At 38.5% G+C, this 144,179-nt stretch overlaps 1 long non-coding RNA gene and 1 pseudogene across 1 annotated transcript; both read left to right on the top strand.

The window, feature by feature from the left end:
• Positions 1–9,179: 9,179 nt before the first annotated feature.
• On the top strand, positions 9,180–87,472 carry LOC104224615 (protein VACUOLELESS1-like; annotated as a pseudogene).
• Positions 87,473–89,995: 2,523 nt separating this feature from the next.
• Positions 89,996–91,194, top strand: LOC104236905 (uncharacterized). Its single transcript, XR_713526.2, has 3 exons — positions 89,996–90,057; positions 90,173–90,320; positions 90,855–91,194. It is a non-coding gene; the product is annotated as an uncharacterized lncRNA (long non-coding RNA).
• Positions 91,195–144,179: the final 52,985 nt, after the last annotated feature.

A 144,179-nucleotide genomic window follows, 5' to 3' on the forward strand; every position in this document is an offset into this window, starting at 1 on the left:
CTGGACCCTCGATCTCTCTTGATCGAACGACCAAGATCAAACCACTCCCCCACTATATAAATGAAACATCATACCCAGCCCCCCAGTCTAAACCCCTATTCATCATCGTCTCTCAGTGACGAAGCCCTTCCCCCAAACCTTAGCCGCCATGGCATCCCTCTGCCTGAAACCCTGCGGAAACGACGCCGCCGGCCACCAAAATAACACCCCTGAACCTCCTAACCACCCCCAATCTAAATCCCTTACCTGTTTTTCTCGAATCAACCTCCAACTTCTCGAATCTTCAATCGAAGATTCAAGCAGGACCTAGATCTACCCCAACCAGTCCCAAACTCATACTGGACATGTCCATGACCTCCCTCGTCACCAAACCACCGTTGGTTTGGTTCGAATATGGCTAGAAACACTCGAATCCCAAATCTAAACGTAAAAACCTTAGAAAAACCAAAACTGGCTTCTGTCCGAAGTTCAAGAGGTTTTGGGTGTTTAACTGACCTTAGTCGAAGTGTTCTCAGTTGAGAACACTCTATTAAGGTCCGTTTGACCTCAAAAAAGTTCAAATTAGAGTCGATTCGAGTCTGTCTGTTCTTTGTTCCATTTAAGGTATTTTTCCATTTTTTTATTCTATTTTCTGATGTTTTAAGTGTCTGTTTATGTGTTTAGTATTGTTATATTAATTTTTCAGTTTTGTCGATTGTTCTGTTCTTCTCCCTCAGACCTTTTTATTTGGTCGAATTTGTTTATGTTCTTTATTGTGTATAATTATAGGCTGTATAATCAATTCAAATAAGTTTCGTCGATTTGTTAAGCTTTATTACAAATCCATGTTCTTGTCATTGTTACTTGAATGACCTGATTATCTATTTCTGAGTAATTGTTGTCAATTGTTGTAAACAATCGGTTAATTAGTTTTCGTCGATTAATTCGTTCTTGTTTGTAGACCAATAAGTTCGTCAAATGGTTATTGTGTATGCTTGATCTGTGGACACTTAGCTTCAGGGCATTGTCAATAGGCTGACAATGAACCTGCATTCATGTTACCTGCATTCATGTTCATTTTGATTCAATTTTCAGTTTCAGTTATAATGATTCTTTTGAGTTTTGTGTTGTGATTTAAATTCAGTCCATGGGATTCAATGGGAACTCAACCTTAGTCATTCAGTTGTTAGGAGAATTAGCTATAGCTGTTAATCAGAATTAGTTTTAGATAATTGTTAGTTTGAACAAGATTTTAGAGTTAAAGTTTTTAATGCAGATGAATGGTTTGTATTGGGACAGTAATATTAAGGGGTTTCAGGGGTGATTTAGGAATGAAATAGTTAGGATAATATTTTAATGTTAGTGTTTTGTTAGTGGGATATTAGTGTCTTTAAATTAATGTGGTAATGGGGAACAAGAGGGAATGGGGGGGGAGGACTGAAAATAAGGAAAAAGCTTTCCTTAGTGGGTTTTAAGTGAAAAAATTCAGATTTTAGTGGGAAAAAGGGGTCGGGCAGTAGGTTTGAAAGGTAAGGCAGGTCTGTATAAGAGGGCAGAATTAGGATTTTTTTTGGGAATTAAATTGGAAGAGATGGTGAAGTTGAAAAAAAATAACTACTGTTTTTTATTACCTGGTTTAGGATCTGAAATAGCTAGAACTTTCTTCCTTTTACTTTTGCTATATACTTGGGGAAGTATAAAGATGCTGGTTATTTGTTGCTACACTGCTGTTGCAACTTCTGTTTGCTACTACTGTTGTTGCTGATCTTCTTCTTCTTCTTCTTCTTCTTCTTCTTCTTCTTCTTCTTCTTCTTCTTCTTCTTCTTCTTCTTCTTCTTCTTCTTCTTCTTTTTCTTCTTCTTCTTCTTCTTGTATTGTCAATACCAGGTACATACTCTTGATTATAAACATGTAAGACCGGCTCATCTGATATTTTGAGGAAAAAATGAAGATTTCTGTTTTTTTATCAGATGTTTCCTTTCTTATCTTCTTTGTTATTCAACATGTGGATTCAATTTCCTTGTCTTAGAATGTTAAAGAAAGGTTGTGTTGCGAACATTGAGACCTATGTTGAAACTGTAATCGGACTGTTATTCAGTATTTGTTGATTTTTATTTTTTTAATTACATGGGCTTTATCATTGTTGGAAAGAGTAAATTAATTTTAGGTTTCAGGTTGTGTTTTTTAGATTACATAAATATTTCGTTAATTACGAAATCAGTATAGTGAAGTTGAGCATGATTTTATTTTTTATATAGTCCAATTTTGTGAAGCGAGGAAGCTTATCATGATAGTGTTGAATGCAATTAGTATTTTTGCTGCTGTAAGGACTCGAAATGGAGTCTTGACCCTTAGTTCTGACCTTGGTCAGATCTGGGCTCTTGAGTCTGGGCTTGGAGGTTTTTGGTAAAGAGGGTAGTATGCCATGGTTACTTGGGCCTGTCCAGTAAGCCCAATATGTTGTTCATTGCTGCTGGATTTTTCACCGTGGTCTGACTAAACTGCATGTCCTAAGAAATTGAAAACCAAATTGGTGATAAAAATCAGAATTAAATGCTAGCTTCATCTCATATGCTCATATAATTTTGGTTGATTAATATTAATCTCACACAAGCATTGATTCCTATTTGAAGATGCCCCAAGAATATAATTTGCTTTAAGTATTGGCGTGGGGATTTTGATTTGGGGTTTGCCAATATTAGTCCGATATGTCAAACTACCCTTGGGATGGCAAATTCACGACATGGGCCTCATGAATAAGCCCAGCTGAGCTTCAGGCTCGTGCTTGAGTGCGACAATTGGCTATTGGGCCTACAGCCCATCTGGGTTCCTTTCACAACTAAATACTGACTCTTTTTGTTTCTTGTCAATTTTAATGATCACTAGTTTAACTTGAGCTTCAGCTTGAAATCAAATAAAATTCCTAGAAGCTTTTCTTAATCAATTAATTAGGCTTTAATTAGTGGAGGTGAGCCATATTAGATAACACAAATAGCTTATGGCCCTCCAAAGTTCAATTTGAATTTCTTTTTTTTTTTTAAAAAAAAAAACTGAAATTGAGGCGTGCCGTGCCAAATAAAATTTTAAAATGTGTGGCCCTCGCTTAATTAATATTTTAATCCTTAGAAATTGAGGCGTGCCATTTAATAAATTTCCATGGCCCTCGCAAAGTTAAAAAATGCGTAGTTGCTTTAGGCACGTTATTTTAATAATATTACTTTCCTAAACTCGGGTGCATATTTATGTGACCCAAATCCAAATCTGAACAACATTAAAAAAAATATGTCGCGGATCGCGGGCGCATTTCATGGGACGTAATTATGATTTCATAATATAAGTCAAAGTATGCGTTCGCGCAACTTTGGGCGACACAATTTTAGTAATAATAAAATGTTATTAATTCAATTGTGTACACGTCCGCGTGACACGATTACAAAAAATAAACATTCGTATTCTGCTTTAGGCTCGATTTAGACTAGGGTTGTGATTACATATACGTTTCGCGTAACATGATAGCAAATTTGATTCTAAAAAGTGACTTGAGGGATGCGTTCGCGTAACTTCAAACAAATATTTCTTAATAAATCGACAAAAACGTTATTAATCATGGACACGTTCACATGACATGATTTTGACGCGCCAAAAGTGTTATTAATTATGTACACGTACGTGTAACATGATTCCTTACAAGCAAAAAAATAAAACGAATATACGTACGCGTGATTCGTTTCACGACAATTCTATAATTACAAATAATCAAGCTAAAAGCGGTGATAAAAGCTAAAAATACACAATAAGTTAAAAATGTGTAATAAGTCAGATAATTAGGCCAAGTATAAATTGTTAAGCGACCGTGCTAGAACCACGGAATTCGGGAGTGCCTAACACCTTCTCCTGGGTTAACAGAATTCCTTACCCGGATTTCTGGTTCGCAGGCTACAATACAGAGTCAATCGTTTCCTCGATTTGGGATTCGAACCGGTGACTTGAGACACCATAAATTATCCCAAGTGGTGACTCTGAATCTTTAAATAAACGAATCCCATTTCGATTGTCCTTTAATTGGAAAAACTCCACTTACACCCCTACCTTCGGGTGTAGGAAAAAAGGAGGTGTGACAATGAGGAACAGTCAAGACACCTAAGGGTCTAATAAATTGAACAAGTATAGGTATAGGAACAACAGTGCATGATTTCCACATAGAAACTACGCAATATGACTAACAATACAGTAATTACAATAAGAAAGGGAACGCGGCAAGTATCAGCAGAATACCATAATAATAACACAAAAAAGTGAGCGAAAACACAACCTAAATTCGAAACTATAGATACAATAAGGACAAATAATAACTCAGCAACTACGACAACTTTCACATTTGATTTTTAGTCAACAACCATCACGAAGTACCAAAGCTCGGATAAATTACAACTCACGGGTCGTAATACCTAAACCCTAACATTTGGCATCCTGTGCCCTCATAACCGCATTGACGACTCACGTGCCAAATAGAGTCATTCTCACATGATAGGCAAGTAAACAAGGGTATGCATCTATACTCAACAATATCAAGAAAGTCTCTTATCTGATAAGGGTGCTTAGCTACGTGTATGCTTGTACAAGTATCCTAACATAGTTCATACCAATTAGTCAGCATAGGGAAAAGAACGGACAACACGTAGAATGTTTGTAGAACAAGGGAATCTCCTGAAATACCGTTTCGTAGTCCCAAAATAAATATGCAGAACAGAGGGATCTCCCAGAATACAGTACAGACCTCATAACCGCACTGACGACTCACGTGCCATTCTCTCATGGAAGGCAAGTAAACAAGGGTATGCATCTATACTCAACAATATCAAGAAAGTCTCTTATCCGATAAGGGTGCTTAGCTACATGTATGCTTGTGCAAGTGTCCTAACATAGTTTATACTATCTAGTAAGCATAGGGAAAATAATGGACAACATGTAGAATGTTTGTAGAACAGGAGAATCTCCCAAAATACCATTCTGTATTCCCAAAGTAAATATGCAGAACAGGGGGATCTCCAAGAATACCATTCTGTAGTCCCAAAGTAAATATACGGAATATGTGGATCTCCCAGAATACCGTTCTGTAGTCCCAAAATGAATATGCCGAACATGTGGATCTCCCAGAATACCATTCCGTAATCCCAAAGTGAATATGCAGAACATATGGATCTCCCAAAATACTGTTCCGTAGTCCCAAAGTAAATATGCAGAACATGGAGATCTCCCGGAATACCGTTCTGTAGTCCCAAAATAAATATACAGAACAACCAACAGAGATAATAATTATAGCACGGGATAAACCTCGTGCATCACCACAACAAGCACAACAGCAACAATGACAATAATACAAGATACGACAGGTAAATCAACTCAAGAACGATAGAACTCATTCACAAGGAATAACCACAATAAAGAATGCTAGGAGTAAAGAGAACAACTTAACAAGGGAAAACTAAAATGTAGCAGCGATCCCATAATATACAATTCAACAACAAGGAAACTAACACGAGTCAAATAATTCTAAATAATGCTATGTCGGCTGAAATATAGGATATCTAATTTCTTTTAAGCGGAGGAAAGATAATCACAGCCTCAATTAAGACTAAACAATTATAGGATGAGATAATAATAATCTGAGATAAAGGTAGGCAGTTATGAAAAGATAGCATGATAATAGGAGAGGTACAAATATATAGTTAAGTCAAGTAAGAGTAAAATAGGTAAGAAGAGTGAATCATAAAGCAATTAATTCCAATTATTCATGTAGAGGTGAAACTAGTAAATAGGAAACTCAGTCGTATCAAGAACAACTTTGTACTCAGTGAATGTAAGGATCTAAGGACCCTAAAGGCCAACTTTCCACAAATAAGTCTAATCACGCAGTCGTCACCTTGCATACACTAACTACAATCAACATAGAAGACTCAAATCCTAAGGAAAAATCCCTCACACGGGGTTAGTCAAGATACTTACCTCAAAGAAGACAAACTGATACTCTAAAATGGACTTCTTGGGTGAAAAGACCTCCGGACTGCTCAAATCTAACCAAAATAACCAATCAATTTGCTTGAAAATCCAAAAAGAAGCTCCCAAAATCGAAGTCTAAAACTCAAAATATAAAGAAAATGGCCAAACACTCGATTTAAATGGTTTTTCCCTAGCACTTCCGCATCCGCAGACACATAAGCGCATTTGCGCTATTGCATTTGCGGGCAGAAGTTCACATTTGCGAACTTGACTTACATGCCTAGGTCCGCATCTACGGACAATACATTCACATCAGCGGCGCCACAGAATCGATAACCGGAGCGTATAAGCGGACTCCTTCGCAGATGCGATAGATCAACCGCAGAAGCGGTTTTGCACCTGTGTTCTAGCATTTGCAGAAGCTAGCTAGCTTCCAGGCCTCAAAGATTGTAGATGCGATCAGGCTCACGCCAAAGCGGAGTCACACCTGCGCTCCAAAGCTGCAGGTGTGAGACACCAGAACCAGACATGTTCAAAACTACGCAAAATATCTGAAACTCGTCTGAAACACACCCGAGGCCCCCTAGACCCCGATTAAACACACAAACAAGTTCTATAACTTAACACGGACTCGCTCGAGGTCTCAAATCACATCAAACAATGCAGAATGCAAATCGTGCCATGAATCGAACTTATGAACTTTCAAATCTTCCAACTCATAAAACTCGCGCCGAAACCTATCTAATCAACCCGGAACGACGCCAAATTTTGCAGACAAGTCCCAAATGACAAGATGGAGTTATTCCAACTCTCAGAATCGCATTTCAACCCCTATATCACAAAAGTCAACTATGGGTTAAGCTTCTCCATTTTCCAAACTTCAACTTTTCCAATTTTTGCCGAAATGCTCCGAATTACCCTACGGACCCCCAAATCTGAATCCGGACGCGCATCTGAGTCCAAAATTACCATACGAAGTTGTTGACATTATCCAAAACTCATTTCGGAGCCGTTTACACAAAGGTCAAATTCCGGTCAAATTCTCACCTCTTAAGCTTCCAAAACTAGATTCCTTCTTCCAATTCGACTCTAAATCATCCGGTAACTGAATTCAACCCCGCACGCAAGTCGATACATATGATATGAAGCTGCTCAAGACCTTATGCCACTGAACGGAACTTAAATTCTCAAAACAACCGGCCGGGTCGTTACATATCATTAGTTAAACTTTAGGTTCATTTTTACCTTTGTTCATAACAAATTTTTTATTTGCCTTTACTATTAATAGAGTTTCAATGAACTTGTGTGTCTAAATTCTTCAAGAAAAAATATTCATATTTATCCTTCAACTTTTGACAATGATTTAAAATTCTCTAAGGTTGAAGCATCATTAGAGGTCAAGAATAAAAATGAAATTCATTCTCTAAACATTAGGAATAAGATTAGATAAAAAAAAATAAAACAAAAGTAAAGTTGCTCTATTTCGAATAATATTGGAGCAAACTGACTGTTATCTATGGTAATTAATTTAAGGCAGAATAGCCTAAATGACACCAATACTTGTGCCACTTTGTCATCCCGGTCCTTGTATTTCATAAAGTTTTATCCAGACACCTGAACTCAGTTAAAATATGTATTTTAAACCCCTCTAACCTTTGACTGAGCTTATGTGTCATTCATTTGGCTGAGTTAGAAAAATGCGTGGTTACACGCTCTAAAAAGGAGAGTGGATATACTTATTTTGATTTAAAAATATTAAAAATAATAAAGAATAACCATAAAAAAAAGAGTAAATTAATTTCCCAATCCAAGTACCTCTACCCGTTTCCCAACCCTTCGGACTTATTTCACCCCATTTCTCCCCGTCTTCTTCTCCCCCTATTTCCTATTGTAACCCCGTTTTCCCTGGACTTATGAATATCTTGAAATTTTGGGGGATTGTTCCATGGTTAAAAACAATAAAAATTTATGTCTCCTTCTCCCCTTTCAGCAACCAAAATTCTAAATCTTTTTCAACTTTCTGTAACCAATACATAAAAAAATACAATCTTTATAGATAATTTTGAACATAAATTTGGAAAAAATAATTGAATCGAAGTGAAAATTTTGGAGAAGAAGACTTAAAGTTTTGTGCGGATGGTTTGTATGAGATGAAATCTGAAGTGGAAGTTTCTCTCCTCTGCCCCTTTGATTGGTGACCACAAGTGATTCCCAACAAATGTTTCTTGATTCAGTGAAATTTTGGTGTACAAAAATAGATGTTTTCTACTTGGGGTTTGTTTCAGTCGACGAGAAAGAGATAAAAGATGAGAGAAAGAATAGTGGGGAGGAGTTGGAGGCGATGTGTAGTTGGTGACCTTTTTCGATCTACTCCGCTGGTGGTGTAGCAGCTGTCTCAGGCGATGGAAGTTTTCTTTTGTCGTTTATGAGTCAATGGATAGAGGAGAGCAAGTAAAAGGTTACTGGTGTGGTGTTAGATTTGGCAAGGTGAGCTTTTCCGGTGAGATATTTGGCGAGAAATTTTGGGGTGGAGACATCAACGAGAAAGAAGGGAACGATGTGCAAATATTTCTATTTTTTTCTTTTTTTTCATTCTTATTTTGGTCTCCTATTCAATCTAAAAGGCGCACTTTTCTGAACTTTATATTCCAAAAAGAAGGGTTTTTTTTTCTTGATTTTTCCAATTACTTTTTCCCTTAGGTGTATTAAGTCGATGATGTGGCATTGATTTATCTGATGTGGACATGATATTTTCTCCACGTCAGGCGAGTGACCAACATGTAACGCCGAAGGGGTTTAAAATATATGTTTTGACTGAGTTGAGGTGTCTGGATGAAACTTCATTGAATACAGGGACCAGGATGACAAAGCGGCACAAGTATAGGTGCCATTTAGGCTATTCTTCCTTAATTTAATTCCGCATAAAACTCTTCCACTCTCTAATATTCATTGGACACTTCCACCCAAAAGAATTTAAATTACATAAAAAGAATAATAGATCTAAAAAACGACAAAACAAAGAAAACATGAGGCAGTTGACAAAAAAGAAAAAAGAAAAAAGAAAACAAAACAAAAAAGGTAAACATGGAGCAGAGCTGCCCCGGACCCGACCATGCTGCTGAAATATCTTTTCTGTAATGTTTCTGATCTAACGATATCTTTCTTTGATCAGAAGTTAAATTTTAGCTCCCAATCTCCCTATGGCTGCAGTCACAGTGGCCGTATAATGGCAGGTCCTCCACAATTGCTACTACCGAAAACCAGAACTTTACCAGATGCAATGGAAGCACGTGGACCTCAAGCGCAACAAAGTCGTTTGTGTTCCTTTCGGTGGTCCAATCGTGTCATCCATGACGACGCTAAAATCGCCCAACTCTACATCGAATCCGCACTTCGGAAGCTCCGTATCTTTAATTCTGACGGCGTTTAGATTTTCAAAACTATCTGGAAGAATCCCGACGACTGACTCATCGGAATGTCATGGACCGACGATCAAACCCTAGTTTGCATCACTCGGACGACACTATTTACCATTACAACATCCACGCCTAGTCAATTGAACCAAATTCTCAGCTCATATTAGGCGCCGACTATTTTACTCATAGCATGGTTGAATGCATATTCTAGGGAAATAGTGTTGTTTGTATCAATGAGGCATTTCAGGTTTACTGCATACCCAATTTCAATAACCCGAAACCAATCAAATTGGCAGATACTGGTTTGGAAGATTTTCTATTATGTACGGCTGTGATCGAGCCGCAATATACTATGTCTGGGAATGTTGAGGTACTGATGGGTGTTGCTGATCACGTGTTGCTGATGGAAGAGGATGGTGTTCAGCAAGTTGGGCTTGGAATTGGGCCTCTACAGAAAATGGTGGTTTCTCGGAATGGGAAGCTTTTGGCAGCTTTTACACATGATGACAGGCTTCTTATTATGTCTATTGGCTTCTCCAGCACTATTTTCGACTATACTTTTGAGAAGGTTATTTCATTCCCAATGCTCTAACTTGTCGTTTCTGCATTCTTTTAAGTAAATTCTACTTGCTCTGTATTATGTTAAGTGGCTAACTAGAATGATTTTTCGTGATGTCTTACCACGTTATTGTTAGATAGAATAATTCAAGTAAGTTACCATGCACATATAACTTATTTGAGCATCGATTGGATCTGATTTGTTGCTTTTTCACATGTAAAAAATGATTTCTGGCTATTTTAGTTGGATTTTATATCACATGTCTGTGCCACCCTTTATTTTCATCTTTTGGAATTTTTAGTTCATCTGGATCGATGAATATTTGTTTACCAACTTATCCAAAAAAAGCAGTGAATCTTTGCTTACCATGCTACTACTTTTATATTTCTAGTCAACCGTACCCCCTGAGCAACTAGCATGACATGGATTGGACAGTGTACTACTCTACTGGGATGATAAGCTTCTAATGGTGGGTCCTAGAGATCCTATCAGCTATTTTTATGATGAACTAGTTCTCCTTATTTCTGAATGTGATGGGGATAGAATACTCTCCAACATGAGCATGGAATTTCTTCATCGTGTTCCAGATTCAACTGTCTCCATATTTCAAATTGGTAGCACACTACCAGCTGCTTTATTTTATGATACCTTAGATCATTTTGACAGGCGGAGTGCCAAGGTAGGCTATATCTTTTGGTATTTACTCTATGAAATGACGAAGACCTAACTGCCTATTTCAGTCTCGAAATATTTTCATAAAATGAGCATCATTAGACTTGTCCATTTGTGCACATATTTACCGCTTCTAACAAATATGTATCTACTTCTGCATCCAGACTTGTTTTCATACCTGCATATGTACCCTGGGATGCATACCCTTAGGACATTGTAATTGATAACCCTGTTTGACGAGGATAGCAGAAAAAATGAAAAATACTTTACTGTTGCCTTTTGGATAAAGTCAATTCTCTCTGCAAGCATATCAATTCCTACTATAAATACTCTGCCATGCTACATCATTTCTCACATTCTATACTACAATTACCTCCTTCTATATTCCTAACCCAATATCATACAATGACATAAAATAGGTTTTTGAGTAACATTTTCAATTGACATATTTTTCATAGAAAACATTATGTTTAACCAAAAAGTGAAATTTTGGTCAAAGCTTTAATTTAGGAGAACACGGGTTACTGATAATCGAAACTGGATAAAGGAAAGTAATTTTTGCTAACAAAAAGATAGATAGAAGAAAACAAAGTAAACCAGTATATTCAGATGATCTTTCGTGTCCTTACAAATGATCCATTCTCTCCTTTTTATAGCTATCTCAAAGATATACGTTTTTCCTTTGTCATAATAAGGCCATTATAGACAATTAAAGGTATTAAATGATATGTTACATAATCATTGTAATTTAATACAGATTCTCTAACGTTTTTAGTATTTAATACTTATTAAATACTGTATTTGTACTCTCTTGTGCTGTCAGATTCATTCTCCTTGATTTTTGGGTATAAATAGGTACGAGCGTTGAGTCTTTTGAATAACTTCTCGTGCCTCTACTTGTACCTTTGCTCGTATATATTGCAACTCGTGCCTCTTTGTTAATCATCATTCTTTGACCAACCTTCGTGTCATGACACATCATCTTTCAATCACTTAAATATGTAAACTCAATTTTTCCCAATACAGATAGTCCCCTCACTTGCCATTTATTCATCAATTGAATATTTGGGAAGTAGATTTTATTAAAGCGGGAATTTTTGCCGCCATTAATACTATTGTAGAATCGACGCTTCAATTGTCACTTCCATTTAATGCTTATTACACGTGACATATTTTTATTGGTTCTATGACTTTGCATTGCTTTTTAAGGCTCTTTTACAGTTTCACCAATTACGAAGCGGCAGTTCTCATTATGACTTTTCCATTATTGCACCTTTTCCTTTGACGGTTGCTTCTTAGTATAAATATAATTTTTCGCCTTTGTCCTTGTCACATAAAGTTCTCTAAATATTCAATTCTTGAATTTTTGTTTGCTTCTTCCTCGTACTATCATGTTTTCATCAAACCCTAACCCTAGAAGAGTCCTCATAGTTGATAACTTTCCTCTTGCCCTTAGCAGAAGAAGAAGAGGAGGTAGACTTTGTAATTTAGGGTCTTCATCCATACGGGATTCTTCTATTCCTTCATCTAGTTCCAGTCCTTCTTTTAGAATCAGAGGTTCTTTTTCTCAAAAGTCTTCTTCTAGAGGTAAGAAACCATCTGAACCTGTTCGTGAACCTACAGAAGAAGAAATAGTTCCTACGGAACTATCTTTCTATAATGATAAAGAGTCCCTTAGAAACCAAGTGTCCTCTGATATCTATCCAACTCAGATCACAGAAGGTTTGATTTCTTTAGTTCGTAAAGGCTGTCATTGGAGTCATGACTTCCCTATCATAATTCCTAATGCAAATCAAATAATCACCTCCTATTTAGTTGGACTTTCCTTTGTTTATATGTATCCTTTCACATTAGGATTCAAACCTCCTATTGATCCTGTTATTCTCGAATTTTGCCGTTTTTTCGATGTTTGTTTAAGTCAAATTGGCCATATAGTGTAGAGGATTGTTGCCTTTTTGAGGCATTTGACTAACATGGCATGTGTGCCTTTCACCTTTGCCCATTTAATTCACCTTTACTCTCCTAGACTCTTTCGCCAAGGTGTTTTTACTTTAGTAGCAAGGAGCAAAAGAGTTCTGGTCAGTCCAGAAGATGACAGAGACCGTGGCTGGTATACCAGGTTTGTTGCTACCCCCACTGTTGGTTTAGTGGGTGATGGAAATGTTCCCTTCCCCGAGAAGTGGAATTTTGCACGTGAGTTTTCTTTTAATAACTTTCTCGTACCATTTTCTTCAATTTTGATGATTATTATTCTAATTTTCCTTTTCTTTTCCAGCAACCATGGGAATTGTTGATGAAATTCCCAATTTCTGTGGTTGGGTAGGAAAGTTGTTAAATACAACCCCAATGGAGGGCAGATCTTGGAAGAATCTTTTCCAACGATTTGGTTGGAAAGTGAAAACTCATGGTAAGAGTTTTTTTTATTAAACTCTTTATTGTTTTTTTCATAACTTATTTTAATCCTTCTTTTTATCAGGATTTGCCGTTTGAGGGATTAGTGCTGAGGCGGTCGTAGCTTCCCATATTTTTTTGGAAAGAGCCCAAGAGATAATCTTGGGTTCTTCATTAAAAAGGAAAGTTGCTAGTGACCAAGACTCTGAAGAAGAGGAAGATGGGGGTTCCTTGGTAAAAAGGCCACGAGCTCGTAGGCGAATCATTTCTGATGATGAAGCATACCCCCTCGTTCTATTTCTCTTACTGAGTCTATTGAATCCCCGGTGACGATCCCTGATGATGAAGTTCTCGTTGCTGCTCATGATTCAGTCGAGCAACTTTTTAACCGCAGATTTGGTGGTGAAAATTTAGGTCCAATTTCTGATGAAGCACCTCTTGCTTCTTTTTCTACTCCCATTCCTATAATTCCTCCTTTGCTGGTCATGGCTGTTACCGTTCCTCCCCAGGCTATTATGACTGCTTCCACAGTTCCTCCCTCGACTACTCCTCCTTCAACTGCTCCTTACACAGAAGTTAGTTCTTAAAGTAGGAGTGGTGCTATGAGGCGAGTTACCATTGAAGTCCCTGCTGAAGGTAACCTTTTAAGGAAATCAGGTCAAGCTGACGTGTGGCTAAAGCCTTTGATTGGTCCAGTTGAGAGAGCTAAGCTTGATAGCCATAGTTCTGTGACCTTGATGAATGATATAGTGCATGCTTCTTTAAAGGTATTCCTTTTTCAAGCTTTACTTTGTTATTTTTCTATCTTCAGGATTCTCATTTTTTCCCATCTTTTTTTAGGTCAATCTAATTGGCACGGAGATGATGAAAAGGGTTACCCTCTCAGAGCAACTAGTGCGTGACTACCAAGTGGAGGCAGATAATTGGAAGGAACAGTGTGAAAGTCTTCAGATCGATGTGGAAATATTAGAAGAAAGTAAAAGTACCTTAGAGAAGCAGGTAAGGGCTTTGACTTCAGAGTTGGCAGTTGAAAAAGCTTATTCAAATCAAGCAGGTAAGGAAAAGGATCATCTGGAAACCTCTTTTTCCGAGCAATTGTCCAAGGCAAGTGAAGAAATTAGAGAATTGAGGGCTCTCTTAGGTGAAAAAGAAGCATATGCTGATGAACTCGTGCAGAATTTGACTCAAACTCAAGAAGACCTCCGGGTATCTTCTGATAAGGTTTGTTCTTTAGAAAATTCCCACGCTTCTCTTCAAGCTTCTTATGAATCTGCCTTGGCTAAAAATGAAAAGTTAAGAAATGAAATTACTGACTGGGAAAGAGATTACGAGATCCTTGAAGATAAAACTTCCATTGAAGTGAGTTGGGGATTTTTAAATTCTCTTCATGATACCCTCATTGAAGTTAGCCAGGAGAATTTTAACTTGAAATCTGAGTTAGCCAAGATCAAATAGACTATTATAAGACTCAGCAAAACCAAGATTTTTCTTTTCCAGTGGCTGAAATTTCTAAAAATATTGAAGATGATACGGGTATCCATACTCCTTCAAGTCAAGTTGAGCCTGCTGCTGTTGATGTCCCTACTTCAGTTCCTTCATCTTCTCAGTGAAAAGTTTATGTTATTTGAATTCCTTTGTGTATTTTTTTCTTTTGGTGGTATGTGATTGTGACCCTTGGTCTTTGTAAGGGTTTGTTGAAAACGTTAAGTCCCTAGACCTTTTATGGGGCACTTTGTATAACAACTTTTTGTTTATGACTAAGTTCTTACTTAGTCTAAACTTTTTAATATTAAGAAGTTTTCGTTGCTGTTTGAACTTTTGTTTTGTTTATTCTTGCCTTTATTTTTAAGGATTTACTGAATAGCTTGCATTTTTATTCTTCAAAAATGCTTCTGTTAACTTCATGAATACTTGAATTAATCATTAATTTTATAAAAGAGGGACCTTTTATATTTGACACTTAATGAAGAAGACGTCTCAACTTCATAATGGTGTTAATGTACGACAAAAAATAGGAATACACATGTTTCTTGAAATAACTTTGACAAGTTTTTATTTGAACTTTTGTCAAGTTTTGAATAACACTTTACATGTATTTGAATTACTTCTATAACTTTCTCGCAACTATTTTCCTTATAACAGATTTCAAAAAAGAAATTGAACACAAGGTTTTTCCTTATAACCCGTTTCAGTACATTGCCTTTACCCTAACTATGATAAGGTTTGGCCTTAGCTCGTGACTTTGCGCTGCACTTAACTCATTCAATGAGTGAATTTCTCAGGCTTAAACTTTGATTATTTCCCAATCTTCTTTGCCTTTTTTATACACATGTCTATGTATATTATATAGTCCCTCAAGTGTTTGAGCTTTGAAATATGAAGTCTCGAGCACTTGATTGTTCCTCTCATTTGGTCCTTTCCTTGAAAAGGAAAAAACACACGGGACTCGGAGGTGCGATTATAGATAAAGACTGCTTAACCCGTCTGAATATCTATCAGAATAGTTGTAACTCTAGACCGGGAATTTTAATTTATTCCACGTGCCTTGCAGGTCGTGATTCATCATTTAGTACGAGCTAACTTTTTGCCTATCATCTAAAATTGTTAGTAAAATTTTAACAATTCAAAAATAAAATTTTAAAATATGGATACCTGACCGTGGGTATTCCTTAGAAATAGTATCTCTTCAGGTGAACGACATTCCAGTGTGAAGGTAGTATCTTGCCATCCATCGTTTCCAGCTCGTATGCTCCTTTTCCTGCGATACTATGAATCCTGTAGGGTCCTTCCCAGGTTGGACTCAATTTTCCCGCATTAGCCGCTTTCGTAGATTGAAAAACGTTTTTGAGCACGAAGTCCTCAATCTTGAAGTATCTTAGACACGCTTTTAGATTGTAGTATCGTTCCATGACCTGCTTTTGTGCTGCCATTCTTATTAATGCAGCTTCCTTTTTTCCTTCAAGTAGATCAAGGTTTATGCGCATTTCTTCGTCATTGGATTCTTCTGACACTTGTGTAAACCTCGTGCTTGGCTCTTCTATCTCAATTGGAATTAAGGCATCAGCTCCATAAACCAATGAGAATGGTGTTTCTCCCGTACTTGTTTTTGCTATTGTGCGGTACGCCCATAAAATACCAGGTAGCAATTCTGGCCAATTACCTTTGGATTCCTCCAAGTTGTTGACTCAACTTGTCCATTACCCACCGAATGATAAGGTGTTGATGTAATCCTTTTGATATACCAACTTTGAAAAAACTCTGTGATTTGTGCGCCTATAAATTGAGGGCCATTATCACACACGATTTCCTTTGGCACACCGAATCGATAAATCATATTTTGCCAAATGAAATCTATAACTTCTTTTTCTCGCACCTGTTTGAATGCTCCTGCTTCCACCCATTTAGTAAAATAGTCAGTAAGTACAAGCAAGAATTTTACCTGTCCTTTTGCTTGTAGTAGTGGACACATGATATCCATCCCCCATTTCATAAATGGTCATGGTGCAATGACCGGATGTAATAACTCTGCAGGTATATGCATATTATTACCGTATATTTGGCATTTATCACATTTAGCCACGAAACTTTCCGCTTCTTCTTCCATTTTAGGCCAATAATAATCTGCCCTAATCATGGTTCTTACCAATGATCTTCCTCCGGCGTGATTCCCACAATGCCCCTCGTGTATTTCTCTCATTACATATTCCATCTGAGTAGGCCCGAGGCACCTTGCTAAGGGACCACCGAACATTTTTCGATAAAGATTTCCTTGCTTTAAACAATATCAAGCAACCTTTTTTCGAAGCGCGTGAGCTTTTTTCTTGTCTTCAGGGATGGTTCCTACGACAAAAAGCAACAATCTCGTTCCTCCAATCACAGGTAAAGTTATTAAAATTTATCTCATTTTTGTCTGGATCGAGTATTGAATGAAACAAATGAATTACGGAAGCATTTTCATTGCTTGCCACGTCTGCTGCAGATGCGAGATTGGCTAGGGTGTCCACCTCGACATTTTCATCTCTTGGTATTTGCATAACTTTCCAGGTTTGGAATTCCCTGATTAGATCACGTACCTTCTCTAAGTACTGCTGCATCCATACTTCTTTGGCCGTAAAAGTCCCCAGCATTTGATTAACTACGAGCTGAGAATCGCTTTTGATCACAATCTGATTAATGCCGAGTTCTCGTGCTAGTTCTATACCTGCAATCATAGCTTCATACTCTGCCTCATTGTTAGTTATATAATGACATTTAATGGCTTGTCGAATGGTTTCACCCGTAGGTGGTACCAAAACAATTCCCAAGCCTTCACCCTTTACATAAGATGAACCATCAGTAAATAAGGTCCAAATTCTCGGATTAGATCCGTTGAACACTTGTAATTCTTTTTCTGCTTCCAATTGCATTCCTTGGCTAAAATCAGCGACAAAATCTGCTAACACTTGAGATTTTATCGCGGTTCTAGGATGGTATGTGATGTCATATTCACTTAATTCTATAGCCCATTTGGATAACCTACCTGACAACTCATGCTTGTATAATATATTGGGTAATGGATAAGCAGTTACTACAGCAATAGGGTGACATTGAAAATAAGGCCTTAATTTTCTAGATTCCATGATTAGTGCAAGTGCAAGCTTTTCCAATTGAGGATACCGCGTCTCCGCATCTAATAAAGATTTGCTGACATAATAAATCGAAGATTATTTACCTTGATCTTCACGAACTAACACAACACTTAGCGCTACTTCGGAGACAACAAGGTAGATGAGCAATCTTTCTCCAACTTTGGGTTTTGCGAGCAACGACGGATTTGATAAGTATGTCTTCAAATTTTTGAGCGCCTGTTGACATTCCTCAGTCCATTCGAATTGATATTTCTTTTTAAGAGTTGAAAAGAATTTAAAGAACTTTTCTAATGATTTGGAAATGAATCTCCCCAAGGCTGCAATTCTTCCTGTCAACCTCTACACTTTCTTTTTTACTTGTAAGCATGTCAGGGATCTCTTCAATGGCCTTAATCTGTGCGGGATTCACTTCAATATCACGGTTAGAAATAAGAAAACCCAAAAACTTACCTGATGCAATACCAAATGCACATTTCTCAGGATTTAATTTCATATTAAATTTTTGCAAGATCTTAAACGTATCAGACAAGTGTGATATATGATCCCCTGAATGTTGAGTTTTAACGAGCATATTGTCTATATAGACCTCCATAGTTTTTCCCAAATATTGTTGAAATATTTTGGTCACTAGTCTTTGATATGTTGCACCCGCATTTTTGAGAACAAAAGGCATTACTTTATCACAGTAAGTCCCCCTGTTTGTTATAAATGAAATTTTTTCTTCATATCCTGCAGTAGCATCAATTAGTTGATCTATACGTGGTAATAGAAAAGAATCTTTAGGATAAGCTTTGTTAAGGTCTGTGTAATCTACATAAACTGGCCATTTAACATTATTTTTCGGTACCACAACAGTATTGGCTAACCAATTAGGATACTTTACCTTGCGGATAGACCCAATTTTTTGTAATTTTTGGACCTCATCTTGAATCACCTGATTTTTGAAAGTTCCTTGCTTTCTCTTCTTTTGTTTGACAGGCGGATATGATAGGTCTTCATTTAATTTGTGAGTCATTACCTCTGGTGGTATCCCTGTCATATCAAAATGGGACCAAGCAAAGCAATCCATGTTAGTTTTCAAAAATTCAATCAACTTACCTTTCGTGTCCTAGCTTAAATTGGCCCCTACATAGACTTTCATTTCAGGCCATTGTATGGATAATACTATAGCCTCCAGTTCTTTAGCTGTTGTTTTGATATTTTCGTTTTCCTTTGGTTCTTGAATGACATCAGGCCTTGAGTCCACATATGTTCGCCCTTGTTCAGTTGAGGTTTGCGTTGTTGTACCCTCAACTGGATTCTGTAACTGCTATTTTTCTTCATTTCTCGTACTTGAATCTGCTACAAAGTTGATGCTCTTGGATGTCTGTTGATCCCCACGAATTTGACATATTCCCCATGGTGATGGAAATTTAATTACTTGGTGTAAGGTCGACGGAACGACATCCATATCGTGGATCCATGGTCTCTCGAGAATCATATTGTAAGCTATCTCCATATCTACCACCTGAAACTTTGTATCTTTGACAACTCCTTCTGCGAATGTAGTAAGTATTACCTCCCATTTCATCAAGACGCTGGAATTGTCAAATCCAGACATAGTATGCGCCTTTGGTATTAATTTATCTTCAGCTTGCATCTTGCATAGTCTCTTTGCAGAATAATGTTCATGGAACTACCTGGATCAATCAAAACTCATTTCATATTAGTATCATGTACAAGTAGAAATATTTCCAGTGCATCGTTATGTGGAGATAATATGCTATCCACATCTGCATCATCAAACATAATACTTTCTTCCTCTAAGACATGTTGCACCCGCTTCCCGTGGGTAATTGTGACTTTAGAAACTTTATTGGCTGCTATGTACGTCACACCATTGATGTTTTCACCTCCGCTTACAACATTAATGATCCTTTTGGGAGAAGGTGGTTTAGGGGCTCCTGCATATTCTTCATGTATGCTTGCTTACCTTTTCACTGAATAATTCGGTGAGATACCCTTGTTTTAATAGGTGATCAACTTCGCCTTGTAGCAACCAACCTACAGTCTGCCGTTTTATGACTATGATCGTTGTGGAATTCGCACCAGTGATCAGGATTGCGCCTGTTTGGATTCGATCTCATTTCTTTTGGCCACCGCACCTTGTCACCCATGCTTCTTAAAACAGCTACGAGCTCGGAAGTGCTCACATTAAAATTATAACCGCCGAATCTTGCCTTCAAGTTTCTATCATCATCCCGCGACTTTTGCATGTTTCGATCATTCCCAAATCTTGATGATGAGCCCGACTCTCTATTCCTCGATCTATGATCGTACCTTGAATTGTTCTATTTTGATCATGAATATTTTCCCGCTGGGCCCATATATGGTTCGTACCTGTTTTTACCAGACCTTTTTTTGGTTTTCGCCCGTCTCGAACTTACCTTTTCCTCTTTTTGAGACCGTGAGATAATATCCTCTTTTATCCTTAGCTTTGTGCTATACCTGTTATAAACGTCATTCCACGTTGTTGATGGGCATTCACGAAGACTTTCCTTTTGTTGCCTCATGTCTTCTAAGCTTTTTTCATTCAAATTACTAGTAAAGGCTATAGCTGCCCAATTGTCAGGTACACGCGGTAACGTCATTCTTTCACGCTGGAACCTATCCACGAACTCTCTAAGCAACCCTGAGTCCCCTTGCTTGATTTTGAAAATATTTTCCATTCTTTTTTTGACTTTTTGAGCTCCCGAATGTGCTTTGATAAATGAATCTGCAAGCTCAGCAAAAGAATTTATGGAATTTTCGGGTAAAAGAGAATACCATATTAATACTCCCTTAGTGAGTATTTCACCGAATCTTTTGACCAATATTGATTCAATTTCCTGTTTGGTCAAGTCGTTGTCTTTTACGCCTATCAGTTTTTCCATCGTATTTTGAAATATAGGGCATTTTGAACTTCTTTGGAATTGGGAGGGGAGCAGCACTTGGCTTCCAAGGTTGTTGTGAATATTTATTCATATCTATCCCTTTGATTACGGGTGGTACTCCAGGTATTTGATCTAAGCTGTTACTTTGCTTCTTGAGCTATTTATGCAATGTTAGTACTAAATTTTGTAAATCAGAATTGACTAAGTTACCTAGTTCTCCTTCTCGTGACTCACTGGGGATTCCACCACTGCCTAAATTAGCAAGCCCAGAACGAGGGTTTTCCAAAGTGTTGTTATTTGGAGTAGGTGCGGGTGGTGTAACAGGTAACTGGCTGACAAAGGCCTCAAGAGCTTTATTGACCTGTTGAGTGATTAGCTTTCGCAAAGCTTCATTGATAGCTTCATCATTTTTAAATTGAGCGTTTCTATTTGCATTAGATCCATCAGGAGTGCCTTCTCGAGACCGTCGAGGGGAGCTTTGTGGAGAAAGGATTTGGGTGTGATCATCCTGTGGATTCTCCTGGAGTTGTTGGTTTCCTTGGGTGTTGTCATTGATGTTCGACATAGTTGATGCAACAAAAAAGGTTAGGCTAAGAAAGAGTAGATTATCAGATTCCCGGTAACGAAACCAATTTGTTTAATCAAAAAGTGAAATTTTGGTCAAAGCTTTAATTTAGAAGAACACAGGTTACTGATAATCAAAACTGAATAAAGGAAAGTGATTTTTGCTAACAATAAGATAGACAGAAAAAAACAAAGTAAACCAGTATATTCAGATGATCTTTCGTGTCCTTACAAATGATCCATTCTCTCCTTTTTATAGCTATCTCAAAGATATACGTTTTGCCTTTGTCATAATAAGGCCATTATAGATAATTAAAGGCATTAAATGCTACGTTACATAATCATTGTAATTTAATATAGATTCTCTAACATTTTTAGTATTTAATGCTTATTAAATACTGTATTTATACTCTCTTGTGCTGTAAGATTCATTCTCCTTGATTTTTGGGTATAAATAGGTACGAGCGTTGAGTCTTTTGAATATCTGCTCATGCCTCTACTTGTATCTCTGCTCGTATCTGTTGCAACTCGTGATATGTTGATAGCTTCCAAGAATTCGGAAGAAATTGATAAGTTGAAGATTCAACTGAAGAAGGAGTTCGAGATGAAGGATTTGGGTGAGGCAAAGAAAATTCTTGGCATGGAGATAATTAGAGATAGACGTTCAAAGAAACTCTGTTTATCTCAAAAGGAATATTTGAAGAGAGTACTTCAACGTTTTGGCATAGATGACAAGACTAAGCCAGTTAGTACTCCACTTGCTTCCCATTTTAAGCTAAGTACTACTATGTCGCCAATGGATGAAGCTGAACGAGAGTATATGTCAAAGGTACCATACGCAAATGTTGTTGGTAGCTTGATGTATGCAATGGTTTGCACAAGGCCTGACATTTCACAAGCTGTTGGAGTTATTAGCAGATATATGCACAATCCAGGGAAGGAGCATTGGCAAGCTGTGAAGTGGATTCTACGGTATATTCATAATACTGTAGATGTCGGGTTAGTTTTTGAGCAGGAAGACAATCAGTCTGTAGTTGGATATTGTGACTCAGATTTTGCGGGTGATATGGACAAACGAAGATCAACTACTGGTTATGTGTTTACTTTTGCAAAGGCACCAGTTAGTTGGAAGTCTACTTTGCAGTCAACAGTTGCTTTGTCTACAACAGAGGCAGAGTACATGGCTATTACAGATGCTGTGAAAGAGGCAATTTGGCTTCAAGGATTGCTAAAGGAGCTTGGTGTTGAACAAAAAGGTATCACAATTTTTTGTGATAGTCAAAGTGCTATTCAATTAGCGAAGAACCAAGTTTATCATGCAAGGACGAAGCACATTGATGTTCGGTATCATTTCGTACGAGAAATCATAGAAGAAGGTGGAGTCACGGTGAAGAAAATTCATACTACAGAGAATCCTGCTGATATGCTGACAAAGGTGGTGACTGCGGTCAAGTTTCAACATTGTTTGGATTTGATCAACATTGTTGAACACTGAAGATTGAAGATGAAGACACAACCAAAATTTGTTATTGAGAGAGAATTGAAAATGTGGAATTTTGCCAAGGTGGAGATTTGTTGAAGTTTGGCAAAATGCCAAAGTCCCACATTGGTTGGGAGTTAAGTTTGGGGGGGATTTTTCCCCTATAAAAGAAGGCCTAATGTTTAGGATTGAAACACACCTCTCATTTGCCTTCTCATCTGTTTAAGGCATTTGTATCTTCTCTCTTTAGTATTATTTCACTTGTATTTTTGGAGTGGAATAAAATATTGGTTGTGTCCGAGGAGTAGGCAAAATTAGCCGAACCTCGTAAATTCTGGTGTTCCCTTTATTGTTGCTTTATTGTCTTATTTATTATTTGGTGGCTGTCATAATTTTTGGTATAGTAGTTGTGACTTATTCACACTATATACATTTGGCTTCCGCAACAATTGGTATCAGAGCCAAGGTACTGTCTAAGTATGCTCTGTGGTTGCAGCATAGTCTGATCTTCCACATCAGAAAAGATTTATCTTGGTAACTGAGTCAAGGTTCTGTCTGAGTATGCTCTGTGGTTGCAGCTTAGTCTGATCTTCTACATCAGAAAGGAAATAATCTTGATTTGTGTCGTCAGCTATTAAATAATATTTGTGTCAAATATGGGAGACAATAAACAAGAAGAATCTACATCAAGTGTCAACAATACGTCATCATTGGCATCTTCGCTTATGACAAGAATTGTGTCAAATGCGAAATTTGCGGTAGAAATTTTTGACGGGTCCGGGCATTTTGGGATGTGGCAAGGCGAGGTTCTAGATGTCCTTTTTCAACAAGGGCTAGATCTGGCCATTGAAGAAAAGAGACCAGATGTTATTGGAGAAGAAGATTGGAAAATTATCAACCGTGTTGCTTGCGGTACCATTCGATCCTACCTTGCTAGAGAGCAGAAATATCCATACACAAAGGAAACTTCTGCAAGTAAATTATGGAAAGCACTAGAGGATAAATTTTTGAAGAAAAACAGTCAAAATAAATTGTACATGAAGAAGAGACTGTTTCACTTCACCTATGTTCCTGGTACCACGATGAATGAACATATCACCAGTTTCAATAAGTTGGTCACAGAATTGCAAAATATGGATACAACTTATGATGATGGTGACTTGGCCTTGATGTTGTTGGCGTCACTTCCTGATGAGTACGAGCACCTTGAAACTACTCTACTCCATGGAAATGACGAAGTTTCTCTCAGAGAAGTTTGTTCGGCTTTGTACAGCTATGAACAAAGAAAGCGAGAAAAACAGAAGGGCGGAGAAGGAGAAGCACTATTTGTGAGGGGTCGTCCTCAAAATCAAACGAGGACAAAGAAGGGAAGATCCAAGTCAAGATCCAGACCCAGCAAAGATGAATGTGCCTTTTGTCGAGAAAAAGGGCACTGGAAGAAAGACTGTCCGAAGTTGAAGAATAAGGCCAAACATAACAATGGAAAGGCCATTATGGATTCAAATGTAGCTGATTGTGATGATTCAGACTTCTCATTAGTTACAACAGAGTCATCAACATCATCAGACATATGGTTGATGGACTCGGCTTGTAGCTATCATATGTGTCCCAACAGGGACTGGTTTGTGGAATTTCAAGAAGGAGAATATGGAGTCATCCACACAGCGGATAACAGCCCTCTTACCTCATATGGCATTGGTTCAATACAATTAAGGAACCATGATGGAATGATCAGAACATTAACAGATGTTCGATTTGTACCGGATTTGAAGAAGAATCTCATCTCTATAGGAGCCCTAGAATCAAAAGGGTTCAAAATCATTGCAGAAAATGGAGTGATAAGAGTATACTCCGGTGCACTAGTGGTAATGAATACTAATCGGAAGAATAATAATATGTACCGCTATCGTGGCAGTACAGTTATTGGGACAGCGACAGTGACATCCAGTGACGACAAAGAGGCAGAAACAACCAAGCTATGGCACATGCGCTTGGGACATGCTGGAGGAAAATCCTTGAAAACTCTATCAGATCAAGGATTGTTAAAAGGAGTAAAGGCTTGCAATTTGGAGTTTTGTGAGCATTGTGTCAAAGGGAAACAGACAAGGGTTAAATTTGGTACAACGATCCATAATACTAAAGGCATTTTGGATTATGTACACTCTGATGTTTGGGGTCCTTCCAAAACACCTTCATTGGGTGGGAAGCACTATTTTGTAACCTTTGTTGATGATTTTTCTCGAAGAGTGTGGGTGTATACAATGAAAAACAAAGATGAAGTGCTGGGAATTTTTCTCAAATGGAAGACGATGGTGGAGAATCAAACAGGCAGGAGGATCAAGTGTATTCGCACAGACAATGGAGGTGAATACAAAAATGATCATTTCAATAAGGTCTGTGAAAATGATGGCATCGTCCGACACTTCACTGTTAGACATACACCACAACAGAATGGAGTGGCAGAACGTATGAACCGGACCTTGCTGGAGAAGGTACGGTGTATGTTGTCCAATGCTGGCTTGGGCAAAGAATTTTGGGCTGAGGCAATTACATATGCATGCCACCTCATTAATCGTCTACCATCTGCTGCTATTGATGGCAAGACACCATTTGAAAAATGGTATGGAAAACCTGCTGTAGATTATAACTCTTTGCACGTGTTTGGCTCAACTGCATATTATCATGTGACAGAGTCAAAATTGGATCCAAGGGCAAAGAAGGCTATTTTTATGGGAATTACTTCTGGAGTCAAAGGATATCGCTTATGGTGTCCTATGACAAAGAAAGTAATATTCAGCAGGGATGTTACCTTTGATGAATCTGCTATGGTAAATAAGGTAACAGAAGATACCAAACAAAATGAAGGTGCTTCTAAGCAGGTGGAGTTTGAGGGAAAATTTATTTTTCCTACACAAGAAGCAGAGGAGGAAACAAATGAAGATTACCCTCTGGAAGGAGAGCCAGTAGAGGAGATTCCAACTCAGGAACCTCAACAACAACTTGAATCAATAGCAACCAGCAGGCCAAAAAGAACAATAACGAAACCTGTTCGTCTCATAGAGACGGTTGCTTGTGCAACCTCAATTGTAGCTGATGATGTTCCTACTACTTATAAAGACGCTGTCCAAAGTTCAGAAGAAGATAAGTGGAGGATTGCCATGAATGATGAAATACAGTCCCTTCATCAGAATCATACATGGAGATTGGCCAATCTCCCGAAGGGAAAGAAAGCAATTGGGTGCAAATGGGTATTTGCAAAGAAGGAAGGATTTCCTAACCAAGTAGATGTTCGCTACAAAGCAAGATTGGTGGCCAAAGGATATGCTCAAAAGGAGGGAATTGATTACAATGAAGTGTTTTCTCCAGTTGTAAAACATTCCTCCATTAGAATTATGTTGGCTTTGGTAGCACAATTGGATTTGGAACTAGTTCAGATGGATGTAAAAACTGCGTTTTTACATGGAAACTTGGAGGAGGAAATCTACATGACTCAGCCAGAAGGATTCAAAGTTGCTGGAAAAGAAAATATGGTGTGCAAACTTGAAAAATCGTTGTACGGATTGAAACAATCTTCTAGACAATGGTACAAGCGATTTGACGAGTTTATGTTGCGGCAAGGGTACAAGAGAAGCAAATACGATCATTGTGTGTATTTGCACAAGCTTAAAGATGGTTCCTTTGTATATCTTCTCCTATATGTTGATGATATGTTGATAGCTTCCAAGAATTCGGAAGAAATTGATAAGTTGAAGATTCAACTGAAGAAGGAGTTCGAGATGAAGGATTTGGGTGAGGCAAAGAAAATTCTTGGCATGGAGATAATTAGAGATAGACGTTCAAAGAAACTCTGTTTATCTCAAAAGGAATATTTGAAGAGAGTACTTCAACGTTTTGGCATAGATGACAAGACTAAGCCAGTTAGTACTCCACTTGCTTCCCATTTTAAGCTAAGTACTACTATGTCGCCAATGGATGAAGCTGAACGAGAGTATATGTCAAAGGTACCATACGCAAATGCTGTTGGTAGCTTGATGTATGCAATGGTTTGCACAAGGCCTGACATTTCACAAGCTGTTGGAGTTATTAGCAGATATATGCACAATCCAGGGAAGGAGCATTGGCAAGCTGTGAAGTGGATTCTACGGTATATTCATAATACTGTAGATGTCGGGTTAGTTTTTGAGCAGGAAGACAATCAGTCTGTAGTTGGATATTGTGACTCAGATTTTGCGGGTGATCTGGACAAACGAAGATCAACTACTGGTTATGTGTTTACTTTTGCAAAGGCACCAGTTAGTTGGAAGTCTACTTTGCAGTCAACAGTTGCTTTGTCTACAACAGAGGCAGAGTACATGGCTATTACAGAGGCTGTGAAGGAGGCAATTTGGCTTCAAGGATTGCTAAAGGAGCTTGGTGTTGAACAAAAAGGTATCACAATTTTTTGTGATAGTCAAAGTGCTATTCAATTAGCGAAGAACCAAGTTTATCATGCAAGGACGAAGCACATTGATGTTCGGTATCATTTCGTACGAGAAATCATAGAAGAAGGTGGAGTCACGGTGAAGAAAATTCATACTACGGAGAATCCTGCTGATATGCTGACAAAGGTGGTGACTGCGGTCAAGTTTCAACATTGTTTGGATTTGATCAACATTGTTGAACACTGAAGATTGAAGATGAAGACACAACCAAAATTTGTTATTGAGAGAAAATTGAAGATGTGGAATTTTGCCAAGGTGGAGATTTGTTGAAGTTTGGCAAATTCTTTGTCCCACATTGGTGGGCTCTTGAGTTTGGGGGGGGGGGATTTTCCCCCTATAAAAGAAGGCCTAATGTTTAGGATTTAAAGACACCTCTCATTTGCCTTCTCATCTGTTTAAGGCATTTGTATCTTCTCTCTTTAGTATTATTTCACTTGTATTTTTAGAGTGGAATAAAATATTGGTTGTGTCCGAGGAGTAGGCAAAATTAGTCGAACCTCGTAAATTCTGGTGTTCCCTTTATTGTTGTTTTATTGTCTTATTTATTATTTGGTGGTTGTCATAATTTTTGGTATAGTAGTTGTGACTTATTCACACTATATACATTTGGCTTCCGCAACAATTGGTATCAGATGCCCTTGCTTGAGTTGGCAACCCTTGAGATGGCTAGGTAAGAGAGTCCCTTGACAACCGCAAAGAAAGACCTATGTCGGGCTTCTTAGCGGGAGTACATGAGTGTCACAATGGGGTGGAGTCAGCCACCAAGGTTGTGAAAAAGAGCCAAACCATTTGATGGGGAGACATTGTGCTGAAATAATACGAAAGAGAGAAGATACAAATGCCTTAAACAGATGAGAAGGCAAATGAGAGGTGTCTTTAAATCCTAAACATTAGGCCTTCTTTTATAGGGGGAAATCCCCCCCCCCCCAAACTCAAGAGCCCACCGATGTGGGACAAAGAAGTTGCCAAACTTCAACAGTTTCTACTTTTTATCTCAGATGCCCATGCTTGAGTTTACATGCTAGAGAAGAATTGTTTTTTTTGTGAAGAAGGTAACAGATTTTAACATATTAATGAAGTAGTCTTTAGTTGTGCTGAGGGTCTATTGGAAACATCTCTCTACCTTCACAAAGGTAGGGATAAGGTCTGCGTGCATCCTAGCCTCTCCGGACCCCACTTGTGAGATTTTCATTGGGTTTGTTTGTTGTTGTTGTTCTTGTAATGAAATAGTCTTTAGTACAAAGATTGTACTGAGTAAAATAGTTACAAGACACAATAACTTAACAAAAACTAGTCTTGTGACAGCTAATAGTAGAGAAAAATTATTTTGAAGTTCAGCTTCTGGGAAAATTTTAATCACCTAATCATTCACCAGGCTGATGAGAATCTGAGGCTGATACGGTCTTCGTTGCCCGAGGCTGTTGAAGCGTGTATTGATGCAGCAGGTCATGAATTTGATGTTTCACAACAACGGACGATTTTAAGAGCCGCAAACTATGGACAAGCCTTTTGCAGGTTGGTCTATTGGCTTAGTTGTAGAGATGATATTTTTGATAATATAATTTCTATTTTACTACTGTATTGGGAAAAACTGAATTTACATTGAAGGTGACATGGCATGACACGAGGACTGGTCAAATGGTCAAAGCATGATGATCAGTTAAGAGGCACGAGTGACAACAGATACGGGGAAAGGAAAGCTAAATAGGCACAAGAGGCAATTCGAATAATACAAGTTTCGTACCTATTTGGGCCATTTAAAGCCAAGAGATCAGAAGGCATAGAAGACATGGATATGATGACAAAAAGGAGTCCAAATTCAATATTAAATACCCAATACGTTAGAGAATTGGTATTAAATAGGAATGATTGTGTAACGTCTTATTTAATGTCATTTATTGCTCATAATTGTCTCATTAAGACTAAGGTATTACTCCTTTATTTAGGATCAACTATAAAAGGAGGAGGTCAGGTCATTTGTAAAGAAAGAGGATACCATCAACATTACATTAAAATACAAACTTATCTACTGCTTATTTGTCATTCTCAAAAAGTCTATTATTTCTTTTTCATCTCCTGATTATCAGTAACTCGAATTTCTATTTGTCTTTAGCTTTGACCAAAGAATCATCTTTTTGGTTAAACAAATTGGTTCCGTTACCGGGAAACTGATAATCTTTTCTTTGAAGCTACGTTTTATTCGTCTTTTATCAACATGTCAAACAACAACAACAATAACAATGATAACACATTGGGAAACCATGAAAATCAAATCCATCAAAATCAATGTGACCAACCGAACATTGACATGGTTCCCTCCCCTCCGGATTTACCACATCAATCTCGTGAAGGCACTCCTACTCCGGAATCCCGTGCTGATCAACAAGAACAATCTGAACACTTTGAATGAGGTACAAATGAAGCTTTACAAAAGCTAATTGATGCACAGGTCGGCAAAGCTCTTCAGTCTCTAGTTAATCGATTGCCTGCTGCACCACCCACACCAACTCCTAATAATAATACATTGGAGAATCCTCGTTCTGGTCTTGTTAATTCTGGAAATGGAGGAACCACCAGTGAACCACAGTCAGATAAATCCTATTTGCAAAATTTAGTACTAACCTTGCAGAAACATATTAAGGAACAAAATGAGTGTATTGAGCAAATCCCTGGAGTTCCGCCTGTAATAAAAGGAGTAGACATGGACAAATACTCACAACAACCTTGGAAGCCAAGTGCTGCTCCCCTTCCAATTCCGAAAAAGTTCAAAATGCCTGACATCCCGAAATATGATGGTACTACAGACCCACGTGACCACGTGACTGCATTTACAACAGGCGTGAAAGGCAACGACTTGACCAAACAAGAAATTGAATCAGTACTGGTCAAGAAATTTGGAGAAACACTCACCAAGGGTGCATTAACCTGGTATTCTCTTTTATCTGAAAATTCTATTAATTCTTTTGCTGAGCTTGCAGATTCTTTTATTAAAGCACATTCGGGAGCACAAAAGGTTGAGAAAAGGATGGAAGATATTTTCAAAATCAAACAAGGGGATTCGGAGTTGCTTAGAAACTTCGTTGATAGATTCCAGCGTGAAAGAATGACTCTACCTCGTGTGCCTGACAATTGGGCTGCTATAGCTTTTGCAAGTAATTTAAATGACAAAAGTTCTGAAGCCACGAGACGACTCAAAGAAAGTCTTCGAGAATTTCCTGCAACCACGTGGAATGATGTTTACAACAGGTACAATACGAAGCTGTGAATTGAAGAAGACATCATACCTAAGTTTCATCATGAAGAAATGGGCGGTTCCAGAAGATTAGAAACCGAAAAAAGATCAGGTAAAAACAGGTACGATCCATATATGGGACCTGCAGGAAAAGACTCACAGTCAAAACAAGATAGCCAGCAATATGATCAAAAATCGAGGAACAGGGACTCTGGTTCTTCATCAAGATTCAGAAATGATCGGAACAGACAAGAGTCACGAGATGATGACAGAAGTTTAAAGGCACGGTTCGGCGGATATAACTTTAACGTCACTACCTTCGAGCTCGTGGCTGTTTTGAGAAGCATGGGAGATAAGGTACGATGGCCAAAAGAGATGCGGTCAAATCCAAATAGACGCAATCCAGATCATTGGTGTGAATTCCACAATGATCACGGGCACAAAACTTCAGAATGTAGATTCTTGCAGAGTGAAGTGGATCATCTATTGAAGCAAGGGTACCTCACTGAGTTATTTAGTGAAAAAGGTAAACAAGCCTATATGAAAAATAGGCAAGAGCCACCAAAGCCTCCTTCACCCAAGAGAATAGTGAATGTGATAAGTGGGGGAGAAGATATTCACGGCATAACCTACACAGCTTCCAACAAGATTTCTAAAGTAACAATTACACATGGGAAACGGGTACGACAGGTTTTAGAAAATGAAAGTATTTCATTCGATGATGCATATACCGAAGGAGTGATAACTCCACATAATGACGCACTGGTAATATCTTTACTTGTACAAAATACTAATGTAAAACGAGTTTTGATTGATCCAGGGAGTTCCGTAAATATTATACTACTAAGGGTATTATGTGAAATGCAAGCTGAAGACAAAATGATACCCAAGGCGCATACCTTGTCAGGCTTCGACAATTCAAGTGTGGTAACAAAAGAAGAGGTAATTCTAACAACTTTTGCTGCAGGTGTTGTTAAAGAAACTAAATTTCAGGTAGTTGATATGGAAATGGCCTACAATATAATCATGGGGAGGCCTTGGATCCATGATATGGATGTTGTTCCATCAATTCTACATCAGGTTGTTAAATTTTCGTCACCGTGGGGGATTTGTCAAATTCGAGGGGATCAGCAAACAACCAGGAGTATCAACGCTGTAACAAATACGAGCGCCGTAAACAAAGAAAAATAGCAATTACAGGAAACAGTTGAAGGTGCCAGCAATCAAACCTCAGCTGAGCAAGAGAAAATAGATTTAGACTCGAGACCTGATACAATTCAAGAACCCGAGGAGAATGAAAATATCAAAACAACCATCGAAGAACTCGAGGCTGTGATATTATTTGAGCATTGGAATGAACGGAAAGTTTATGTTGGAGCTAATTTAAACTCAAACATGCGAGGTATGTTAATTGAATTTCTAAAATCTAACGTGGACTGTTTTGCTTGGTCCCATGCTGACATGACAGGAATACCACCGGATGTGATGACTCACAAGTTAAACGAAGACCCATCCTTTACACCAATAAAGCAAAAGAAAAGAAAGCAATGGGCTTTCAAAAACCAGGTGATTCAAGATGAGGTCCAAAAGCTATTAAAAATTGGGTCAATCCGCGGGGTAAAGTACCCTAATTGGTTAGCCAACACAATTGTTGTACCTAAGAAAAATGGTAAGTGGCGAGTCTGCGTAGATTATACAGATCTTAATAAAGCTTGTCCAAAAGATTCTTTTCCTTTACCACATATAGATCAATTAATTGATGCAACTGCAGGACATGAACTTTTAAGTTTTTTAGATGCATATTCAGGGTACAACCAAATTAAAATGGACCCTAGTGATGAAGAAAAAACTTCTTTCATCACAGACAGGGGGACTTACTGTTATAAAGTAATTCCATTTGGTCTCAAAAATGCTGGGGCAACCTATAAAAGGTTGGTCACCAAAATGTTCCAGGAACATTTAGGAAAGACAATAGAGGTATATATAGACGATATGCTCGTCAAAACCCAGCAGTCTCATGATCATATTTCTCATCTATCTGTTACATTTGAAATTTTGCGAAAATTTAATATGAAACTCAACCCAGAAAAATGTGCATTTGGAGTTGCATCAGGTAAGTTTTTGGGTTTTCTTGTTTCTAACCGTGGTATTGAGGTAAATCCTTCTCAGATCAAAGCAATAGAAGAAATCCCTGATATCCTTACTAATAAAAAGGAAGTTCAAAGATTAACGGGAAGAATTGCAGCTTTGGGGAGATTTATTTCCAAATCTTCAGAAAAATGTTTTAAGTTTTTCTCTGCACTCAAAAAGCAAGATTGTTTTGAATGGAATGAAGATTGTCAACAAGCCCTTAGAAATTTGAAAGCTTATTTTTCAAAACCACCGTTATTGGCAAAACCAAAGGTGGGAGAAAATCTTCTCATCTATCTGGCTGTGTCTGAAGTTGCGGTAAGTGTTGTTTTAGTCCGTGAGGACCGAGGTAAACAATCTCCTATTTATTATGTAAGTAAGTCCTTACTAGATGCTGAAACGTGATACCCACAGCTAGAAAAGTTAGCATTAGCTTTGATCATGGCATCTAGAAAATTAAGACCTTATTTTCAATGCCATCCCATTGTTGTAGTTACTGCTTTTTCGCTTCGAAATATTTTGCATAAACACGAACTGTCAGGAAGATTAGCAAAATGGGCTATAGAACTAAGTGAATACGAAATCATTTATCAACCCAGGACTGCTATAAAATCTCAAGTACTAGCTGATTTCGTGGCTGATTTTAGTCAGGGGATGCATTTAGAAGCAGAAAAAGAATTACAAGTTTTTAATGGTGCAAACCCGGGGACTTGGGTTTTATTCACTGATGGTTCATCTAATGTAAAAGGAGCAGGTCTGGGTATAGTTCTCATACCAACTACGGGTGAAACTATTAGGCAAGCTATAAAATGTCATACTATATCTAATAATGAAGCAGAGTACGAGGCTGTAATTGCAGGTGATTCTCATCAAGAGTGATTCTCAACTCGTGGTCAATCAAATGCTAGGGACTTATACAGCCAGGGAAACTCGAATGCAAGAATATCTCGAAAAGGTACGGGAACTAATAAAGCAATTCCAAACTTAGAAGGTAATGCAGATCCCAAGAGATGAGAATGTGGAGGCAGATGCTTTAACTAATCTCGCATCCGCAGCTGACATAGCAAATGACGCAAATGCTTCAGTCATACATTTATTTCATTCCGTTCTCGAACCTGACAAGAATAAGGTAAATTTTAATCATTTAACATGGGATTGGAGAAACGAAATTATTGTTTTTTTGTAGCACAGAACCGTGCCTAATGACAAAGGGAAGTCTCACGCGCTTCGCAAAAAAGCCGCTCGATATTGTTTATATCAAGGAAATCTTTATCGAAAGATGTTTGGTGGACCACTATCAAGGTGTCTCGGACCCTGTCAAATAGAATATGTGATGAGGGAAGTGCACGAAGGACATTGTGGAAATCACGTAGGGGGAAGGTCACTGGTAAGAACATTGATTCGAGCAGGATATTATTGGCCTAAGATGGAAGAAGAGGCAAACAGTTTCGTGTCCAAATATGATAAATGTCAAAGATACGACAATAATATGCACAGACCAGCTGAGTTACTACACCCTGTTATAGCCCCATGGCCCTTTATGAAATGGGGAATAGATATCGTAGGTCCACTACCACAAGCAAAGGGTCAGGTAAAGTTTCTACTTGTACTCATAGATTATTTCACTAAATGTGTAGAAGCAGGAGCATTTAAATAGGTACGAGAGAAGGAAGTTAAAAACTTCATAAGGCGAAATATAATATGCAGCTTTGGAGCACCAAAGGAGATCGTGTGTGACAATGGACCACAATTCATAGGAGCTCAAATCATAGAATTTCTTCAAAGTTGGCAGATTAAAAGGATAACATCTACGCCATACCATCCAGTGGGTAATGGACAAGCAGAATCCACAAACAAAGTCATTATCAATAACATAAAGAAGAGGTTACAGGATTCAAAAGGTAATTGGCCTGAGATATTACCTGGAGTACTATGGTCTTATCGTACAACGACAAAAATGAGCACTGGAGAAACACCATTTTCAATGGTTTATGATGCGGAAGCTTTAATTCCAGTTGAAATAGGTGAATCGAGCACACGGTACGTTCAGGCAACGGAGGAATCTAATGATAAAGAACTGCGGGTCAACCTTGATTTGCTTGAAGGAAGAAGAGAAGCTTCATTGGTAAGAATGGAAACACAAAAGCAAGTAACTGAACGATATTATAATAGGAAAGCACACCTCAGATTTTTCAAAATTGGGGACTTCGTACTTAAAAAGTGTTCCAATCTGCAAAGGATACTAATTCAGGAAAGCTATGTCCAACGTGGGAAGGACCATACAGAGTTCGTGACATTGCAGGAAAAGGAGCATAAGAGTTCGTGACATTGCGGGAAAAGGAGCATACGAGTTGGAGACAATGGACGGCAAAGTTTTACCCTCACATTGGAATGCCGTCCATTTAAAGAGATATTACTTCTGAGAAAGTACCCACGGTCAGGTATCTCCATGTTAAAATTTTCTTTTGAATTATTAAAGTTCTACTAACTATTTTAGATGCTAGGAAAAAACCCTAACTCGTGCCAAATGATGAGTCACAACCTGCAAGGCAAAATGGAGTATTGTAAAATTCCTAGCCCAGGGTTACAATTAATCTGATGGAAATACACACGAGTTAGGCAGTCTTCATCTATAATCGCACCTTCGAGTCCCGTATATTTTTCTGTTTCAGGAAAAGGACCAAATTGAAAGAAATAAACAAGTGCTCGAGGCTTCATACTTCACCGCTTCAACACTTGGGGGACTACATATTATACACAGATATGTGTAGAAAAACAGATACGAATATCAAACAAAAGTCGGTCACAAAGAGACGAGTGTTGAGAAGAAGTTACGAAGTCTTCAACATTCATCATCATGTTCAACAAACACAAGACATTTATCATAGTCTTTTTCCCATGAGAACAACAGAGTCATCTTTCAAACTCATAAAGGAAGTCACCTCTCAAACCCTTCCTAATATATAAAGATAAGGTCATGACTATATACTGAAACAGGTTATGAAGAAAACCTTGTTTATTTTATATTATTTAAAAATATGTTGCAAGAAAAACAGTTACGAGAAAGTTATAGATGTATTTTAATACATGTAATAGTCAAAAAAACTTGTTAAAGTTCATGAATAAAAACTTGTCAAAGTTGTTTCATACAAAACATGTGTATTCCTATTTCTTTCATCGTATTATAACACCATTATGAAGTTGAGACGTTTTCTTCATTAAGTGTCGATAAAATAAAAGGGCCCTCTTTTATAAGCCTCATGTTGATAATCCATGAGAAGAATCATAAAGCATTTTCAAAGGATAAAAATGCTAAGTTATTCTATAAGTCCTAGATAAATAGGCAAGAATAGAATATACAGAAGTACCGATAAAACTTCTTAATATAAAAGACTAAGTACAAACTTAGTCAGCAAAATATTTGTTTTTTACAAATGCCCCATTACGATAACTGGGGACTTCATCAAAAGATCCCTTAAAGTTACAAATGCCCCATTACGATAAATAGTAAAGTTTGAAATACATTCAACTAGTCACTGAAGGGGTTGGAACATCAGAAATTGCAATCTCATTTTCAGGGGCAGTCACAGGCACGGTAACAACTTCTGAAGGAGCAGCAATAGGAGCGGTTTCAATTGGGCCTGGAATGTTAAAATCACCGAGGGAAGCAAGAGTCACGGGAACTTCAGCTTCCATGGACTGTGTCATAGAAGTTTCACCCTCAGGAGCTGGAATTGCAACTCCAATTGCCGTTGTAGCTACTTCTTCATTTAAAAGTTCTTCTACCCCAGGAGTTCCAAGTGCAGGAGAAGGAGTATCAACTGGTTGTTGGCTTTTTTCAATACTGTCTAAGACTTTGGCTAATTCAGATTGCAAATCAAAGTTTTCTTGAGTAGCTTCCATCAAAGCATCACGGCGAGATTTTAGAAATGCCCAACTTACCTATATGTTGAATTTCTCCTCAAGAAGCCCATATTCCATCTCCCACATAGTAAGATCATTCTTCAATATCTGGTTTTCAGCTAAGTGGGAGTCAAGGGAAACTTCAAGGGAGGCATGAGAACTCTTCAAAGCACGTATTTCGTCAGAAGAGATCCTTAAGTCAGCCTAAGCTTGAGTCAAGCTTTGCACCAATTCCCCTGCATATTCTTCTTTCTTCTCCACAAGTGCCTTAAGCTCTCTAATTTCTTCACTAGCCTTTGATAGTTGTTTTGAAAATGAGTCCTCCCAAAGCTCCTTATCTTTTTCAAGTTGGCTTGAAGAATCCTTGGCAATTGCTAGCTCAGAAGTCAAACCACGCTTTTGCTGCTCCAGGAAATTTCTACTTTCTTGCAACTCCTCTATGGTTCCCTGAGCATTCTCAAACTGCTCCTTCCAGTTTGTTGCCTCAAGCTGGGTATCCTTGGCTATTCTCCTAGCCTCAGAGATAGCCTCCGCAGACTCTCGATCCTTCTTCTCTAGAGTGGAGATTCTTCTCATTAACTCAGTACCAATAAGATTAGCCTACAAGGGAAAGACATCAAATGTGAGAATATAGAGAGATATATATAAAAAAACTTGTAAGTTAAAAGAGAAGTACCTTCAAGGTAGAATGAACTATGTCATTTATCAGAGTCAAGCAATTGTGGCTCTTCATCTTCTTCTTTTCAATATCTCCGATTAAAGGCTCGAGCCAAACATCAGCTCAACCAGTCTTTCTCAAAATGCTATGATTGGCAAGAACTTCAAGAGTAACACTTCTCATAGCCATGCCTCTGCAGCTAGAACCCGCCTCTGTATGCTGAACAGAGGGAGGGGGAACAATGGAAGGAGGAGTAGTAGAAGAGGTAAAAACAATGGGAGTTGTGGGAGTCAAAGAAGGGATGGTAGGAGTAGATATGGGAACAAAAACAGGTAAAGAAACAAGAGTCGATAAAATAGGCAAAGAAATACTCGTGGTTGTCAAAGGAATAGAAGGAATAGAAGAAGAAAGGGGAGTTTCATCAAGAACTGGTCCAAACTCTTCACTCTCAAAACCACTAACAAAGAGACATCGAATTGATTCATTAGAGCCTCTTGGAGTGGTATCCTCATCAGAAAGGATTTGAACAGGCTCGAAGATAGAGGCTCGAGCAGGAGTATCTTCAACTTCGTCTCCATCAATGACGTGTCTCCTGGTTCTTGGCCTAGCTATCAAAGAGGTATTCTCTTATTCCTCATTCTCAGAACTTTCTTCTACAACTTTTTTTTGGTAGCGTGGCCCGAGTCTTTTCCAAATCAAGTGAAGCGGTTGAAGACGCTCGAATGGCAACGACTACCTCAACTGTCATACCCCTGATACCAAATCCTGATAAAAAAAGGGATAAGGAATTGAAATAAGAAAGAATTCAATATATGACAAAGCATAAGGAAATACATATCATGGTTCTTCACTTTCCAACCATTCAAAAGAGAAATTGATTTCCAAGTTCTCGTCTCCATAGGCGCAATCTTCAAAATTAAATCTACCCAACCACGGAAGTTAGGAACGTGTTCCACATCTCTCATTGTTCCTACAAAAAGCCAAAAAGAGACGAGATTAGAAAAGAAACCAAAATTTTTAAAAACTAAGATACGGTAGGAAAAAGAAAAACTTACGTGCAAAATTCCACTTCTCAGGGAAGGGAATGTTTGTTTCACCCAACAAATCCACCGTACGTACAACAATGTTACGACAATACCACCCTTGATCCTTGTCATCTTCGGGGTTTACTAAAACCTTCTTGCTTCTTGCAGTTAAGGTAAAAACTCCATGGCGGAATAATTTGGGGTGGTATAGTTGAATAAGATGGGAAAAGGTAAAATTAACATTGGCTTTGGTAGACAAATACCTTAAGCAAGCCACAACTCTCCAAATAAGAGGCCCTACTTGAGCTAAGCAAATTTTGAAAAAGCGACAAAATTCAAGAATAACTGGGTCAATGGCAGGATTAAATCCCAAAGTAAAGGGATAAGTATAAACGAAAGAGAATCCAATTCTGAAAGAAGAAATTCTCTGGTTTGGGGCAGGAATCATCATACGAAGATTATCTCTCCAATTACAATCTTTCCTAACAGTGGGAATCACAAGTTCAGTTATTAAAGAAGGATAGGTGTCAGCTTTTTCTAAATTTTTAACTTGTTCTTGGAGAGATCTTCTATCATTCCCAAAAGATAAATCATTGGGTACGATTTCTTCAACTAAAGGCTCCTGAGTAGGTTCAGAAAGTTCTTTAACTTTAGAAGCAGGGGTCTTTGGGATAGGACTCCTAATACCAGAAGAAGAAGAAGCAGAACCAGATGAACCACTATGAGTGGATCCTAGGCTCAAGCTCTGAAGCCTACCTCCTCTGCCTCTCCTATGTCTTACGGGGGCATTGGGGAAGTGATCTAGAATTGGAACTTTTCTAGGGTTAGGGTTTGGAGATGATATTGTTGAAGAAGGATGTATTAAAGGGCAGAAAATGCAAAAGTGAATAATAAATTGCTTGTTGAAGATCTACGAAGAAGAAAACAAAAGAAATAGGGTTAAATAGGTTTATAAAGACAATCGTCAAAATTAGAAGTGTAATGATGGAAAGCCTATAATAAAGGTAACTAACACTTTGTGAATAGTGGGAATGAAGAAGCCTTGAAAAAGGGCGCAGAATTGCAGAACCAATCAAAAGGTGACACGTATGTAAAGCATTAATTAAAAAGGACAATTGAAGCGTCAGTACTGTCATAGTATTAATTACAACAAAAATTCCCTTTTTATGAAGATCCACTTCCCAGATATTTAATTGATAAATAAATGGAAAGTGGGGGGACTATCTGTATTGGGAAAAAACTGAATTTACATTGAAGGTGACGTGGCATGACACGAGGACTGGTCAAATGGTCAAAGCATGATGATCAGTTAAGAGGCACGAGTGACAACAGATACGGGGAAAGGAAAGCTAAATAGGCACGAGAGACAATTCGAATAATACAAGCTCCGTACCTATTTAGGCCATTTAAAGCCAAGAGATCAGAAGACATTGAAGACATGGATATGATGACAAAAAGGTGTCCAAATTCAATATTAAATACCCAATACGTTAGAGAATTGGTATTAAATAGGAATGATTGTGTAACGTCTTATTTAATGTCATTTATTGCTCATAATTGTCTCATTAAGCTAAGGTATTACTCCTTTATTTAGGATCAACTATAAAAGGAGGAGGTCAGGTCATTTGTAAAGAAAGAGGATACCATCAACATTACATTAAAATACAAACTTATCTACTGCTTATTTGTCATTCTCAAAAAGTCTATTATTTCTTTTTCGTCTCCTGATTATTAGTAGCCCGAATTTCTATTTGTCTTTAGCTTTGACCAAAGAATCATCTTTTTGGTTAAACAACTACTTCCACAGAAAAAGAAAAGTTCCATTTTATACTTTGTCTCTGGTGTGGGTACATATGCAAATTCTAATGCCATACATATGTAATGCTGGTTTCATATGATGAGGGGAGTGGCAAAACGAACTGCTTCTTTGTTTGTATGAAAAAATATAGGCTCTTTAGAGGACGCAGAGCTTGCTATGCCTGCTTTGCCACAATTGCAGCTGTGGTATTCAGTTAATATTAATGTATAGTTCCTTGACTATGACAGGAATCCAAGGATAAGGCATATCTTCGCTCTGGCAATTTACTTTCTTGCTATTATTCATGAAACAAGTTAAGCGGTGATGGAAACTTTTTTGATAAACAAGCTATGGTGGAACTTCCAAGTTATATTAACCTGGCAATGCTGTTTTTCCTGTAACCTATACCCAGAGAGACACTAGTAAAAGGAAAAAATGTCTACATAAACTATTGATTGTTCCTTTGAGAAAAAATATGCATCTGGTCTAGAGACTGTTGGTCTCTTGAAGATTGATGATATTTTGGCAGTTATAAACTGGGTTTGTGTTATATCATAAACAACATTTCATGAATACGTGCTGCTTGATACCTTTTTTCTTCCTTGCTCATTAATGTTCGTCGAACCATCTCACTTATTACTTCGGGTTTTTGTATCAAGGGCTATATAAAGGGGGAAACGTAAATACCAGCAATCTATATTCTGTTTGTTAATGCGATGATGTGGGGATTGCGCGCCACCAGTCATGGGATTGTTGAAAAAGCAACAATATGTTTCTGTTTGGGCACTTGCCAGAACAGGATGCCACAATTGGGTCCATGTTTGATACTTTATCAGTACAAAGTCCTCAATGAAGCTTAAGGACTAAAATGTGATCCCAAGTGTGGAGAGGACGTAAGTAAGGAAAGGGATTTGTTTGTTTGTGTTTTTTTCTTTTCTTTTTGTTTTTGGGGATTTTCCATCTTTTTCTTCTTTCGAGTACAAGAGATGAAGGGTCAAGGGTTTGGAGGGGAAGGGGAGAAGAATTGGGGCTTTAATTATGCACTTGCCTACTTTAAGACCAATCACTAAACCAGAGGTCACTTCTCAAATAAGTTATCACGAGGAAGTACCTTGAATGCTGAATAAGCACTATGTCAAAATGGATCAAACTAATGGGACAATGGGCCTTGATTATTTGTTTATATTAGACACTCGCCTATCATTTGTGTAGATGCTGGAAAGTTGATTTTATCAAGAGATCATTTCTATTCTGATTTCTTCTCTTGTTAATGATATGCAGTTGGCTTTTGCAGCCATTTTCAACGGGATCGCATTCAAGAGATGTGTAAAACCTTACCGTTATAACGAGGAAGAGGCAAATCCGAAAATAAAGAAGATAAAAAACATTAAATTTTAATGTGGAAAACCCTTCAAATCGAAGGTAAAAATTATGAGATCACAAAGATCCAAAAAGCTCCACTATAACAATAAGAGGATTACAAAAGTTCTCCAAATTGGATACAAAACAAGTGCCAAATACAGAGCAATAATACCAACAAGAGCAACAACTAATCAATTGAAGAAAGAGTATAATCCACAAAATGAAGCTGTTGTTCGAGGCTCTAAATCAGATGCTACGAGCCACAAAATCCGATCTTCACCGTTCAAATTCAAGAGCAAGATGTTACAAATACTCAGTCAAAACTGCAGCTCGATCCAACGGTTAACGAATCGGAAAACGTCATTTGAATGTTGGTTGGTCGGAATAAAAATCTGCAGCAAAACAAATATTTTTCTTCTCTCTTCTCTCTTGATGAAAGCTCTCTCAAAAAACCACTCTTATGTACTTAAGTCTTTCAAAGACTTGTATCAATGAGCATAGAATAATTCTCCAAGGTTGTCCTATTTATAGATCATGAGTGGTGCTTTCTCTTAAAGCCAAAACCCACTCCAAATAGGAATAAACCGAATCCAATTCCAAATAGGAATGGAAACCAAAAGAGAATAGGATTAGGCCATTGGGCCTTTAGCTGGACAACATGGGCATGAGCCCAACAAACTCCCCCTCCAACCAAGGGACCAAATGTATCTTTAAGTAGAGGAACTATTGACAAGCTTCATGCCTGCCAATTTTCTACAAAATTCATGTTTATCTGCAACCACCGCCTTTGTCAGCATATTCGAAGGATATTCATCAGTGTGTATCTTTTCAACCTCAAATAATTTCTCTTCCATGGCCATTCTTATCCAATGTTACTTTCTATTTATATGTTTGGTCTTAGAATGAAAAGTGGAGTGCTTAGTGAGACAGATAGCACTCTGATTATCACAAAATAAGATGTACCTTGGCTGCTCAAAGCCAAGATCATTAATAAACTCCTTCATCCATAATAGTTCTTTGACACCTTCTATGATAGCAATATATTCGGCTTCTGTGGTGGATAGAGCTATGCACTTCTGTAGTCTAGATTGCCAAGAAACAGCTCCCCCTGCAAAAGTGATCAAATAAACAGAAGTGGATCTTGAATTATCAAGATTGCCTTCTAAATCAGAGTCTGTGTAACAACTTGCCATTGCCAAAGCACAGCTTCAAATCTGCAGTACCTTTCAAATACCTTATATCCATTTTATTGTATCCCAATGTTCTTTTCCAGGATTAGAAAGGAATCTACTAACAGTACCAACGACATGTGCAATATCTGGTCTAGTGCAAACCATAGCATACATCAATCTACCAACGGCAGAAGAGTAAGGAATACGAGATATCTCTTTTTTTTCTTCATCAGTAGATGGACTCTGACTAATACTCAATTTGAAGTGTTTAGCAAGAGGAGTACTAACCATTTTTGCATCTGTAATATTGAACCTCTTGAGTACCTTCTCAATATATTGCTTTTGGGACAAAAATAACTCATTTCTATCTCTGTGTCGGTGGATTTGAATGCCCAAGATTTTCTTTGCTGGCCCCAAGTCCTTCATTGCAAACGATTTGCTCAACTACTTCTTAAGGACTACAATTCTGGATTATTCTTGCCAACAATAAGCATGTCATCCACATAAAGCAATAAAATAATAATATCATCATCAGAGAACTTATGAAAGAATACACAATGGTCTGAAGAAGTTTTCTTGTACCCTTGTTCTTCTATGATAGATTCAAACTTCAAATACCATTGCCTTAGAGCTTGTTTCAATCCATACAGGCTCTTTTTCAATTTGCAGACATAATTTTCTTTTCCCTTAGTTACAAAACCCTCAGGTTGCTCCATATAAATCTCCTTATCTAAATAACCATGAAGAAAATCAGTATTGACATCCATCTGCTCAACCTCTAAATCTAGACTTGCAGCTAAACTTAGAACCATTCACAACAGGGGAGAAAATTTCATCAAAGTCAACTCCCTTCTTTTGGCCAAAACCTTTAAAAACTAACCTCGCCTTGTATCTAGGCGCATGGATATGGTTATCTTGCTTTATTCTGAATATCCATTTGTTAGATAAAGCTCTCTTACCTTTCGACAATTTCACTAACTTATATGTGTCATTCTCATGGAGTGACTTCATCTCATCTTCCATCGCTTCGATCCACTGATCTTTGTGAGTATCTTGCATGGCTTCATCATAATTCTCAGGTTCTCCCATGTCAGTCAAAAGTACATACTCATCAGGAGGATAACGCATAGATTTTTGCTTCTCCCTTGTAGATCTTCGAAGAGAGGTTTTAGGAGCATTCGAAGTAGTTACCTGTGCAGGAATTGGTTGTTGATCAACCACAGCTTCATCAATTGGAGCATCCATAACATCTACACCATGATGATCATTTTGATCTTGATCACTATCTCCATCATTGTCTTGGGTTCCTTCATGTGCAATAGGTGCCTTAGCAATTGAAACTGGATCAATATCAACTAAGCTCTCATTACTCTGAGAATCTATCTTCTCAGCTTTGTCAATATCTTCAATAGTTTGGTATTCAAAGAATATTGCATCACAACTTCTAATAATTTTATTATCAACTGGATCATAAAAACGATACCCAAACTCATCTTGATCATAATCGATAAAGATGCACTGCTTAGTTTTGACATCCAGTTTCGATCTATCATCTTTAGAAACATGCACACAAGCTTTACACCCAAAAACTCTCAGGTGATCATAAGAAACATCTTTGGCAAACCAAACTCTGTCTGGGACATCACCATCCAAAGAAACTGCAGGAGACAAATTGATAACATAGGCAACAGTGTTAAATGCTTCCGCCCAAAATGTATTTGGAAGTTTAGCCTATGAAAGTAAGCATCTAACTCTCTCAACTAGAGTTCTATTCATCCTCTTTGCCAACCCATTCAATTGAGGTGTCTTGGATAGAGTTTTCTGATGACTAATTCCTTTTTCCTTGCACTAGTTATCAAAGGGACCACAATATTCACCACCATTGTCAGTGCGAATACATTTTAATTTCTTCCTCATTTGTCTCTCAGCTAAGGCCTGAAATTCCTTAAACATGCTAAGTGCTTGATCCTTAGATTTCAAAGGATACACCCAGAGCTTACAAGAATGATCATCAATGAAGGTCACAAAGTAAAGTGCACCACCTTTTGACTTTACTTTAAAAGGACCACACAAATCAGAGTGTACTAGCTCTAATAAATCGGGCTTTCTTGAGGGAGGATGGCTATGAAAGGAAACCCTTTTCTGTTTGCCAGCTAAATAATGTATGCACATTTTCATCTTTGCTTGTTTCACTCCAGAAAGCAAACTTTTCTTGGCCAAACACGTAATCCCCCTCTCACTCATATGACTCAATCTTCGATGCCACAATTCTGACAAAGTATCACTTTCCACCAGATTTATTGAGCCATTAAGAATAGAGCTCTGTATCACATATAAATAACCAGACTTGACTCTTCGAGCCACTACTAACGAGACCTTGGTGAGCTTCCATTGGCCATTAAAGAGGGCATTATGGTAACCTTTATCGTTTAATCTTCCTGCGGAGATCAAATTGAAAGGAAAGTCTGGGGCATGCTTGACATCTTAAAGAACTAACGTTGAACCATTATTAGTTTTCAAACAAACTGTGCCAACACCAAACACCTTAACTTCACTGGCATTGCCCATTTTTAACACTCCAGAATCAACAGGAGTATAAGATGAGAAAAAGTCTTTTCTTGGTGTGACATGTGAGGTAGCTCCAGAATATACTATCCAGCTCGTCTCATGGGATACCAAATTGATGACATTTTCATCATAAGCAAAAAGAAGGTCATCTCGAACAATAGCAGCAACATTGTTCTCGTTATTTTCAGCTTTCTTTCCTTCTCTAGTGTCTTGATTCAACTTGCGGCAAAACCTTTTGATGTGTCCTTTCTTGTCACAGTGGTTGCATGTAATATTATAGTATTTGGACCTTGACTTACTTCTACTTTTACCTCTATTCCTTAAACCTCTTGTTCTATCTCTCCCCGAGTCTTCAGTAACCAAGATATCTGCTTGTGAGGACGAACCCTGAAATTTTCTCCTTATTTCCTCGTTCAACACACCACTCTTGGCATATCCTATGGTCACCTTACCTCCAGGAGCTGAATTTGTCAAAGAAACACGAAGAGTTTCCTAAGAGTCTGGCAGAGTATTAAGAAACCAAAGTCCTTGTATCTCATCATCAAAATTAACTCCCATTCTAGATAGCTGATCAAGGACGCCCTGAAAATCATTTATGTGATCAAAGATAGGGATGCCTTCCTTGTATTTAAAGGTCATCAATTGCTTTAGCAGAAACAATTTGTTGTTCCCGGTTTTTGAAGCATAAAGAGTCTCTAGCTTTTCCCACAATGATCTTGCATGTATCTCGTTAACAATATGGTTGCGAACATTATCTTCAACCATTGTTGTATATATCCACATACTTGTTAGTGCTGAAATCTCATTCTTCATCGAATATACTCTCGGGTTTATGAGCTGAAAAAACGGGTAGGTGCATCTTCTTCACGAACAACAAGTCTTTCATCTTGCTTCTCCAAATATTATAATTTCTCCCATTTAAACATACCATCTTGCTCATATTTGCCTCCATTTCATAATAACCCGGATAAATAACCAAGGCTCTGATACCATTGTTATGACGAGGAAGAAGCAAATCCGAAAATAAAGAAGATAAAGAACACCAAATTTTAACGTGGAAAACCCTGCAAATCGAAGGTAAAAATCACGGGATCACAAGATCCAAAACGCTCCACTATTACAATAAGAGGGTTACAAAAGTTTTTCAAATTGGATAGACAATAAGTGCCAAACACGGAGCAACAAGAGCAACAACTAATCAATTGAAGAAAGAGTATAGTCCACAAAATGAAGCTGCTGTTTGAGGATCGAAATCAGATGCTACGAGCTACGAGATTCGATCTCTACCATTCAAATTCAAGATCAAGATGTTACAAACACTCAGTAAAAATTTCAGTCCGATCCAACGGTTAATGAATTGAAGAAGTGATTTGAATGTTGGCTGATCGGAATAAAAATCTGCAGCAAAACAAATATTTTTCTTCTCTCTTCTCTCTTGACGAAAGCTCTCTCAAAAAACCACTCTTATGTACTTAAGTCTTTCAAAGACTTGTATCAATGAGCATAGAATAATTCTTTAAGGTTGTCCTATTTATAAATCATGAGTGATGCTTTCTCTTAAAGCCAAAACCCACTCAAAATAGGAATAAACTGAATTCAATTTCAAATAGGAATGAAAACCAAAAAAAAAAATAGAATTAGTCCTTTGGCTGGACAACATGTGCACGAGCCCAACACTTATGAGTCCTAAATGTTGTACGTCACCCAGATATTGGAATTCCTCTCAGTATTCAGCAGTATAAGGTACTCCATACTCGCTGGTTTTTAAGTGGAATTGTGCCTAAGTCACTCTAGACTCTCTGTTTGAATCAATTTCTGACATTTTTCCTGGCAGTTGCTTACGCCTGCTGTTCTGATTGCTTGTCTTATTAATTCTCATCGCCACCTTCTTGCGTTACAAATATCAGAATATCTTGGCATGAATCAGGTATGCTGTTTTTGAATTTTGTTTTATCTCTAACAAACTTCCTTCTTTTAGATGTGGTCCAATTAAGAATATAAGGCCGCACGTCATTACCACTTCTATAATGGAGTTCAGACATGAGTTGCTCAAGAAATATTATGCACTTATTGGAAAAAAATATATCAGTTTATGTGACATGTTGCTTGTTCTTCGGATACCATATAAAAGGTCAATCTGTCATTAAAATATTCGTTGTGTCTAATGTACTGCCTGTTTCACCAAAAATCTGAGTTTTTGATCAAAGCTAAAAAGAAATTCGGGTTACTGATAATCAGGAGACGAAAATAAAATATTTTTGTGAATGATGGTAAAGCAGTAAATAGTTTTGTATTTCAGTAAGATTCCAATAGTATTTCGTATCCTTACAGATGGTGAGTTCTTCTCCTTTTATAGCTAATTCTAAGAGAAGATGTAATGCCTTTGTCTTAATGATGCAATTATGAGCAATAAATGACATTAAAAGAAACGTTACACAATCATTTCTTTTTAAATTAAATATTCTAACGTATTTGGTATTCAATGCTATATTTAGACTCTTTTACGTCATCAGATTCGTATCTTCAACTTCTTCCGATCTTTGGTCTTTAAATGACTTGGATAGGTACGAGACTCGTACCTATTTTAGTAACGGTCGGCACCTATGTTGCTTTCTATTTCCCTTATCTGTTGTCGCCCGTGCCTCTTGGCTATTTACTGTGTTTTGACCGTTTGACCAGTTCACGTGTCATGCCACGTCACCTACAATGTAAATTCAGTTTTTTCCCAATACAGATAGTCCCCCCACTTTCCATTTATTTATCAAGTAAATAATTGGGAAGTGGATCTTAATGGGAATTTTTGCCGTAATTAATATTATGACAAATACTGACACTTCAATTGTCCCTTCCATTTAATGCTTTACATACGTGTCACCTTCTGATTGATTCTGCAATTCTACCCCCTTTTTCGAGACTTCTTCATCCACACTATTCACGAAATGATAGTTGCCTTTATTATAGGCTTTCCTTCATTGCACTTCTAAGTTTGACGGTTGTCATTATAAGCATTTTTAACCCTCTTTCGTTTACCTTCTTCTTCATAGATCTTCAACAAGCAATTTCTTACTTACTTATATTTTCTCACCCTTTTAGTACATTCTTCTTCAACAATGTCATCTCCAAACCCTAACCCTAGAAAAGTTCCAATTCTCGATCACTTCCCCAATTCCCCCACAAGATATAGGAGAGGAAGAGGAGGTAGGCTTCGAAGCTTGGGCCTAGGGTCCGCTCGTGATGATTTATCTGGTCCTGCTTCTTCTTCTCCTAGTATCGGGAGTTCTATTCCGAAGACCCCTTCTTCTAAAGGTAAAGAAATCCTTGATTCTTCTCAAGAACCTTTAGTCGATGAAATTGTTCTCAGTGATTTGTCTTTTGGGAGTGATAGAACGTCTCTTCAAAGGCAAATTGCAAATTTAGAAAAAGATGACACTTATCCTTCATTAGTAACCGAGCTTACAATCCCTACCATCAGAAGGGATTGTAACTGGAGCAATAGTCTACGAATGTCAATTCCTTCCCCAAATCAAAGAATTTCTTCCTTTAGAAATGGTTATTCTTTCGTTTATACTTACCCATTTACTTTGGGTTTTAATCCTCCGGTTGACCCAGTCATTATTAACTTTTGTCGTTTCTTTAAAATCTGTTTGGCCCAAGTCGGTCCCCTAGTGTGGAGAGTAGTGGCTTGTCTGAGATACTTATCTGCCAAAGCCATTGTCGACTTCACCCTTTCTCACCTTATTCATTTATACCATCCCAATTTAATGCGCCATGGGGTTTTTACCTTAACTGCAAGAAGCAAAAAGATTTTGGTAAACCTTGAAGATGACAAGGATCGTGGATGGTACACCCGTTACGTTGTTGTACGTACGGTGGACTTGCTTGGTGAAACAAATATTCCCTTCCCTGAGAAGTGGAATTTTGCACGTAAGTTTCCTTTTATTTACCGCACCTATTTTTGAGAATTCTGATTCTTTTTCTCACTTCGTCTCTTTTTAGTTTTTTGTAGCAACAATGAGAGATGTGGAACTTATTCCTGACTTCCATGGTTGGGTAGATTCAATTTTGAAGATTGCTCCTAAGGATCAAAGAACTTGGAAATCAATTTCTTCTTTACATGGCTGGAAGGTGAAAACACATGGTATGTCCCTTTTTACACGTTTTTTTTTCTTTTTACATGTCAAACACCTTTTTCTCAATGTTGATTATGTATCCTTCTTTTGATCAGGATTTGGTGTTAGAGGAATGGCAACTGAAGTAGCTATGGTCATTCGCATGTCTGTTAATGCTGCACTTGATTTGAACAAGGCTCGAGTTTCGCTTCCCAAAAGGAAAGCTATAGGAGAAAGTTCTGAGAATGAGGAAGAGGAAGATAACTCTTTAATTGTCAGGACAAGAGTTAGGAGACGAGTCATTGATAGTGATGAAATTGAGGATACTCCTGCTCAAACTTCGTCCACCGATCCTGTTTTGATTCATTCTGACGAGGACACCGTGCCAAAAGATACTAATGAATTAACTCAGCGTCTTTTTGATAGTGGTTTTGAGAGTGGTGAGCTCAACCCTATTTTTGATGAAGCTCCTCTCTCCTCATTCGTTCCTATTTCCTCCATTCCTTTGCTAGTTTCAACTGCACCTGCTTCCGTTCCTGTGTTGGTTTCTTCATCTTCTCCTTCCATCCCTTCTTTGACTCCTATGGCTCCTGCTGCTGTGTTTTCCTTTTCTACTACTCCTCCTTCCATGGCTCCTCCTCCATTCGTTCAGCATACAGAGGTGGATTCTAGCAGTAGAACCATGGCTATGAGAAGTGTTACTCTTGAAGTTCCTGCCAACCATAGCCTTTTGAGAAAGACTGGTAAAGCTGATGTTTGGCTCGAGCCTCTAATCGGTGATATTGAGAAGAAGAAGATGGAGAGCCACAGCTGCCTGACTCTGATGAATGACATAGTTCATTCTACTTTGAAGGTATTTTTCCTTTACCAACAAGTTTTTTTTGTTTGTTTTTGATCTACAAATCCTCATTTCTATGAGTTGTCTCTGTAGGCTAACCTCATTGGTACCGAATTGATGGAAAGAATTTCCCTTCTGGAAAGAAAAACCCGTGAGTCTGAAATCCATCCATGAGGCCGAGGAAATAGCCAGGGGAGCCCAGCTTGAAGCAGATAATTGGAAAGAAAAGTTTGAGAATGCTCAGGGGACCATAGAGGAGTTGCAAGAAAGTAGAAATCTCCTGGAGCAGCAAAAGCGTAGTTTGACTTCTAAACTAGCAACTGCCAAGGCTTCTTCAAGCCAATTTAAAAGAGATAAAGAGCTTTTGGAGTGCTCAATGTCAGAACAATTATCAAAGGCTAGTGAAGAAGTCAGTGAGCTTAAGGCACTTTTAGCCAAGAAAGAAGAGTATGCAGGAGAATTAGTGCAAAGCTTGACTCAAGCTCAAGCTGACTTACAGACCTCCTCTGACGAGATTCGAGCTTTGAAGAGTTCTCATGCCTCCCTTGAAGCTTCCCTTGATTCCCATTTAGCTGAACATCAAATATTGAAGAATGATCTTGCTATGTGGGAAAGGGAGTATGGACTTCTGGAGGAGAACTTCAACATAGAGGTAAGTTGGGCTTTCCTGAAATCTCGCCGTGATGCTTTGATAGAAGCTGCTCAGGAAAGCTTCGATTTGCAATCTGAAATAGCCAAAGTCTTAGACACTATCGAGAAAAGTCAACAACCTGTTGATACTCCTTCTCCTACACTTGAAGCTCCTGGAACGGAAGAACTTTTAAATGAAGAAGTGGCTACTACAACAATTGGGGTTGCAATTCCTGCTCCCGAGGGTGAAACTTCGATGACACAGTCCATAGAAGCTGAAGCTCCTGTGACTCTTGCTTCCCTCGGTGATTTCAACATTCCAAGCCCAATTAAAATTGCTCCTGAAAATGAAATTGCAACTTCTAATGTTCCAACCCCTTCAGTGACTAGCTGAAAATGAAATTGCTGTTTTTGTTTTTATTAACTGGTGGTGTTATCCTTTAGCAACTTTAAGGGATCTTTTGACGAAGTCCCCAGTTATCATAATGGGGAATTTGTAAAAAATAAATATTTTGCTGACTAAGTTTGTACTTAATTTTTTATATTAAGAAGTTTTTATTGGTACTTCTGTATATTTTATTCTTGCCCATTTATCTAGGGCTTATAGAATAGCTTAGAATTTTTATCCTTTTAAAATGCTTTATGCTTCTTCTCATGGATTATCAACATGAGGCTTATAAAAGAGGGCCCTTTTATTTTATCGACACTTAATGAAGAAGACGTCTCAACTTCATAATGGTGTTATAATATGATGAAAGAAATAGGAATACACACGTTTTGTATGAAAAAACTTTGGCAAGTTTTTATTCATGAACTTTAACAAGTGTTTGACTATTACATGTATTACAATACATCTACAACTTTCTCGTAACAGTTTTTCTTGTAACAGATTTGTACATAACATAGAATAAACAAGGTTTTTCTTCATAACCTGTTTTAGTACATAGTCATGACTCTATCTTTATATAATAAGACGGGTTTGAGAGGTGACTTTGTTTATGAGTTTGAGAGATGACTCTGTTGTTCTCATGAATGCTGAAAACTTCGTAACTTTTTCTCAACACTTGTTTCTTTGTGGCCGACTTTTGTTCGATATTCGTATCTGTTTCTCTACACATATCTGTGTATAATATGTAGTCCCCCAAGTGTTTGAGCGGTGAAGTATGAGGCCTCGAGCACTTATTTATTTCTTGTACTTTGGCCCTTTTCCTAAAACAGAAAGAGATACGGGACTCGGAGGTGCGATTATAGATGAAGACTGCCTAACTCGTGTGTATTTCCATCAGATTATTGTAACCCCGGGCTGGGAAATTAAGAATACTCCATTTTGCCTTGCAGGTTGTGACTCATCATTTGGCACGAGTTAGGTTTTTTTGCCTAGCATCTAAAATCGTTAGTAAAACATTAATAATTCAAGAGAGAAATTTTAACATGGTGATACCTGACCGTGGGTACTTTCTCAGAAGTAATATCTTTTTAAATGGACGGCATTCCAATGTGAGGGTAAAACTTTGCCGTCCATTGTCTCCAACTCGTATGCTCCTTTTCCCGCAATGTCACGAACTTTGTATGGTCCTTCCCACGTTGGACTTAGCTTTCCTGAATTAGCAGCCTTTGCAGATTGGAACACCTTTTTAAGCACGAAGTCCCCAATTTTGAAAAATCTGAGGCGCGCTTTCCTATTGTAATATCGTTCAATTACTTGCTTTTGTGCTGCCATTCTTATCAATGCAACTTCCCTTCTTCCTTCAAGAAAATCAAGGTTGACCCGCATCTCTTCATCATTAGATTCCTCCGTTGCCCGATCGTATCGTGTGCTTGGCTCTCCTATTTCAATTGGAATTAAGGATTCCGCACCATAAAGCATTGAAAATGGTGTTTCTCTAGTGCTTGTTTTCGTCGTTGTACGATAAGCCCATAATACTCCAGGTAACACCTCAGGCCAATTACCTTTTGAATCCTGTAACCTCTTCTTCAAGTTGTTGATAATGACTTTGTTAGTGGATTCTGCTTGTCCATTACCCACTGGATGGTATGGCGTGGACGTTATCCTTTTAATCTGCCAACTTCGAAGAAATTTTTTGATTTGAGCTCCAATGAATTGTGGTCCATTGTCACACACGATCTCCTTTGGTGCTCCAAAGCGGCATATTATATTTTGCCATATGAAGTCTTTAACTTCCTTCTCTCGTACCTGTTTAAATGCCCCTGCTTCTACCCATTTAGTGAAATAATCTGTAAGTACAAGTAGAAACTTTACCTGACCTTTTGCTTGTGGAAGTGGACCTACGATATCCATTCCTCATTTCATAAAGGGCCACGGGGCTATAACAGGATGTAGTAACTCAGCTGGTCTGTGCATATTATTGTCGTATCTTTGACATTTATCACATTTGGACACGAAACTGGTTGCCTCTTCTTCCATCTTAGGCCAATAATATCCTGCGCGAATTAATGTTCTTACCAGTGACCTCCCCCCTGCGTGACTTCCACAATGTCCTTCGTGCACTTCTCTCATCACATATTCTGTTTGAGAAGGTCCGAGACACCTTGCTAGTGGTCCACCGAACATCTTTCGATAAAGATTTCCTTGATATAAACAATATCGAGCAGCTTTTTTGTGAAGCGCGTGAGCCTTTCCTTTGTCATTAGGCACGGTACCGTGCTGTAAAAAGGCAACAATTTCATTTCTCCAATCCCATATTAAATGATTAAAATTTACCTCGTTTTTATCAGGTTCGAGAACGGAATGAAACAAATGTATGACTGAAGCATTTGTATCGTTTGCTACGTCTGTTGCAGATGCGAGATTAGCTAAAGCGTCTGCCTCTATATTCTCATCTCTTGGGATCTGCACTACTTTCCAAGTTTGGAATTGCTTTATTAACTCTTGTACCTTTGCGAGGTATTCTTGCATCCGCGTCTCCCTGGCTGTATAAGTCCCCAGCATTTGATTGACCACGAGTTGAGAATCACTCTTGATTATAATCTGTGTTATGCCGAGTTCTCGTGCCAATTCTAGACCTGCAATTACAACCTCATACTCTGCTTCATTGTTAGTTATAGAGTGACATTTTATAGCCTGTCTAATAGTCTCACCCGTAGGTGGTACGAGGACTATCCCTAGGCCTGCCCCTTTTACATTAGATGAACCATCAGTGAATAAAACCCAAGTCCCCGGGTTTGCACCATTAAAAACTAGTAATTCTTTTTCTGCTTCTAAATGCATCCCCTGACTAAAATCAGCCACGAAATCAGCTAGTACTTGAGATTTTATAGCGGTCCTGGGTTGATAAATGATTTCGTATTCACTTAGTTCTATAGCCCATTTTGCTAATCTTCCTGAAAGTTCGTGTTTATGCAAAATATTTCGAAGCGGAAAAGCAGTAACTACAATAATGGGATGACATTGAAAATAAGGTCTTAATTTTCGAGATGCCATGATCAAAGCGAATGCTAACTTTTCTAGCTGTGGGTATCGTGTCTCAGCATCCAATAAGGACTTACTTACATAATAAATAGGAGACTATTTACCTTGGTCCTCACGGACTAAAACAGCACTCACCGCGACTTCAGATACAGCCAGATAGATGAGAAGCTTTTCCCCCACCTTTGGTTTTTCCAATAACGGCGGTTTTGACAAATAAGCTTTCAAATTTCTAAGGGCTTGTTGACAATCTTCATTCCATTCAAAATGATTTTGCTTTTTGAGTGCAGAGAAAAACTTAAAACACTTTTCTGAGGATTTGGAAATAAATCTCCCCAAAGCTGCAATTCTTCCCGTTAATCTTTGGACTTCCTTTTTATTAGTAAGGATATCAGGGATTTCTTCTATTGCTTTGATCTGAGAAGGATTTACTTCAATACCACGGTTAGAAACAAGAAAACCCAAAAACTTACATGATGCAACTCCAAATGCACATTTTCTGGGTTGAGTTTCATATTAAATTTTCGCAAAATTTCAAAAGTAACAGATAGATGAGAAATATGATCATGAGATTGCTGGGTTTTGACGAGCATATCGTCTATATATACCTCCATTGTTTTCCCTAAATGTTCTTGGAACATTTTGGTGACCAACCTTTGATAGGTTGCCCCAGCATTTTTGAGACCAAAGGGCATTACTTTATAACAGTAAGTCCCCCTGTCTGTGATGAAAGAAGTTTTTTCTTCATCACCAGGATCCATTTTAATTTGATTATATCCCGAGTATGCATCTAAAAAGCTTAAAAGTTCATGACCATTTTTCTTGGGTACGACCACCGTGTTAGCTAGCCAATTAGGATACTTTACCTCACGGATCGATCCGATTTTTAATAATTTTTGGACCTCATCCTGAATCACCTGGTTCTTGAAAGCACCTTGCTTTCTTTTCTTTTGCTTTATTGGTGTGAAATAAGGGTCCTCATTGAGTTTGTGAGTCATCACATCCGGTGGTATCCCTGTCATATCAGCGTGGGACCAAGCAAAGCAGTCTATGTTAGCTTTTAAAAATTCAATTATCATACCTCGCATGTCTGTGCTTAAATTGGCTCCGACATAAACCTTCCGTTCAGGCCATTGCTCAAATAATATCAGTGTCTCGAGCTCTTCAATTGTTGTTTTGATGCTTTCATTTTCTTCAGGTTCCTGAATTGTATCAGGCCTCGAGTCCAAATCTGTCTTTTCTTGTTCAGCTAAAGTTTGATTTTTTGCACCTTCAACTGTTTCCTGTAGTTGCTATTTTTCTTTATTTACGGTGCTCGTACCTGTTACAGCGTTGACACTTCTAGCCGTCTGCTGATCCCCACGAATTTGGAAAATTCCCCATGGTGATGGGAATTTAATAACTTGATGTAGAGTTGATGGGACAACATCCATATCGTGTATCCATGGTCTCCCCATGATCATATTGTAGGCTATTTCCATATCAACTACCTGAAATTTAGTTTCTTTAACAACACCCGTAGCAAAAGTTGTTAGAATTACCTCTCCATTTGTTACCACACTTGAATTGTTGAAGCCTGACAAGGTGTGCGCCTTGGGTATCACTTTGTCTTCAGCTTGCATTTCACATAATACCCTTAGTAGTATAATATTTACGGAACTCCCTGGATCAATCAAAACTCATTTTACATTAGTATCATGTACAAGTAAAGATATTACCAGAGCGTCATTATGTGGAGTTATCACTCCTTCGGTATCGGCGTCATCGAACGAAATACTTTCATTTTCTAAGACCTGCCGCACCCGTTTCCCGTGTGTAATTGTTACCTTAGAAACCTTGCTGGAGGCTATGTAGGTTATGCTGTGAATATCTTCTCCCCCACTTATCACATTCACTATCCTCTTTGGTTAAGGAGGCTTTGGTGGCTCTTGCCTGTTTTTCCTATAGGCTTGTTTTCCTTTTTCACTAAAGTACTCTTGCTTCAATAGATGATCTATTTCACTATGCAAGAATCTACATTCTGAAGTTTTGTGCCCGTGATCATAGTGGAATTCACACCAATGATCTGGATTGCGTCTATTTGGATTTGACCGCATCTCTTTTGGCCACCGTACCTTATCTCCCATGCTTCTTAAAACAGCTACGAGCTCGGAGGTAGAGACATTAAAATTATATCCTCCGAATCGTGCCTTTAAGCTTCTGTCATCATCTCGTGATTCTTGTCTGTTCCAATCATTCCTGAATTTCGAAGAAGAACCAGAGTCCCTGTTCCTCGATTTTTGATCATATTGCTGGCTATCTTGTTTTGACCGTGGGTCTTTTCTAGACACGGCTCATAGACAACCCCTAGGACAGACTTGCTCTGATACCAAGTTTGTCACGACCCAAACTGAAGGGCCATGACTAGCACCCGACCACACTTGCCGAGCACCAACGTACATTTCATCTAACCTTCATTATTATCTTTTAGGGCTGACGAGATCAATATAAATGGTAGACCTAGATCATGGACAACCAGCAATAAAATATGACGGCATGAACATACATAGCAGGGGATGACCAGACAATCAAGAAACTACATATAAGGTATGAGCTACCACGCTACTATGAAAGACTATACAACAAAAACTAGCCGACAAGGCATACCAAACTATACATGAGCCGACACCTGTCTATGAGCCTCTAAAAGAACATAAGTGTTGCAACATAGCTGGAACAGGGCCCCGACATACCCATAATGTCTATAACAAAAATTGCATACCAAGACCAAGGCAAGTCCGGAGAAGGGATCTCGCCAATCACCGCTGAACTGGACAGTCTACTGTGGTGGGGGAGCTGCACCTGCCTGTCTATCAGGACCTGCAGCACGACATGCAGCGTCCACAAATAAAAGGACGTCAGTACGAATAAAGTACTGAGTATGTAAGGCAAGGAACCATAAATACGATCAGTAATGTAAGTAAGGATAGAGAATATACAACCTGTAACATCTTAGTACCTCTGAGGGCTACTTACATGAAATGCATGATACATATGTATAAATACATAAACCTTTAAAGCATTCGCCTCTGTGGGCATCATCATCATCATATCGTACCCGGCCATAATAGGCTCGGTAAAAAAAACGTACCCGGCTATCATAATAGGCTCGGTAGAATCGTACCCGGCCACGTGGAGCTCGGTAAAACCCAACTGATCAGTGGTTGCACAATAGGTGTCGTACCCGGCCAACTATAGTGTGGCTCGGTAGAGTAAAATAGATACATATATATAATGCATGCTCGACTCATGGAATCACATTCTAAACCTTTCGGAGTGGCATAAGGTCGGTATCCTCTGTACACATTATTAGGACTAACTCTTCACTATAAACCTTATAAGAATCAGGAAGTACCAACAACATTGATAACATAAGAATAAGAGAAGCAACATTAACATCAATCGTTCCATAAGAGGGAAAACAATGTAAGTACTGCTAGCTTCTAAGAGTAGAGTATCTTGGAAGCTCGTTCATTACATTATGTACAATCAGAGTCGTGCAAAAGAAGGAAAGGGATAGCCTCACATACCTTGTATATACTGCCCCAATCTCAAGCTATGCAATTGTCAAAACTCCTTAGTCTACAATAAGAGAAACGATACTATCATTATCATTTAAGCGTCATAACTATTATGTATCGACCACAACCTATTTTACGATGAAACGGACAGCACCTCCCCTATATATATGACCTCACACCATTCAAAACAGTCACCAAACATCCCAAACAACATCAATAATAAACATATTGAGCCTCCCAAAATAGTCCACACACAGCCTAATCACTCCATACATACGACGACCACCGTAGTCGTGTCAAACAACCTGGAAATGTTACGAATAACTATCAGCCCATAACCCTACATATATATGGTGTTTCTCCACACCCTTCCTCCTCCAAAACTCCACAAGATAGTAGTAAAATACGCAGCCCAACAACAACGCAAAACAGTCCACAAAACAATAACATTACTACCAAGCCTTTCGATATATATCTCACAAGTTCTAGCTTCAATGGCTTAGCCGCAACTTGGATAATCTTAAATACATATAGAGTAAGAGGTTCCTTACCTTTATACAGAAATAACAACTCCAATTTGACCTTAAATTTCCATGAAATATCCCTCCAATGCTGCCACAACAACAAAAAAGCGAAACTAGCGATCAATTAGTGTTTTTCGGCACTAGAATCACTTTAGAAGGCTTGAAATCACCTAGGATTGATATTAAGAACATGAGGGAGTATTTACAGAACATAAACCCTTTAAAACAACCTCCCACATGAGCTGGAACGACACAAAAATGAGCAACAACAAGAAGAACAAGAGACTTACTAGCGCCACGGAATTCCCGACACTTGATTTGTGTTGTTTGCCCTTTTTTGGGTCTTGAATCTTGAGAGAACCTTGAGAGGATGTTCCTAGGGTTCTAAGGTCTGAAAATAGTGAGAAGAAATGACTTAAAACGGGTTGGAGGCATCCTATATAGGTCCAAATATCTTAAACCGCCTTAGTGGGCCCCATAGAGAGGTGCTTGGCGCAGTCTCGTGAAAACGTGAATATCTCTCTACTCCGAGATCGTATCGATGAACGGTTTAATGCGTTGGAAACTAGACTCATAGATCTTTAATTTGGTTGGTAGATCACCCCGTAATTCCTTGTAAATTATGAGAAAAGATTAGAAACATTTGACCTAATGTTTAAGTAAAATTATGAACCTAAGTTGCGACAACTTTTGTCGACTTTTGTTTCATAACTCGTTTGACTTCAAGACTTATGATACGGATATTATATGATTAAAATACCTTAATAAATGACCTCTTGAGTGTATTAAGCACCGCTAGATTACCTGAAAATACGAGTTACAACATCCTTGATTCGTTTAACTTCTAATACTGGTTAATCACCCTTATACACTCTTGTATCACTTAAGACCAATAGGATTGACTTCTTATCATCTCAAAGATAATTCCTTCTTGGATTTATGTTAACTAATATATGGCATGAACTAACACATGTGGATATGGGTTGTAACACCCTCCCCCCCTTAGGAACATTCGTCCTCGAATGTAAGGGTTTATGGGGAGTTTAAATCATCGTGGATTCCAATGGAAATTTCCGATCAATTTTCCCCTATAAAATGGTCACTAGCAAAACTTGCAAGTAATTAAGCCCAACATATGGCTTCACAAGGCTACACAAAGCATTATGCGTATTTACATTATCTACATATCACCATTTTGTATTAAGGAGGAGTATTCTCAAATTATTGCTTACCTCATAGAGCCGTTTCACCTTCCAATGTATCCTGCCTTCCACCAGCATCCTTGTTATCTTCATTCTAGAATAAGTAAGGGTATTTAGACTTCATCTCCTCTTCTGCTTCCCATGTCATTTCTTCCATATTTTTGTTCCTCCACAATACTTTGACGGAAGCTACATCTTTTGTTCTCAGCTTGCGGACTTGCCGATCTAATATCGCCACTGGCACTTCTTCATATGATAGGTCCTCTGTAACTTGTACATCTTTGATAGGGATGACTCGAGAAGGGTCTCCAATACATTTTCTCAACATAGATACATGGAATACCGGGTGAACAAATTCCAATTCGGATGGCAATTCTAACTCATAAGCAACCTGTCCAATCCGTTCTGGAAAGACCTCCAAAAGTTAGCCGTAAATTGAGCTCCTCGGTCTGATATAATAGATATGGGCACACCATGAAGCCTAACAATCTCCTTGATATACAACTTCGCATAATCTTCAGCCGTGTAAGTTGTCTTCACTGGCAGAAAATGGGCACATTTTGTAAGTCGATCAATTATCACCCAGATGGAGTCAAACTTATGATAAGAGCGAGGTAATCCAATAATGAAGTCCATATTAATCACCTCCCACTTCCAGGTCGGAATCTCTATATTTTGAAGCAATCCACCGGGTTTCTGATGTTCTATCTTTACTTGTTGACAATTGGGACACTGGGCTACAAATTCTGCAATAGACTTCTTCATATTATCCCACCAATACTGCTCCTTGACATCATGATACATCTTTGTCGAGCCGGGATGGATGGAATATCGGGATTGATGAATCTCATTCATAATCTTCTCTCGCAACCCTGCCACATTAGGCACACACAATCGGCTCTGGTATCTCAGTGCCCCGTCTTTTCCGATCCCAAAAGCCATACTTTTACACTGTTGAATGCTTTCTCTTAATCGTACTAAGATAGGATCTTCATATTGTCGTGCTTTTACCTCGGCTACCAAAGATGATTCTGATGTATTCTGTACAGTAACACCTCTGTCATCAGAGTCTAACAATCTGATTCTCATATTGGCTAGATGATGAAGCTCTTTAATCAACCCCCATCTACCTGCCTCAATATGTACTAAGCTTCCCATTGATTTACGGCTGAGAGCGTCTGCCACAACATTGGCTTTACCGGGATGATACAATATCTCGACGTCGTAGTCTTTCAATAATTCAAGCCACCTACGCTGCCTCAAATTCAACTCTTTCTGCTTGAAGATGTATTGTAAACTCTTGTGATCTGTGTAGATGTCAACATGGACGCCGTATAAGTAGTGCCGCCATATCTTCAAAGCATATATTACTGCAGCCAATTCCAAATCATGGGTTGGATAATTCTTTTCATGCTTCTTCAATTGTCTTGATGCATAAGCAATCACATTCCCACGCTGCATCAATACGCACCCCAAACCTATACCTGAGGCATCACAATATACCACATAACCTTCTGTTCCTTCAGGAAGAGTGAGCACTGGTGCAGATGTCAATCGATTCTTCAGCTCCTGAAAACTACGTTCACAAGTGTCAGACCACTGGAATTTGGTAGCTTTTTGTGTTAACTTAGTCAATGGTGATGATATAGAGGAAAATCCTTCTACAAACCGCCTATAATATCCTGCTAGCCCTAGGAAGCTGCGGACTTCTGATGGTGTTGTAGGTCTCGGCCAATTCTTTACTGCATCGATCTTCTGAGTGTCGACACTAATACCCTCATCAGATATCACATGGCCAAGGAATGCTACTGAGTTCAGCCAGAATTCACATTTGGAGAGCTTAGCATATAACTTACGATCCTGAAGCGTCTGTAATACTATCCGCAAGTGGCCCGCATGTTCCGCCTCCGAACGAGAATACACTAGAATGTCATCAATGAATACAATCACGAACACATCAAGATAGGGCCTGAATATAGTATTCATGAGATCCATAAAAGCTGCTGGGGCATTTGTTAGCCCGAACGACATCACCAAGAACTCAAAGTGCCCATATCTTGTCCGGAAGGCCGTCTTTGGAATATCCTTCTCCCTAACCCTCACCTGATGATACCCTGAACGTAAATCAATCTTAGAGAAATACTTGGCACCCTGGAGTTGGTCAAACAGGTCATCAATTCTTGGAAGTGGATACTTGTTCTTTATAGTAGACTTATTCAACTGTCGATAGTCGATACACATCCGTAACGACCCGTCTTTCTTCCGCACGAATAGGACTGGTGCACCCCAAGGTGAAGTGCTAGGCCTAATAAAGCCCTTATCCAGCAAGTCCTTCAACTGCACCTTCAACTCTCGCAACTCTGCCGGGGCCATTCTGTATGGAGGAATAGAGATCGGTTGAGTGTCAGGCAACACATCAATGCTAAACTCAATCTCCCTTTCAGGAGGAAGGCCTGGGAGTTCATCTGGGAAAACATCTGGGAATTCGTTGACCACAGGGATTGATTGTAAAGTAGGCGGTTTCGCCTCCGCATCCCTAACGCGAACGAGATGATAAATGTAACCTTTTGAGATCATTTTCCTTGCCTTAAGATAGGAAATAAACCTACCTTTCGGTGTAGCAATGTTCCCTTTCCATTCAATGATGGGTTCACCCGGAAATTGGAACCTAACCATCTTCGTACGACAGTCAACATTTGCATAGCATGAGGCCAACCAGTCCATTCCCATTATCACATCAAAATCAACCATTTCTAACTCAAATAAATTTGCCGAGGTTTGACGACTACAAATCATCACAGTGCAACCTCTATATACCCTTCTAGCAATCACAGAATCTCCTATCGGAGTAGATACCGCGAGGGGTTTACTTATCAATTCAGGTTCAATGCCAAACTTATTAGCCACAAAGGGTGTAACATATGATAATGTAGATCCCGGATCAATCAGCGCATATACATCATAAGAAAACACAGATATAATACCTGTAACAACATATGGAGATGACTCGAGATCCTGTCGACCTACTAGAGCATAGGTTCGATTTTAAGCACCACTCGAACTCGCCACTGCACCTCTACCCCTACCACGACCTGTCGACTGCTGAAAACCCCGTGCTGGAGGTCGAACTGATGAGGAAGAACCAGACACAGATCCAGTCGGCTGAGCCATACCATCACCTCCTCTATTAGGACAATCCCGCATCATATGGCCAGGCTGCCCGCACGAATAGCATGCATCAGAACCTCGACGACACAGTCCAAAGTGGGCCTTGCCGCACTGATCACAATGTGGTGTTGGGGGTCTCATCTGACTAGTATCCCTGTGATGTTGCGAGCCAGATGCCCGCGAACTCTGACCTGGACCAGAATAGGATCGATCATATCGAGGCCTCTGAAACTGTGGAGGAGCACTAGCTACAGGTGGCGCCGAACTCCTCGAAAACTGTGGCCTGATGCGGCCTCTGAAGTCATCAGAATACCCTGCAAATCTCGCCCTCTTATGCTGGCCTCTATCCTGCTCCCTAACTGCCCTCTGCTGGCGCTTACGATCCTCTAGGGTCTGGGCATAAGCTTGAATACGGGAAATATCCATGCCCTCCACCAAGGAGGTTGTCGTACACTCATTTATCAGATGTGGTCCCAACCCATTCACGAACATATGCACCCTATCACTCATCTCGGCCACCATATGGGGAGCATACCTTGCCAAAGAATCAAACTGCATACTGTACTCTCGCACACTCATATTACCTTGTCTAAGGTTCAAGAACTTATCAGCTCTAGCTCGTCGTATCTCAACTGGCAAGTAGTGACGAAGAAAGGCCTCAGAAAATTCCTTCCACACAGCTGGAGGAGGGTTCGGACCCCTGGATCTCTCCCAACTATCATACCAGAGAACCGCTAAATCCCGTAGCCGATAAGAAGCCAACTCTACTGCCTCTGTATCACTAACATGCATAACCCGAAGTGTACGATGAACCTGGTCAATAAAAGTCTGTGGGTCCTCCTTGGGGTCTGATCCGGTAAACACTGGAGGGTCTAAATTAATAAAATCACGAACTCTTGTACTAACTGGTTTCTCAGCAGCACCTGTATTCTGCCTCTGAGCCTGAGCAGCTACCAAGCTAGTCAATAACTGCAAAGCACTCTGCATATCCTGGTCTGGAGTGCCAGACGGAGGAACTGGAGGCGCTGGGTGCCTTCTAATATCCTCTGGAGGAGATGGAGTAGATGAGGTATGAGAGGGCATCTCACTTTGAGCCTCACTTTGTCCTGCTCTGACTTGGGGCACCTGACTGGTACCCTCTCCCGCTGCTGTATCAAGCCGTCTACTAATCGTTTGCTTCCTAGTCGAAGGCATCACTGAAAAAAAACAAGGTGAATATTAGAGACGAACACTTACGACTCAACTCTACGCACGATCTAGATTCAGGAAGAAGGTAACAACCCTAGATGTCATGTAGCCTCCTGATTATAAATGTGGCGCGCTACACATCCATAATCAAGACTCTACTAGACACGGCTCATAGACAACCCCTAGGACAGACTTGCTCTGATACCAAGTTTGTCACGACCCAAACTGAAGGGCCATGACTAGCACCCGACCACACTTGCCGAGCACCAACGTACATTTCATCTAACCTTCATTATTATCTTTTAGGGCTGACGAGATCAATATAAATGGTAGACCTAGATCATGGACAACCAGCAATAAAATATGACGGCATGAACATACATAGCAGGGGATGACCAGACAATCAAGAAACTACATATAAGGTATGAGCTACCACGCTACTATGAAAGACTATACAACAAAAACTAGCCGACAAGGCATACCAAACTATACATGAGCCGACACCTGTCTATGAGCCTCTAAAAGAACATAAGTGTTGCAACATAGCCGGAACAGGGCCCCGACATACCCATAATGTCTATAACAAAAATTGCATACCAAGACCAAGGCAAGTCCGGAGAAGGGATCTCGCCAATCACCGCTGAACTGGACAGTCTACTGTGGTGGGGGAGCTGCACCTGCCTGTCTATCAGGACCTGCAGCACGACATGCAGCGTCCACAAATAAAAGGACGTCAGTACGAATAAAGTACTGAGTATGTAAGGCAAGGAACCATAAATACGATCAGTAATGTAAGCAAGGATAGAGAATATACAACCTGTAACATCTTAGTACCTCTGAGGGCTACTTACATGAAATGCATGATACATATGTATAAATACATAAACCTTTAAAGCATTCGCCTCTGTGGGCATCATCATCATCATATCGTACCCGGCCATAATAGGCTCGGTAAAAAAACGTACCCGACCATCATAAGGCTCGGTAGAATCGTACCCGGCCACGTGGAGCTCGGTAAAACCCAACTGATCAGTGGTTGCACAATAGGTGCCGTACCCGGCCAACTATAGCGTGGCTCGGTAGAGTAAAATAGATACATATATATAATGCATGCTCGACTCATGGAATCACATTCTAAACCTTTCGGAGTGACGTAAGGTCGGTATCCTCTATACACGTTATTAGGACTAACTCTTCACTATGAACCTTATAAGAATCAGGAAGTACCAACAACATTGATAACATAAGAATAAGAGAAGCAACATTAACATCAATCGTTCCATAAGAGGGAAAACAATGTAAGTACTGCTAGCTTCTAAGAGTAGAGTATCTTGGAAGCTCGTTCATTACATTATGTACAATCGGAGTCGTGCAAAAGAAGGAAAGGGATAGCCTCACATACCTTGTATATACTGCCCCAATCTCAAGCTATGCAATTGTCAAAACTCCTTAGTCTACAATAAGAGAAACGATACTATCGTTATCATTTAAGCGTCATAACTATTATGTATCGACCACAACCTATTTTACGATGAAACGGACAGCACCTCCCCTATATATATGACCTCACATCATTCAAAACAGTCACCAAACAGCCCAAACAACAACAATAATAAACATATTGAGCATCCCAAAATAGTCCACACACAACCTAATCACTCCATACATACGACGACCACCGTAGTCGTGTCAAACAACCTGGAAATGTTACGAATAACTATCAGCCCATAACCCTACATATATATGGTGTTTCTCCACACCCTTACTCCTCCAAAACTCCACAAGATAGTAGTAAAATACGCAGCCCAACAACAACGCAAAACAGTCCACAAAACAATAACATTACTACCAAGCCTTTCGATATATATCTCACAAGTTCTAGCTTCAATGGCTTAGCCGCAACTTGGATAATCTTAAATACATATAGAGTAAGAGGTTCCTTACCTTTATACAGAAATAACAACTCCAATTTGACCTTAAATTTCCATGAAATATCCCTCCAATGCTGCCACAACAACAAAAAAGCGAAACTAGCGATCAATTAGTGTTTTTTGGCACTAGAATCACTTTAGAAGGCTTGAAATCACCTAGGATTGATATTAAGAACATGAGGGAGTATTTACAGAACATAAACCCTTTAAAATAACCTCCCACACGAGCTGGAATGACACAAAAATGAGCAACAACAAGAAGAACAAGAGACTTACGAGCGCCACGGAATTCCCGACACTTGATTTGTGTTGTTTGCCCTTTTTTGGGTCTTGAATCTTGAGAGAACCTTGAGAGGATGTTCCTAGGGTTCTAAGGTCTGAAAATAGTGAAAATAAATGACTTAAAACGGGTTGGAGGCATCCTATATAGGTCCAAATATCTTAAACCGACTTAGTGGGCCCCATAGAGAGGTGCTTGGCGCAGTCTCGCGAAAACGCGAATATCTCTCTACTCCGAGATCGTATCGATGAACGGTTTAATGCGTTGGAAACTAGACTCATAGATCTTTAATTTGGTGGGTAGATCACCCCGTAATTCCTTGTAAATTATGAGAAAAGATTAGAAACATTTGACCTAATGTTTAAGTAAAATTATGAACCTAAGTTGCGACAACTTTTGTCGACTTTTGTTTCATAACTCGTTTGACTTCAAGACTTATGATACGGATATTATATGATTAAAATACCTTAATAAATTGACCTCTTGAGTGTATTAAGCACCACTAGATTACCTGAAAATACGAGTTACAACATCCTTGATTCGTTTAACTTCTAATACTGGTTAATCACCCTTATACACTCTTGTATCACTTAAGACCAATAGGATTGACTTCTTATCATCTCAAAGATAATTCCTTCTTGGATTTATGTTAACTAATATATGGCATGAACTAACACATGTGGATATGGGTTGTAACACCCTCCCCCCCTTAGGAACATTCGTCCTCGAATGTAAGGGTTTATGGGGAGTTTAAATCATCGTGGATTCCAATGGAAATTTCCGATCAATTTTCCCCTATAAAATGGTCACTAGCAAAACTTGCAAGTAATTAATCCCAACATATGGCTTCACAAGGCTACACAAAGCATTATGCGTATTTACATTATCTACCAACAAAATCTCTAAGCAACTCCGAATCCCCTTGTTTGATTTTGAAAATATCTTCCATTCTTTTTTCAACCTTTTGTGCTCCCGAATGTGCTTTAATAAAAGAATCTGCAAGCTCAGCAAAAGAATTTATAGAATTTTTAGATAAAAGAGAATACCAGGTTAATGCACCCTTGGTGAGTGTTTCTCCAAATTTCTTGACCAGTACTGATTCAATTTCTTGTTTGGTCAAGTCGTTGCCTTTCACGCCTGTTGTAAATGCAGTCACGTGGTCACGTGGGTCTGTAGTACCATCATATTTCGGGATGTCAGGCATTTTGAACTTTTTCGGAATTGGAAGGGGAGCAGCACTTGGCTTCCAAGGTTGTTGTGAGTATTTGTCCATGTCTACTCCTTTTATTACAGGCGGAACTCCAGGGATTTGCTCAATACGCTCATTTTGCTCCTTAATCTGTTTCTGCAATATTAGTACTAAATTTTGCAAATATGAATTATTTGAATTACCTGGTCCCCCTTCCTGTGGTTCACTGGTGGTTGCTCCATTTCCAGAATTAACAAGACCAGAACGGGGATTCTCCAATGTATTAATATTAGGAGTTGGTGTAGGTGGTGCAGCATGCAATCGACTAACTAGAGCCTGAAGAGCTTTGCCGACCTGAGCATCAATTAGCTTTTGTAAAGCTTCATTTGTACCTCCTTCAAAGTGTTCAGATTGTTCTTGTTGATCAACACGGGATTCAGTAACAGGAGTGCCTTCATGAGATTGACATGGTGAATCTGGAGGGGAGGGAACCACGTCACCTTGATTTTGATGAATTTGATTTTCATGGTTTCCCAGTGTGTTATTATTGTTATTGTCGGTGTTGTTGTTTGACATGGTGATAACAATGGACAAGATATAGCTTAAAAGAAAAGATTATCAGATTCCCGGTAACGGAACTAATTTGTTTAACCAAAAATTTGAGTCTTTGATCAAAGCTAAAAAGAAATTAGGGTTACTAATAATCAGGAGACGAAAATAAAATATTTTTGTGAATGATGGTAAAGCAGTAAATAGTTTTGTATTTCAGTAAGATTCCAATAGTTTTTCGTATCCTTACAGATGGTGAGTTCTTCTCCTTTTATAGCTAATTCTAGGAGAAGATGTAATGCCTTTGTCTTAATGAGGCAATTATGAGCAATAAATGACATTAAAAGAAACGTTACACAATCATTTCTTTTTAAATTAAATATTCTAACGTATTTGGTATTCAATGCTGTATTTAGACTCTTTTACGTCATCAGATTCGTATCTTCAACTTCTTCCGATCTTTGGTCTTTAAATGACTTGGATAGGTACGAGACTCGTACCTATTTTAGTAATGGTCCGCACCTATATTGCTTTCTTTTTCCCTTATCTGTTGTCGCCCGTGCCTCTTGGCTATTTATTGTGTTTTGACCGTTTGATCAGTCCACGTGTCATGCCACGTCACCTACAATGTAAATTCAGTTTTTTCCCAATACACTGCCTTCCCTCAATTTTATTGAATTTTAAGAGGCATTTTCCCCAGACTTTGTAGCTTTGAATAAAAAAGACTGACTCAAAGTTAACTTCCAAAAGTCAAAGGGTGAAGAGTTGATGTATCCAGATTGATCCTGATGCTTTTACATGTTAGCTTATATTGTTCTCCTTATTCAAAATGTTAGTTTATATTATTCTGTTTGTACTTTGTGTATAGGAAGTTGTAGTCATGCACTGGACATGTACAAAGATCACAGCATCGGCGGCAATCCCTGATGCCACTCTTCTAGAAATGTTACTTGATAAGGTTTGTGTTTTGAACAAGATGTCCAACATTCATTATTGTAGTGCAAACTCTCATGTAAATTTTTGGTATGTCAGCTGAAAATATGCAAGGGGATCTCTTATGCTGCAGTTGCTGCTCATGCGGATAAGAATGGTCGTCGAAAGTTAGCTGCCATGCTTGTTGAGCATGAGCCACGTTCATCTAAGCAGGTTCTTTAAATTTTTTTGATGCTCTTTGTGTTCCCGCTAATATCCTCTTCCTTCTGGTGGAGCCTAGTACTTCCTTCCCCCCCAATTACAAAAGTTGTCATCTGAGGAAGACTTCTTTGTTCTTGGCTGGCTTTTATCTGTTAATTGGATTTCTACAACATGGTTAGCTTAAGTTAGCTTATGGTGTACTATGCTATTCCTTAGGTTCCTCTATTGCTAAGCATTGGAGAAGAAGATACTGCTCTGATGAAGGCTACTGAAAGTGGTGATACTGATCTGGTTTATCTTGTCCTCTTCCATATCTGGCAGAAGGTATATAAAGATGTCTCAAGTGGACTTTCTTGTGAAATATATACCTGAACTTTGTTTTTTCTAAAAATGCTAGTTAGTTCAGTTGTTATCAATCGTTATTAATAACCTCGTGCTTTTGCTTTCCAGAGACCAGCTTTGGAGTTCTTCGGGACAATACAGGAGAGACCTCTAGCTCGTGATTTGTTTGTTAATTATGCACAGTATGGAAACTTTTAATTTCTTAATCACTTCAAGAGCAGTTTGTTTAGCCTGCTGAATTTTGTTTCTTTTTCCAATCTCAAGGCATTTCAAGCACGAATTTCTGAAGGACTTTTTCCTATCTACTGGACAACTTCAGGTTGGTTTGTGTGAGACTCCAACTTATACTTAGAAATGTAGAATTTTGTATCCATATTGAATATCATCCTAGTGATATTGAATGCCTGTTTATGTGACTGTTTTGCTGTTCGATTAGAAGTTTTGTGCAAATGAAAGGATTAGTTTTTTTATCTGTTGATCTTTTTTGGATTTCTCCCTTATTATAGTTTTCCTTGTACTGTTTCATTAATAAATAGAAGGAAATAATTTTGATGTCAAGCATGTCATCTTATGTTCTTTAGCACATATTGTCGCTCTTATCCCTCCGTTTATATTTGTAAGTAGATAGAATTTGGTAAAAGAATATTTTTGGAACTAACAATATTTCAATTTGCCTTCTGGGATAGAACTACATTGTGTGTTGATGTGAATCTGATCCTACTTTTGGAAGCCTGTCGTAATCGCTCTGTAGTCCTTCTGTAAGATTTTGTTTTTAGCTTAATTTGCAAGACATGAAAAATTTGCTGCTAAATGCTAATATTTTACAGTTCATGGTGCTTCTCCACTTTTCCCTCTATTCAACTTTATTTATATGACAAAGTTTCAATCTTGTAGGATGTAGCTTTCCTATTATGGAAAGAATCATGGGAATTGTCTAAGAATCCAATGGATAGCAAAGGATCTCCACTTCATGGTCCAAGAATAAAACTCATTGAGAAGTCCCAGCACCTTTTTGCCGAAACAAAGGAATATTTTTTTGAATCAAAAGCTGCTGAAGAGCATGCAAAATTGTTAAGGTGCCTTTGCCTTCCGTCTTAGTTATCAAGTCATTAATTTCATTGGAGCTCTCTTCATTTATTTCTTTTGTTTGCTCTAGCTTTTCCATTTCACTTCCTGCTTATTGTCTTGAGTTGATGGTCCATTATCTTCTGCTGAGAGTGATGCTGAGTGTGCATTATGATTTATATGTAGGCTCCTGATAAAATTTCTAAATCAACGAGAAAAGCCCTTTTCTATTATAGTTGTCAAGTGCGCTAACTGCAATCAAAACATGCAATGCTAAAATTAGATGATAGTTTCAGAATGGTTACTACAACGAGTCAAATAACATTCTTATCTTTTATATTATCCATTATATATGTGCCTCATCTCTTATGTACTCAATTTGATCCCTACTTTTCTTAGATGGGGTGTATCATGACTTCCCGAGGTTTATCTTTAATGCTTTCTTCCCATAAATTTCTATTTGAGGGATGAGTTTTTCTGCATAAATTTGTAGAACTTACAACTAGTTTATGTCAAGGTGCCAGAATGGTGGCTCTGGAATTCTACATAAATACCTGAGTTTAGAGGTGACTTCGCAATAGATCAGAAGATGATATACATCCTTCCAAGTCTCATTAAGTGAGAACCACCGGCTAAAGTCTATCCTTTTCTTCCCATGTTTTAGCAGCCAAGGATAGTAGCTTAACAAGAAGGGATCTCTGACTTTCCCTATTCTTTCAATGAAATATTTCTATATGCATTTTCACTGTGGTATTTGTTGTTGTGTCTTGCTATTTCACTTTTCAGCGCAGGAATTATTTACTAGCTATCGCTTTTGCTTTGCATCTTTCTTCTAAAGTTTATGTTGTTCCTGTTTTCATATGATTTCTTTGTTGATACTAATATTGTCTCATTTTTGTCTTTTTGCTTTCTTGAGCCGAGGGTCTTTCGGAAACAGCCTCTCTACCCAAGGTCTACATACACACTACCCTCCCAGACCTCATTAATGTAATTTTGCTGGGTTGTTGTTGTTGTATTTTCACTGTGGTATTTGTATTATAATCCGGATATTATTAATTTTAACTTATCTTTTCTTTACTGTTGTGATCAATTGTATTTAGGAAATTGATAGTTTAATTCAAATAGGTTTACAATGGTTTTACATTTCAAGGAGCAGGAAATTAGGTTGAAAGTTAACACTTGAATTGGAAAATGTCATATGTACGTTGTGACACCTGATCTGGGAGTTTCTGCAATTGTGCCCTACACATTAATAGAGGTTCACTATATACCATAAGGCATCTGCAGAGATGGCTTGTCCTTACATGACTGCTGTATGTACTGCTGCTCTTTTTGATATCTTCAATTTTTTTTTCTTTCTAAGTACTAACCCCTCCTTTATGGCAGTGGCCTCCATGACCATAACAACAACAAACTCAAACCTAGTGAAATCCCACAAGTGGGTCTGGGGAGGGTAAAGTGTACGCAGACCTTGCCCCTACCTTACGACGGTAGAGAGGTTGTTTCCGGAAGATCCTCAGCTCTAGAGTACCCTCCATGACCATACCTAATGTAATAGCTACAGGCTTGGCTAGCTTAGTTCTTGACGCTGAAGAAGTTAATTTCTGTAATCGCCTTCACTCTAGAGGGACAGTTAGCTACACTTCCTCTTGAATTGCTTGGTATGCTTTATCATGTTTCTGGTTAAACTAAGTTTGTTGTAGCCATGTTGAACTAGCTCTCTTCTCTTGTAGCCATGTGAAATGTATTTCTGCTTCTTGTGACTGCCAGTGGAAGGGGCACCGTGGACATTTTTGTAGATAGCATTCCAAGTAGTCCTTTGTGACCATATATTACATGCTAATAAAGGGTAATGGAAATCTTATAGTCATCCCCTTTTCTCCTCTTTTTTCTCTTCTTGGTTACCGCCCATTTGTCGAGGCATGTGTTGATGCAGATGAGAAAGGTGAAGCTCTAAAGTACATACCAAAGCTGACTGATCCTCGCGAAAGAGCAGAGGTAATATTTTATATGTTCTGAGATTTCCCACATTTGGTCTATAGACATGTTTGACATATCACATAGTCTCACGTAGTTTAAGTTTAAGTTTTGAACTTTACCCACATTTGGTCATTGTCGGCTGAGTTTTGAAGTCGAAAACAACAGATGTTTCGACTAATATAAAAGGAAGTACTTTTGTCTGATCGTTGTATGCACAAGAGAAAATATGATATTATTCACATATGTTAACAATAATACAATGAGCCATATATATATATATAATACATGTCCTACTCCTAATACATATGATTAGGATTATTTACTACTATTTACATAACTATTCTAACACTCCCTTCAAGCTGGTGCATATAAATCATATGTAGTGAGCTTGTTACATATGTAGTTAATACGAGGACCAGTGAGGGACTTGGTGAAATATCTGCAAGCTGATCATTCGACTTCACAAATTTTGTAGCAATATATATCTCCCGAGAGTATCTTTTCTCTGACAAAGTGACAGTCAATCTCAATGTGTTTAGTTCTCTCATGGAACACTGAATTTGATGCAATATGAAGAGTAGCTTGATTATCACACACAAGTCCCATCTGACTAATCTCACCAAATGTCAACTCCTTGAGCAACTGTTTGATCCAAATTAGCTCACATATCGCCATAGCCATTGCTCGATATTCTGCTTCTGCACTAGACCGAGCAACCACATTCTGTTTCTTGCTCTTCCAAGACACCAAATTTCCTCCTACTTAGACACAATATCCAGACGTAAAATATCTATCAGAAGGTGATCCTGCCCAATCAGCATCTGAGTATCCAACGATCAGCTCATGGCCTCGATCATCAAATAATAAACCTTTGCCTGGAGCTGATTTTATATATCGAAGAATGTGGATAACTGCATCCCAATGACTATCAGACGAAGAATTCATAAACTTACTCACAATTCATAAACTGACTCACAACACTCCCAGGAAAGAAAATGTTAGGTCTTGTAACTGTAAGGTAATTTAATTTACCAACCACTCGCCTATATCTTGTAGTATCGCTAAGAAGATCCCCTGTCCTGGCAGAAGTTTAGAATTCGGATGCATCGGAGTGTCAACAGGTCTACAACCTGTCATTCATGTCTCCTCAAGAATACCTAAGGCATACTTCTGTTGTGAGATCACAATACCTGAGCTAGACTGAGCGACCTCAATACCCAGAAAATACTTTAGTTTGCCTAGATCCTTAGTCTGAAAATGTTGAAAGAGATGTTGCTTCAACTAGTAATACCATCCTGGTCATTGCCGGTAATAATAATGTCGTCAACATATACTACCAGATAAATGCAGAGACTCGAAGCAGAATGCCGATAAAATACAGAGTGATCAGCTTCACTCCGAGTCATGCCAAACTCCTGGATAATTGTACTGAACTTATCAAACCAGGCTCGAGGAGACTCCTTTAGACCATAAAGTGATCGGCACAAGCGACATACAAGGCCACGAGACTCCCCTTGAGCAACAAACCTAGGTGGTTGCTCCATATAAACTTCATCCTCAAGGTCACCGTGTAAAAAAGCATTCTTAATGTCCAGCTGATAGAGACGCCAATGGCAAACATCAGCCATGGATAGAAAAAGACGGACTGATGCTATCTTAGCCACGGGAGAGAAGGTATCACTATAATTGAGCCCAAATATTTGAGTATATTCCTTGGCAACAAGACGAGCCTTAAGACGATCAACCTTGCTATCCGGACCAACCTTGACTGCATACACCCAACGACAACTAACAGTAGATTTACCTGAAGGAAGAGGATTGAGATCCCAAGTACCACTCATATGTAAAGCAGACATCTCGTCAATCATAGCCTGTCGCCATCCTGGATGAGACAATGCTTCATTTGTAGACTTAGGGATAGAAACAGAGGACAAAGAAGATATAAAAGCATAATAGGGTGATGACAGACGATGATAATTTAAACTGACATAATGGGAATTAGGATTAAGTGTGGTTCATATACCTTTCCGAAAATACAATCAGTGTACTAGGAAGAGACAAGTCCGCAATAGGAGCGGGGTCAGGTGCAGGACGTGAATCGGTTGGGCCTGATGCTGGGCGCGGATGGCGATGATAAGTCAAGAGTCGTGTTCCTGTGGCTGGGGCTCTAGGAGGAGCCACACTAGACTCCCCAACGGTTGGAATGTGTAAGACTTCTGTGGCGGAAGGTGAAGGAGGAGCGATAGTAAACTTTTCAAAGGTCGGTATAGGTAAGACCTCAGATATATTGAAGTGGTCAGAAGAAGTAAACAAAGGCTTAAACTCAAAAAATGTGACATCAACTGACATAAAAGTAGTAAGATCAGGTGAGTAACAACGATATCCCTTCTGAACACGAGAATAACCAAGGAAAATATGCTTGAGAACACGAGGAGCTAACTTATCTTTCCCAGGGGCTAAGTTATGAACGAAACAAGTGCTCCCAAAAACACAAGGGGGAAGAGAGTATAAGGTGACTGGGGAAACAATACTGAATACGGAATCTGATTCTGATTGGGAGATAAAGGCATCCCATTAACCAAATAACAATTTGTGAGAACTGCATCGCCCTAAAACGGCAACGGAACAAGATTCAATGAGAAGTATGCGAGCAGTCTCAATGAGTTTCCTATTCTTTCTCTCTGCAACCCCATTTTGCTGAGGAGTATAAGGACAAGAGGTCTAATGAATAATTCCTTGAGAAGTCATAAACTGCTGTAATTGAGAGGATAAATATTCTTAGGCATTATCACTGCGAAAAGTGCGAAAAGTGCTGAAATTGACATAAAAGTAGTAAGATCAGGTGAGTAACAACAGTATCCCTTCTGAACACGAGAATAACCAAGGAAGATATGCTTGAGAGCACGAGGAGCTAACTTATCTTTCCCAGGGGCTAAGTTATGAACGAAACAAGTGCTCCCAAAAACACAAGGGGGAAGAGAGTATAAGGTGACTGGGGAAACAATACTGAATACGGAATCTGATTCTGATTGGGAGATAAAGGCATCCCATTAACCAAATAACAAGCTGTGAGAACTGCATTGCCCTAAAAACGCAACGGAACAAGATTCAATGAGAAGTATGCGAGCAGTCTCAATGAGGTTCCTATTCTTTCTCTCTGCAACCCCATTTTGCTGAGGAGTATAAGGACAAGAGGTCTAATGAATAATTCCTTGAGAAGTCATAAACTGCTGAAATTGAGAGGATAAATATTCTTAGGCATTATCACTGCGAAAAGTGCGAATAGAAACACAAAATTGATTTTTGATTTCAGCACAAAAATTCTGGAATATAGAAAGCAATGCAGAACGATCTTTCGTTAAGAAAAGCCAAGTACATCTTGAATAATCATCAACGAAACTAACAAAATAATGAAATTCCAAGGTTGAACAGACTCTACTAGGGCCCCATATATCAGAATGAACTAAAGAAAAAACAGACTCTACATAACTCTCAATACTATGAGAAAAGGAGGCTCAGGTATGTTACCTAAGCTGACACGACTCACAATCTAATGTAGATAAACTAGACAAACTACGCACCTTCTTCTGAAGCTTGGATAAACTTGGATGTCCTAAACGTCTGTAAATTAGGTCTGGAGGATCTGTAACTAGACATGCCTTGGAGGAATTGAGTAAGTTAAGGTAGTAAAGGCCTTCTCATTCAAGCCTTGTTCCAATCGTCTATCGCGTATTGCGGTCCTGCATAATAAAAGAATCATCAATAAAATATATACCACAATGGAGGGCACGAGTCAAACGACTAACAGATGCAAGAATAAAAGTACATCCAGGGATATAAAGAACGGAATCTAGAGTGAAAGAGGGTAGGGGATTAGCTTGTCCAACTCCTTTTGCTTTAGTTTGAAACACATTGGCTAAAGTAACAATGGGAAGAGACTGTGAATACACAATATTTGACAAAAGGGATTTATTACAAGAGATATGATCAGAGGCGCCTGAGTCCACGACCCATGGTCCAAGAGTACTAGACTAAGAAATACAAACAAAAGAATTACCAGTAACAGAAGTATTGGTATGAGCAACAGAGGCTACTTGTGGAGATGTTTGCTTACTTGCTCGATACTGAAGGAACTCAATATATTCCCCTTTTGATAAAGAAAATCCCTGGTTACCTGTAGTCTCGGTCTGAGCAACATAAGAATTTTTGGATGGGCGACCATGTAAAGAATAGCACACGTTACCAGTGTGTCCAAGTTTATGACAGTAAGAGCACTTGGGTCTAGATCTTCCAAATGACCTCCTTGTCTATTCTCCATAGTATGAGATGCCCGATTGTCCACTGTATGGGATGCGAGAACACACGAGTCAAGTGTTTGTGATGAGATCACTGGGTGACTTGGTGCTACATCAAGGCGAAGTAATCAAGAGAATAATTATCAACTATGGGGATAGTCGGACTAGCCAAAATTTGATCGCGTACTGAGTCAAGATCATTAGGAAGTCCCGCAAGAGTAAGAACTAGAAACATATTTTTGTCGCTGCTCTTGCTGCTTTTCAACACCAGCTTAAACTGGCATCAACTTCTCAAATTCCTTCATGACTGTCTGTACTTGTCCCAAGTAAGTAGACATATCTAATTCATGTTTCTTTAATTTTGTCATCCGAGATATCACATCATAGAAATGAGATATGTCATTAGTGTATAAAGTGCGAGCCTTTTTCCAAACCAAATAACATGTCTGGAATGGACGAAACAAGGGCATCAACTTGGAATCAATAGATCGCCACAGAATACTACATAATTGAGCATCGATCTCCCAAAGTGCTTTGGCCTTTTCATCTTCTTCGCTAGACTTCGTGATTAAATGTTCTTGAACACCTTGACCTTTACACCACAACTCGACAAACGAAGCCCAAGCTAAGTAGTTTGAACTTTCTATTAAAGTTTCTGAGGTAATCATAACATCGGAACTGCCAAAGCCTGGAGTTTTAGACCCGAAAGCATTGTCTCCCAAAGACATCGTTGGATTGAAGTGAGGTCTATAAAATTATCACCAAATAACAGAAAGAATCAATTGAAAACTCGCTGAAACAGATGAAGGAGACACTGTTTTTGCTGGAAAATTACTGTAGCTGCCGGAAAAATCAGTGTAGTCGCTGGAAAAACTCAAAGTGGTAAGAATCAAACGAAAGCAGTATGGGTGGGGTTGGAATTGGTAGACGATCCAACTATTTTGAAGAAACTTTTTCAAAAAAATAACTGGAAGTTGGTGTATGCGCCGGTGCGTGGGGGCGCGTGGGGAGGCTGCTGCCAGAGATTTTATTGGGGTTTGGTCGACAGACAGTGGTGTCTCTTGTGGTAGTGTTGGATTTTGCACAAAACTGATAGAGACAATGCAGGCACAAACATCCTTGAAAAAGTTGCCGGAAAAAGGCTTCCGCTGACTGATTTCTCTTCCCGGAATCGCTGGAATTTATGCACAATGATAAATCTCTCACAATTGCTCTGATACCATGAGAGAATGTACGGGAGAAAATATGATATTATTCACATATATTAACAATGATACAATGATATATATATAATACATGTTCTACTCCTAATACAGGTGGAATTAGGGTTATTTACTACTATTTACATAACTATTCTAACAGTTGCAAAAAGCTAGTATGAGACAGATTAAGATATCAGAATGGGTTTACCAAGATATGCATTGTTTTTTAAAACATAGGGAGTTGTGTGAGCTTATTTCAATCCACAGGGCGGTAGGCGCCGGTAGCGATAATGAAGAGAGAATGATTAGTTCATTCACTCTTTAACATAGACCACCTGGTTGATTTGAGTGCATGTAGTGTCATAAATGCATTTCCTGTAGGATTGCGTATAGGTGTTCGTAACACGCAACGAAAGATAATAACAATCTTAGGCAGATCTTTTCATGTTTAAAATTTATTTACATATCAATAAATCGGATCTAAGACGTACCTGGTGAAGAAAGTCTTATTTCAAATTCTTCGATAGTGCGAAGACTCTATGTGTATCCACACCAAGACTGATCCTTGCTATCAACTCTTTGATCAACGAAACCCGCGAACAAATTGAACGAAAAACTTGTGCTAAAATTTTTCTCAAAAATCTCAACTCAAAGATAGAAGAACAAGAAACACTTTTCTTGTAATTGTATTTTCTCTCTTGGCTTTGTATTGCACTCTCACTTTCACAAAGTGTTTTTCTTCTCAAGAATAATAATATGCCAGGAAATTTTCTCCATCACCCTTTATATAGCATCACCTATAAACTCTTTTCCTATTTGGGTGAGGTAATGATTTACTTAGAGTAAATTTATTCCAAAAATAAACTTTGTATAATTTTCCACAAAAAATTCGAATCCCATTCAAATGGGTTTTGCCGAACAGTCACATGATTGTTCCAACTCAAAATTGGAATCAGTTGTTTTCATATTTACAAAATATTAATCCCATTCCAAATGGGATTAATTGCACATGAAATAATCCAATTCCAAATTGGAATTACTTACCAAGCCATTTATTAATATTATATTTTATATACATCTTATACAAAATAAATTTGTTCACAATATAACTCAATTTCTATTCCAAATAGAAAATTTCAATTTGTTCACAATATTAATTATATCCTCTGTGCTAGCAAAGATTATAATAATATTTCATTTGGACTAATAATTTATTTGACTAATTAAATTCTATAATTTAATCATCAAATAACAAAATAATAAATCCTTTAGCAAAGATCAGAACACTCGTTAGTGTACGACCCCATAGGTTCAATACTAAACCGGTAGTAAATTGATCACATCAATATACTAATCAAGGGTGGCGTCTAGCAACACTCCTTAACAATCGGATAGAATGAAGTATACAATTTACTCTCAAGAACCAGTAGAAGAATAATGTAGTAATTCATTCTGTCCTTATAGCTCTGGATCACCCTAGGATATGGTTCAACAGTAAAATCCTAATAGGCGACCAACTATGTGTCCATGTCAAATATATTCGACCATTGAATGACCTAAGAAACTCTTTCCTTCTTTTATTCAATTGCCCTAGCCAAGGTCTTAGTTTGGTCGTTTATAATTCATGACAACATGGAGCTTAAACTCATTACCAAGAGTTGACAGATTCCATCTTGATCAATCACTAATTCTACAAGCATTTAATCATACCCAATATCCTTTCAACTATCGCCCTAGGGCCATAGGTGTCTAGTATCAAAGCACAATAAATAACTTGTCAATTACTATGACGATCTCAGGTCAAAGGAAACGGTTACATCACATTCTTCAAGAGAATATCCTATTGACAGTTTATGGTAATTCTAACCATTAGGAATTATCCAATGAGTCGGTTCAATGATCATATCTCTATATGCATCATCTATCTATGTAATTTAGTTAATGAGATCAACTAATCTTTATCCCATAAAGACGATCACATAAATATTGATCTAATCGGATTACTAATGTCCAAATTAATAATCCTACGATCAAGAACAAATTTAGATTAAATTATAAGAAACTTCACTCTCATTATCATGATCTCCATCACAATGTCAAGTCTCAAAATTTAATCAAGGACCTTATCAAATTAATCAAGCAATTAATAACAATGATAAAAGAATATCAAATGCCATATATATTTTATAAAAATATGTTCAAAACATCAAATGTGATATTGGATCTAGGGCATATCTACTATATCCCTAACAATCTCCCACTTGCACTAGAGCCAATCGCTCTTGTACTTCATTCCCAATTTCCACTTGTGCTTGTCAAACTCCTTTGCGCCAAGAGCTTTAGTGAATGGGTCTGCAGCATTTTCTTTTCCATCAACCTTTTGAATCTCGACGTCTCCACGTTCAATGATCTCTCTTATCAAGTGATACCTTCGTAGAACGTGTTTGGACTTTTGGTGTGATCTTGGTTCTTTTGCTTGAGCAATGGCTCCAATATTGTCACACAACAGTGGAACCGCACCTTCTATTGAAGGAACTACACCAAGTTCAGTTAAGAACTTTTTCATCCATACAGCTTCCTTAGCAGCTTCACTAGCTGCTATATATTCTGCTTCAGCCACTGAATCAGCTACTGTAGCTTGTTTGGAACTTTTCCAACTCACTGCACCACCATTTAAGGTGAATACATAACCAGAAATAGATTTGCTATCATCTCTATCTGAAGAGAAACTTGCATCAGTATAACCTTCAAGTTTCAACTCAGAATCTCCATAGATGAGGAATTGGTCTTTAGTCCTTCTTAAGTACTTAATAATGATCTTCACCACCTTCTAATGTTCCTCACCAGGATTTGCCTGATAGCGGCTAGTCACTCCAAGTGCATAAGCCACATCAGGACGTGTACATGTCATGGTATACATGATAGCTCCCACTGCACTAGCGTATGGGATCCTACTCATGTGTTCTCTCTCTTCAGGTGTTTTAGGACAATCCTCCTTACTGAGAGTAATTCCAGTGCCTATCGGTAGATAGCCTCTTTTGGAATTATCCATATTATACCTCTTTAAGATGGTATCTATGTACAAAGACTGGGAAAGTCCAAGCAGCTTCCTAGATCTATCTCTAATCTTTATTCCTAATATATAAGCTGTTTCTCCCAAGTCTTTCATGGAGAACTGTTCAGATAGCCAAATCTTGGTACTTTGCAATGCCGGTATATCATTCCCTATGAGCAATATATCATCAACATACAACACTAAGAATATAATTGTGCTCCCACTAACCTTTTTGTACACACAAGATTCTTCTTCGCATCTAACAAAATTGAACTTTTCAATTGTCTTGTCAAATCGAATATTCCAACCTCGAGAAGCTTGCTTTAATCCATAAATGGATCTTTGTAGCTTACAAATTTTATTATGATCAGACGGAGATGTAAAACCTTTAGGTTGTGTCATGTACACATCCTCTTCTAGCTCACCATTAAGGAAAGCTGTTTTCACATCCATTTGCCATATTTCATAATCATAGTATGCTGTTATAACAAGCAAAATCCGAATTGATTTGAGCATTGCCACGGGAGAGAAAGTCTCGTCATAGTCGAATCCTTCTTTCTGACGATATCCCTTGGTAACAAGACGGGCTTTATAGGTCTCCACCTTTCCGTCTGCTCCAATCTTTTTCTTAAAAACCCATTTACAACCTATAGGTTTTATATCCTTTGAAGGTTCAACTAAAGTCCATACTTTATTTTCCTTCATAGATTCCATTTCGGATTCCATGGCCTTTTGCCACTTCTCATAATCAGAACTTTGTATAGCCTCTTCATAGGTCTTAGGGTCATCATCATTATGATCAACCTCATTTGATACATCATCTTGTACCAATAAATTTAATCTAGTTGGTACATGACGTTCTCGTGTAGACCTTCTAAGAGGTACTTGTACAACCTCTTCACCTTGTGCTGGATTTGGTTGTTGTTCAATTTGGTTTAGAACTGGTTCATTAACCTGTTCTTGAACTTCAGTTAGTTCTTGAACTTCAACCGTTGAAGATGGCAACTTCCTTGGTAACTTCAAAACATCCAATAAAGGTTCTTCAACTTGGGTCTCATGATCTTTATATTGTGTTGATTCATTACTTTCTTGAACATCATCAAGTTCTATTTCTCCATTATAATTTCCTTCTAAAAGAAATTCCCTTTCCAAAAAGGTTGCTCCTCTGGCCATAAACACTTTATGGTCAGAAGGGTGATAGAAATAATATCCCATTGTTTCCTTGGGATACCCAATGAACCTACACTTATCTGATCTTGAGTCAAGTTTATCATATTGTAGTCTCTTAACATAAGCTGGACAACCCCCAAACTTTAATATGTTTAAGGTTAGGCTTACATCTTTTCCATATCTCATATGGTGTTGTAGAGACTGACTTAGTGGGAACTTTATTAAGTAAGTATGTTGCTGCTTCCAAAGCATATCCCCATAAATTTATTGGAAGATCAGTGAACCCCATCATAGATCTCACCATATCTAATAAGGTTCGATTTCTCCTTTCAGACACACCATTGTGTTGTTGTGTACCTGGAGGTGTCCACTGTGAGAGAATTCCATTCTCTCTGAGATATCTGGTAAAATCTTCACTAAGATATTCTCCACCTCTATCAGACCTTAGTACTTTGATACTTTTACCAGTCTGCTTCTCAACTTCACTACGGAACCTTTTGAACATTTCAAAAGATTCAGACTTGTGTTTCATAAGATACACAAATCCATATCTTGACATATCATCAGTGAAGGTGATGAAGTAAGAATATCCACCTCTAGCTTGAATTTTCATGGGCCCACAAACATCTGTATGAATTAGTCCCAATAATTCAGAAGCTCTTTCTCCACTTCCAGTAAATGGAGATTTGGTCATTTTTCCTTTGAGACAAGATTCACAAGTTGGATATGATTCAAAATCATATTTGTCAAGGTACCCTTCCTTGTACAACTTGTTAATTCTTTTCTCTCCAATATGACCAAGCCTACAATGCCAAAGGTATGCATGATTTACTTGATCATCTCTTTTCCTCTTAAGACTTGAAACATGCATAATCGAATTAGCATTCACATTAGGTAAGACATAAACGTCATGTTGGAGATAGCCATTCACATATAAATTATCACTATAATAAATAGAGCAAATACCATTACCTATATTAATGCGAAAACCACGTTTGTCTAACATAGAAGCTGAAATTATGTTCGAAACAAATTTAGGAACGTAATAACAATCATCCAACATAAGTACTTTGCCCATAGGCATTATTAAAGAAATCGATCCTATAGCTACGGCCGCAACTTTTGCACCATTTTCAACTTGTAGATTAACTTCTCCTTTCTTTAGCCTCCTACTTATCTTAAACCCTTGTAACATATTACATATGTTATAACCACTGCCAGTATCTAATACCCATAGTGAAGAATTAGTAGTAGCTAAAGAGACCTTGAAAACATTTTTCATTAATATCTCACCTTGTTTCTTGTCCTTTAGAGTTGCAAGATAGTCCTTGCAATTTCTCTTCCAATGCCCTTTCTTCTTACAGTAAAAACATTCAGCATCATATACTGACTGCAAGATCAAATCTTCAGAAAGCTCTTTACCAAGCTTGTACCCCAACTTCTCATATTCTTCTGTAAGAACAATCATATAATTGACAGGGGTACAACTGGAGAGTTTTCAATGTCCAATTGTGTATCAACCATCTTCTTAAGATATTCAATGATTGCAATTGGATCCATATTCTGATGTTTCCTCTGGAGTTCAGAACTCATAGAAGCGAGAATGATGTGTTTAATAGCAAGGCATTCTTCCAAGTATTTCTGATAAACCTTGGTGCCTTGAACATCATTCTCTGGTGGGATTATCTTTGCAGGCTTATCGATCACATCAATGAGCTTTTCATGCATGAGAACAATTCTCAAATTTCTATACCAGTCATCAAAGTTTGGTCCTACCAACTTGTTGGTCTCAAGTATTTCGCGCAGTGATATAACAGACATATTGAGAAATCTAAAATATAGAAAAGAAAAGGCAATAATATAAGAACATATTTGCATATATCATAAAGACATGGACTTTTATCTAAATGATATTTCCACTAATTATTTTAAACTATTTACCCTCATTATAGTTTACGAAATCTTTATTTCTATTAGTGGAGTAAAGGAATCCTTTAACAATATGTATGAGCCCCTTGGAAGTCAAGTCGTTTCTCACATATATTTTAAAGGTAGGTACTCTTACCAATTGTATCTCCATACAATTTCCTTAAATAGCTCTATGTCAAATAGCCCCCTGGTAGTCAGGTTGATCCTATTGGCATAGTTGAGTTCAACCATCATGATAGCAAAGAACTTATTAAATTTTATACTCCTCCGGGTGGTCTAGGCGTTTAGTGTAAAATTGAATAATTCTTTCAATCCATACATCTAATGCAATAAATAATTTTAACATATTCTCAAACTATAAGTCTCCTGGTAGTCAGGCCGCTCCTTATAAACAAGGAATAAGTAAAATTATTTACCTTGATGGATAGCTCCAGAATAAAATATCTTATATTTTATTATTTAAGAACTCAAATTTTAGTAAGAGGGAATTGTTACTAAAACAATTTTTAATAACATGAAGATCAAATCTTTTATAGCGTGTGAATTTAGTTCAAGTTGTCTACACGCTTAGTCCTTAATTAATTTACATCACATGTAATAAATAATTCAGAATTATGTAATGAACAAGCACATGACATAAAAACGAAATTCAACATCCTCTAACATGTTTATCTTATATATCACATAAAAAGAATTCATGCCAGAATATTATTATTAATTAACATCTCATGAATTAATAACAATTAAAATAACAATAGAATCATGTAACCGATTATAGATTCCCATCGTATCTAATACATAATTTCAAATTCAAGTTATGAACTATCTCAATAGTTATATGAATACATATTTTATCTACAATAAAATAATATCAACATTCAAACGATTTGACTATCGCACAAGACACATGTATTATGGTTTGAACTTTTCAAATATGATATTAAAATATTTCGTAAATAAATTTTAGACACAATAAACCACTGCTCTGATACCACTGTAGGATTGCGTATAGGTGTTCGTAACACGCAGCAGAAGACAATAACAATCCTAGGCAGATCTTTTCATGTTTAAAATTTATTTACATATCAATAGATCGGATCTAAGACGTACCTAGTGAAGAAAGCCTTGTTTCAAATTCTTCGATAGTGCGAAGACAATATGTGTATCCATACCGAGACTGATCTTTGCTATCAACTCTTTGATCAACGAAACCTGCGAACAAATTGAACGGAAAACTTGTGCTGAAATTTTTCTCAAAAATCTCAACTCAAAGATAGAAGAACAAGAAACACTTTTCTTGTAATTGTATTTTCTCTCTTGGCTTTGTATTGCACTCTCACTTTCACAAAGTGTTTTTCTTCTCAAGAATAATAATATGCCGGCAAATTTTCTCCATCACCCTTTATATAGCATCACCTATAAACTCTTTTCCTATTTGGGTGAGGTAATGATTTACTTAGGGTAAATTTATTCCAAAAATAAACTTTGTATAATTTTCCACAAAAAATTAGAATCCCATTCAAATGGGTTTTCCCGAACAGTCACGTGATTGTTCCAACTCAAAATCGGAATCAGTTGTTTTCATATTTACAAAATATTAATCCCATTCCAAATGGGATTAATCTGAAATAATCCAATTCCAAATTGGAATTACTTACCAAGCCATTTATTAATATTATATTTTATATACATCTTATACAATATAAATATTAATTATATATATATATATATATATATATATATATATATATTTCAACCAAGAGATATAATTCAATTTCTATTTCAAATAGAAAATTTCAATTTGTTCACAGTATTAATTATATCTTCTGTGCTAGCAAAGATTATAATAATATTTCATTTGGACTAATAATTTATTTGACTAATTAAATTCTATAATTTAATCATCAAATAACAAAATAATAAATCCTTTAGCAAAGATCAGAACACTCGTTAGTGTGCGACCACATAGATTCAATACTAAACCGGTAGTAAATTGATCACATCAATATACTAATCAAGGGTGACGTCTAGCAACACTCCTTAACGACCGGATAGAATGAAGTATACAATTTACTCTCAAGAACCAGTAGAAGAATAATGTAGTAATTCTTTATGTCCTTATAGCTCTGGATCACCTTAGGATATGGTTCAACTGTCAAATCCTAATAGGCGACCAACTATGTGTCCATGTCAATTATATTCGACCATTGAATGACCTAAGAAACTCTTTTCTTCTTTCATTCAATTACCCTGACCAAGGTCTTAGTTTGGTCGTTTATAATTCATGACAACATGGAGCTTAAACTCATTACCAAGAGTTGACAGATTCCATCTTGATCAATCACTAATTCTACAAGCATTTAATCATACCCAATATCCTTTCAACTATCGCCCTAGGGCCATAGGTGTCTAGTATCAAAGCACAATAAATAACTTGTCAATTACTATGACGATCTCAGGTCAAAGGAAACGGTTACATCACATTCTTCAAGAGAATATCCTATTGACAGTTTATGGTAATTCTAACCATTAGGAATTATCCAATGAGTCGGTTCAATGATCATATCTCTATATGCATCATCTATCTATGTAATTTAGTTAATGAGATCAACTAATCTTTATCTCATAAAGACGATCACATAAATATTGATCTAATCGGATTACTAATGTCCAAATTAATAATCCTACGATCAAGAACAAATTTAGATTAAATTATAAGAAACTTCACTCTCATTATCATGATCTCCATCACAATGTCAAGTCTCAAAATTTAATCAAGGACCTTATCAAATTAATCAAGCAATTAATAACAATGATAAAAGAATATCAAATGTCATATATATTTTATAAAAATATGTTCAAAACATCAAATGTGATATTGGATCTAGGGCATATCTACTATATCGCTAACATTTCCCACCCCAACACCCAGTTCTTCCATGAAAAAGGAAGAGAGGAGAATGAACTGATGATGAAGATGAAAAGACGTTGGGTTACATAATCAACAGTAAAGATGCATTTGCTGCATCAATTAAAGTGATTTTTCTTGCTTATGGGATCTGTGAATTCATTAACAGGCTTTATGCCCGAATTGGAATGGCCAAGGAAGCTGCCGATGCTGATTCTCAGGCTAAAGATAATGAATTACTTGGGAGGTTGAAGCAGACTTTTGCTCAAACTGCAGCTGCTTCATCAATTTTTGACACACTGCGAGACCGGTTATCCTTCCCAAGTGTTTCTTGATGCCGGCCATCTCTTAGCTGCCTTTGGTGTGAGCCTGTTGTTGTTGTTGTTATGACTTTTCCAAATTAACATTGATTGAGGATTGATAGCGTTGGAGTGATGCTGTTCCACAGCACAATAAAAGAAGCCCTTGGAACCCATCCGCTACATGCCCTCTCTCCTTGCCTGTTTTTTCTATAATCTATAGCGTTTGAGGTTGTGGAAGCGTTTGAATCCGGTAAAGATGCCTCATATTCTAGATCTTGTGAATAGCTTGGCTGGAAACGATATATGAAAGCATGTGCTGATGTTTCTCCCTGAATCGGTAACAGAATTCGTTTGAGCTCTTAACATTTCCATGGTATGTAGTTTCGATTTCTATGTGGCTGATGTAACATCCTCAGTGGATGTTCGGAAATAAACTGACTCCACCAGCTCGCTGGTAATGTTTTGCTTGTTTTTCCAACTCGTTTGGACTCTTGTTTCTGTCCTATGTACATCACAGGATACTTTGCTGGTTCGAGTACATACTTGAGAATTAATGATTGAGAAATCGTGGGAATTTTAGAACGTTATAGTGATATGCTGTTCTTATCTACTATTTTCATGTGATGGATACTTTCAGATTGTGCTTGTTTATCTGTACGGAATGATTTAATGAGCATCTAATTTCTCTGTTTTACTCGGTGTATTTTGACACTTCATTTCTCGTAACATCTAGATAGTCCAGCTTAATACAAGTTCGTTGCGTATTAGGTTGATCGTGTATGTGAAGTGCTTGAAAAATATACGTTGAAAGTACCAGAGCTAGACCAAGGTTTGATGGTAATATTGGCCTTTCCCATAGGAAAACCCCCCAGTGTTAATTATCATACAAAAACAAGATTTACAACTAAGTGGTAGCTAACTGTTATTTCAATACAATTCTTTTTTAAATGTCAATACGATTGGTTATGTTAAATCGATTCTCTAGCAATCCTTTTAAATCATTAGAAATAGCTAGATAATTCGTGTCACAATTGAAGACGGCAAACTGTTACTTTAGCAAGATATGAAATGAGCAATATGGGGGTGGGGGAATACTATATCTGTTTTCAATCTATTTTCTTATATGAGCCTTTGGAAATTAGAGGTAATTTCCTTTGCAATAATCCAGATTTATTATGCTCGTTTTCCCCCCTTTTTTTCGCGTATTATGTTCTTAGAATTCATTAAAAATGGTGTACCATTAGTATGTACAACATTCCACTTTGTTTTTGTCTTTTTCCACTTTGAAAGCAGAATGAAGTCGAACTTTGAGTATTACTGATAATTAGGTAGTATAAAGCTTTTGCTAGTAATTAAATTTCAACTTGAAGAAGTCAAACATGTTGGTTGTCAGTTCTATTTAGTATTTATGTTCCACAGTATTAGGCCAAATAAAGAAAACAAGTGATGACTAGCCTGTAGTTTTATCACGACTTCAAGGAAATTGAAAAGGAAGCAACATAATCAATTCAGTAAAATACTAGACGTCAAAGACTTGAAAGAATACAAAGAGTTTAGTGACTTGAAATATGAACAAGATCCGGTTCATAAGATTGGTCTTTAACTCAACCTACTCTGAATGTCCCTACTCTCTAACTGATAACTAAAGTTGAATAGTTTGACTTGCTTGACTTTTTATTTGGGCTAATTAATTAAGAATAATCATTTTGTCATCTTAAGTTCGTGGGGTTCAGTTCACAATTTCTCTTCTGAAAAAAATAAATCAATAGCCTAACTTTGCATGTCCTATATTGACAATAAAGAAAAGTTATGCTTTATGTTAAACGTGAAAATTAAGGAATCTTGATACAAATAGTCGGTTCATTTCACCCAGGCGTATCTAGGATTTTAAGAGTATAAGTGCACTATACTACCGTCTAGCTTGACTCCATCAAAATTTTGCTTTGACAACAACTTACCGAACAAACCATGATTAATACTATTATCACAAGAAAATATTATTTTGTTTACAATTGTTCTTAACAAATTTTATATCTTAAAAATGATTAATAATAGCATCATTATTTGAAGAAAACTCACTTCACAAACCAAAGAAAAATTTGAAGGAAAATATAAATGAGAGAAATGAGTTAGAGGATGACTGTTGTTGGTAAAAAAATTGAGACAGAAAGAGAGTTAAGGAGGAGATGTGAATTTTAATTTTTTAGGAATTTTAAAACTCAAGAATGAACCAAAAAAGAAAATAAAAAGGGAGAAAAGAATAAACATAAAATAAAGAAAAGATAAAACAATAAAAGAAGAACAACAAAATGAAACCAAAAAAGAAAAGAAGGAAAAGGAAGACAAGAAACAGAAAAAGAAAAGACAAAAGGTATAAAGGGAAATAGGGGAGAGGGGATTTGCCTGGACTATCAAAGGGGTACACAGCCACTAATGGACCAAAGTGGCATCTTGTGCATGGATTCACTCAGATCTAATTAAGTATAATACCAGAAAAATTATAGTGCTATATGCAATTTAGGGAGGTGAACCCATACTCCTCCCAGTAAATTCGCCCCTATATTTTACTATTTATTTTTTCTAGCAAATATACATAAATTATATATGATATATTATAGATCCGTCGGCCGGCTATTTAAGTTAATTCTTCAAAACTTAATGGTAAGAAAGTAATAATCTCTTCTAAACTCAACCATCAACACTCGAAAAGGTCGTGTACACGAGAAAAATTAGAAAAGGAAGAAAAAGAAAAGGACAAGAGGGTAAAAAGTATACTCCAAATTTACAAATTAGTAGGAGTAACTACGAGAAGTCATGGGGGGGGGGGGGGGGCTCTTTACAGCTAGGATGTGTCATTTTAGAAATATTTTGCATCTTTTGATTTTCCATAAAACTACTATTTTGTCCTGCTAATGAGACAAATTAACATTAGTTAGCAGCATTTAACTGATAATATATCATTCAACTTCCTTAATGTAATGCCGTGGCGGCTGTCTGAACATTCCTAGAAAACAAGTGTAAGATTTTTCCACGCGATTTAAGGATAAATATAAGGAGAACTATGTCACTCAAAAATTAACTGTAACCTCACAACCTTGAAGTGTCGAAGACAGTCCAAAAGTGAAGTTTTAAGAACAAGGGAAAATGAAGGTACTATACATTTAATTTATAATGTTAGCATCCAAACAAATGCACAACAAAGTTGTAGCTTATTTAGTAGAATTACTGATAATTTACTATTGCTATTTTTGTTAATATAATGCAGCAAAAGGTGGTTGTTAATGTATCTGCTAATGGATGTAAATCTCGTTTCGGTCTGAAAAAGTTTGTTTTAGGTTGTTTGGTACCTTGCCTGGTTCAAGATGCTGCTACATGCAAATATAAAGTCATGTCCATTGCAACAACTTTACCAGGTAACTAATTAACAATATTATTGGGCTCTTTAGCACCAAAAGCATAGTAAAACCTTAACCTTATCCCAAATAGTATATGTTGAGCATTTAGTTAGCTAAAACTAATTAATAAGTACTAATATTTGCTTTGTATTATTAAAGGGTGTGATAATGGGATCATCTGAAATCTTAAGATGTTAGATGGATTAATTTCACATAAATCACTAAATTTTCCTTACTCTAACAGCAAAGTCACATGACTATTTTTTATCACATTAATGTAACTAGACTTTACTCATCATAACAATAACATGACAAACTTTACATACAACAAAGTAAAATCACCTTGACAAGTAGGTTTGTTATTATACAGGGTGAATTTCAGTTGTTAATTATGTAACTTTACTACTATAATTGAGTAAAGTTTTATTATTAACTTTACTGTGATAGTGGGTAAAAATCAATTTAATGGATATAGTTCAATGACCATACATAAAATTAATTAAACGGTGGGTGGACACATTTGTTTATTTATGTATATATTTAACGTTGCAGGGGTGGAAAGAGTAAGTATATAAGTAGAAAAGGAAGGAGCTGACAGTAATCGGAGAGGGAATAGATGCAGTAAAGCTGGTGAACATACTTAGGAAAAAGGTGGGATTTTCTACGATCTTGAGCGTTGCTCCTGAAAAGAAATAGTAGGAAATTCCAGTGCCTGTATTCTATTGTAATAATTAATAGAGTATTCCCCACGGTTGAAATGTGGAAAGTTAGAGATCCATAACACCTCTTGCTATTCATTTTGGTGATGGCTCAGATTTTTTTTTAAAAAAGAAGAATTATTAACGTGATCTAATTAGGGAATTTGCACTTCCAAAATCCAAATTAAAATATATAGAAGAAAAATTTGGATTGATGCGTTATTATAAGGACATTATCTTCTCTTCAGTTGCGCTGGTTTGGCATCTAGTTGAAAGTATAGGGGGTGGATTGCTTATTCTAAAATTAATTGTTGTAAATTGACTAGTTTTTTAATTTGTCGACTAAATGTAATAGCGAGATATTAAGAGGTGCAGAATTAAAATGCAGAAGTAAAGTGCACGAATTAAAGACATCGGAGTTTTTATACTGGTTCGGATTCAATGTGAATCCTAGTCCAGTCTCCTTGGGTTGCAAGGGAGTTCTCTTTTCCTGAGTACAAAGTGAATGGTGTAGTTTACACCAACAACTCAGTTTCTATGTCACTCGTCTTTTCTTGATACAATGCCTCACCAATATTTTCTCTCTTAATTCTCCAACTTGTTAAACATCAGATCTAATAGAGCTACAATGTTTGTTTGAAGGAGAACAAAGAGAGGGTAATTGGTTTAATCGAAGTATGTCTCTCCAAGACTTAAGGTTGCGTATAAATACTTTGTAGGAGACCGTTCACACTGGAGAGTGTTTGATTCAAAAGATATTAAAACCTTTTTGAACAAATCAATCAAAGATGAGAGGGTAAATCTTAGTCAGATGAAAGAAATATGAATGATCTTATTAAGATTCAATGTTGTCTCTCCCATCAATCGATGAGGAGGCAAATTTACACATTTTTCTAGAGACCACTTCTTCTCTATCCAGAATACAAAAAGAGAGCTTTTTGCTTATTTGAGAGAGATATCAGGAGCAGCTTCCTCGTTGAAAGCTTTCCTTGGCTATATATAATCAAGACTCCTTTTCCCTTTGCTTGACTCGATGTCCTCTTGCCACCAATGTGTCTTGTTCATGATTTTAGGCGTCACTCTTACCGACTCGTCGGATGTCAGAGAGGAGAAATGGACTGGGCTCTATTAACTTCCACTTCCCAGTTAATTAGGCGGGGCGTCGATCAACTCGGTCGTGACGGTCAGATTTTGACCAATACAAAGAGATTTGCTAACCCAAGAGATTTGATCTTTGGAAGAAATTGACTCTTTCCAAGAATAAGGTTAATTCCCATTACTCTTCCTTGATGTGTGGACTTTGACAGCTTTCCATCTTTAAGTCTTGATAGCCGCCGGATTTGCTCCTTAAATCTGGGCCCTTCCAGTAATAGCTTCTAATTGATTATCTTGCCGGATCTTCAATGCTTCTTTTCCTTTTTAATGCTTCAATCAATCTCTGATTGATTATCTTGTCGGATCTTCAATGCTTCTTTTCCTTTTGAATGCTTTAATTAATCTCTGATTGATTTCTTCCTTCAACTTTGATTCCTTCTCTTTTTGCACTTCAATCTTGGTTGATTTCCTTGAGTCCTTACACCAAAAGTAATTATATTATTTTTCATCATTAAAACTAAAACTTAACACTAGTCTATCGCACCTATGCTTCTGAAGTGATAATTTTGCACAGTTGCAAATGTGTGACCAAGGATGGTCAACTGAACACCCTTCTTTAAAAGATTATATTGTGTATAAGATAAATTATTATTGTTTGCTGTGCTAGAATGCGATATATCCGATGTACGTAATTGCTTGTACTAAACCATAAGACGTATGATTGAACTGTTACTACTACTTTATATCCTTTGCAGCTAATGTTCCGGCATTACAACGACGACAAGAAAAAAGATAAACCGTAAATTATGAGAATTATTAATCTTCGTTAAGTGAGTCTGTCAAGTGTTAACTAATGACAAATGAGCTCATGGTTACCCAAACAGAAGGGCTATATTTCTAGCACCATACTTACACGTGGTGCTTTCCCAGTTTTCATTTGGTTAAGGACAAAAAGTTCTCCCTCTGTCACATTTTATTTGAAGGTAAGGGTCAAAATGTTTAATTTTGAGTGTGAATTTGAGCATAAATTCTACAAATTTTTTCAAAAATATTATGAATAAGTCAGCATGGTTAGAATTTTTTTTCCAGAAAATCGTGGTAAATCTTTTTGCTTTGACTCCTCAAATAGTAAGCGTCAAATAAAATGAGGCATATAGTGAGGCAGAGCGTACTAATCTTCATCTTTGCAGGACACGTGTTATAGACAGATCTGTCTATTCGAAACTTTTTCCTATGGTTTCTATTGATGGTACTGATATATTATTCTTTTTGGTCTTTTTGAGCCGAATGTCTATTGAAAATAACCTCTCTACTCTCGAAGATAGGGGTAAGGTCTACGTACACATTACCTTCCCCAAATCCCACTTATGAAAATTCACTGTTGTCGTCCATTCGAAACTTTTGGCCTGTTGGATTTTTTTCCCAAAGTAAAAGCAGTGAGCATATGGTAAACGAAATCTTTCACTACCAAAAGGTTGTGGTGGGATATATGATATCTTTCATGTTTAATCAAAGGGCTCGAGCTTGAGCCATGAGAATGAAAAATATTTTGATAGATAACTCTTTTTCCTTTAATAGGTCTTAAGCGACGAGCATTCGAATTAATCGAAACCTCAATATGAATATAGAACAATGAGTGAGAAACCAAAAAAGTCATCTTTGCATTACTCGAACGGGTTCTTAATGTCAGGAAGATATTGACTTAGAAAGTCTCAACATACGGAAAAACAGTAAGCAATTGATAAGGAAAAAAGAAGAAAACATAATAGTAATATCTCCTGTTTAAAATTCGCTTCTTATATAACATAATAATAATAATTCCAAATTTGGACCCGGACCTGATTGTGATGGCGACTCTCGTAAAGACAAAGCCAGCCGACACACTCCCAATTTATTTTTAAGCAATTAAATAATAAAAACTAACTCTTTAACATAATAATAATAATTCCAAAATAAGGTGAATAATACAGTTTGCGGAATAGACATAACCCGGCATCAGGGTGTCACCAGTCATGAGCATCCATTATAAAAATTACAAGTCCGAAAGAGTCTACACAACTATTACATAACTAAAACAGGAGAAAATAAGATAGAGGGAGAAGCATTAAGCTGCGAACGCCGAGCAGCTACCTAGTGAATCTCCGAAGTCTGCTGGAAGTTCTCAACCCTCGCAAGCAGGATCTGAAGCGCCCGAATCTGCATACGGGGTGCAGGGAGTAAAGTGAGTACTCCAACTCAGTGAGTAATAATAATAAATGATGACTGAACGATAACAAATCACGTAAAGGCACATCAACAGGCTATAAAGAAGCAGTAAAATCCAGTAAAAACAATGAAACAGTGAAAACATGTAAAGTCACCTTAGTTCAGTTTAAGCTTCTTTAAAATATCTTTTTAACAGTTAAACAATTAAATGAAAACAGCTAGAACAGATAAACACATAAAAATCCGCCCCTCGGGCACAATGTCAACAGAATCCGCCTCTCGGGCAATATCATGGAACAACACCAGCTCCTCGGGCTATATCTCATATCACAATGGATACCCGCTCTCACTGAGGGTGTACAGACTCCGGGAGGGCCCCCTTACGGCTCAAGCGCAATATCAAGCCATCTCGTGGCATAATTAGTAGGCTCTTGGCCTTATATCAACAAGCCATATCGTGGCGTATAATCTCAGGCCCTCGGCCTCATAATCATAAATTAGTGTATCCTCACAACACAAGCCCTTGGTCTTACTCAGTCAGAATCTCATAAGCCACTCGGGCAACAGTAAAATAGGATGCTCAACCCAAATATTCATTTAAAATATCATTTAATGTGTTAAAACAAAGTAAACATGACTGAGTTATGAGAACAGTAGAATATAGCATGACTGAGTACAAGTATAAAGTCAAAACAATAAGGAAATATCAGTAAATATCCCCTAAGGGTCCAATGGGCACGAAGCCCAAATATGACATTCAACCCAAAACATGATGATAGCAAATAGTTTTCAATCAAATACGCGATAAAACAATCATCCGGGATGGACTAGGTCACAATCCCCAACGGTGCACGATCCCACGCTCGTCATGTAGCGTGTGCGTCACCTCAATATAGCACAACGATGTGAAATCCGGGGTTTCATACCCTCAGGATAACATTTACAATCATTACTCACATCTATCCGGTCCAAATCTCTAGCTCGCGATGCCTTTGCCTGTCGAATCGACCTCCAGAGGCTCCAAATCTAACCAAAATCAGTGCAAAACTATCAAAATATGCTAAGGGAATAAAGCCCACTCGAAAGAAATCAAATTACAACACAAATCCCGAAATTGGCCAAACCCGACCCCCGGGCCCATGTCTCGGATTCCGATAAAATTTACATCAATAGACTCCTTATCACTCTCCGAGTTCATTCATATCAAAATCATCAAAATCCAACCATAAACGACCCCTCAAATCCCAAATTCTAGGTCTCCAATTACAAGCCCTAGTTCTTCAATATTAGGCTTAAATTCTATGATTAATTAAGTAGAATTCACATTAGAATCGAGTATTAAGTCCATAAATCTTGCCTCCAAGTGTTTCCCCTTGAATCCCTCTTCAATCCTCTTCAAAAAGCTCCAAAATCGCTCAAAAATGATGGAAGTTAGCCCCAAAATCGCGGACAAATGGCTATTTAAACATTCTGCCTAGGCATTAAAAACCGACCGCGTTCGCGAAGTATAAACTGACTTTGACCAAAATTTCCTTCATCGCGATCGCGACTCCCAGCTCACGAATGCGAAGACCTAGCTCCATTACTCACCGCGAACGCGAAGAACAAATCAGCCTGAACCCAGCTGCTCAACTTCCTCTATGCGAACGCGGCATAACCTCGCGAACGCGATGTACAACAACCCCAGCCCTTCGCAAACGCGGAACCTTCCTCGCGAACGCGAAGGCTAAATCTCCAGCCTCACCTGCTAACCTTTCACGAACGCGAGGCCCCACTCGCGAATGTGAAGGCCAAATGTCTGCAACACTTCAGCAGATTTTCTGCAACTTTCAACAACTAGAAATGGTCTGATTGACCACCCGAAACTCACCCGAGGCTCCCGAGAGCTCAACCAAACATGCCAACATATCCCATAACATCATTCAAACTTGTTCCAACCTTCGGAACGCTGAAAACATCATCAAAACACCAAATTCGCATCGGATTTAAGCCTAAGAATTCCAAAATCTTTTAAATTATGCTTTTGATCAAAAACTCTACCAAACCATGTCCGAATGACTTGAAATTTTGCACACACATCCCAAATGACATAACGGAACTACTGCAACTCTAAAAATTTTATTCCGACCCCTATATCAAAATCTCACCTATCAATCGGAAAATGCCAAAATTTCAATTTCGCCAATTCAAGCCTAAATCCACTCCGGACGTCCAAAACACATTTCGATCACGCTCCTAAGTCCTAAATCACCTCCTGAAGCTATCCGAACCATCAAAACTCACATCCGAGCCCTCTAACGCATAATTCAATATCCGGTTGACTTTTCCAACTTAAGCTTCCTCAAAAGAGACTAAGTGTCTCAAACCTTACCAAAACCTTTTCGAACCCGAACCAACCAGTCCGATCATATATAGAAACGATAAACAAAGTAATAAGAAGCAGAAATGGGGGAAACAGAGCGGTAACTCATGAGATGACTGGCCGGGTCGTCACATTTCGATACCCTTTTAACACATTTTACCGATCACCAAAAATAATTATAGCGCTTAACCAAATATAAAAAAATACATATTGATTATGTGTGTGTGTATATATATACTAGTGAATTTGTCCGCGCTCGTGCGGTTACGAAATTCATATAATAATCCTTTTGTAATATTAGAAATTTAAAGATATTTTGAAGATTCTTTTTGTCTCAAAATCTAAATAGATTTTGTTTAAATTTTAATTCATCTTACTACTCACCTAAGTTTTGTATTTTAGCTATTACTATGCAGATTGTTAGTGATGTTTTTGAACCTACCCGCACAAGAATATTTGAGGGGCTTGAGCTCATTTAATAATCACATGCAAAAGCTATGGCATTAAAAGTCACAATTATCAAACTAATAAAATAATTTCCTCAAGAGAACACAAGATGTACAAATGACATGATTATAAAACTTGAATATCTTTTCAATTTTAAAATATCGATAAATAAATTGAAATAATTAATCCGCAAAAAAATTCAAAGAAAAAGGAGATAATTTGGCACCAAGGAGTTATTATTTATAACAAATCTTATCAAATAGAAATATCATAAAGTAAAATAAAAATACTTCACTATTCAATACTATTTTTATATTTTGGATTCTCCAAAAATTATGGTCATCTTTTTTCTTCTTCGTTCGTCAACTCTCAAGATATTTATTAAAAAAGGTCCACCTGCTTGATGCAGTTTCAAAAGTAAAATTATACTTGTAAAAATAAATAAAAATGAAAAAGTCACTTTTAGTTCACAACCAAAATTATTTATATCCGTCAGCCACAAAAGTACATATAATTTATATAATTTTTGTATATAACATACAAAATATATATACACACACAAAAAATAATATACAAAAAATATATATTTTTCACCTATTATTTTGAGAGCAGCTATAAGTGACTTTTCCCCAAATATATAAAATATGTCCACTTTTCTAAAAGGAAATTTATTTTCTACATAATTCAAATTATTTCTCAATATTTGATATGAGACTCACATTTCATGAATTTTATTTATCATTTTCAAAACGTTACTTTTACTTGCACTTTCAATTCAACCATGTACAATGAAATTTCAACTCTTACCTTAATATTATTCCTCAACTGCGACAGAGTAGCAAACCACATTGTTTAATAACTTTGTCATATGGTATAACTACTTTATCACAATTCACAACTATAATAAACTTAGCTCGAAGTACAATAGCAAGAACAACACGATATCCATATATATATATATATATATATATATATATATATATATATATATATATATATATATTGGAATCATGAAAATCTAACAGAAATATTCAGAGTTCAATTGATGAGAAAGTAATAGGACTTTTCATTTTTCTTGATGTACATCAATTTTGTAACATTTGAAGTGCTACTACTAAAATACGGACAAGCAATAAAATATTCTGACAAAAGATCTCCTAACATACGTATTTGCAAACGAAAAAAAAAGCAGTTTGTATTACTTACAAAAGTTAAAAGTAACTAAATGATAATTACATCATACTAAAGCAATACAATTCAACATCTTTCTTAGACACATACTCTATCTAATTAACTGACCCAGGAGACAATAACATTACCTTACTACAAAGAAACTCTACCTTTTTCTTCCCTTCCTTGTCCTTCATATTACATTTTTCAAGAACAATTTATCATGTGATCCAACCATTTGAGAAAATCATACCCCAGACCATGCGATAAAACTCAAGCAAATTCAAGAAAATTGATTAGAAAACTTCAGTTGGAAAACTAAGAGGATTCAAAGAAAAAAATTCAAATAAAACTTCGTGAATAAAAATATTTGAAATATCAATCAAATTTTAAAGGCAAATTCTCACTTGCTCAGTGTACTCAGGCATACCCACAAAATGTTATTCCCCTTATTTTTGGTGTTGCTAGTGCAAATTAGAGCTATTATCATCTATTATAAATATTTAAGAGAATGTTTTTCATGCTTAGCTAAAAAGAAATCCCTTGAGATCAAAATTACAAATAAATTGCAGATATATAAAGTGAATGTAAAAAGAGCTAAAATACCAAATTGAAAGATTGAATAGAACAATTACATATACTACCGTTGAACGCTACATAAGATTTCAGTTATCAATATTGCATTGCTTTTCATTTTTTATCAACTTGATAAACCTTACAATACGCAAATTTCGCAGAAAAACTACTAACTACCAGAAAAATCCATCATTATTAAAGAATAAAGAAAATGTTATAAATAGAATTTTATTTATGGTGAATGTCTATATTTAGAGAGATTCTAGGATTTATTACTTGGTGGATAAGTCATCCTCTCCCTATAAATAGAGAGTTCTATTCCATTGTAATTCATCCCAAAAGAAATAAGAATTCTCTCTCTTTCTTTGCTATATTCTTCTTTATTGTTTTATAACACGTTATCAGCACGAGACTCTAACCAATTGAGTAGAAACTTTGGGATTGATCATAATGATTGTCAATTGTTCCATAAACTTCTTTCATGATTAAATTCTGGATTTAAGGTAAGTATTTTACTTTATTTTTCTCTTTTATTCTATAATTTGATTTTAAATACAAGCAAAGATAATAGTTTTTGATTATAACTCTAATGGAGTTAGTAAGAAATTATAACCACTTGAAGTGGTAAAACTTCTATGTCTTGTCATGATCAAAGTCATATATGATCGTGAACACAAGAAGTGAAAACTCGTCCCATTGAATTTGCTACATTCTCATTCCCTTAAGAGAATGTGATAGCAATATGTGATAAGTCTGAAAGAAGTCAAAATTATTACCGTGAAGGTATCAATGGATGTGGACGTAGCAATAGACCTTATAATCGTCATCATTGTGATAATGAGAACAATAAGGATTCTCAAAATAATCCTTCACTCTGTGAAAGTAATATTTGTCATCGATTTGACATGATTTTATAAAGCACATATAGATGATTATGGTCCATTCATCATGTGAATGTGACAACATCTGATTTATGAATACATATTCATTCTTGGAAGAATATGAACGTGCTAGTGGTAGTGAATATACACACTCACCTCTAGAAGGAGATTTGAGATTATATAAGAAAATAATGTTATTATTATGGCATAAATGGTCATTGGTAACATACTTATTGTATGCCAAAATATTTGGCATTGTGATTATTAAAGACAATGGTAATGCAAGAAACAAACCTTGCATATAATTTTGACCATAACCATAATGGTATAACTTCCTTCTTCAAAGAGATTTTTACCATATGGATGTTGATGAATATGTGGTACTACAAAATTAATTGAGAACTCTGCAAGAGCCCATTATACTATTTTGGAGAAATACAAGTGATTACCAATAAGGTATTGTGTTGCAGTAAATCTCAAAGAAACTTATTCAGTTTCCAAAGTATACGAGAAAGCGGTTGATTATATTGAGACTATAAATAAAGGAAAGATTTAATATCTTCTATTACTACAACTTGTCGCGGGGTAATATGTATGTGAAGAGCTACCCGCTTTATTCTTCAATTTGTACTACACAAACATGTGATGACTCACTTGATATACAAGTAAATTCTGTGTTCCGAAGCCTTAAAAGCCTCCTTTTATCTCACCTCGATTTGCATGTGCGGTCGGAGCATATATCCATGTATTATGTGTTTCGAGGCCTTAAAAACCTTCTCTTTGTCTTACCTCAATTTGCGTACGCAGTTCGGGCACGCTTCTAGAAAGCTTTTATGTGAAAACTAAGTGAAATAAGGAATTTAGCTTTTAAAATTGAATAAAGTTGACTTCGGTCAACATTCTTGGTAAACGGATCTGAACCCGTGATTTGATGATCTCATAGGTTCCATAGTAAAATTTGGGACTTGAGCATATGCCCGGAATCCAATTCCGAGGTCCCAAGCTCGAGAAATGAATTTTTAAAGAAAATTATTTTCTGGAATATATAAGAGCTTTTGAAAATGAAAAGATATTTGAAATTGATGGTATCGGGACCGTATTGTAGTTTCGTAGCCCGGTACAAGTTTGAAATAATAGTTAACTTGAATCTGTAAAATTTGGTAAAGATCGGAATTGGTTTGATATAAAATTGACCTAAAGTTGAGAAATTGAAAATTTTGATGTTCTTGAGTGATTTCATGAATTTGAGGTTTAATTCATAGTTGTTGATGTTACTTTGATGATTTAATCGCACGAGCAAGTCTGTATGATGTTTTGTAGCCGAAAATTTCTCATTTTTCAAACTCTCTCAAACCTAAAACATCTTTGGGCGATTTTTCAAAGGCAACTACTCTTCCAAATCGATTGTAAGTCATTTCTAACTCATTTTCTTTAATCTATAATATCTTTTCATATGGTTTCAATCCAAAATCAAGGGTTTTCATGGAGAAAATTGGGTGCTTTGGGTAGAACTTAGGATTTTCAATTTTTGGGGATTTGGACCTCGATTTGAGGTTCAATTTAAAAACAAATTATATATTTGGGTTCGTGGATGAATGAGTAATCGGGTTTTGGTTTGAACCTCGGGTTTTGACCATATGGACCCGAGGTCGATTTTTGACTTTTTGGGGAAATCATTGGAAAACCTATTTTCATGCATTAGAATTGATTCGTTTAGCATTTATTGATGTTGTTAAGTAAATTGTGGCTAGATACAAGCGAATTGGTGGTGGAAACAAGAGGTAAAGCGGTAGTTGAGGCTTGAATTGTGTTCGTGGCATCGAGGTAAGTGTTTGGTCTAACCTTAGCTTGAGGGATTAGGAGCCGTGTCTTATTTGCTATGTGCTAATTGTTGAGTACGATGTATATGCATGGTGACGAGTATCTATACGTTGGTGTCAAGCATGCCCGTGAGTCTTATGCTATGGCTAATGTGACTCCGTTTAGTATTGTTCATGCTTTATATGATGATTTCTATTGTTGAACAAGGCTTGTGAAAGTATTGTTGGTAATTGATCATTGTAGAGCGTTGGCTCAAGTTGAGAAATGAGTTGTGAAGAAATTGTGGAAAAGAGAAGAGGTTTATAATATTGTCTCCCTTGTCGGGATGTTATTGCTTTTGATGTTATCTCCCTTGCTGGGACGCTATTATTTATGATATTGTTTTCCTTGCCAGGATATTGTTGTTATGTTATTGTTCCCTTGCCGGGATCTTATTGAAATATTATTGATTCCCTTGCCCAAATTGCTTTGTGATTGTTGCTTGGGTGAGGAAGAGTATAAAGCACAAAGGGTGATGCTGTGTATGATTTTTGAAAGTGTTCAAAGCACGAAGGGTGATGTCGTGCCGATTTTATTGATTTTTATGGTGAGGACGAGAGTAAAAGCACGAAGGGTGATGTCGTGCACTTGTCTTTTATTTCTGATCCTTGTTGATAATTGAACTATGATGTTCTTTACATTTATCTGCTGTTTTTCTGCTGATACTTGTCATTCCCTACAGCATGTTCCCCCTCCTATCCTTAGCTATAAATTTCTGCTTTTACTTTTCCGCTGTATATGATTTAACTGCACGGGTTTATTTGATTGTCCTGTCCTAGCCTTGTCAATACTTCGCCGAGGTTAGACTAGGCACTTATTAGCACATGGGGTCGGTTGTGATGATACTACACTCTGCACTATGTGCAGATTCTGGTGCTGCAGCTTTTGGACAGTAGTGAAGTTGCTGCCTTCTATCTATTCAGGCGACCCGAGGTAGTCCTGCAGGCATCCGCAGGCCCTGACATCTCCTTCTATATTTCCATTATGTTTCTTTTATGTATTTCAGAGACAACATTGTATTTATTTTTCGGACCCTTATTTGTAGTATTCGTAGATAATATGTGATATTGTGACACCAGTTCTGGGTAGCTTATGTTATGGATTGGCATTGGTATCATTATTAAATTATTACGTCTCAGTCTTTCGCTTTATATTTCCGCTATTTATATGATGTTTGTTCACCATTGTTAAAGGAATAAAATTTATGAAGAAGGTTATGTAATTGGAACAATTGACTTGCCTAACTTTCACTAGTAGGCGCCATCACTACTCCCGAGGGTGGGCAATCTAGGTCGTGACCAGTTGGTATCAGAGCTCTAGGTTGCTTAGGTCTCACAATTCACAGACAAGCTAAGTAGAGTTTGAGGGATCGGTACGCAGACGTCTGTATTTATCCCCTAGAGGCTGCAGAGTTAGGAACAATTTCACTTCCATTCATCTATGTCGTGCAGTTTGGTTTCTCAATGCTAATTGAATTTCTAGTCTGTTCTTTCGCAGATGGCGAGAACACGCGCTTCCTCGTCTACTGATCAGCAGCCCAAGCCCCCAGCAGCAGCTCCCATGAGGGGTAGAGGGCGAGGCCGAGGCAGGGGTAGTTTACTAATTCCAGACTCTAGTAGTTCAGCCAGTTGGAGTAGTTTAACCGGGTGTGGTAGTTTAGATCGGTGATGGAGCATTTATGTCTGCTGATGCCTTGTGGAGGTTGGACAGGTTCACTAAGCTCTTCACTACTACTTTTGGTGGTACTTCTTCTGAGGATCCCCAAGATTATTTGGACAACTGTCATAAGGTTCTTCGGAAGATTGGGATAGTAGAGACCAATGGGGTCGACTTTGCTACTTTTCATTTATCTGGATCTGCCAAGACTTGGTGGAGACATTACTGTTTGGATAGACCAGCTGGGTCACCAGCTTTGACTTGGGATCAGTTCTCTCAGCTATTTCTAGAGAAGTTTCTTACTATCACTTAGAGGGAGAACTATCAGAGGCAGTTTGAGCATCTCCAGCAGGGTTCTCAAAGGCAACTCCTTCTACCGCCATCTCTTCTAGGTTCCCAGCTCAATCCCGCGGGAAGTCCTCACCTAGGGAAAAGATGAAGAAGAGGAAAAGGAGGGGATGCAGAGGAGGCAGAGAAAAGAGACATAGCCCGCCGAAGCCAAAGGTTGAAGATTCGGCGGACCCTAGCCTCAATGACCGGTGGAGCCACTTTATCCCTTGGGAAAGAAAAAACCCAAGGGATGAAGTGCCATACCAGGCCAGGGTAGAAGGGTGAGTAACGGTGCATAGTCTGAATGACTTTCTAAAAAATGGGAGAATCGATTCCCTGTATGTCATCGTCTCGAGCCAACAGGGACAGCGATAGCAGACATAACAACAACCACAGCAGCAGCAGAACGACATAATCATGCTCAACGAAGAGGAGCTCAGGCAAAGGGCCATGGCACGACCTATTGGAACAATGCCAAATGACCTTGACGCCGTAGACTTTAAACATGTCGATCAACAATAGAGGAAGATGATAAAGAGAAAAGGGTGAATGAGCAGATGAAGGTACTTGGATAGAAAAACTACGCCAGAACACCACCATTTATAGGAAGTAGTGACACGGTCATCGAGGCCTTTGGAAGATTGATCGGCGGACGCAGTTAATACGTTCTTGAAGAACCAAATCGACGGCTATACTTTCACCTTGGAGAACGGGAATCGATAGTGCATTGAATGATGTCGAAAACACAAGTCCATGGGATGTCCTGGTTATCGTAGAAACTCACACCATAGGTTGAGTCATCAGTATGACATCGTCACGAAAAGCTCGAGGAGTCAAGTGTCAGAGTCATTTCCCATCGCTTTGTTCTGAGAAACGCGGAGACTATCTGTATGCGGAGAAACTAGAGGGCCTAATTTCTTGCTATAAATTCACTTCAGAAGAATGTCTCGAGACCCAAAGGATGCGAGAATTTGCGGCTGAGTTCCCTCCCTTGGGGCTCGTCGAGGCCCAACTCAAAGAAGACAAAGATCGAGGTTGAAGCAAAATGGGGAATTCCCAAGGCACGCAATTAAGTCTGATAGAGTCGCTCTGCCCAAAGCCTGCATCGAGGCGTCGCGTCTAGCCGTCCCATCTCCATGCTTTTATAATTAATGTACGTTGTACCATAACGGGATTCCCCTCCTATATAAAGGGAATCCTCACCACTTTATAAGGGGCTGCTATTGCTCCAACTACTCTATACAAGATCAATAATAATTCTCTCTCTCTTTTCTCTCTAACTTGCTCGCTCGAGGCTACTTTTTCCATTTATTGCTTTCATATTTGTCCTTCATTTATTGCTTGATATTGGCCATAAAGAGCCTTCACTAATTATATCTTGACTGTTATCCCCTTCCTAGCTACCCCCGATAGCTCGAGCTCGAGTCGGATATTGACCTCGATGCCTTTCATCGATCATCCCGAAGCCCGGGTAGCAAGCCCCTCGGTTTGATTACTGCCCCATTTTAACTTGTATTTTGTCATTAAACTTCATATGCCTAGCATCAACTGCTCTAACAACCAGCATAAAAATAGATCACGTATTTTTGGAGTCTCATTTACAAATTTAATTGTTGTTACCATTTTCAGAGTAAACAAAGCTTCTAATAGCCTCAAATGCCAAAGTTTCATAGCCAATATTGTGTCTAAGTGTGTTCGAGTTCCCTAAGGACCTCAAGGACCCCAGACAGTGCTCACACCTAGACCTTTTTTCAAACAATAACTGATTTAGGTATCGTGTGGAAAGGCCAGCTCTAACATGCCAGAGTTCAGAAAAATCTCAAGGATCTCAAGGCAGTACACATGTTAGAGGGGCAGAACCTAGTATTCTAAGAGTAAAGTGGGAGTGCTTGACATAGTTTTGTTTTGAAAATAGTACAGAGATGACATTAGAAGTAGAAAAGATTTTTTCAAAAACAGGAAATAATTTGGTGGTAAAAGATAGTTTGAGAAGAGTACCAAACAGCAGACACTCAATTGGTCATAAAAAACATCCAGATTCAGAAAACACTTAACAAACAGATCTCATATAGGGATAAAGGGATAGAGGCACATAAGAGTAACATTGGGGTACATGGATAGGGTATAGAGGAAATATATAATCAGCAAAACTGCATAAGACACTTAGGGTCTTAGCAGGCTAAACATGGTCAATAAGTAGTTAAGACATTGATCATAGTTGACATGTCTTGAACAGGATTAAACATACAGTTTAAACATGCTAGGTAAAGAAGTAAGTAAGAAAGAGTACAGAATATAAAGCGTACATTGAACAGGACAGAGTTTAGACATGCTGAACAAAGAAGTAAACAGGAATATAAGTTGAATTCATAACTGATGAACTAGTGCAGGAATGAAACATATAGGGTTTGAATTTCAAAACTTAACTAGAGACATATCAGTTGAAGAAAATAGTGCAGAATATAAAGTAGATGAAGTTTCAATATCTGGCCTTGGCTTTCAGCCGGCTAGACCAGTGAATATCACAAGTAGAAGAGGAGAAAAGACAGCTTTAGAGTGTAAGTGTGCTTTGTGATCTTATGTTCTCTCCCCAGAAGTGAGAATAGGAGGAGGTTTATATAGTAATCAAAAACTTAGTAAAATAAGGTAAGGGATCAATTAAGTAGCAATTAGAGAGATTCAGGGAATCAATCAGATGTAAAAATCAACAAGTCTTCTCCTTAATCAAGGGATAATTAAATCAACAGTAAAAGCATGTTATATATTTAAGGAACAGAATCAAGTAAGGTTGGGGTATAGAGTAGGTAATTAGGAGTAAATGAACAAAAGTTTCTATTAAGGTAACAATGAATAAAGATCAGCAAATAACAAATAAGGCAAGGGGAAAGCTAATTAAGGCAAAGGGTTCAATCAAAAATAAGAATCAAAGTTTGTTAAGGAAAAGAGTTCAAATCAAATCAGGGAATAAGAATTTCAGAATAGTCAAGGAGAAAATCACATATAGAGTCACAAGTTTAGAAAATAAAATAAGGTAAGAAATGAATAGTCAGGATTCAACACATAATTTTAACGAAACAAATAGTTAAATCGACACTGATTCAAGGAGAAATACATAGGTCTTAACATGAATAGTCAGGATGAACACAAGCATATAGAATTAGTGAAAGGTTGAACTAAGAAATTCAGTAGAGGCATATTAGGATAAGAAAATTATGAGGAATCATAAGAACCAAAGCAAGAACACAATCAGTATACCAATACTCAGAAAACCAGACGAAGAACGTTAAAAATTATGGCTTTTAGTACGAGCAAGTTAAGGTTTACAAAATCAGTCAAAACACAGAAGAAGCAGCCTATTAAACACTTAAAAATCATCAAACATTTTGTAAAAGAAATTTCCAGAAACCCTAGTTTAGAAAAAGATGAAAATCACTTGAAAATCATACGATTCTTGTAAAAAATCTCAAGGTTGTTGTAAAACTCGTATGAAACAAGTTCAAATCATCTCAAATCTGTACAGATCTTAGAGGTTCAGAAAGAGAAATTAGGGTTTCAAAGAGAATAATACAGAGGTGAATAAACATGCTTAGAAACCCATAGATCATAGTCAATCAAAATTTGCTAGTCGTGATGGCACCTAACGCACCCCGGTAGGTAAGCTAACTAATACTGTCCAATTTCAATAATAGTGATAAGTCAATCAAACAAAGGAATTTTCTGAATCTTAAACCTTTCCCAACGACTAGTAGTTCAAATCATGAACTTCTAAGAATAGAATTTATAAAGTTGATATGAAGTAAATACATCTTCTGTTTGAAAAGTACATAAATAGAGTTTTTATAAATCTAAGGCTACCAAGAACAAGAGGCAGCTACAACAGGAAAGCAGGTAAATCTTCAAATCCGGCAACCATCGAGCACAACAACAATAACAGCCAACATCTGCACGTAATATGTAGAAGTGTAGTATTAGTACAATCGACTCCATATACTGTGTAAGTAACAAACCTAACCTTTGGTTGAAAGTTGTGACGAGCTGAAACATAGGTCGGGTCGAACACAAATAACCAATAGCAGTTCATAATAATGTAGAGCATATAAATAAGAAAGTAACTGAGCGATAAAAATGCTCAGCATTTTTATAGTTTTCCAAAAATAGTTTCACTTTTCAAGAATATCAGTGAAAAGTCAAATCCTTTACCTAAATTGTCGAAAATATGAGATAATTTGAAAACTGTAAATTTTTCCAAAAATCCTTTCCACAATAAATTAGATGTTTTGTTTTCATTCCAGATAGAAAGTGTGAAATTGTAAAGACCCGACTAGTGTGCATGGTTGGATTCAGTTTTCGGATGAATCAGAGTCGAATTGAAAAGAAGGAATATAGTTCTGGAAGCTTAAGCGGAGAGAATTTAACCGGAATTTGATTTTTGAGTAAATGGATCCAGAATGAGTTTTGGATGATGTCAGTAGCTTCGTATGGTGATTTTGAACTTGGGCATGTGTTCGAATTTGGGTTTGGAGGTCCGTAGGGTAATTTGTGGCATTTTGGTGAAAGTTGGAAAAGTTGAAGTTCGGAAAATGGAGAGGTTTGACCCATACATGACTTTTATGTTATCGAGGCCGGAATGTGATTTTGAAAGTTGCAACAATTCCATTATGTCCTTTGGGACTTTCCTGCAAAATTTGGTGTCGTTTGGAGTTGATTTGATCTGGTTCGGATGCTTGGTTGCAATTCTAGAGGTTCTTGAAGTTCATAGTGATTTTCATTCGTTTAGGCATCTGATTCATGGTCTTAGCAATGTTTGAAGTGATTTGAGAGTGGTTCTAAGTTCTTATGATGTTATGGGATGCGTTGGTACATTTGGTTGAGGTTCCGGGGGCCTCGGATAAGTTTCGGGGTGAATTTTGAGCGAGTTCGGACATTTCGGCACTCTGAAGTTGTTACGGATCGTGGGGGCCGTGGACAGCGGTAAAACATCACCCCAGCAGCCAAAAGGACCACTGTTAGAGGTGATATTTCGCTGCAGCAGTGGAATTTTTGCTGTAGCGGAAAATGGTTCGCAGTCCGCGGTGAGGAAGAAACCTCAAGTTCACTGGTCTGACTTCAGAAGCCTATATCTTTCGATCTACAAGAAAATTTGTAACAACCTGGTCAGTCGTTTTAAGAATTTATGCCCCAATCCCCTATTAACTACTTTCCCCATGATTGTTTCTGTTGTTGTGAGTTCCCGGGGGGGAATTATTGGGAGTTTCAGAGAGTTTTGGGACACTTAGTCCCTAAATGAGAGCTTAAGTTTTGGAAATTTGACCGTAGTCGGAACAGGGTAAAGACGGCCTCGGAATATAATTTTGATGGTCCCATTAGCTTCATTGGGTGATTTCGTGTTTAGGAGCGTGTTCGGATGGTGTTTTGGAGGTCCGTAGCTAATTTAGGCTTGAAATACCGAAAGTTGAATTTTTGAAGTTTCCGGTTCGATAGTGATATTTTGATCCGATGGTCGGAATGGAATTCCGGAAGTTGAAGTAGCTCCATAGTGTTGAATGTGACGTGTGTGCAAAATTTCAGGTTATTCGAACGAGGTTTGATAGACTTTTTGATCAAAAGCATATTTTGAGAGTTTTTGAAGTTCTTAGGCTTGAATATGATGCTAAATTGGTGTTTTGATGTTGTATTGAGCATTCTGAAGATTGGAACAAGTTTGAATGATGTTTTACGATTGGTTGGCATGTTTGATTGAGGTCCCGGGGGCCTCGGGTGTGTTTCGAATGCTCAACAGGTCATTTTTGGAACTTAGAAATTGCAGAAAATGTTGCAACAGTCAGTTCTGGTTTCCTTCTTCGCGTTCACGAGTGGGGTCTCGCATTCGCGAAGAGGAGCTGGGGCTGGTGAGGAATTTATGCTTCACGTTCACGAAGTGCCTCCCGCGTTCGCGAAGCTGAGAGGTTTTATACCTACGCGTTCACGATGATGTTCCCGCGTTCGGGTAGGAGGAGGAAGCTTTGCATCGCGTTCGCGACCTGGTCATCGCATTCGCGATGAAGGAATCTGGACCCAAGCGAAGTTGTACTTCACGAACGCGAGGGTCCTTTCGCGTTCGCGAAGAAGGAATATTTGGGGAGTATTTAAATAGCCCATCCGCGACCCTTCTTTATTTTTCCACCATTTTTAAACGAGATTGAAGCTTTTGAGGGTGATTTTTGAGGAAACCAAAGGGGAATCACTTGAAGGCAACATTTTTGACATCATAACTCGTTTATACGTGATTAAAGACATAATTAGTGGTGAAAATTTTGGAAAAATGGGTAATTAGGGCTTGAGATTAAGAGACCTTAACATGGGTATTTGAGGGGTCAATTAACTCCAATTTTAGTGTTCTTGTTATGTATAGACTCGTGAGAGTACGAAATTTCTGAAAATATAAATTTCACCCAATTCCGAGACGTGGGCCCGAGGGGCATTTTTGTTATTTTACCTAATTTTGCGTATTAGCTTAGAATTTATTTGTAGAATCAGTTACTTGAAGTGTTATTTACATTATACAATTGAATTGAATAGATTTGGGCCATTTGGAGTTGAGTACTCGTGGCAAGAACATGGTTTTGGGTTGACTTTTGAGCCAGTTCGTGGTAAGTGGCTTGCCTAACATTGTGTGGGGGACATTCCCCTTAGGATTTGGTATTGTGGTAATTGAAATGCCTTGTATGTGAGGTGACGAGTGCGCACTTGTGCTAATTGTTGAAAATCCTATTTCACTTAAGTAGCTTTAATTGTGTTTTCCTTTCTTGCTTACTCTACTTGAAATTTAAATTTGTTGTTAGCTTAGAAAAAGCATGTTTAATTTACTTAACTGCTTTATTGTTTAAACTGCCGCAATTGTATTATGTGAAGCATGTAGGTTAGAATTACATATTTCACTTGGTATGAAATTTAGCTTAATTGAGTATTTCTTATGTTGTTGTTATGTGTTTTACTTTGAGAATACGGGACAGCATCTCGGGAGATCCGTTGTATGTATTTATGATTTGTGTTGAGGTGCGGGTTACCAAGAGATCCCTAGCACATATATTGAGGATACCAAGATATCCTCGAGACACCAAGAGATCCCTAGCTTATACTGAGGATACCAAGAGATCCTCGGGATACCAAGACATCCCAGGCATGTATTGAGGGTACTAAGAGATCCTCGGGATACTGAGAGATCCCCGGTCATTATCTTTGAGAAGAGTGGTATTCCTGGTGATTGTTTCAGTTTCTGTTTCTATTTTAGTTATCCTTATTATCCTGTATTGATTCTTATTATTATCTTTCAGCTGTATTGCTTTATCTTATACTGCCGCACCTTATATTTCATTTAATCTCAGTAGGGCCCTGACCTTCCTCATCACAACCCGACCGTGGTTAGGCTTGACACCTACTGAGTACCGCTGTGGTGTATGCATGCCCTTTCTGTGCATGTTTTTCATGTGCAGATCCAGGTACCTCCACTCAGGCTCATCACGCTTGAGACAAAGCGCTTGTATAGACTCTGAGGTATATCTGTTGTGTCCGCAGACCGAAGAGTCCCTTTCTACTACCCCTTTTTAGTATTAGACCTTCTGTATTTTTCCTTTCCTTTATTAGATACTCTAGAGTTAGATACTTGTAGACATTCAAAGGCTTGTGATCATGAGATTCTGGGTTTTGGGAAATGTATTCAGATTTCGAGAGTTGTTGTGGTGTATGCCGAGCCGCACTTTTAAACACTGTTTTATTTCACTAGTTCATTTTTATTATTTCTTTCGCAAATTGGTTTATTTTTTTCTGCATTGTTAGGCTTACCTAGTTGTAGAGACTAGGTGACGTCACGATGATTCACGAAGGGCAAACCAGGGTCATGACAAATTGGTATCAGAGCTCTAGGTTCATAAGAGTCATGAATCAGAAGTAGGTTTATTAGAGTCTCGTTGATCGGTACGTAGATGTTTGTACTTATCTACGAGAGGCTATGTAACTGTTAGGAAAATTCCACTTCATTTTATTTCCTTGTCGTGCAAGATTTTGATATCATAATTCTAAACTTCTGTCTTCTATTCTCTCACAGATGGTGAGGACACGGGCTACCCGAGATGATTAAGCACCCGCACCCCCTACTGCAGCCGTCAAAGGTCGGGGCCCGGGTAGAGGCCGAGGACGCACATGTGGTGCATCTAGAGCACCTGCGCGAGCTGCCACCGAGGTACCACCAGCAGTCACAGCCGAAGTCTAGCACCTGCCGCACCTACTGCTACTACTACTCCAGCACTTCAGGAGACTCTGGCACAATTCATGATCATGTACACCACTTTGACTCAGGCAGGGTTGCTTCCCCTTGATGCAGCTACATCTCAGGCCGGGAGAGGAGCATAGACTCCCGCCGCCCGTACTCCTGAGCAGCGAGTGCATGTGGATCAAGTTCCCGAGGTTATTCCTTTATCGCCTGCAGCCCGAGGACAGACCAGTGATTTCAGAGGATGAGCAGCGGAGGCTTGAGAGATTCAAGAAGTATGATCCTCCTATATTCAGTGGGTTAGCCTCAGATGATGCCCTAGTATTTCTGGAGGAGTGTCACCGTATCCTCCGCACTATGGGTATATAAGGATCGAGTGGGGTTTCCTTCATTGCCTTCCAACTTCGAGGAGCCGCCTATGAGTGGTGCCGCACCTATGAGTTAGATAGTCCAGATGAGGAAGCTTCACTGACATGGACTCGGTTTTAAGATATGTTCCTGAGGGAGTTTGTTCCTCAGAGCCTCAGGAACGCATGTGTTGATACCCAATTTTTTCTTATGTATTTTTATATACAAAATACTTTCAAAATAGCATGTACATACATATATAAGCATGCCCAAGAGTTTTGGTATTGTTTCCTAATTTTTAAGATTTTAAAATAAATTTATTGTCTATTTTTAGCAGTACAAAATCCAATAATTATTCCCAAGATTATCATTTTGGTGAATAACTTATTTTATTCTCATATTCACACTAAAATATAATTAAGGTGATTTTTATAAATTTTTTACAAATCTATTTGGTATTTTTAAGCTAAATTGCATGTAATTGCAATGCCTATTTCATGATTAGTAGCATTTTATAATTATAAAATTATTTCCAGTATTTTTAAATTAATATTTATAGAGTATTTGTTGGCTCAGTGTTTTTAATTTACTTTTAAAATTATTATTACTATTTTTATAAAATAAAAAAGGAAAATAGGCTATTTAACACTTAGCCTATTTCTATTTCAATTACAGCCCTTTCACCTTTCAATTTTGGCCCTCAATTTGACCCAATTCCGCCCCCAAATTAAACCATCCCAATCCATAAATTACCCGAGCCCTTACCCGATTAAAAAAAACCCACCCGGCGCCCTTTTGATCCAGGTCGTTGATCATTTTGATCAACGGCCGTAATTCACCCTTTCCTTATTTAATTCCCAAACCCCCCTTGACCTAATTCATTTCACCTGAGATGCCGTCTTTGAACCCCTTCGTCTCTCAAATCCGCTCGAGCCTCTCCCAAACCCTAATCGTCTCCCACCTTATCTCACCATGTTTTCACCGGAATCCATGGCGTCTCCGGCCATGGATGGTATGTACTCATCCTTTCTCACCATCAGACCTAAAGTATTTAAGGTTTTGAAGCCTGACTTCAATGTCTCTCTTCAGATCCTTTTCAGATCTGTAAATCTATGGCTTCTCCGGCCATTACCCCGGCATGTTCAACCAATATGAGTCTTTTTGACTTAGGATCTGACTTTCCTCAAGACCTTTCTCATTTCTAGAGTTTTCTTTGCAACTCTAAGCCGTCTGAGGTTCTGTACTCGCCTATTTTTTCTTAGATCTGTGATATGTCTGGGCTTTACTTGACATTTTAAAAAGGTTTTCCCAAAATTTCTTTTTCAAAATCGCTCAATTTCAATTTTAGGGTTTCTAAAAAAATTTCTTCAAATATCTTTCCGATTCTTTCTTTTCTTTCTTCATGTGTGTTTACCTATGTTATGCTCGTATGCTTTCTTTTCTACTATTCTTGAGTTTGCTCTCTTGTTTCCTTTCTATTATGCAAGATTCTTCTACTTTTGTTGTTATTCATGTACTCACATGTTAATTCGTGTTATTAATCCTTATTCTTTTCTATACGTGTTTATGGTTGAGTTCTTCGATTTTGTTCACTTTATTTAGCTCTATTTGTGTTCTTGCTAAGCATATTTCACCTGCTTTTGTTTAAGATCGTATCATCTCTTTCTTCTAAACTTGTTTAAACTCTGAGTTTTCTCAAACATGTTCTCATGACCTTGCATCAGTTCTTTCTATCATGTATGTTTGTTTCTCATAAAATCTTTGGAAGAGACTTTTGAGCCTCTTTCAATGACCTGCTCTCTCACCTCTATGTCTGACTCAATTTGAAACCCTAGGACTTGGGGGTTTCTTTGGCAAGTGATATTAGAGTTCCACTTTGGGACCCTAGGCTTTCAGACTCACTATGATTCCCTTTTGTTTGTGACTCTAAGGCTTTCAATGTTAGACTTTTTTTCTGAGTAACCTGACGATTCCTTTCGTTTGATTGGTATGCTTTATATATGTGAAATTTCTCTTTCAAAAGGTTTTTACCAACTGATTGATTGATTCTGAAATCCTTTTAATAAGGCTGACGAATTGTCACTGAATTTTCTTCGATTGAACCTCCTTTACCTTTCTTGACTTGGTTCATTCGAATTGAACCAATAATTTTGGTTTCATAGCTGTTTGATTGATTCCCTTGCCATATTTGGCACAAACCGTGTACCATTGATGGTTTTCCTTAAATAACTTCTATGTATTTACCCCTTTTGTGCTACTTTGAAAGGTTTTAATTAAAATTTATTTCCTTAACTAGCTTTTACCCGTTGGAATCAGAATCCCTTAACCAAAGGGAGATTGATTTCAATGATAGTTCCTTGCCTTTCTTACTTGTTTCTCTGCACTATAAAAGGGACTACCCTTCTGCACTTTTACACCACTTCGAGTTCAATACATGACACCTTCACACTACCAATCTTTAAACTTTCAATTCAATACTTACAATACTGCTTTGAATTCAATACTTCTTTCAATACTCTGCTTTGCTTGAGATCTTTTGGAACTGCTTTGCTTACAACTTGGCTCTTTCAAGACTACTATTTTTACTTGTTTTCCTTGAAATTGGTATGTTCTGGTTTAATTTTCTGCCTCACCACTATGTGTTTACTTCATAGCTTCAGCATTCCTATCTACTTTACTATTGCAGTTCAGTGATTAAACTACGTATGTCCTTTCTTTGCATCTGTTTCTATTGTGAATCCCTACCCACTATTCCCTTCTATGTGTTTGAGTTAAGGTTCTTTGCCTGGCAGTATCCAAATTACTGCCCAGGTCATAACCTGATCCACAATGGATCCTGACTCCTAAGATTTGGCTAACAGGCTGGTCAGGGATGTTCCAGCATTCCCAATTACTGGGCATGACCCCCAGCCTGCCATGGCTTTCCCTGATCCCCCCCCGATGCACTTACACTTACTCTTAGACTCTTAAGTTTTGCCCCCTCTTATGAGCCTTGCTTTGGGACCTTGAGTTCCTTCTGAACTGGGACATATGAGGGTTGGCCCCTCCACACTGCACTATGATATTAATTCTGCAATGTGTTTGGGGTGTAAGCACTGCCCGGACCCCCTTTGAGACTCTTAGGAACTTTGACACATCCCAAGTATGAGAAAGGCTTTTGGAAATCCGATGCTGGAAGTTGGTTTATCTCATATTGTAGGACTTTGAGTCTGAATTAGGCTGTTCAATTGTAGCTGGAACTTCTGATGTAATTTTTTACCTTTTTTTTCTGAGTCATTCTGGTCTGTAATAATTTGTAATAACTATTTGGGATGGCTAGCGGAAAGGGATGGGATGAATGTATGCAAAGGGGTAGATAACTTGCCTATAGGATTTTCTGATTCCTGCATTCACATAAACAACATGCCTATAGGTTACTTATAAATTTCTGCATCTTAGAAATTATGCCTACAAGTTCTGCATTTCTGCATATAGAAATCCTGTATCTAGGTTTCTGCATTTCTTCATATAGAAATATTGTATCTAGGTTTCTGCATTTCTACATATAGAAATCCTGTCTCTAAGTTTCTGCATTTCTGCATATAGAAATCATGATCATAGGTTTTCTGTACTTCTTCATATACATGTCATTAGGCAAACAATCATAGGTTTAATAATAATGAACTTTATTCTAGATATCATACCTATAGGACTCTTGCATTTTTGTAATCGTTTAAAAATCAATAACGCTTAGAAATCATGGCTATAGGAGTAATCAATTGAATCAGTTTCGCTATTCCATCTCTGAGTTTAAAATCAGTAGTAATATCGTTTACAATCTGCAAAACTCTTGTTTATAAAACCAGTAATCCTTTCTTTAAAATTAGTGTTGTTAGATGTCATGCCTATAAGTCTCACCTAGCAAACCATTAGGTGATCAATTAACTATGTCAGTTTTGATAAACTACAATCAGACAAGGCTAATTCGGACTCCTCATCTGAGAAATATGTGATAAATCAGCCTGTCCTAACTCTTTAATTCAGACCATAACCAGTATTTGAAGTCATGCTATATATTTCCTCCTCTGGGTGAGGAGGCTTGTTTGAGCCTTAACTGCTATTTGTTTTTCCCCTAATTGCTTATGTGATTTGTTTGTCGCCTAGACTTTTTATCCTTTTAAAACTCTAAAAAGCCCCAACTCCCTCCCCTTTAGGATTAGTAGTCTCAAATGCCTCCGGGACTGATAGGATTGGGACGGGTAATAGCATGCAACAAGAAACGATACTATTTCGCGTTTTAATACCTTAACGGGGTGGGAAGGGTAGATATGGATATGATGACTGGTGCGCTAATACCACGTGTAGCCCCTATTTTGAGGAGTGATTACCGGGTATTGCATTGATGTAATCCATATTATTTGTAAACCTAGGACCCCTTTTCCTTTATTTGTTTATTTTATTCTCAAACTATTTCTTTAAAATTTCTGCTTTCTTTACTTTCGTCAAACTCTCAACTTACTTGCAATATTATGTGAAAACCCCCCTCTACTTGAGACTTCTATTTGCTTACTTGTTATTCAAATTCACAATTGTAACATGGTCGGGAACCATACTAGTGGATCTTGGGGTGTGCCTAACACCTACCCCTTGAGATAATTTCTAGCCCTTACCCGAACTCTAGTTTACCAACTCAAACTCTTCTTTAGTGTCCTAATGCACTTTAATCATTAGGTGGCGACTCTTCAACCCAAAAAATCCAATTCCCAAGAGGGAACGAGTTGTCCTCCCAAATGTCATGAACCCGATTTCGCCTTAGAAAAAGGGGGCGTGACAGCATGGCGACTCTGCTGGGGATGCTTTAGGCTTTTACCATCTCATGTTTCTTGTGACTGCACTACTTCTTTATTACCTTTATTTAATGTCTTTACCTCTTTTCTGCTATGAAACTGACTTGGCTCTTTGTTTCTTTTCTTTAATGCTTTCTTTTACCGCTTTCCTTCAATATCGTTGTAATTATGAGCAATTATTATAATCATTACTTTATGAACGTGCAAATACGTGACAACTTGTTTCATTCTTGTAATTGCATATTCAACATCATATTCCACTCGTGCCAAACAAAATACCATAGCCACGCTTATAATGAGTGGTTGAGCCCTTCCAATATTATCACCCCCTAAATTTGGTAAAGGCGTATTTGCGGTAAAATCAGTCGATCAGCGGTGCAGTCGACGGTTCCGTGCCTTTCCCTCTTGAGTTGTCCGCTCAAGGGTACCAGTCTAATACCCCATAGAAACTTTACTCTGTTCAATTTTGCATGCATCACTGTCAAACCTAGCCGAGTCAGTTATGTTGTCCGCAGTATGGCCTCACCCTTTTGTTTTGCAAAAATGAATGACAAAGTTCCCGACTTTGGTATGGTCAACAAACCCTCACTCTTGTTGACCTGGTGGAGGAACCTCCCATCAAGTAACCAAATCAACGAATGGAAAGAGAGAGTCACCAGCGCTAGTGAGAAGCTGGAATATCTGGAATACAGTCTGCTGGAGTTGGAAGGGAAAGTGAGGAAAAGAGTCACCGATTGTCAAAACGCTGAGGAAGGCAAAGGAGAACGCCTGGTGAAGGCATTTTTACTAGAAAATCTGCGCGAGCTGGATGATCTAATCAACGAAAACATTTAACCTGAAGAAAGTCCTTCTTGGACCAAGTAGCTAGGAGTCTTTTCTTTTGCTTTAAGAATGTAATAAGGCCAATGACCATTAGTGACATTTTATTTTCTGTGATTTTTAGTGTCGTTTTGGGATTCGTCTTATTTTTATCAATAAAATGAGGCATTTAGCATTATAAATTCTCCAAATCAACTCTTCGCTAGGCCTACCTCGGGCACAACGAGGCTCCCAAATTAGGACACGATTTATATTCTTGCACTATGTGTTTAAATATTGCAACGTTTTCTTCTCATAACCCGCACTAACTTGCTACCTTTGTTTTTATTTTTTTTGTTGTTTTATTCCCCTCCCCAAAGGTTAGTTCGTGCACTCTGGCATCGTCATCATACTCCACAAGATCTAAGGGCCCTTCGCCTCCTCCTCCGAAGAGCCCTATTAGAAACAAGAACAAGGGAAAAATGGAAGATTTGAGAAACATCAGAAAGGAGAACTCAGTTGAAAGGGTAGAGGTTCCTCAGGGTATTCAGGTTTCCAAGGAAAGTGCCTCCTAGCTCGAGCAAAAGTTGTTGAAATTTCAGGAAGAATTGGACCAAGTTCGGAACTTGGCAAGCTTGTCGTTTTCCCTCACCACCCCAGATATCAACTTTCCCAACACGCAAAACCCCGCACCTCCATAAAACATCCCGAAACCACAAAACCAACCCACTCCCCATCACCCCTGCAACACATGCCACACTTCAAACAACACCCCACTACTCATCTCTGACCACTAAACTCCACAAATGATCATCTCCACAACACCCCCATCTATGTGGAAACCATACCACACTATAATCAACCTATTTCAAGAATACCTGAGTCTGATGACAAAGACTCTCTTATCAGGAATCTGGCCGCAGAACTCAAGAAGCTGACTAGCCGAGTTCAGGGTGTTGAAGGAAGCAAGAGGATCGAGGGATTGAATTACGAAGACCTTTGCATTCAACCAGATGTCGAACTGCCCTAGGGGTACAAACCTCCCAAGTTCGAGATGTTTGATGGCATAGGGGATCCCAGAGTCCATTTGAGGACCTACTGCGACAAGTTGGTCGGAGCAGGGAAGGATGAAAAGATTCGCATGAAGCTCTTTATGAGAAGCCTGAAAGGGAATGCTCTATCTTGGTACATTAGCCAAGACCCGAAGAAGTGGTCGAATTGGGTATGTATGGCGTCCGATTTCATGGACAGATTCAGATTCAACACAGAGAATGCGCCAGATGTGTTCTACATCTAGAACTTGAAGAAGAAACCTACGGAGACATTCCGCGAGTATGCTACTCGTTAAAGATCAGAAGCTGCTAAGGTCAGGCCGACTTTAGAAGAAGAACAAATGAATATGTTTTTCATCCAGGCTCAAAACCCACAATATTATGAGAGGTTGATGTTGATTGAAGGCCAGAAATTTCCCGACATCATTAAGCTATGGGAAAGGATCGAGGAAGGTATTAAAAGTGGTATGGTCACAAACTTTGAAGCATTACAGGCCACCAACAAGGCTCTACAGTCTGGTGGCACGTCCAAGAAAAGGGATGTGATTGTCGTGATGGTTGCACAGAGAACAAAGTCCCAAATCAAATACCAAACCTACCCATTACCTCCACTCACATATCAGCCTACCCCAAATTACCAAGCACCCTTGCCCTCTTACCAAGCTCCATCGCCTACTTACCAATCATCTCCACCTCCCATATATCAGCCCACTTCACCTAGATACTCTCAACCCACACCTATCTACCAAGCCTACAATACCCAACAAGCCCACTATCAATCACCTCCCCCTCGCCAAAATTTCCCTAGTCCCCGACCAAACTTCAATTGCAGACCCTCCAAACAGTATACCACCATTGCTAAACTTATCGACCAGCTGTATGAAAGGCTCAAAGCTGCTGGTTACGTCACCCCTATCGCTGCCATAAACCCCGAAAACCTCTCCTAGTGGGTCAACCCAAACAAAACATGTGCTTACCATTCCGACATGAAGGGCCATACCATTGATGAGTGCCGCTCTCTGAAGGATAAGATCCAAGATTTAATTGACAACAAGATCATTATGGCAAATGATCCTACTTTGCATGTCCGTAACAACCCTATACCAGACCACAAGGGTAGATGTGATCACATGATTGATATAGAAGACGATTGGGACCCCAAAGGGTCGATTGGATTAATCGTTAAAGGTGACGAGCCAAAGAAACCAACAGTCACCCTTAACCCGATTGTGGTCCAGACATAACTTTCCGAAGACGCCGAAGTGAACATGTCCATACCACTTGAGTTCGAAGCATCTTCTTCTGCAAAGACGCCAGGGCCTATTGAGGTCGAGTTTGGGTCCCCAAAGGCACCTGTACCATTTGAGGTTGCTGTATTACCTCCCAAAGCAAGGGTGCCCATTCCGGTGGCCATGACAGTCGTAACACCATTCCACCCAAAGGCCATACCGTGGGATTACACCGCCGAGGTGAGAAGGAAAGGGAAAACCAAATCTGGAGAAGCAATTGCAGCATAGGGTATGACAAGAACCGGTAGGGTTTATACTCCAGAACATCTAGCTGAGTCCAGTAAGCAGGACTCTAGATGACCAACCGTCACTGAAACTGGGCCTGATGATCTCTGGAGGAAGATACAAGCTAAAGATTATTCGGTCATTGATCAGTTGAACAAAATGCCAGCCCAGATCTCTATCTTGGCTCTACTACAAAGCTCTGACGCACATAAGAATGCCTTATTGAAGGTGCTGAGCGAGGCATATGTGCCCAACAACATAACTGGAGGAGAAATGGTAAACATTGTAGGGCAAGTATTGGAGAGTCACAAAATCACTTTCCACGAAGATGAGCTGCCACCTGAAGGGCTAAACAACAACAAGGCATTGCACATCACTGTGTAGTGAGAAGATTATTTCAACAGCAAAATCCTGATTGACGGAGGGTCCAGCCTCAATATTTGTCCATTGGTGACTCTTAGAACATTGGGAAAGAGCCTACATGAGATCAAGGATGGAGCCATTAATGTCAAATTTTTCGATGGATCCCAAAGGTCCACTATTGGGGAAATCAGTTTGTGTCTGCAAATGGGACCGACTTGGTTCGATGTTGATTTTCAAGTGATAGCCACCCCATCATCTTACAATTTGCTATTGGGACGGCCTTGGATCCATGCCGCTGGGGCTGTAGCATCAACCCTACATCAAGCAATGAAATTTGAGTGGAATCACCAAGAGGTAATTATTCACAGCGATGGTAGCAATCCCATATACAGTCGCCAGACCATCCCAACAATCGGAGGAAGAAGGAAGATAGGCGGAGAAACCTACCATCATATTGAGCGAGTCAACACCATGGACAAGGATAAATAGTGGGATAACAAAATTGACAGTATACTGGATTGGTGTGGATACGAACCTGGCAAGGGACTTGGCAAGAATCTCCAAGGAATCGCTAAGCCTATCAAGTTGAAGAAACACGGTACCACTTTCAGTTTAGGATATGAATACACTTGGGAGGAGTTCAACCACTGGTCGCCACCATGGCGTAGTCCCTACTACCCGCTGGAGCATCTGATACCTCGCTTAGAGCAGACCTTCCAGCTAGTCGATGTCATATATGGATTGGAAGAAGAGGAAGCACTAGCTGCGATGAGGAATTTGTTTTTGGAAGATGATAATATGGACTGTTGTGTCATTTTCGAGGAGGAGGGGGAGGAAGGTCCTTCTATACAAGCTGTGAGCCGAGGAGCACGCCTCAACAATTGGTCCATCAGAACCACCAGGGCCCGGAAAGTTTCGGGGTAGCGAGGCTAAATAAAACACCATGCATTATCTTTATTTTTCGCTAGTTGACTTTCTTTACGCATTTTAAATATTGAAATAAGAGCTCCAATGTTCAAAACAATTATGAAATTTATCAAAGCACTTTAGTTTCTTATAAATCTTGCTCTTATTACTTTTTATCGTTTACTTTATTTACACAGCATTACTATTACTTATCTTGATGAACCGACGACTGTGACACGCAACGAGACAACGCAACAAATGGATATAGACTCGGAAGAAGATGATATACCAGAAGAGGTTGTTAAAGAGGTTGAGGATTTTGAGAACAGACCTAAGTCTAACCTGGACGAAACTGAGATTGTCAACTTGGGAGATGCAGAAAATGTCAAAGAAATGTGCATCAGTGTTCATCTGTCACCATCAGAAAAGAAAGAGTACACATAATTTCTAAGGGAATATGAGGACATATTCGCCTGGTCTTATGATGACATGACTGGTCTCAGTACATCTATTGTAGCTCACAAATTGCCAACCGATCCGACATGTCCACCAGTAAAACAGAAGCCCAGGAAGTTCAAACCTGACAAGAGTTTGAAAATCAAGGAAGAAGTCACCAAGCACGTCAAAGCCAAGGTTCTCAGGGTAGTAGAGTATCCAACATGGTTAGCCAATATTGTGCCAGCGCCGAAAAAGGATGGGAAGGTTAGAGTTTGTGTCGACTACTGGGATCTCAATCGGGCCAGTCCGAAAGATAACTTCCCCTTGCCGAATATACACATTCTAATTGACAATTGCGCCAAGCATGAACTGCAGTCATTCGTTTATTGTTTTGCTGGGTATCATCAGATATGGATGGATGAGGAAGACGCAAAGAAAACGACTTTCATTACGTCGTGGGGGATGTATTGTTACAAGATGATGTTGTTTAAAGAATGTTGAGGCCACCTACATGAGCGACATGACTACTATTTTGCATGACATGATACACAAAGAGATCGAGGTGTATGTAGATGATGTCATCATCAAATCCAAGAGAGCCACTGACCACATGGAAGATCTGAGGAAGTTCTTCATTAGACTAAGAAGGTAAAACTTGAAGCTAAATCCCGCCAAGTGTGCATTCGGGGTTCCTGTCGGAAAACTACTTGGGTTCATCGTGAGTCGCCGAGGAATAGAACTGGATCCGTCAAAGGTCAAAGCCATCTAAGAATTTCCACCACCGAAGAATAAGAAAGAGGTTATAATGTTCTTGGGAAGACTTAAGTACATTAGTCGGTTCATATCTCAATCCACTGTCATTTGTGAGCCAATCTTTAAGATGTTGAAGAAGGACGCTGCTACCAAATGGACTGATGATTGTCAGAAAGCCTTTAACAGAATCAAGGAATACCTATCAACGCCGCCAGTTTTGGTCCCGCCCAAGCCGGGTAGACCTCTATTACTTTACCTTGTAGTATTGGATGGAGCTTTCAGTTGTGTTCTGGGGTAGCATGATGAAACGGGAAGAAAGGAGTAGGCCATCTATTATCTCAGCAAGAAGTTCACCCCGTACGAGGCCCGGTATTCTCTATTGGAATGCACCTGTTGTGCTCTAACTTGGGTAGCTCAGAAGTTGAGGCACTATTTCTGTGCCTATACTACCTATCTCATATCAAGAATGGATCCTTTGAAGTACATCTTTCAGAAGCCCATGCCCACTGGCAAGCTAGCCAAGTGGCAAATCCTGCTGAGTGAATTCGACATTGTTTACGTGACTCCGAAGGCAATCAAAGGACAAGCACTGGTAGATCAGCTTGCTGAAAATCCCGTGGATGGAGAATATGAGCCTCTAAAGACGTATTTTCCTGATGAAGAGGAATCTTTCATAGAGGAAGATATTGCAGAATCCTATGATGGTTGGAGAATATTTTTTGATGGAGTCGCAAACTTCAAAGGAGTTGGCATAGGAGCGGTCCTAGTATCAGAAACCGGCCAGCATTATCTGGTGTCTGCCAAGCTCAGGTTTCCGTGCACCAACAACATGGCCGAGTAAGAAGCCTGCATCTTAGGGCTCAAGCTGGCCATTGACATGAACATTCAGAAATTGCTAGTGATCGGAGATTCAGACCTGCTTATACATTTGGTCCGAGAAGAATGGGCAACCAAGAACTCCAAGATACTCCCTTATCTGTATCATGTATAGGAGTTGAGGAAGAGGTTCACAAAGACAGAGTTCCAGCATGTTCCCAGAGTTCAGAATGAGTTTGTCGATGCATTGGCTACCCTATCGTCTACGATACAACACCCAGACAAGAACTTCATTGATCCTATTCCGGTAATATCTATGATCATCCAGCTTACTGTGCTCATGTAGAATAAGAAGTAGATGAAAAAACTTGGTTTCATGATATCAAGAAATATTTGACGAAGGGAGAATATCCAGAACTCGCAAATCCTACTTAGAAGCACACACTTCGGAGATTATCTAACAACTTCTTTCATAGCAGAGGAATCATGTATAGGAGGACCCTGATTTGTGATTACTAAGGTGTGTCGACGCAAAGGAAGCATCCAGGCTATTCGAGGAAATTCATGCAAGGACCTGCGGTCCACATATGAACGGCTTTGTCTTAGCCAAGAAAATACTCCAAACTGGTTATTTTTGGATGACTATAGAAACGGACTGCATCTAGTATGTCCGAAAATGCCATCTCTGTCAGATACATGCAGACATAATAAAGGTGCCTCCAAACGAGCTTACTGCAACAAGCTCGCCATGGTCGTTCGCCGCTTGGGGAATGGATGTTATCGGACCTATCGAGCCTGCCGCATCAAACAGGCACAGGTTCATTCTAGTGTCAATTGATTATTTCACCAAATGGGTTGAAGCAGCATCGTACAAAGTAGTGACTAAGAAAGTGGTAGCAGATTTTGTCCGCAACCGTATTGTTTGTCGGTTCGAAATTCTGGAGTCAATCATCACTGATAATGGTTCCAATCTCAACAGCGACTTGATGAAAGCCATGTGTGAAACCTTCAAGATCAAACACAAGAATTCTACAACTTACAAACCTCATATGAACGGAGCTGTAGAAGCCACCAATAAGAATATCAAGAAGATACTAAGGAAGATGATAGAGAAGCATAAGCAGTGGCATGAGAAGTTATCATTTGCTTTATTGGGATACCACACCACAGTTCGCACATCAACCGGTACAACTCCCTATATGTTGGTTTATGGTATAGAAGCAGTCATTCCCGCCGAGGTAAAGATTCCCTCCTTGAGAATCATACAGGAAGCAAAACTTGACGATACAGAATGGGTAAAGAGTCGCTACGAGCAGTTAGCTCTTATAGACGGGAAAAGAATGAATGTAGTTTTCCATGGTCAACTTTATCAGAACAGAATGTCCAGAGCCTTCAACAAAAGAGTCAAGCCGATAAAGTTTACACCGGGGCAGCTGGTGTTAAAGAAGATTTTCCCACATCAAGATGAAGCCTAAGGGAAGTTCTCTCCCAACTGGCAGGGTCCATACATGGTTCACCGGGTTCTAACCGGAGGAGCCCTCATACTTGCAGAAATGGATGGTGAAGTTTGGCCGAAGCCGATCAATTCAGATGTAGTGAAGCGATACTATGTGTAAATCTTACGATTTCCTGTATAATGTAATTTGAACTACGCCTAACCTAATTCCCATTTAAGAGGGGATACGTAGGAAGCCCTATGGGTTCGGTCACGATTCAATAAAATTTTCATTTCCCCTCGCTATTGGAAGCTGGGGCAGAATTTTGAGGAGGACCCTCAAAATTTCGAAGTTGATTTCAGCCATTTATCGCACGCAGCCGTCAAAAGCACCAGCCCAGTAAACTGGGGCAGAATTTTAAGGAGGACCCTCAAAATTCCAGAGCGAGAGAGGTTGCAATGTCTTGAACCGCGTCGCATTCATCGGTTCATCTAAAGAAAACTATTTTAAATTATGTATTTATGTTACATTTTTTCTAAATCATGCATGTTTGGTATCAAAATTGCTTTGTTTAGCAACGCTACCCCAATGATACACAACGCCAAGCAGGACAAGCAAAGCTCATGGGGAAACGAACTAATCTTCCCCCCTTTACAAAACTCACGATTTTTCTTTGGATGCAGGCACTCAAGTCGTAAAATCATCAGATATATCTATACACTCATACTTCCCAGGAATACAACTCTCGGAATCATCACCTATTTACAGTTGCTATCCGTACACGACATCAACAGCAGCCACGATATAGCAATCAACTATCATCTATCATCTATCAGCTAAGAGATTTCATTATTATTCGCCTTTTATTTTCTGCATTGCATAAGGCTACCTTTCTGCCTTCCGAGGTTAAGCTCTACCTCCATCTGCATTTCTTTGCATTGCATAAGGCTACCTTTCTGCCTTCCGAGGTTAAGCTCTACCTCCATCTGCATTTCTCTGCATTGCATAAGGCTACCTTTCTGCCTTCCGAGGCTATGCTTTGCCTCCATCTGCATTTTTTGCATTGCATAAGGCTACCTTTCTGCCTTCCGAGGCTATGTTTTGCCTCCATCTGCATTTTCTTCATTGCATAAGGCTACCTTTCTGCCTTTCGAGACTAAGCTCTGTCTCCATCTGCATTTCTCTGCATTGCATAAGGCTACCTTTCTACCTTCCGAGACTAAGCTCTGTCTCCATCTGCATTTTCTGCATTGCATAAGGCTACCTTTCTGCCTTCCGAGACTAAGCTCTATCTCCATCTGCATTTTCTGCATTGCATAAGGCTACCTTTATGCCTTCCGAGACTAAGCTATGTCTCTATCTACATTTTCTGCATTGCATAAGGCTACCTTTCTGCCTTCCGAGGCTATGCTCTGCCTCCAGCTGCATTTTCTGCATTGCATAAGGCTACCTTTCTACCTTCCGAGACTAAGCTCTGTCTCCATCTGCATTATCTGCATTGCATAAGGCTACCTTTCTGCCTTCCAAGGTTAAGCTCTACCTCCATCTGCATCTCCTACATTGCTTAAGGCTATCTTTCTACCTTCCGAGGTTAAGCTATACCTCCATCTGTATGGCTATAATACCGCCACCTTATTTCTCTTGCATGGCTGAAATATCGCCACTCTATTTCTCTTGCATGACTAAATACCGCCATCTTATTTCTCTTACAAGGCTGAAATACCACCACCCTTTATTTACGTCTTGCATCGGCTGAAAAATCGCCACCTTCTACATTTTCATGGGCCGAAATATCGCCAAATTGTCCGAAGGCGTCATTGTTCGGAGGCACTATTTTCATAGCCCGAGAACGCCATGCCATGGCCTGAGGACCCCATTTTATCTTTTGCATATCATTATTCAAAGGCATCATGGTTCGGAGGAATCATCCTCATAGCGCGAGAACATCATTTCATAGCCTGCGAACCCTTTATCATACGCTTCATGGCCTAGGACATCATGGTCCGAGGACGTCATCCTAACCGTCCTAAGACAGCATTCATGGTCCAACGGGAACTTGCATCACGTTTAAATTTATGCACAATATATATATATATATATATATATATATATATATGCTGGTATTGTTCATTCACAGGTACACCGGCTAGCAACGACCAGCTCAGCAGGAGCGATCCCGCTCCAGTTCATGCAGCCTATCAGACTTTGACCATCCCTTCTCAACTTGAACATGGCGTCCGCTTTTCGAAAATCTCCATCGGCATACTCTGCCGATAGATACCGAACTACATATGGCTTGATTCCTGTAATACCAGAGATATGTAGGCAGCTCAGAAACCAGAGCTCGGTCAAAACTCTTCAAATCATTTCATTCGGTCAAAATTGGTCATCATATCTTTACCCGACAACTCTTTCATCCTTCCCGGGTAAAGAGGGACAGCTGTTGATACCCAATTTTTCCCTATGTATTTTAATATACAAAATACTTTCAAAATATCATGTACATACATATATAAGCATGCCCAAGAGTTTTGGTACTTTTTCCTAATTTTTAAGATTTTAAAATCAATTTATTGTCTATTATTAGCAGTACAAAATCCAATAATTATTTCCAAGATTATCATTTTGGTGAATACTTATTTTATTCTCATATTTATACCAAAATATAATTAAGGTGATTTGTGTATATTTTTTACAAATCTATTTGGTATTTTTAAGCTAAATTGCATGTAATTGCAATTATAGCCTATTTCATGATTAGTGGCATTTTATAATTACAAAATTATTTTCAGTATTTTTAAATTAATATTTATATAGTATTTGTTGGCTAAGTGTTTTTAATTTACTTTTAAAATTATTATTATAATTTTTATAAAATAAAAAGGGAAAATAGGCTATTTAACACTTAGCCTATTTCTATTTCAATTACAGCCCTTTCACCTTTCAATTTTGGCCCTCAATTTGACCCAATTCCGCCCCCAAATTAAACCAGCCCAATCCCCAAATTACCCGACCCCTGACCTGATTAAAAAAACCCACCCGGCTCCCCTTTGATCTAGGTCGTTGATCATTTTGATCAATGGCCGTAATTCACCCTTTCCTTTTTTAATTCCCAAACCCCCTTGACCTAATTCATTTCACCTGAGATGCCGCCTTTGAACCACTTCGTCTCTCAAATCCTCTCGAGCCTCTCCGAAACCCTAATCGTCTCCCACCTTATCTCACCATGTTTCCACCAGAATCCATGGCGTCTCCAGCCATGGATAGTCTATACTCATCCTTTCTCACTATCAGACCTAAACTATTCAAGGTTTTGAAGCCCGACTTCAATGGCTCTCTTCAGATCCTTCTCAGATCTGTAGATCTATGGCTTCTCCGGCCATTACCCCGGCATGTTCAAGCAATATGAGTCTTTTCGACTCAGGATCTGACTTTCCTCAAGACCTTTCTCATTTCTAGGGTTTTCTCTACAACTCTAAGCCGTCTGAGGTTCTGTACTCACCTATTTTTTCTCAGATCTGTGATATGTCTAGGTTTTACTTGACATTTTAAAAGGGTTTTCCCCAAATTTCTTTTTCAAAATTGCTCAATTTCAATTTTAGGGTTTCTGAAAAAGTTTCTTCAAATATCTTTCCGAATCTTTCTGTTCTTTCTTCATGTGTGTTTACCTATGTTATGCTTGTATGCTTTCTTGTCTACTATGCTTGAGTTTGCTCTCTTGTTTCCTTTCTATTATGCAAGATTCTTCTACTTTTGTTGTTATTCCTGTACTCACATGTTAATCCATGTTGTTAATCCTTATTCTTTGCTATACGTGTTTATGGTTGAGTTCTTCGATTTTGTTCACTTTTTTTAGGTCTGTTTGTGTTCTTGCTAAGCATATTTCACCTGCTTTTGTTTAAGCTCGTATCATCTCTTTCTTCTGAACTTGTTTAAACTCCGAGTTTTCTCAAACATGTTCTCATGACCTTGAATCAGTTCTTTCTATCATGTATGTTTGTTTCTCATAAAGTCTTTGGAAGAGACTTCTGAGCCTCTTTCAATGACCTGCTCTCTCACCTCTATGTCTGACTCAATTCGAAACCCTAGGATTTGGGGGTTTCTTTGGCAAGTGATATTAGGGTTCCACTTTGGGACCCTAGGCTTTCAGACTCACTATGAGTCTGTAACTGAACTCGATTCCCTTTTGTTTGTGACTCTAAGGCTTTCAATGTTAGACTCTTTTTCTGAGTAACCCGACGATTCCTTTCGTTTGATTGGTATGCTTTATATATGTGAAATTTCTCTTTCAAAAGGTTTTTACCAACTGATTGATTGATTCTGAAATCCTTTTAATAAGGCTGACGAATTGTCCCTTATTTTTCTTCGATTGAACCTCCTTTACCTTTCTTGACTTGGTTCATTTGAATTGAACCAGTAATTTTGGTTTCATGGCTGTTTGATTGATTCACTTGCCATATTTGGCACAAACCGTGTACCATTGATGGTTTTCCTTAAATAACTTCTATGTATTTACCCCTTTTGTGCTACTTTGAAAGGTTTTAATATTTATTTCCTTAACTGGCTTTTACCCGTTGGAATCAGAATCCCTTAACCAAAAGGAGATTGATTTCAATGATATTTCCTTGCCTTTCTTACTTGTTTCTCTGCACTATAAAAGGGACTACCCTTCTGCACTTTTACACCACTTCGAGTTCAATACACGACACCTTCATAGTACCAATCTTTAAACTTTATTCAATACTTACAATACTGCTTTGAATTCAATACTTCTTTCAATAATCTGCTTTGCTTGAGATCTTTTGGAACTGCTTGCTTACAACTTGGCTCTTTCAAGACTACTATTTTTGCTTGTTTTACCTGAAACTGGTATATTCTGGTTTAATTTTCTGCCTCACCCCTATGTGTTTACTTGATAGCTTCAGCATTCCTGTCTACTTTACTAATGTTGTTCAGTGATTAAACTACGTATGTCCTTTCTTTGCATCTGTTTCTATTGTGAATCCCTACCCCATATTCCCTTCTATGTGTTTGATTTAAGGTTCTTGTCCTGGCAGTATCCAAACTACTGCCCAGGTCATAACCTGATCCACAATGGATCCTGACTCCTATGTTTTGGCTAACAGGCTGGTCAGGGATATGCCAGCATTCCCAATTACTGGGCATGACCACCAGCCTGCCATGGCTTTCCCTGATCCCTCCCCCCTTTGAACTTACACTTACTCTTAGACTTTTATGTTCTGCCCCCCTCTTATGAGCCTTGCTTTGGGACCTTGAGTTCCTTCTGAACTAGGACATCTGAGGGTTGGCCCTTCCACACTACACTATGATCTTAATTCTGCAATGTGTTTAGGGTGTACGCACTGCCCGGACCCCCTTTGAGACTCTTAGGAACTTTGACACATCTCAAGTATGAGAAAGGCTTTTGGAAATCCGATCTTGGAAGTTGGTTTATCTCATATTGTTGGACTTTGAGTCTGAATTAGGCTGTTCGGTTGTAGCTGAAACTTCTGATGTAATTTTTTACCTTTTTTTCTATGTCATTCGGGTCTGTAATAATTTTTAATAACTATTGGGGATGGCTAGCGAAAAGGGATGGGATGAATGTATGCAAGGGGTATATAACTTGCCTATAGGATTTAGTGATTCCTGCATTCACATAAACAGCATGCATATAGGTTACTTATAAATTTTTGCATCTTAGAAATTATGCCTATAAGTTCTGCATTTCTGCATGTAGAAATCTTGTATCTATGTTTCTGCATATAGAAATCATGTATCTAGGTTTCAAATTTCTACATATAGAAATCCTGTCTCTAAGTTTCTGCATTTCTGCATATAGAAATCATGATCATAGGTTTTCTGCACTTCTGCATATACATGTCATTAGGCAAACAATCATAGATTTAATAATAATCAACTTCATTCTAGATATCATGCCTATAGGACTCTTGCATTTTTGCAATCGTTTAAAAACCAACAACGCTTAGAAATCATGCCTATAGAAGTAATCAATTGAATCAGTTTTGTTATTCCATCTCTGAGTTTAAAATTAGTAGTAATATCATTTACAATCTGCAGAACTCTTGTTTATAAAACCAGTAATCCTTTCATAAAATCAGTGTTGTTAGATGTCATGCCTATAAGTCTCACCTGGGCAAACCATTAGGTGATCAATTAATTGTGTCAGTTTTGATAAACTACAATCAGACAAGGCTAATTCAGACTCCTCATCTGAGAAATATGTGATAAATCAGTCTGTCCTAACGCTTTAATTCAGACCATAACCAGTATTTGAAGTCATGCTATATATTTGCTCCTCTGGGTGAGGAGGCTTGTTTGAGCCTTAACTGCTATTTGTTTTTCCCCTAATTGCTTATGTGATTGGTTTGTCGCCTAGACTTTTTATCCTTTTAAAATTCTAAAAAGCCCCCAACTCCCTCCCTTTTAGGATTAGTAGTCTCAAATGCCTCCGGGACTGATAGGATTGGGACGGGTAATAGCATGCAATAAGAAACGATACTATTCCGCGCTTTAATACCTTAACGGGGTAGGAAGGGTAGATATGGATATGATGAATGGTGCGCTAATACCACGTGTAGCCCCTATTTTGAGGAGTGATTACCGGGTATTGCATTGATGTAATCCATATTATTTGAAAACCTAGGACCCCTTTTCCTTTATTTGTTTATTTTATTCTCAAACTATTTCTTTAAAATTTCTGCTTTCTTTACTTTCGTCAAACTCTCAACTTGCTTGCAATATTATGTGAAAACCCCCTCTAATTGAGACTTCTATTTGCTTACTTGTTATTCAAAGTCACAATTGTAACATGGCCGGGAACCACACTAGTGGATCTTGGAGGGTGCCTAACACCTTCCCCTCGAGATAATTTCTAGCCCTTACCCGAACTCTAGTTTTCCAACTCAAACTCTTCTTTAGTGTCCTAATGCACTTTAATCATTAGGTGGTGACTCTTAAACCCAAAAAAACCCAATTCCCAAGAGGGAACGAGTTGTCTTCCCAAATGTCATGAACCCGATTTTGCCTTAGAAAAAGGGGGCTCGACAGCATGGCGCGCAGAGTTTGAGCATTTGCACCGGGGTGCTATGACTGTCTTAGAGTATTCTGTCTGTTACACCAGTTTTGCTAGACATGCCCCAGCCTTGGTTTCTACTATTCGCGAGAGGGTTCGCCGGTTCATTGAGGGGCTTATTCCCATCATCAGGTCTAACATGGCTCGTGAGTTGGAGATGGATATTTCTTATCAGTAGGTGGTGAGCATTACTAGGAGGATTGAGGGTATGCATTCTAGGGAGAGAGAGGAGAGGGAGGCCAAGAGGTCTCGAGAGTCGGGCCATTATTCTAGTGCCCGTGCCCCAGCTGCAAGTCGTCATGGTAGGGGTAATATGGGTCGCCTTGTTCATTTAGCTTTTCCAGTAGCCAGTGGTATTCCAGCTCCTCCTAGGCCTCAGGAGCCTTATTATGCACCTCTAGTATCTAGTGCACCTCCTACACGGGGTGCTTTTAGAGGTCAATCCAGCACACCTGGCCCAAGCCATTCATAGCCGCCACATCCTCCTAGAGCTTTGTTTTGAGTGTGGTGACACATGCCATGTGGTGAGGGATTGCCCTAGACTTGGGAGGAGTGCGCCTCCAAAGACTTCTCAGCCACATCGTGCCCTGTAGAGTTCTCAGGCTATGGTTATAGCTCCAGTTGCTACCCCACTTACTCAGCTAGCTAGAGGTAGAGGTCGGGGAGGTATAGGTTACCCTAGAGGGGGAGGCCAGGCCCGATACTATGCCCTTCCTGCCCGTACCGAGGCTGTTGCCTCCGATTCTGTCATCACACATATTAAACTATTATGTCACAGAGATGCATCGGTTCTATTCGTTCCAAGCTCCACTTTCTCTTATGTGTCTTCTTATTTTGCTTCGCATTTGGGTGTACCTCGGGATTCCTTGAGCTCCCCTATTTATGTTTCTACTCCTATGGGAGATTCTCTTGTTGTAGATCGCGTTTATTGGTTGTGTTTGGTTGCTCTTAGTGGTTTTGAGACCAGAGCCGATTTATTGTTACTCAGCATGGTAGATTTTGATATTATCTTGGGCATGGACTGGTTGCCACCCCATTATGCTATTCTTGATTGTCACGCCAAAACCGTGATGCTGGTTATGCCAAGTGTACCGCGTGTTGAGTGTAGGGGTACTTTAGATCACACTCCCAATAGAGTTATTTCTTTCCTTAAGGCTCAGCGAATGGTTGAGAAGGGGTGCGACACATATTTAGCTTATGTAAGAGATGTCAGTATTGACACCCCTTCAGTTGATGCAGCCCCAGTAGTACGGGATTCTTTTGATATGTTTCCAGCTAATCTTCCAGGCATGCCACCAGATAGAGATATTGATTTTGGCATTGATCTGTTGCTAGGCACTCAACCCATTTCTATTCCTCCGTATCGTATGGCTCCTCTTGAGTTAAAGGAGTTGAAGGATCAGTTATAGGAATTGCTTGATAAGGGTTTATTCGTCATAGTGTATCACCTTGGGGTGCTATTGTCTTGTTTGTAAAGAAAAATGATGGTTTTATGCGTATGTGTATTGATTATCGCCAGTTGAACAAAGTTACAATGAAGAATCATTATCCTTTGCCTCGTATTGATGATCTGTTTGACCAGTTTCAGGGAGCACGAGTGTTTTCTAAGATTGACTTGCGCTCAGGTTACCATCAATTGAAGATTCGGGAGCCAGATATCCCGAAGACTGCTTTCAGGACTCGGTATGGTCATTACGAGTTCCTTGTTATATTATTTGGACTGACCAATGCCCCAACAGCCTTTATGCATTTGATGCACAGTATGTTCCGACCGTATCTTGACTCGTTCGTCATTGTCTTTATTGACGATATTCTGGTGTATTCCCAGAGTCGGGAAGATCATGAGCAGCACCTGAGGACAGTGCTTCAGACCTTGAGGGAAAAGAAGTTATATGCTAAGTTCTCGAAATGTGAGTTTTAGTTGGATTCTGTGGCATTCTTAGGCCACGTGGTGTCGAGTGAGGGTATTCAGATGGATCCAAAGAAAATAGAGGTAGTGCAGAGTTGGCCCAGACCATCCTCAGCTACAGAGATCCACAATTTTCTTGGTTTGGTGGGTTATTACCGTCATTTTGTGGAGGGGATTTCATCGATTACAGCCCCTATGACTAGACTGACCTAGAAGGGTGCTCCGTTCCAGTGGACGAAAGAGTATGAGGGGAGCTTTCAGAAGCTCAAGACAGCTTTGACTACAGCCCCAATTTTGATATTGCCTACAGGTTCGAGGTCTTACATTATCTATTGTGATTCCTTGAGGATTGGCCTTGGAGCGATTTTGATGCAGGACGGTAGGGTGATTGCCTACACGTCCAAACAGTTGAAGGTTCACGATAAGAATTATTCGGTCCATGACCTTGAGTTAGCTGCCATTGTTCATGCCATGAAGATCTGGCGTCATTATTTGTACGGGGTTCCTTGTGAGATTTATACTGATCATCGGAGCTTGCAGGACCTGTTCAAGCAAAAGGATCTAAACTTGCGCCAGAGGAGGTGGTTAGAGTTGCTGAAGGACTATGATATCACTATTTTGTATCACCCGGGCAAGGCCAATGTGGTGGCCGATGCCTTGAGTCGCCGGGCAGAGAGTTTGGGGAGTTTGGCTTATTTACCAGCATCAGAGAGGCCTATGGAGATGGATGTTCAGGCCTTAGCCATCTAGTTTGTGAGATTGGATCTTTCGGAGCCAAGTCGGGTTCTAGCTTGCGTGGTTTATCAGTCTTCCCTATTTGATCGTATCAGGGAGCATCAGTATGATGATCCTCATTTGCTTGTCCTCAAGGACAAGTTCCAGCATGGTCATGTCAGAGATGTGACCATTGGTGATGACGGGGGTATTGAGGATGTAGGGTCAGATTTGTGTACTCAATGTTGATGGGATTCGGGAGTTGTTTCTAGAGAAGGCCCATAGTTCGCGGTATTCCATTCATCCGGGTGTCGCAAAGATGTATCAGGACTTAAGGTAGCACTACTGGTGGAGGCGGATGAAGAAAGATATAGTTGGATTTGTAGCTCGGTGCCTCAATTGTCAGCAGGTGAACTATGAGCACTAGAGACCAGGAAGGTTGCTTCAGCAGATAGAGATTCCGAAGTGGAAGTGGGAGCGGATCACCATGGACTTTGTAGTTGGTCTCCCACGGACTTTGAAAAACTTTAATGCTATTTGGGTGATTGTGGATCGGCTGACCAAGTCTACACATTTCATTCCTGTGTGTACTACTTATTCTTCAAAGCGGTCGGCGGAGGTCTATATCCGGGAGATTGTTAGTCTACATGGTATTCCAGTTTCCATCATTTTAGATAGAGGTACTCAGTTCACATCATGATTTTGGAGGGCCGTTTAGCATGAGTTGGGTAATCAGGTAGAGTTGAGTACAGTATTTCACCCTCAGACGGACGGACAATCCGAGCGCACTATTCAGATTCTTGAGGATATGCTTCGTACGTGTGTGATTGAGTTTGGAGGGTCATTGGATTAGTTATTGCCATTGGCGAAGTTTGACTACAACAACAGCTATCATTCAACCATTCAGATGGCATCGTACGAGGCTTTATATGGTAGGCGGTATAGATCCCCGGTGGGTTGGTTTGAGCCAGGTGAGGCCAGATTATTGAGCACCGACTTGGTTCAGGATGCTTTGGAGAAGGTTAAGGTGATTTAGGATAGACTCTGTATAGCCCAGTCCAGACAGAAGAGCTACGTGGACCAGAAGGTTCGTGATGTTTCCTATATGGTTGAAGAGTGGGTTCTGCTTCAGGTTTCACATATGAAGGGTGTTATGAGATTTAGGAAGAAGGGGAAGTTGAGTCCGAGGTTTATTGGCCCTTTTGAGATATTGAAACGTGTTGGGGAGGTTGCATATGAGCTTGCCTTACCTCCTAGCTTGGCAGGAGTTCATTCGGTATTTCATGTTTCTATGCTCCAAAGGTATCACGGTGATCTGTCGCATGTGTTTGATTTCAGTTCTGTCCAGCTGGACAAGGATCTATCTTATGTTGAGGAGCCAGTGGCAATATTGGACAGGCAAGTTAGAAAGCTGAGGTCAAAGAACATTGCATCAGTGAAGGTTTAGTGGTAGGGTCAGCCGGTTGAGGAGGCGACCTGGGAGACCGAGCAGGATATGCGCAGCCGTTACCCTCATCTTTTCACTACTTCAGGTATGTCTCTATGCTCGTTCGAGGATGAATGAATGTTTAAGTGTAAGAGGATGTAACGACCCGGCCGGTCGTTTTAAGAATTTATGCACCGATCCCCTATTAACTACTTTTCCCGTGTTTGTTTCTGCTATTGTGAGTTGCCGGGGGGGATTATTGGGAGTTTCGGGGAGTTTTGGGACACTTAGTCCCTAAATGAGAGCTTAAGTTTTGGAAATTTGACCGTGGTCGAAACAGTGTGAAGATGGACTCGGAATGGAATTCTAATGGATCTGTTAGTTCCGTTGGGTGATTTCGGGTTTAGTAGCGTGTTCGGATGGTGTTTTGGAGGTCCGTAGCTAATTTAGGCTTGAAATGCCGAAAGTTGAATTTTTGAAGTTTCCGATTCGATAGTGAGATTTTGATCCGAGGGTCAGAATGGAATTCCGGAAGTTGGAGTAGCTCTGTAGTGTTGAATGTGACGTGTATGCAAAATTTCAGGTCATTCGGACGAGGTTTGATAGACTTTTTGATCGAAAGTGTATTTTGAGAGTTTTTGAAGTTCTTAGGCTTGAATCATATCCTAAATTGGTGTTCTGATATTGTTTTGAACATTCCGAAGATTGGAACAAGTTTGAATGATGTTTTAGGAATGGTTGTCATGTTTGGTTGAGGTACCGGGGGCCTCGGGTGTGTTTCGGATGCTTAACGGGTCATTATTGGAACTTAGAAATTGCAGAAAAATGTTGCAGCAGTCAGTTCTAGTTTCCTTCTTCGTGTTCGTGAGTGGGGTCTCTCGTTCGCGAAAAGGAGCTGGGGCTGGTGAGGAATTTATGCTTCGCGTTCGCAAAGTGCCTTCCGCGTTCGCGAAGCTGAGAGGTTTTATACCTACGCATTCGCGATGTGTTCCCACTTTTGCGTAGGAGGAGGAAGCTTTACATCGCGTTCGTGACCTGGTCATTGCGGTTGCGATGAAGGAATCTGGACCCAAGCAAAGTTATACTTCGTGAACGCGAGGGTCCTTTCTCGTTCGCGAAGAAGGAATATCTGGGCAGTATTTAAATAGCCCATCCGCGACCCTTCTTCATTTTTCCACCATTTTTGAATGAGATTGAAGCTTTTGAGGGTGATTTTTAAGGAAACCACAGGGAAATCACTTGGAGGTAACATAATTTGTGGCACTTTTAAACACTGTTTTATTTCACTAGTTCATTTTTATTATTTCTTCCGCAAATTGGTTTATTTTTTCCGCATTTTTAGGCTTACCTAGTCGTAGAGACTAGGTGCCGTCACGATGATTCATGGAGGGCAAACCGGGGTCGTGACAAAATTTGAGATGATTCAAAAATGAAAGGTGTAGCCCTTTGCGTCTAGTTTCCAGAAAGGTAAAGAAATCATAATTTGGACATCGGTAGAGAAAGTTATAGCCAAAATACTAAAGCATGTCACTGCAGTCAACATTTTCCGTTGCAGCAGTCAGCTCTGGTTTCCTTCTTCGCGTTCGCGAGTGGGGTCTCTCGTTCGCGAGGAGGTGCTAGGGCTGGTGAGGAATTTATGCTTCGCGTTCGCGAAGCTGAGAGGTTTTATACCTATGCTTTCGCAATGTGTTCCCACTTTCGCGTAGGAGGAGGAATCTTTACATCGCGTTTGCGACCTGGTCATCGCGGTCATGATGAAGAAATCTGGACCCAAGCAAAGTTGTACTTTGCGAACGCGAGGGTCCTTTCTCGTTCGCGAAGAAGGAATATCTAGGCAGTATTTAAATAGCCCATCTGCTACCCTTCTTCATTTTTCCACCATTTTTGAATGAGATTGAAGCTTTTGAGGGTGATTTTTAGGGAAACCACAGGGAAATCACTTGGAGGTAACATTTTTGACTTCATAACTCGTTTATATGTGATTAAAGACCTAATTAGTGGTGAAAAGTTTGGGAAAAATGGGTAATTAGGGCTTGAGATTAAGAGACCTTAACTTGGGTATTTGAGGGGCCAATTGAACTCCAATTTTAGTGTTCTTATTATGTATAGACTCATAAGAGTACGAGGTTTCTGAAAATGTAAATTTCACCCAATTCTGAGACGTGGGCCCGAGGGACATTTTGGTTATTTTACCTAATTTTGTGTATTAACTTAGAATTTATTTGTAGAATCAGTTACTTGAAGTGTTACTTACATTATTCAATTGAATTGAATAGATTTGGGCCATTTGAAGTCGAGTATTCGTGGCAAGAACGTGGTTTCGGGTTAACTTTTGAGCTAGTTCGAGGTAAGTGGCTTGCCTAACCTTGTGTGGGAGATATTTCCCTTAGGTTTTGGTATTGTGGTAATTGAAATGCCTTGTACGTGAGGTGACGAGTGTGTACTTGTGCTAATTGTTGAAAATCATGTTTCACTTAAGTAGCTTTAATTGTGTTTTACATTCTTGCTTACTCTACTTGAAATTTAAATCTGTTGTTAGCTTAGAAAAAGAATGTTTAACTTACTTAACTGCTTTATTGTTTAAACTGTCGTAATTGTATTATGTGAAGCATGTTAGGTTAGAATTACCTGTTTTACTTGGTATGAAATTTAGCTTAATTGAGTATTTCTTTTGTTGTTACTGTGTATTTTACTTTGGGACTACGGGATGGAATCCCGAGATCCCCTGTACGTATTTATGATTTGAGTTGAGGTGCGGGATACCGAGAGATCCCTAGCACGTATATTGAGGATACCATGAGATCCTCGGGATACCAAGGGAACCCTAGCTTATATTGAGGATACCAAGAGATCCTCGGCATGTATTGAGGGTACTAAGAGATCTTCGGGATACTAAGAGATCCCCGATCATTATCTTTGAGAAGAGTGGTATTCCTAGTGATTGTTTCGGTTTCTATTTCAGTTTTAGTTATCCTTATTATCCTGTATTGATTCTTATTATTATCTTTCAACTATACTGCTTTATCTTATACTGTCGCACCTTATATTTCATTTAATCTCAGTAGGGCCTTGACCTTCCTCGTCACTACCCGACCAAGGTTAGGCTTGGCACTTACTAAGTACCGTTGTGGTATACTCATGCCCTTTCTGTGCATGTTTTTCAAGTGCAGATCCAGGTACCTCCACTCAGACTCATCACGCTTGAGATGAGGCACTTGTAGAGACTCCGAGGTATATTTGCCCCGTCCGCAGACTGAAGAGTCTCTTTCTACTCCCCCTTTTTAGTATTAGCCCTTTTGTATTTTTCCTTTCCTTTGTTAGATACTCTAGAGTTAGATACCCGTAGACATTCAAAGGCTTGTATCATGAGATTCCAGGTTTTGGGAAATGTATTCAGATTTCGAGAGTTGTTGCGGTGTATGTCGAGCGGCACTTTTAAACACTGTTTTATTTTACTAGTTCATTTTTATTATTTCTTCCGCAAATTGGTTTATTTTTTCCGCATTTTTAGGCTTACCTAGTCGTAGAGACTAGGTGTCGTCACGATGGTTTACGGAGGGCGAACCGGGATCGTGACAAAATTTGAAAAGATTCAAAAACGAAAGTTGTAGCCCTTCGTGTCTAGTTTCCAGAAAGGTAAAGAAATCATAATTTGGACATCGGTAGAGAAAGTTATAGCCAAAATACTAAAGCATGTCACTGCAGTCAACATTTTCTGTTGTAGCGGTGGATTTACCGCGGTCAGCGGTGATGGACCATGGTCAGTGGTGGTTTTTCCGTGGCCAGCGATGATGGAAATCTGGGAGGTGCACTACAAATACGAAATTTAGGGTTTTATTCCATTTTTTGACCTAGAGAGCTCGGATCTTGGCAATTTTTTGAAGGTTTTTCAAGAAATTCATCGGGGTAAGTGATTATAACTCGAATTTGGCTAAAATACATGAATCTATCATTGAATTCATCATTTGATTCGTGATTTGGGATGGAATTCTGGAAAAATTGTGAAATCTTTCAAAAATGTTAAATGATGATTTGAAGGACCAAGTAGTATCGGAATTGGATTTTTGTATAGGTGAACTCGTATCGAAATGTGTATTTAGTTTTTGTAAATTTTGTCGAGTTCCGAGGTGCTGGCCTGGGGAGTAGACTTATGTTGACTTTTTGCAAATTGTATAAGAATCATAGTTTTGTTAATTGGAATTATTTTCTCTTGCATTGTTAGATGTATTCAAGTCGTTTTTGGCTAGATTGAGCCGAATGTTGATGAATTGGTAAAGGAAAAGCTAAATTGAGTATTGAATTGGCCGGATTGAGGTAAGTATCTTGCCTGACCTTGTGTGAGGGACCTCCCCTTAGGGTTTGAGTCTTCTATGCTAATTGTAGTCCGTGCACGCGAGGTGATGAGTGTGTGCTCGGACTTATTTGTGGAAAATTTGCCTCTAGGGTTCTTAGGTCCTTATGTTCATTATATGCAAAGTATTCCGCCATGCTTGAGTTTCCTAAGTGCTTAAATTATCTCTATATGCTCCATATGATGTTGCTAGTTTTCCTCTAATTCATACGTGTTTGGCCCCTAATTGCCTTAATTGAAGTGATTGCCTTCGTTATTGTTTTGATACTTCTTAATTGTGAGTTCCCCTATGACATTGTGTAAATATGTTACATGTCCATTTGTTGTGGTTACCGGTATAATTATTACGTGCTTATTATGTCTTGTTATTTTGTTAAGGTTAGTGTGCTTCTTGGTTTTCTTTCCATGATCCGTATTATGTACTATTCATGCTTGACTTGATGAGTATTCATGTTGGACCAAGCTTGTGGTAATTCCTTGGTATTTGACCATTGTTGAGTATTTTCTCAAGTTGGGATTCATTTTGTGAAGTTAATTGTTGGGACGATATTGGTTATTGTTGATTCCCTTGCCGGGATGTATTGCTTATGATATTGTTTCCCTTGCTGGGATATTGTTATTATACTATTGTTCCCTTGCCGGGATTCTATTGTGATTATATTGATTTCCTTGCCCAAATTTCTTTGTGATTGTTACTTGGGTAAGGAAGAGTGTAAAAGCACGAAGGGTGATACCATGCCGATATTGTAAATGTAAAAGCAAGAAGGGTGATGTCGTGCCATGATATGAGTGACAATGCACGAAGGATAATGTCGTGCATGATTATGTGAGGTAAAAGCACAAAGGGTGATGTCGTGCCAAAGATATTGATTCTTATGGTGAGAACAAGAGTAAAAGCACGAAAGTTGATGCCGTGCCGAATATATTGATTCTTATGGTGAGAACGAGAGTAAAAGCACGAAGGGTAATGTCGTGCACTTTCTGTTTGCTATGCTTATTTGTTGTTACCAATATAAGTGTTTTAAATATTCAGATTCCTTTACAGATGTGATCTTTTGTTATGGAACCCCATAGTGTTTTTAATACTTCGCTGTATTTATATACATATTTTTCAATACTTCAAATTTCAATAATTGTTTCATCTTTAATTAAATTTCCTTAAACCGTCTGAGGTTGTATTTTACTCAAAAACGGAATTTCTACTAAGTTAATTTATTAAACCCCTTGTTAAAGGTAATAATTCATTCGATATTGTATTTTAATTGAAAATGGTATTTTCTTTTTTCAAATGATTTCTAAAAATAACTTCATCTTTTCTTGTTGAGTTCCTAATTGGTTTAGAAGATGTACTCTACTTTATGTTATGTAAATGAGACTCCTTGATCATCTTAATTACATTGGTTATGGACCCTATGTACTGAGTTATATGAAAAACTTGTTGTGCAAAGAGAGATAGAAATATGTGGGCACAAGGTGTCGGGTGTTCTAAATATTTGGCAATTGAGGTTATGATATGAGACATCAAGTTTGAGATGGCTAGAATTGTGCACCAGAAATGATATGATTTATTGAGCTGACATCGCCTTCCTTGTTTGAGTACATTTTTACTTGTCTGTGTTGGTGTTTATTTATTTGGTTATCTTTCGTTTCCATCCGTATTTCCCTTTATTGTTTATACTGATTATAGTTTGTTCTTTCCTTACTGTTGATATTACTTTGTCATCGTTAGGTTGATATTTTATTATCATATCCTATTCAATTTATTTGACCAATAGGTGTCTGGACTGTTCCTCATCAATACCCCACCGAGGTTAGTCTTGATACTTACTGGGCACCGCTGTGGTATGCTCATACTACACTTCTGTACATTTTTGTGTACAGATCCAGGTATTTGATCGGTAGTAGCTGTGTGGGTCGTTGCGGTGGAGACTCAAGGTAAACCTGTTACAGCATTCGCAGGCCTCGGAGTCACCTTCATTTGTACTTATTTCCATTTGTTTCTTTTGTTTCGGAATAGTGATATATTTATTTTGTATAACTACTCTTATAAAGGCTTGTGACTTGTACCAACAATTTTGGGAATTGGAATTTGTTCAGAGTAAATTTATTTAAAGTTAGTAAATATCAATGTTATTTCGGTTAATGTTAGGCTTGCCTAGTTTAGAGACTAGGTGTTATTATGACTCCTTCGAAGGAATTCTTGGGTCATGACAAGTTGGTATCAAATCTACAAGTCACAAGCAGGTTTAGTAGAGTCTTGCGGATCGGTACGGAGACATCTGTACTTATCTTTGAGAGGCTACAAAACTGATGAAAAATTCCACTTCTTTCATTCCTTATCGTGCGATATTGATTCAGCTCGAAGTATATAACTTACGTTCCTCTACATCCACTCATGTATAATATTACGCTCTCAGTGTCCGCTATGCAGTAGTGGTTCGTGATGCTACAAACGGGCTATGAAGGAGTCAGGGATGCTCAGGAATTGTCTCAACGTATCGTCCAGACTGGAGATATAGAGGTATTAAGAGACTATTCAGTTGTTTACATGGAGGCGCAGCGGAAGCGTGATGGGTATTTATTAAGGATAATTGGCGGTATTGGAGTACCTTGTGATTTGTGTTATACGAGCTGTGAAAGTTAGCTCTGGATCATCAGACGTTGTGTTTTATGGCTTTGTGCCAAGTGGAGGAGTCCATCAGCAGCTTTCAGGTTGTAGAGTCAGATTTATATCAGTTTTAGCCTGAGGAATGTGTATGTGTGGTATTGGCAGGTTCCCGAATTTGGGGTATGACCAGGTTCTGAGATCTTGCACGATATGATATTGGGTCTTACAGTATTTCTACGTCAATAATGGATCTACATTTCAGCATCAAGGTGAGTCGGAGGAACAACTTCAGATTTACAGAAGGGCTATTAAGCGTGGGTATCGTGGTTGCAGCAGAACGGGGTGCTTCAAAGGAAATGCAATGGTTTATGAGTTTCTGGCTACGTGGTTCGTGTTAGGATAATCTATAGTTGGACTTTGATTGGGATTATTGCATATCGACTATCCGAAGAAATGGGTCAACTCAGTAGTGTTGGGTCAGCATAGTAATGGAAGTAATTGGTCCTTTTGAATGGGAATGCTCTACTAGCATTTGTAGCAGCACTCTGGTATTGGAAGGTTTGTGTGACTTGGTTGATTTGGGGAGATACGATCTTAATGCCTTAGTTATGTGCAGGTGGATCTCGGGGAGTTCTCGATTGTTTAGGCAACGGCTTGATTCTGCTGGCTGCTATGGGCATAGGGAATATATAGTACATTGTAGCTTTTCCCTAAATAGGTATCAAATAGAGTTGACCTTGTTGGCTATCATATGTGAAGAATGCGCATTTTTGGAAAGGACATTGAGTTTTGGTTTGCGGGTGTGTGGCTAGTAGCATGGTTATTATTGGGTTTTGAGGCTTTCGAGGTTCATATTTTGTTACGCGGCCAAAAATCCTATATGGGTGCCTCAGCAGAATGATAGGATGTGAGTGAGATATCAGCCATTTGATTTGCGTAGTTGAGTCGAGTATGTAAATTTTGGTATTCCTAAGGTTTGGGGCTAGATGCCCTCA

Source organism: Nicotiana sylvestris, chromosome 7, assembly GCF_000393655.2.
Source record: "Nicotiana sylvestris chromosome 7, ASM39365v2, whole genome shotgun sequence".
In the NCBI taxonomy this organism is placed as follows: domain Eukaryota; kingdom Viridiplantae; phylum Streptophyta; class Magnoliopsida; order Solanales; family Solanaceae; genus Nicotiana; species Nicotiana sylvestris.